The sequence below is a fragment of the Talpa occidentalis genome, unplaced genomic scaffold (assembly GCF_014898055.3).
Source record: "Talpa occidentalis isolate TD23 unplaced genomic scaffold, MPIMG_talOcc4v2.1, whole genome shotgun sequence".
Taxonomy (NCBI): domain Eukaryota; kingdom Metazoa; phylum Chordata; class Mammalia; order Eulipotyphla; family Talpidae; genus Talpa; species Talpa occidentalis.
The window spans coordinates 134,757,446-134,901,624 of NW_026555331.1; the positions used below are offsets into that span (position 1 = coordinate 134,757,446).

Consider the following 144,179-nt stretch of genomic DNA (forward strand, 5'->3'; position numbering starts at 1 on the left):
AATCTATGATGTCAAATTATACTAAAGCAAATTGTTGGCCACCTTTGAAGAATGTTAAGAAACCAACTCCATACTTTGAAAACTAGTACATAAAAGGAAAGAATGGTGCCTCCGTGGTGGCACAGGCTTTTGAGTGCAGCACTGTGAAGCTGTCCGCAGCCTCTGCAACACGGGTTCCATCCCAGCTGGCCTGCTAGAAGCCCACATGGCATGCAGACCTCTCCAGTGGTGCCTGCTGCTCCCCTCAGCAGTGTATTTCGTCAGTCTGCCTGTTCAGTTCCCCGATCTGGCTCTGGTAAAGCCTCTCACCCTCCAGCGCATCTGGCCTGTACCCCAGTTCCTGTATGAATAAATAAATCTTAAAAAAAAGGAAAGAATGAATCACTTACGGTATATTTTGCAAATGAACTATGCCTTGGGGATAACTAAATAGTGAAAGAAGGGAAGTTTTTGGTCAAAGCAATGAATGAAGAAGCTTTAATAGAATAACCATTTTGTAATTCTAATGAATTAACGGATTTAGACCCTCAGTGACTACTAAAAACACAAGAAGAGATAAAAATTAAACATTACATTTTACTCAATTCAATTATGCAACACCAAAGTCCAATCAGGTCTCCACTAATTCACAGCATACAAAGGAAACTTTTTTTTTTAATTTATTTATTGATTTATACAAGCACTGGGTACAGTCAGAAGTGCGGGAGGGTGAGAGAATTCACCAGAGACATAGCGGGTAGCAGAACAGGCAGTAAGACAGAGGTACACTGCTGGGGGGAGCAGCGGGCTCAGCAGGAGAGGTCTGCGCGCCATGTGGACCCTTGCCGGGTGCTGGGAATCGAACCGGCGCTGCAGAGTCTGTGGGGAGCTTTGCAGCCCAGCGCTCAACCGCTACACCACCGGGGAGGCCCACAAAGGAAACTCTTAAGGTACAAAGGAAAGTGTGGAACAGCATGCCAGGGAGGTAATGACCACAATTAATATCCTAGAAAAGTCTACAGGACAAATGGCATGTTTTATAAACAGATAAATTACAATAACAAAGCCAGGAGAACACATGTCTATCAATGTGGGTTCAGACTGATGCTGCCCTGTGAGGATTTATGTGACGTTGCAGGCTCTTTTCCTCTTTCTCTTAAAAGATTTTTTTCTGAAAAAGCTTTCTTAATAAGTCACTTGCACACGAAAATTCATCTTAGGGACTGCTGTTGAAGAACTTGACCTAAGACCCATTTATTCCTCTAAATATGTAGAATCAAGCATAATTACAGGAGTTTGACTTGCATGGAAGCAATACTATGGAAAATCAAAACATAAATTGCAAAACACATTTGGAAGCATGACAATGTGCTAATTCTTTTTTTAAAAATTTATTTATATATGCATATAAGAGCTGATGTACAGGCCAGAGTTGCAGGGGTGGGCTGAGAGGATTCACCAGAGACAGAGCGGGAAACAGAACAGGCACACTGAAGAAATACACTGCCGAGGGGAACAGCAGACGAAACAGGAGAGGTCTGCTTGGTCATGTGGGTTGTTCCCTGGACGGGCAGGGATCGAACTGGAGCTGCAGAGGCTGAGGACTGCTTCATAGTGTGGTCCTTAACTCCTTGTGTCACCAGGGAGGCCCAACGTGCTAATTATTGTGCCTATTTCAGGAAACCAATTCAAAACGACACAAACCTAACATGGAAAAGGACATGAAAGTAAAATCACAGCAAAGAAAACACAAAGGCTTAATATTTCAAAGGAAATTATGATTAAAATGACAATGAGAACTATTTTTACAGCTAATCAAAGATTTAACAAAATATATTATAGAATTCACTTGAGTATTGGGGAAATACACACTCAGTAGTGCAGAAAGTGTTAACTGATACAAAATCTTTAAGACTTAGCATTAAAAGACCTCCCTTGGTGGAGCGCTGCGCTGTGAAGCTGTTCGCAGCCTCTGCAGCTACATTTCGATCCTGGCCGACCGGCGAGGGTCCCACATGGTGCGGCAGACCTCTCCTGTCTCACCTGCTGCTACCCTCAGCAGTGCATTTCAGTCAGTCTGCCTCTTCTGTTCCCTGCTCTGTCTATGGGGAATCCTCTCACCCTCCCACGAATCTGGCCTGTACCCTGGTTCTTGTATAAATAAAATAAAATCTTAAAAAAAATTTTTTTTAAATGGTTGAATGAATAAATGAAGCAAATGGCACCTACCATGTGGTAGGTGACTCTAAAACATCTCCTCAATGTCCTTCTGTGATGTCTGAGGCATCTCTAGGGGGACTCCGCGGGAACCTACTAGACTATTACGTCACAAAAATCTAAATAGAAGCAAACACGGCTTAGAATTCAAGCAAGGGAGAGAAAGACATTTTTACTTAGGTTCTGGACCAGATCAGTCAGTATCATAAAATCGACTTTCATCACTTGCAAGCAACTAGATCGAAGGAGATCGGTGCTTGGTGCCTCGGGGTGCCCTAACCTGGCTTGTAGAGATCCTTGTCACGAGGTGATTCTTAAGAGAGCGTGCCGAGAAGCAGCCCAGTCAAAACTGGAGTAGTGCACGGGCCATTGAATAATTTAAGGAGAAAAGCGAACAACAGGCTACAGAGGAAACTGAAGGCACCAGCACCTGCGGAGTGGGCAGCATTTGGTAAAAAGCCGCTTTCAGCGCGAGAGGGTTTCTTACAGCAGGTGCGGGCGGGTACCTTGAGAGCACCGAGGCCGGCTTCCCCTCAAGCATAGGCTTGGAGCAAGTTTGGGGGTGCAAGGCTTATTCCTGAAGTACAGGGAGGCACCTGAGGGCCAACCAATTTAGGCACATGTATGACCAAAAATAATGGAAACTCCACAATTTTGTCACTAGCAGGATATGGAAGGGGCAGGCTGGAGGGTGGAACCGTCTTGGTCCCTTCTGGTTGTTTCCGGAGTCATGGTTCAGTTGCTTCCAGAGTCACCGACTAGCAACTCCATCCAACTCTAGAAGCGACTTGAGGGTTCCTGGCCTAATTTTAGCCGTCTATTAGTTTGGGACCTTGATTCTAGTGTCTCTCATATTCTCTCTCTCTCTCTCTCTCTCTCAATCTCTCTCTCTCCCTCCCCCAAGCACTTTCTAGAATTCTAAAATTTTATTCTAAATCCCTAAAGATAGTCAGAAACATCTGAACAGTCATCCACAGATCCCTAGAGCCAGAGAACCTACCTAACGTTACTGCAATTGGAGTACAGTCCTCATTTACATCGCAGAACTAGGAGCCTCCAGGCCTTTGCCAGTGGAGTAGATATGGCTGAAGTCTGAATCCAAGAGACTAGGCTAAATTCCTTGACCTTAGGTAAAGAGAACTTGAGTAGTGTCTATCAAATGGAGCCAACACTTATACTTACTTCATGGGGTCATTGGGATTAATGTGCGGAGGCTGAGATAGAGGAGAGGAAGGGAGAGGAAAGAGAAGAAGAGAGAAAAGTGAAAATATTAGTGACTAGTCTACTCTCTCTCAGACTTGGGACTCAAGCTACGGTAGATTCAGGCCACTGGCCTTGTCCTCCTTTTCCCGCTTTGCCTTAATATCACCAAGTGGGTAGGCTCAGTGCTCACAGTTCTACACTTCACCCAGTCTTCGTTTATTTTCCTGAGGAAGTTATGTGTAGCAAAGTTGCACTTAACTAATTACTGTTGGCAAAGTTAGAAGGTAATATGCATTAAGCAGAAGGTAAAATATTCCCATAAATGAAATTTACCTTTCATTTCAGGAGTGTTAGTCTTTTAGTTCACATAATTTCTTATTTATTTTTTAAAGATCTATTTCATTTAATTTTGCATACAAGAGCTGGGGTGTAGGTCAGAGGTGCAGGGGGTGAGAGGATTCACCAAAGACAAAGTGGGGAGCAGAACAGGCAGATTGACTTGAAATACAGTGCTGAGACAAGCAGCAGGGGGAGCAGGAGAGGTGTGCTGCACCATGTGTGTCAGCTCCCAGGACAGGGATTGACTCATGTTGCAGTGGCTGCCAATAGCTGCCGATAGCTTGATAGTGCTGAGAATTAACCCCTTGTGCCTTCAGGGAGGCCCCAATTTCTTATTCTTAGTGCTTAGTCTACATGATGTGGAAATCTAGTTAATTTAAAATATAGTATTTATATTCTCCTGATCACAATGGGGAGACCTAAGTTAAAACAGGAAACGTCACTTGTCAATGCTGTAACCTTTACTCATTTGGAGTAAATGCAAAAAGAAACAATAGCCCAGTGAAAAAAAACTAAACAATGAGGTCATCATTCCATCAAAGTTATCTAAACACTGAAGAGGCAATTGGTGGTAGAGAGAGAGAACTGCCCTTGAGTCTGATTAAATGCATACCTTTGAATATATTTAGACTGAGATTTAATTCCATTTTTTCCCAATGAAGTTGATTCCAACAGCAGAGTACAACAGTAATCGTAAAAGCAGAAAGTTGTTTGTCACTTATGTACCATATTAGATGATTAAAACCCACTCTCCCTTTTCAGAAAATGTGATGTTTGTTTCATGTGTTCATCTCCATGATAGTAACTCACCAAACAGATGTCATTTAAAGAGCAAGAACCTCAGAATTAGTTGGGTTTTCTATTTTGTGATGGCAGGCAAATTATTTAAAAATTCTTATGATTATTTCCTCATTTGGAAAATGAGGATGATTCTTAACCCTGCTGTTACTATGGCCTTTACATACTGTAATTATCTACTAAAAGCCCTTAGGTGACTGTATAATCAGTTGTTGATTGATTTTTAGATATTTTGTTGACATTGCCTTTTTGTGAAGGAATAAAATAAGCCTCCTCTTCCCTAAGTTGTCTAGAACAAACTTTTCCCAATATGTATCACCTTGGCGTGTGGAGCTTAAGGTCAATCAAGCTCCTGTAGGCTTTAAGAAAAACTGCTAGTCTCTTGATTTCTTAGAGGAATGAAGATTGGGGGTATAACTCAGATTTAAGGTTATCTCTGGAAATGAACTTGCTGTCAGAGAAACCCATCTGTAGTTACAGAATATCTGGTTTTTATGAGCCACACTCCCCTCCTCATATAAGTTCCGCTCCTCTATCCTTGAAGTCTCGGCCCCTATCCCCTTCATTAACTCAAGAATAAATACCTTCAGTCTATTCTATTTAGAATATACAGCCTGGTAAATTCTCCATATGCATGTAGTTAAATTTGTCCTTTTCTCCTACTAATCTGTCTGATGTTCATTTGTTTGCTCAACACAGGATGAACCTACAGGAATAAAGGGAAAATTTCTCCTCTGTTCCTACACCTACCAACATTGTCTCTTAATGAAACTAGTGAAAAACGTGCTGTTCTCATGTTAATATTCACGTCGTAACACACATCACATATATGGCGAAGCACTTAGGGCCATCAATACATACTACTTATAACTTAGATTTTTAAAAGTGTGGTTACTATCTGTTAAGAATGAAAGGCAAAATAAGGCATATGCAATTCCATAAAAACAATATTTTTGGTCAAAGCCATAAAAATTCATTAAGCAGCTAAATACTAATTAGATGCAACCTTGGGAGACTCACTTCTCTGTAATTAAGTTGACAAGGGAGCACGTGCCTTGAAATTCTTTTAACTCTTTCAAGTTATTTGTTATCTGTTATTTGTACTGGTTTTGCTTTTTGCTTTTGTTTTTGTTCGTAGCCAAAGAGTAGGTTTTGTAAAGGTCATGTCCCCATGGCTCAACCTCATATTTGATCCATTCCCCAACCTCATCGTGGGTCCAAACCCTTCTGAAATTCTGAAGTAGAACAGTCCCCAATCCTAATGAATATTCTTGAATATTTTCATAGCTGATTTCCCTGTCTACTCAGAGTGCCTTCCTTTCCTGTGCCTTCTCCCAATTTGTGAGTCTCAGGGACACTCCCATTCTGTCATAATATATCCAGGTTCTTAGAGGCCTGTTGCTCTAGCACAGTGTCTCTCTTGTCTCAGGTGAGTAGCTCATGCACTCCTGATTCCTTTATGTAAGGAGCCAAACACAACTGCCGACTCTTGTCATCCACAAGGGTCAATCTGCTGAGGCTTTTATGGAGTGGAGTACTGTAGAGGGGCAGACATACCTACAAATGTTAATGCATCTCCATAAAGTCACTAGAAGGTTGAAGTAAGTTAATTTTTCTTTGTGGACAGCATCAGTCACATTTTTTGTGTATGCAATTTTCAAAATGTCTTGTTTATTTCAATAACACCAGCAATAATGATTGTTCTTGCCTTGTAGATGTAATAACCATACAGGTAGTGAAAGTAAGTTGGTTTCATTTTGATATTGAGAAATAATCTTGTGAATGATTGCTTCTCTGACTTTTGGTAAATGCTCTTCTTCTTTTGTAAGATAGGAACAAAACCTGTCTGTTTGTCCAAACAGAAATATAACAATTAAATTTTTTAACACTATAACTTGCTTTGCCATTATTTGTTTCAAATATTACTTACTTCTATCCCATTTACATATTCCATAGGTCTCATTTAAAAGACTGAAAACTGTCCAGACCACTCACATTTGACAATTCAGAGAAATATTTCAACTGGGCTGAGGGAAGAGAGCTTGAAGGCTAAACCTGAACAAATTATTTTCTTCTGCATTCCTCCACCACAGTGTACAAAAGGTAGCCAAATTAATGCAACACACACTAAGCCTTGAGTCAGTCTGATCTGCTCATAGAGTGATGACCCATGAAGACTTTCTCATACAGGTTCCCTCCTAGATCATCCTGGGTGGTGAGGAATGCCATCACGAAGGTATGACTCCATCGTCAGGTCTGACACCACTGTAATCTGAATTTGCTGAGTGCAGGGGACCAGCCTTCGGCAAAATGTCGTGTAAGGGGTTTTTGAAAGGATTCGACGGCGTCGGCGAAAACGAAAGGGCTGAGGGGAAGGGGGTGAGGTAGAATGAGGAGACACTGACACTTGGTGAGGTGTTAGTATTTTTTGTCGAGAGACTTAGTAGGTCTTTATTTATTTTTAGTAAGTAGAAAAAAAAAATACATTTTCATGTGTAAAGCAGAAACAATTAGTGTGTTTTATTTTTATGGACTACTGGCTTATACAGGTCCCAGCAAGACGGTAGCCTTTAAGGTTAATAGATAAAAAACTAGACTTAACACTAAAACTTATTATTTTAGTTAGACAATTATTTAAAACAGTGGATAGCCGTCAGTGTATTCCCATTAGCTAAAGTCTCAGCATTAAAAGACTATTTTATTTACATGGCCTTTAGCCGGAGACCAGCTGTTGCTTCGTTATTAGAATTTTTTTTTTACCTAGAAATTTTTTAACTTAGTTTTATTTAAAAACTTTTTAAAGAATCTTTAAGAGAAAACAAAAAAGAAGGACATATTATAACTGTTGTATTGCAATGTTTGTCAGGCATGCTCAATAAGTTGTATTTATTGTCAAGTGGGCCAAATTGTTTAATAATTAGTTTTTAATAGATAATTTTTTGTGCTGTTTATTTGCAGTATACTGATGTATATAATGTAGTGTTTAATGTACTTTTTGGGAAATTTTTTTTTTTTATGATCAAGAACAAAAAATGAAGGAATATTAGATTTTTAGCCCCACGGTGTGAGGCACAAGGAATTTTCAGCCCCATGGTGTGAGGCTCTTTAGCTTTGGCCCCACGGTGTGAGGCCCTTTGAGCTTTGCTGCTTGCCAGTGTCTTATTTGGCTGGGGCATTAAGGCCTTCTGTAGCATTTTGTTGTTGTTGTTGTTTTTGGCCATTATTTGTATAATTTGTAATTTAACACGTGTCTGATTGATAGCACAGAAAAGTAATTTGGTAAACAATGGGAAGAGTATTAAAATAATTATGGTGACAAGCAAAACGACACCTAAGGTAATAAATGATGGGAACCAGGCGGCCTTAGTGGTATAATGTTGTAAGGAAGCCAGGAAGGAAGCAGCAACTTTTGCAGGGATGGAGGAGGGGACATGAGCTAAACTAATTGTCTTAATATTTTTTTGTAGAGTAGTAAGGTTTAGGGAAACATTTGTGTTATTTTAAATACCCAGTAAATGATTTTTGACATTATTTTAAGAAACAGAAGAAGAGTTATAAACATGTGGAGTGACACAAATTTATTTGTAATTAGAATGACATTTGGTAGTTAAATGTATTTTGATGTGTTGAATTTGATTACCAATATGTAAAAGTGATTTTTTTAAGAACATTTAAGTGAGTCTTAAATTTGTTATTAGTATGGTCTTGGATAATTAAAGTGTGTGTGATGTTATGAGATAAATTATTAACATGGGAGGCAGTGTGAATTTGTTGCACGAGAGCAACAGAACAAATAATAGCAATAAGGGTCGTAATACTCAGTATAAGCCCCGCTACAAGTCTTTTGGAGCCACACAGACCCTGTTAAACAAGCTGAAGAGCATACAGTCCAATGTCATTATACCAAGGCTGTTGTAAGTTTACAGGGAGCATGACATAAGGAGGTTGATGGAAGGTAACAAAAGTTGCTTTAAGACAATGAGCTAACAGAGGTAATACAGTTGGCGAGGACGCAGCCAGTACAATTAACATGAAAAGTATGGTGATGATAAGTAATGGTTAAATGTCCGGGGCCCTCAACGAGGAGGGCATGAGGGGGGCCCACACAAGCACATATGGTGAAAGTACGAACAGAATGTCCAGGTCCGGGAAAAAGCACAGGTGAAGTGGTGGTAAGGAGGCGAAACAAGTCCGGGTATGCACGGGAACCATTTGAAGTGTTGACGATGTAGGCGGGAGTAATTTATCCAGCTGAATACCACCGAGTGACAGGTTTTAGAGGTGGGATGAGGCGATTTGACCGGTTGCAGATAAGAGCGTTCTGCAGGAGAAACCTATAATCCTTGGGGACATTAGTGGCGGATGTAACTGCTCCAAGATCTGAAAAATCATAAATAGAAAGATTAATCTGGTAAGGCTGGTAGCGAAGTTCTGTAGAGAGAAACGTACAAGTATGCCAAGTGGGAAATTTATGATTTTTGTCAATAGTATTTTAGGAGTTATTTGAGTTGTAAATTGAACAGGCTGGTGCAGGGAAGATGATGATCTTTCAGCAGGGGATTTGGAGCAATGGCATCTTGGAGGAGGTGGATAGGGTCCCAGAGGGCTGTACCTACGCATCTTGGGGCGATGTGTCGGTGAAGGCTTTTGAAACATGGTGTTGGATTAGTCTGTCAGGAATTTAAATTGGGCCTTCTGGATTTTGTGGAAAGATACAAGTATAGTTTCTCTTATGTGTTAATAATATATTAGGGCCTTTTTATGTTTCAGAAAGGAGATTTTTTTACATAACTTGAGGTTTAGGGTTCAGTTGGTCAGGATTTTAATGTTTATTAACTGGTGACTTTTTTGAGAATTACAATTTAAATAATTGATGACAAACATAGCATGAGTTAAAATATGATGAGTCGAACTATGTTTAAAATTAGATTGTTGTAGTTTATTTATTTGAGACTTTAAAGTTTGGTGGGCTCTTTTAACAATAGCTTGCCCTTGTGGATTATAAGGAATTTTTGTAGAATGACCAATTTGAAACGAGGCATAAAATTTTTTAAAGGCAGAGGATGCATATGCAGGAGCATTGTCAGTTTTAATAGCATGAGGTTTGTCAGCATAGGCAAAACAAAACATGAAGTGTTGAGAGACATCTTTAAAAGCCTCTTTAGTTCGGACAGTAGCCATAATAACATGACAAAATGTGTTTATGGAGACATGGACAAAACTGAGTCTTCCAAAACTAGTAACATGAGTGACATTCATTTGCCAGAGATTATTTGGTCTGAGGCCTCGTGGGTTCACCCCCATCGGAAGTGAAGGGTGAGCAGTGGGGCAAACTGAGCATTTGTGAACAATTTTTTGGGCTGTTTTTTGAGTCAGATGGACTTGTTTCCACAGTGAAGCGACATTTTGGTGATGAAGGGCATGATTATTAATTGCCTTCTGTACTGTGAATGCTGCTGTTTGAGTTAACAAATCAGCCAGCTCATTCCCACAAGCTAGATGACCTGGTAATTTAGAATGACCACGAATATGGCCAACATACACTCTGTCCTGGATTTTATTAAAGTTTGTAGTTCCAATAGCTGTGGAGCAATGTTAGTTTTAGTATTAGTAATTACAGTAGTCTCAATATTAGGAAATAATTTGGTTACATATTGGGAATTAGTTAAAAAGGTTAAATGGCTGATTTTGTCAAATTTTAAATACTGTGAGAACTGTGAATAATTTAGTTTTTTGGGCTGAGGTTTTAGTTGTCTGGATATACTTTGGTTTGTCATTGATAACGAAAGTAGCTCTACCATTGGAAGAGCCATCCGTAAACACAAGTGCAGCAGGTTCTGGCAAAGGCACAGCACTAACAATGGTTGGAAAAATAAAAGCCTGCTTCTTAAAGAAATGAAGCACAGGGTCGGGAGGCAAATGAAACTTTATTTTACCTGAAAAAGATTGCAGGGCTATTTGTCAGTCATTACTTAAACTAAGCAAGTCATTAAGTTGTTTTTTTTGTAAGGTAAAACAAGAACAGGAAATTCTTGGCCAAGAAGTTCAATGCTCCTATGCCTTTTTTTTTTAGACTTCTAAATGAGCGACTTTATTATAAAGCAGCTTAAAATGAAGGTCTTCCAGAAGTCATCAGCAGAAATTTCCATTTAATGAGAAAATACCTGCCCTCTAAATGCCTGGAATCATGTTGGTGTTTTGTATTGGGGTTTGCAGTGATTTTTTTTAATTCATCAGCACAAAACAAATTTTTTGAGGAAAAGGGAAAGAACAACTCCTGCATAGACACAGGCAGGCAGAGAGCTGGCAGGGTTGACAATTAACAAACACTTGACACTTGAAAAAAAATTGCATGCATAGTTTGGTGTGAATACTCAGGACTGGGGTTATTGGGTCATGTCACATGGTATTTTATGAGCTTTATAAGCAACTGCCAAACTTCTTCCCAAAGTGCTTGCACTGTTTTGCGATCCCACAGCTATGTTTGAGAGGTCCAGTTGCTACATATACTTATCAACATCAGGCATTGTCAGTCTTTTTGTTTTGATTATAGTCCTTCTTCTGAGTGTGTGGCAATGTCTCATTGTGGTTTCATTTGCATTTCCTTTATGACAATGTTGAGCATTTTTTCACAGGTTTATTAGACACTTTTTTTTTAAATAATAAATTTTATTTTTATATTCCCCATACAATTGCAACCCCCCCATTTTGACCTATAATCCGGTCAAAAAATGGGCAGAAGAGCTAAAAAGAAACTTCTCTGAAGAGGAAATGCAAATGGCCAGCAGGCATATGAAAAAATGTTCCACATCACTTGTAATCAGGAAAATGCAAATCAAAACTACCATGAGATACCATCTTACACCAGTGAGAATGGCGCATATTAAGAAAACTAGCAACAACAAATGTTGGCGAGGGTGTGGAGAAAAAGGAACTCTCCTGCACTGCTGGTGGGAATGCAAACTGGTCCAACCACTATGGAGAGCTGTGTGGAGATTTCTTGACCTACTAAACATAGAGCTTCCATATGATCCAGCCATTCCACTCCTAGGTATTTACCCAAAGGACACAGAAACATCAATTCCAAAGAACACCTGCACCCCTATGTTTATAGCAGCACTGTTTACAATAGCTAAGCTTTGGAAACAGCCCAAATGCCCAAAATAGATGACTGGATCAAGAAGATGTGGTACATATATAGCATGTAATATTACTCAGCATTCAAAAAAGATAAACACATGCAATTTGCAGCAACATGGATGGCGCTGGAAGGGATCATGCTCAGCGAAATAAGCCAGAAAGAAAGAGAAAAATACCGGATGGTCTCACTCATAGCAGGAATCTAGAAAACTTAAATAATGGACCAGGAAAATGAATAACTATAAGAAAGTGAAAATCAAAATCAACAAACAACTATGAACCAGAGACACTTTTTGGGGGGTGAGGGGCGGGAGGGGAGGGATTGGGGTCCTATGCCTTTTTTTAACAATTAATGTAGTTACTTGGGAAGCATAGGGACAAACAACCTTTTTTGCAGTAACTGGTAAATGTAACCATTTCAGTGGCCCCTTTTGCCACAAAACACCTGTTGGTGTGTGCGGGGTGGCCAAAATTATGAACTCCCAATGCTTAGTATAATTTAGTTGCAACAGTTGTTGATTGTTGAGTGCATCATTGACCTTTTGTAAGGCTAGTGTTGCCTTAGGTGTTAATTGCCTAGGGGAGTTAGGATTAGAATCATTTTTTAACACATCAAACAGTGGACATAAATTAGCTGTGGTTAGTTGCAGATGAGTTTTTATTCAATTTATGTCTTTAAGTAGTTTTTGAAAATTATTTAATGTTTGTAAAGAGTCTGTTTGTAGCTGTAGTTTTTGTGGTGACACAGTTAAAGAACGAACAATCCTTTCCAAATAATTAATTGGCGGAGAAGTTTGAATTTTTTTTGGTGCCACCACAAGTTCATAACTTTGCAGCAAAGTTACCAGATGGGCCAAGGCCTGATTCAACAAGTCCACTTGAGCGTTACTTATTAAAATATTATTTATATAATGAACACAGTAAATGGAAGGGTACTTATTTTTAAAGGATGACAAAACCAAATTTATAAATTTTTGACATTAAGTTGGACTGTTTTTTATGCCCTGAGGGAGAATTTTTTATTTATACCATTGAAACGGCCTTTTTAAATTTACTGATGGGACACTAAATGCAAATTTTTTGCAGTCTTGGGGATGTAAAGGGATGGTAAAAAAGCAATTTTGTAAATTAATAATAATAACATGTTTATTTTTAGGGATGGCCACAGGTGATGGCAAACCTGATTGTAAGTATTTATTTTGTATAGTAACATTTATTGTTTTTAAATTTTGTAACAGTTTTTATTTTTTTAACAATAAAAATTGAGGTATTTTATGGTCCTGAAATTAATTGATTTGTATTAATTGATTTTGTATTAGGTTTGTTACAGTCTGTATTTTTTTTTTTTTGTAAGAGGCCACTGCTCAACCCACAGTGGTTTATTATTTTTTTAGGTGATTGGGTCGGCTGCAACTCGAGCAATGGCCCTTAGGTTAAATTTTGACCGTACCCCAAACCGGCCTTAGAGCTTTTGGGAACTGGCTTAATTGGAGCTGTTTTTCCATAAAGATTTTTTTTTAACCCTTGGTTAGGGTGAAAGCCCATTTGTAACATTTGTGATGTAACTATATTATTAGGGCTGAAAATTAATGTTTTTATTTGTGATAACACAACTCTTTTCCATAATGTCATAGAAAGGGAAGGAATAACATAAGGTTGAGAAGTTTCAGACACCTGCTTATTATTTTAATTTAAAATTTGAGAACTTTTTGTCACATTTTGTGTTGATTCCAGTCTGACCAAAGTAGAGGGCGTGGCTTTTGTGGGCCAGGTGTTAGGTTAAGTAACATTAGTACCAGTGTTTAACAATTTTTAATTGTTTTTTTTATAGACATTACTAAAACTTTTAACAAATTATGATAGTGGTATTTTTTTAGTAATTCAGAACACAAGGAGGGGCTTTGTGTGTTCGCCACCCCAAAATATTACTTTAAACATTGTAGTTTTTAAAATTGACTTAAAAACAGTATAGTTTAGTTTTACTTGGTAAAGTTAATATGACAAAAAAATTTACATATGTAGGTAAATATATATACACATACACACTTTTTTAGTCAAGAAAAGAAAAACACTTTAAAGATACATTTAAATAGTAAATTATTAATATTTAACATAATTTTAATGTATATATGTTTTGAATTATATTATAAAATTTGAACTAGTTTTTGTATATTAAAAATTTTGGGTTATGATTTTAAAATTTGTTTTTATGAGAACTTATATAGGCGCATTTATGATTAGTCCTCTGGAGGTAAAAAACAAAATAAAACAAAAGCACAAAAACAGACATAAACAGACACAGAGATTTTTTGATATACATTTAAAATTTTGGCCATGTATGTATATTTTAAGAGATAGTTATTTTACCAATTGTGTGAATATATTGAGGTTTAGAATTTTGTTCAAAAATGTCTGTATTATTACTTTATATTTTACCAGGTTAGTTTTAACAAGAAACTTAACCTTTACAGGTTTAATAAGTAAATTTAAAAGCTTTTATTTAACCAATAAGTATTTTGTATAGCTTGTTAGCAAGTCAAAAGTAACTCAACAGTTTTTGTCTAAGACAATTTAGACTTTAAAATTAGAGAAACACAGGGAAATAGAACTTTTTTTTTGTAGAATGAACCAAAATAGTTTTTTAAGGCGGACAATAGAAAAGCTTAGTCCCCCACAGCAGGAAGGCAGTAGAGACCTGCCAGTGATTCCAACACTGGAGAAAAAGTTCAGGCAGCTGCTTGTTGAGATCAAGGGCAGCCCCCACCTGTCCACTGTAGCGGGTTTATACTATTTTAATAAAAATCTTATAGTTATATTATAGTTATATAGTTTTATATAGTTATATTTAACCATTTTTTATTACTTTACCAATTGTGAATAAATTTTGAATACTGTTATTTAGAAATGTCTTATTTATTTATTTATTTATTTTAAAAGAAACAAATGGCAAAACTCTAACAGGGGGAACCTAGCCTTTTTCCCAAATAATTAACAGGAAAAGATTGGAGTAGTTTTTTTTTTTTTATTTAAGATTATGACATGTTATTTTTTACTTGTTTTTGAGTTTTTATTTTTATTTTAACAATTTTAGTTAAGTCTGGGTTGGAAATTTGGGCTGGATTTTGGAATGGTCTCATAATTGGGAGCCGATGCCTCTGCAAAGAGGTTAGTATTGGCTTTAGAATTAATTTTTGGCTTTTGAAAAATAATTTTACTATTTCAAGAATTTAATTACTTTTTTTAATACTGCAGGCTATTTTTTTTTACCTTTTGTTTTGTATTTTTTATTTTGCCTTCAGCCAGGCAAAAACGATTTATTTGTTTAGGCAACTGTTTTGTTAATACGGGGCTGTTAGCTGAGTCCTCTTTGATGTCCTTTAGGGATGCAGACAGCCGTAATTTTTTTTTTATTTTTTGGAAATCAAGGACAACACATTTTAACAAAATTTAGGAAAGTAGCCAATTTCACATGAGAGGTCTTAAGGCCTCTTTTAACAAGTATATTTATATTAATAAAGAGTCCTTTTTTTCTAGACTTAATATGGCCCAATAGCTTTTCAACGATAAGACACTTACTCGCCTTATTACGGTTTTGACTTACTGCTCCCCCCAAACCTGTTTTTTTTACAGGCGGGTGTGTGCCCTACCCTATGGAGCAGATCCTAGCGGTCCCTGCACAGGAAAGAAATCTTACCTTTTAAGTCCCTGTTCGGGCGCCACTTACCGGGGACCAGCCTCCTGCAAAATGTCATGTCAGGGGTTCCTGAAAGGATGAGACGGCGTCGGCGAAAACGAAAGGGCTGAGGGGAAGGGGATGAGGTAGAATGAGGAGACACTGACACTTGGTGAGGTGCTAGTATTTTCTGCTGAGAGACTCAGCAGGTCTTTATTTATTCATTTTTAGTAAGCAGGAAAAAAAATACATTGTCATGTGTAAAGCAGAAACAATTAGTGTATTTTATTCCCATGGACTACTGGCTCCTACAGGTTCCAGCTAGATGGTAGCCTTCAAGGTTAATAGATAAAAAACCAGACCTAACACTAAAACTTATTATTTTAGCTAGACAATTATTTAAAACAGTGGATAGCCGCCAGTGCATCCCTATCAGCTACAGCCTCAGCATCAAAAGACTATTTTATTTACATGGCCTTCAGCCGGAGACTAGCTGCTGCTCAGCTATCAGAACTTTTTCTACATAGAAACTCCTTAACTCAAATAGCTTTGTTTAAAAAGTTTCCTAAGAAACTTCAAGAGAAAACAAAAAAGAAGGACCTACTATAATAGTTGTATTGCAATGCTTGTTAGGCATGCTCAATAAGTTGTCTTCCATTGCAAGTGAGCCAAATTGTTTAATAATTAGTTTTTAACAGATAATTTTCCGTGCTCTTTATTTGCAGTATACTGATGCATATAATGTAGTGCCTAATGTACTTTTTGGGAAATTTTTTTTTTTATGACCAAGAACAAAAAATGAAGGAATATTAGATTTTTAGCCCCACAGTGTGAGGCACAAGGAATCTTCAGCCCCATGGTGTGAGGCTCTTTAGCTTTGGTCCCACGGTGTGAGGCCCTTTAGCTTTGCTGCTTGCCAGTGTCTTATCTGGCTGGGGCATCAAGGCCTCCTGAGCAGCTGAGTATTTCATTTCTACTGGAACAATTTCCTAATGGTTCACTTATTTAGATTACAAAAAGGCTTATTTTATTTCTTGCATAGGGAAGACTTGATGTTAGCAGGCCTATGAATTATTATGTGACCTTCAATTTTGCTTTCTGCTTTTGTGCAGGCTTATCAGCACTTTTCGTATAGAAGAGAATTTCAGAAAGAGGCACTACTATTAATAATAATACAGCAGGAACAATTTATATTAATTTGGTACTTACATGTTCCTGATCTTCAGATAATATATTTCCTTTGCCCTTTTGAATTCTATGAGCAAGGCCAATAAATTGATAGGAGATTAACCGAGTACCAGGAGAAAAACATATGAACTTTAATATTGTTACATGCAAATGGGAGCCTTAATAGGAAGAATGACTTAAAGAAGCAGTTAATAACAGAGATTTTTATTATTATTATTTTTAATTTCTTCATGTTGCCTCTTTTTTTTCTTAAGATTTCTTTATTTATACAAGAACCAGGGTACAGGCCAGATGTGCAGGTGGGTGAGAGGATTCACCAAAGATAGAGCAGGGAACAGAACAAGCAAACTAATTGAAATACACTACTGAGGGGAGCAGTGGGCAAGACAGGAGAGGTCTGCTGCACATGTGGGTTTCTCCCTGGCCAGCTAGAATCGAACTCTCACTGCAGAGGCTGCGGACAGCTTCACAGTGCAGGGCTCAACTACATGTGCCATCAGGGAGGCCCCAAAGATTTTATTTTTAACAAAAAGTTATAAGTTGTGAAGTTTTAAGACAAAAGAAAGAAGTTGAAGTTCTAGGGACAATAAATTATGGGACTGTGACTAGGAAATGCATGAGGAAACTAATGAAAGTTAAGGTTATGTGGGTGAGTTTACATGTGCCAATCTATTCTGGTATCAACTCCCAGTGTCTGGTGGCAAGATATTCTTTTCCTGGTACAGGGGGTACATCTTTTATATGAGGGATCTTATGTCCTGCCTGAGGCAGAAAGGAGTCAGTAAGAGAGTCTTTCTTGCATTTGCCCTTGTCTTTACTACTTTTGTAAGGACTTCTGACAGTCCTTCTGTACTTCCTGTCTTCTGTACTTCCTGTCCCTTCCTATCTTTCAGTCAAATATTTCACTATATTTTTCACTTGTTTTTAAAGAATACTCATTACAACGAATTAAATCAATTTTATAGCCCAGTGATAGTTCATGGCCTGCAATTTAGGGGGAAAATGCTAGAATAGGCCTACCCATATAACTTTCTTGGCTAGTCATGTACACAATTATGGTCCTAACATGTGCCTAAAATGCACAAGATTTTTTAGGTTATTAGACACACCTCCTTTTATTGGGTTTTTAGTGCTTTTGTTGTTTTATTTTTTAACAGATAAAATGCTTGTGGTCATCCTATACTGAGAAATCTATTGGTGCCATTTTCACAAAAGCATATGCTCACTTTGTATCTCTGTGTCACATTTTGATAATTCTCACAATATTTGACACCTTTCTATTATATCTGTTATGGTGATCTGTCACCAGGGATCACTGATATTACTCTTGTAATTGTTTTGGGTTCCATGAATGTTGCCCATATAAACAGAAAATTGTATCAATATATTATGCCCGTGTTCTGACTGCTTCACCTATCTCTACAGTTCCCCATATCTTTCCCTCTCCTCAGGTCTCCCTACTTCTTGAGAAATAACAATATTGAATTTAGGTCAATTAGGAATCTTACAACAGCCTTTCAGTGTTCAGATGAAATGAAGACTCTCATGTCTCTCTCTTTCAATCAAAAGCTAGAAATCATTCAGCTTAGTGAGGAAAGCATATGGAAATCTAGCTGAAGGCAAGGCCTCTTATACCAAACAGTTAGCAAAGTTGTAAATGCAAAAGAAATGTCCTTAAAGGAATTCCTATGAAAACTCAAATGACAAGACAGCAAAACATCCTTCTTGCTGATATGGTGAAAGTTTTGTGATTTGAATAGAGGATCAGAACAGTAGCAACATTCCTTTCAGCCAAAGTCTAGTCCACAACAAAGCTCTAACTCTCTCCTATTCTGTGAAGATAGAAAGAGGGGAAGAAATTGAAGAAGAAAAGTTTGAAGCTAGCAGAGGCTGGTTCATGAAGTTTAAGAGGTCATCTCTCTAAAAGTGCAAGTGCTGATGAAAAAGTTGAAGCAAGTAATACAGAATATCTAGCTGAGTACGTTGATGTAGGTGACTACACTAAACAACAGATTTAAGTGTACACAAAACCGTCTTACACTGGAAGATATCACCTGGCACTTTCTTTCCTAAAGAAGAGGAATCAATGCCTGGATTCAAAGTTTCAAAGGACAAACTCTCCTGTCAGAGGCTAGTGAGCTAGTGACTTTCAGTTGAAATCAATGCTCGTTTACCATTCTGAACATTTTAGGTTCCTTAAGAGCAATGATAAATCTACTCTGTGCTGTGTAAAAGAATAAAAAGGCTAGATGACAGTGAACCTATTTACAACATGGCTTCCTGACTATTTTAAGTCCAGCATTAAGACCTGCGCAGTAAAGAGGAGATTGACTCTTTAACAGTACACCTGATTACCAAGAGCTCTGATAGAGATGTTCGAGGAGATTCATGTTGTTTTCATGCCTGCTGTCACAACGGCAATACTACAGTCCATGGTCCAGGTGTCATTTTGAATTTAGGTCTTATTGTTTTAGAAATGGATATATGTATTCCATTAAACCCAGTGGAAATGACACTGCACGTAAGATTTACATAGCTTCTTATAAAAAGTACTTCATAATAAAATATTTAAAAAAGTACTTCATAGATGTCATTTGACACGTTAGACCAGCATTTCTAGAGATAGATTTATATTAGCAATATATCTTAAGAGCACTAAGTGATATCAAAAGAGTCACTAGTAGAGCTGAAAATAGAAATAATGCACCAGGACATCCCCTGGCGGTACAGGCAGTTGGGTGCCATGCTATGAAGCTGTCAGCAGCCTCTGCAGCGCTGGTTGGATCCCGGCCAGCCGGCGAGGGTCCCACATGGTGCAGCAGACCTCTCCTCTCTGCCTGCAGCTCCCCTCAGCAGTGTATTTTGTCAGCCTGCCTATTCTGTTCCCCACTCTGTCTCTGGTGAATCCTCTCACCCTCCTGCACATCTAGCCTGTACCCCAGTTCTTGTTTAAATAAATAAATAAATAAATAAATCTAAAAAAAAGAAATAATGCACCAATCCTTTTCTGGAGTTGGGGCCCATAATTCCTTCCACCATGAGCCGTAGTCATCAGGTGAATGAATCAGTTCAGATAGAAAGAAAAATTAAAAGTAATTTGAGAGAAAAAAGTCATTATAAAGGGAGATACCAATACATTTTTCTAGTGTTTCTCTGTGGCACAACTATTGTAATTTTGGAATTTCTCACCATTAGCTACAGAGAAAGGTGGTTGTTGGGGGAAGTTTTGAGAGAATAATTTAAGATTAGGACAAGTGATCTTTCAAATGCCCTCTCACTGTAATCTCTAAGATACTTTACTTTCCATATAGCAATGTAAGGTTGAAAGTAACTACCGTGAGGGAGAAAGTATTAATTGGGGCACCGGGGTGCAGCTGATCGACAGAGTGTTGTCTGCCTCTGCTTGGAAGAGAAACTCTCCTGACACACTTGCCTCCCTAGTTGGGGATGAGCTCAGTGGTGATAAGGGGGTCCTCAGTGACCCTGAGAGAGTCTGACCTATTTCAAGTTTGAATGCAAACTGTGAATTGTTCTGAGAAATAAATGCAAATTTTGTGAGAACCTTGATACATTTATAGTAGCTTTGGTGGCAATCGGAGATTGTCACTTCATTGTTGAGGTCTGTTTGGAAAGGTGGCACAGTGGAAACAGACCTTGAGAGTTAAGTCTCTCAACTCTATAGAAACTAAAAAAAGAGAAGAAAAAAAAACTTCGGCAAAGGTATTTATTTACACCAGAGGTGGGAGGTGGGATCCCAGGGGAATGAGGCATTTATTCATTAATGCCATAAGAATCTATTACTGCAAAACGTTTCTTCCTCCAAGAAGCTGCGATGTTCATGTGGACAATGAAATGTTTGGGTTATATTTTTCTTTGAATACTGACTGAAAATTTGTCATACACTGAATCGCCACACTTTTCTTCGAAGTGGAGAAAGAGATGAACATGTTCTGAAGATATTTTATTTCTTGAATGTTCAGCAGTTGTTTGCTCTCACAAAATTCACATTCTTTGTAGTTAGCTTGCAAAGCATGTCTTTTTAGGAAGATCAATGTAAAACCTTCAAATGTTGAATACATTTGAACCAGTCCTCCATACTGAGAAAATTTAGTCTGCATGTTAAGTGCTCGATTTGGAGACCAGGTATCAGCATAGGCTGCAAATATTCGAAACAGATAAGGGGAATAACACCTTTTGTAGTATCTTTTGAAGCTGACCTCAAAGCTTCTTCTTTAATGGCATTTATCTTCAGCATTGACAAATGTGCTTGGTTACATTTGATGCAATTAGGTCCTTACTGCTTTTGGACAAAGAAAATTCATGAGCAGATTGGTGTTTTCTATTTGTCTTAGATAATGGTGGGTATTTGCATATCTGATATGATCCCACAGGTAAAAGTTTTAGTAACTATGACTTTGACAACTCAAGAATTAAAAAGCAAAAGTCATCTGACCAGTCAAGGGAAGAGAAACACATGTTCTAGATCATAAGACCAGTTCTATATTGTTGACCTCAAAGCAACCAGGTATTGAGAATCATGCAATTCAGAAAGTATAGTTTCAAGAGGGACGTGTGTGTTCTTCCCATATGCTATAGATTGAGCTAGCCACATAAAAAAGAACCTCCTTTTTTCCACTGGGGTTAAGAAGCAGCATCACTTCCTGTTGGAGATGCAAAGATTGTTGGCTCTTATTGTTTGCTGATTTTGTGTGCTTAATTTTCTTCTAGCCTTCTGACCTCATTTAAATAACGTTATATTTACTAATTTTCACACTAGCCATATTATGGTTATTATAATTTTTTCAACTTCATTTTGCAAGGCACTGGTAATAAAGGAAGTGTTCATTATTCTTAAACTTCGACATGACTGGTACTACGCCCTTATTGCTTATTTGTGGAAGGCAAATATGCCACTGTAATGACAGAAGACACAGGGTCAGTTCCAGGTATATTATGGTGGGATGTTGTGTTGATAGCAAGTTAGACTTCACTGAGCTCAGTCTGGGGTTTGAAAAGTAACATTGCCGAGACAATCCCTCCCAATGCTATTGTGTTTTTAATAGGCCTCTAGAATGTAGAGACTCTTCAATACTATTCAGTTATTCAGTTGCTCCATTTCAGTCTTATTCTCCTGTATCTGTTTAATTCCTGCCTCCATTCCAAGCCCAACTCCTACAAGGGTTTGTCCAACTTCAACACCCTTCTCTATCTGGAACCACATGGCATTTATCTTGGTAACTTCTTTATTTGGCTCTCCAGGTGCCTTAGGCATACCCTACATGTTATTGCACTCTTTATATCTAGTCCTCATTTTCTGTATTTGAAATTGCATTTGGTAATCTGTAGTCCACGTGAATCATCATCATGGAAGAAGGATTTTTCTCTATCCTGGAAGGAGTGGAATTGCTGGATCATAAACCCTAGAAGTCTGACAGGTAGAACTAAAGCTATTGGAGAAATCGGGGGAGGGTAGAGAGCAGGGTGTGAAAGGGGACCTGTAGGCTATGGTGGAGAACTGTGGGTGCCTTGGTGGTAAGTGTGGTTTGGAGCATATATTTGAGGAGGTGTGATCTATGTCTCTGAATCACACATGGGGAGTAAACCAACACTACCTCAAACACAACTAATTACTTAAATTAGAAACAAACAACTAAACAGTGAGGAGTAAATGTAAAAAAGAAAAGGAACAAAAGAACACCAGACTCAAAATGAAATCTTCAACGCCATTACAATCTCATGGTTTGACAATAACAGATTTCCCCTGTAATAATTATAATATATAAAGGAGCTAAAGATTTTTGTGACTTAAGTTCTAATATTTCACCTCCTTGGGACATAGAAAATGGGAAGGGAAGAATGGATAATTGGCTTCATCCCTCCTCTGCAGGCTCAGGAATGTTTTGAGAAGATGAGACAAACTTTTGCTATCACAGAATTTGTGTCTTACATAAGAGAAAATAATTTTGTTGATATCAAATGCAGGAGAAGTCCTCCATTATCTAAAATGAATGAAACTCTCTGCTCTTAAATTTGAGTACTTGATAACTTTCCAATCTCTGAGACAAAAATGTAATTAACAATATATTCCTTTATTTCCCAATCACAGATAAGGAACTTACAACACATTCCTGAAACATGAATGAAGAATAATACTTAAATATAACATTATAATATCCCTCCTCTGTGCTTCTATTTTACAGCAAATACTAAATAAACCAAAGTGTCTAGGGAGAAAGAAGTGATTTTTTACAGTTATTTTCTTTGCCATGGGAGTGCTAATGTTCAAGCATATCTTCTTCACAAGCTTTCTTGGATTCCATGCAACACTTCTTCTGTTTCCAGTCTGTTTGACGCAAGATTATACAGCCATTCCTATTGTTCCAAATGCTTCTTTCCTCTGGGCTTGGAATGCCCCAACTCACAATTGTGTTAAGTTCAATATAACGATAGATTTGAGCCTCTTCTCCTTATCAGGAAACCCCGGGCTAAACCGCCCAGGACAAGGTGTTACAATATTTTATAAGGACAAACTGGGCTACTATCCTTGTGTACATAAAGGTAAAAATGTGAATGGAGGAATCCCTCAGTTGGCATGTCTGCAAAATCATTTGGACAAAGCTAGGAAAGACATTTGCGGTTCCTTTGGACCGAACGACGTGGGCTTGGCTGTAATTGACTGGGAAGAATGGAGGCCCCTTTGGGACAGAAATTGGGGTGCTAAAGTTATTTACAAAACCCAATCTATTGATTTAGCTCACCAAAATAATACGACACTCACTTTTCAAAAGGCAGGCCTAGTTGCCAAAGCGGAGTTTGAAAAAGCTGGAAGGAATTTCATGCTAGAGACTTTAAAATTGGGACAATTACTACGGCCGAAATACTTATGGGGTTATTATCTTTTTCCTGATTGTTACAATCATAATTATACCAAAGACCGAGCTTACAATGGAAGTTGCCCTGATAAAGAAAAAGAAAGAAATAATTTGCTCCACTGGTTATGGAATGAAAGCACTGCCCTTTTCCCATCCGTTTATTTGAATACCGGAATAAATGGTTCCAATACTGCGCTCTTTGCCCGGAATCGTGTGCTGGAAGCCCTTCGAGTTTCTAAAGTGCGAAACAATACGGACCCGCTTCCAGTTTTTGTATATCTGCGTCTAGTTTTTACTGATAACTTTACGACTTTCCTTTGTAAGGTAAGAAAATCAAAGTATGAGGATTATGAATTAGTGTCCTCTGTAGTGTTCAATCGAATTTAATGTCATTTTTGAAGGAAGGGAAATTTAGCTTTTCATAGCCTTTAGGATCATGCACACAGGTAGGACACATCATGGCACAAATGCAGAATAAGAACGTTTTCCTCTAACGTCATTGCAATCATGGAGAATAAGGTAGTACAGGGGACGTTTCAACTCAGTCCCTTCCTTTTTATTTTCCTGGGCCTGCTCTCTTGTCAATAGAAGTAATTCAAATCATAACAGGAACTCTGTATGTTTGCTAGAGGAGGGCAGTGGTTATGTAAAACATGAAAATTAAACTGGGGAAGTATTAAAAAATGTTATTGTGGACCCTGTAGCTTAGCTCTGGTGTTACTGTCTGATATGTATAACACTTTCAAGTTATTCCCATCTGTTAACTTTCTCTGTTGCACCCACCAGGATGACCTTGTGCATACAATTGGGGAAAGCGTTGCTCTAGGCGCCTCTGGAATGGTAATATGGGGCAGCACCAATTTAACCCGAAATGAGGTAAGTTGTGTTGGTAGGCAAGGGATCAAAACATTTCTATGTTTAATGATTTGGGGGATGGTGTGATAATAAAAAATAAAAGAATACTATACGTGGCACATAAATAATGACTGAATCAAATTTCTCTTCATTTGTGGTTCTATTGTGATGCAGAATCTCTATAGCTGTTTCCATGAGGAAACAAATCAGTGAGGTTAATTAAGATTCTCGAGACTAGATGGCTAACAAGGACTAGAATGTGGTTTTATGGGCATCCCTGGTGGCTCAGGCGGTTGAGTGCCGCACTGTGAAGCTGTCCACAGCCTCTGCAGCACAGGTTTGATTCCCACCCGTGGTGGAGCAACCCACAGGGCAGGACAGACCTCTCCTGGCTCGCCTGCTGCTCCCCTCAGCAGTGTGCTTCAGCAGATCTGCCTGTTCTGCTCCCTGCTCTATCTCTGGTGAATCCTCTCACCCTCTACTCCTCTCGCCTTTACCCCAGTTCTTGTATAAATAAAATAAAATCTTTAAAAAAAATTTCCCTAGATTAGACAGCCAGTAAGTAGCCAATAGAGGACTAGAATGTGGTATTATGATATGATGTTTGGTTTTTTTTTCTACCACACCTGTGTGTCTCCTCTTAAAACAGGCTTTGTCTTCTCTTAAAAGAGTTGCAGTTAGTCACCATGCATTCCTTTGTTTTTTCTTTCATTTAACTGCTGTTTATTGAGTAATTATTTATTTGATTATTTGTTGAATGACACTCAGTTGCAGGGGTCAGCACTGATGACTGTGGACCAAGTCTGACCAGTTGCTTCCTCTGTCCAGCAACTTGGTCAAGACTCATTGATAGAGTTTTAAATGGGAAAATAATCAAAAGGAGAATAGTATTTCAGAATAAGTAAAAAAATATGGAAACTAATATGTTCCTGGGCATCAGTAAAACTTCACTGGCTCATAGTCCTGCTCATGTGTTGAGGTGCCCAGGGCTGCTGTGCACTTCTGAGGCACCAATGTATCATAAAGGCAGAGAGGGTATCGTTAAAACCTTAAAGTATTTGCTGTCTGGCTTATACCCAAAATGTTTGCCAACCCTTGAATTATTGAATGCCTGCTGTGGCTAAATGTCAAGTAATTTTTAGGGGCTGGAAATGTAATAATGAACAGATCACAGTTCCTCTCCCTGCATTCTCAGAGCTGGGAATGCAAGTACAGATAGAGCAGGTCCGGAGGATAAACGCAACAAAGAGCCAAGAAGCAGGGTGGGCAGGATGGAGCATGATGGAATGGTGATATTTTAGATGAGGCAGTCACAGGATGCTCTGGTGAGGTTGTGCAGCAGAGACCTGCTGAGTTAAGGAACCAAGTTTCTGGAGGTAAGTGCAATGGCCTGCAGGCTCCAATGTGCTTTGAAAGAAAGAGTGAGTGGGCCAGTGGGACTGGATGCAATGAGTAAGGAGGAGAAAGATAACAGATGTGGTTCTGAGATAGCAGGCAGTCATGTGTAGGCTTTTGCTCTGAGATGGGAAGCTACTAACATGTTTGAGCAGAAGAGTGGCAATCTCCGATGAACAAGTCAGAAGAAGTACTTAGCTCACTTGAGAATAGAAGGGAGAAGGGCTGAAGGGTAAGGTGCAACAGGGAGAGGAAACTAATGCAGGCTTGGTCCACAGGTGTGAGCAAGTGTTTGGCAGTGACTTTAATCAAACATTAGAACTGAGAGTGGATTGACCAGATATTGATGGGCAGAGTGGATAAGAGAAGCAGTAAGGTAGATGCCTCCAAGACTTCAGACTTGAAGGAGAAGCTTCTGAGATGGCATGAGCTTCAGGAGCAGCAGCACAGCAGGGGGATGCACAGCGGAGAAAAGGAGTGGGGAGTAGGGCAGGGATTGGGGCTAGGGTGGGCTTAGAAACAGATTAATTTTTGAATGAATAAATTGTTTAAAGGTTTCCTAATGGAGAGGAAGGAAACACTTCCTTATTTTCCACAGATTATATTTAATAGTGTGTGTGTATTTTTAGAAAACCTATTCATTAGGAATATAAACCTATTTTTTCTCTGTTTGGTATCATTTTTTTTTCCATTTCTCCAAATGCATTTTCTTGAACTCAAAAAAGCTTTCACTATTATGATCTAACCTTTGTCTCTCTTCCTTTATTTTTATCCTATTTTAGTTCTGTGTAACAGGTCTTTAACCTCTACCTCTTCAAACCTTTGACTCAATGCAAGAGTAAAGCTGTCACATGAACACAGAGGAATCGGAGCTAACTTTGTCCTTCATGGTGAATGTGGAGATGCTAGTGATGCCCATGCCTTGGAAAAATTGTGATGGACTCTTAGGGGCTTATCCTAGGAACAGAGAACAGAGACTTTGTATTCTAGGAGCAGAGGAGATCTTTTGATCACTTGTACTTAAGACAGAAAAAAAAAAAACATTTTACTTCATGAATAAAATACAGTTGTCACCTTTGATAAATTTTTAAAATAGTCCCAAGTCTTCTGCCTATTAGGTCTACTTCTATCCACTCTGATTTGATCACCAAATTGAAAAAAAAAAACAGAAAATAACTTTCAGAGAAGCTGAATCAATCAGTCTCTAATATAAGAACCTAATAATTTAGCATAAGCTTTCAGATTTAAAAAACTATTTAACAATTATAATTCTCCTACTTATAGTCCTGATTTTCATTATTTGTTTCCAAAATCTGTAAACTCTATTTGGAGGACCTGATCAATGTTAGGATGGAACCACTTAAAGATTTTCCTTACTGCATCCTTTTTCAGTAAAAGGAACTCTGGAGTCTCCTCTTACTCAGGTTAGGAATGACTGAGGTATTCACTAATTAGGAAGATGAATTGATGTACTATTTAATTGTCACACTTTTTATTGTTCTTTAATCTTCACATCTTCTGCTCTGACTCTCAGATCATCTTCGCCATTATTCACACAGAAGGGTCTTTTAACTTCAATGTGGCTATTTTCTACCTCATGAAACTGCCTTGGAATAGCCCACACGTACAGTAGAGAAATGGATTAGTTGTCATGATTCCTCTGATTCAATGGCAACTTGAGAGCCTTTAATTGCAGGTTTACTTGCAATGACTGAACTGACTTAAAAAATTATTTTCAAATGAAAGCAAACCATTTCCTTCCATTCTGCTTTATTAGTTTCAGTGACGAGACGGAACCAGTTTCTACTGGTCCCAACTCATGAGCTTCTCTATCTTAAAAAGCAGCAATACTGGGTTGATTTTCTCTTACCTTGGATTTGTCCTCCTCTTTGTATCTTATTTTACCAAACCCAACTGGAATCAGTTCTGTGTTTATGAGAACTAGACTGAGAGAATCCTGAAAATTCAGCTCCATGTCTCCCCATCTCAGTGTTCACACCCTTCATCATATCTGCAAAGTCCTTTTGCCATGTAAGATTGCAGTGTCACAGGTTCCAGGGAATAGGGTTTGGGCAGCCTTGGAAGGCCATTATTCTATGGAAGGGAAGGTAGCAGGAAATAGATTCAAGTGGAAGCTGCCAAGATTCCTCTACTTGCCTATTGACCTACCATCACATGCTTGATCTGCTGGAGACTAGAACCACGTCCTCAGCACTGTCATCATGAAAGAAAGTGACTATCTTCTGGGTATAGAAAAGGACAGTGTCCCAGTTTTAGGACACACTAGTTTCAAGATGGGTCATTTTCAATACTATTCCACAAATAAATGCATTTGTAAAAGAACTGCTTAATTCACCTATAACATGAACGATAGGTCACATTTACTATAAAGTTTATTCAGTTGTATGTCCCTCATTTTGAACTAGTAATACAGAAGCCATATCTTTCCAATGTTATTTAAATGTGCGTGGAAAATGAGATACTTACATTTATAATTTCTTGAGGAGTAATGATACACTGGTGCTATGCTAAGCACTTTTAAATGCCATGTATCTTTATACCACAACCCTGTGTAGTCCATGCTGTAATCATCCGACAGATGAGGAAGCAAATGGGTAGCTTGATTAATTCATCTGTCCAAGATTACTTGGATAGGAAACTCAGACCAAGAAGTTTGGAAGTTTCCTCAATTGATGCAGCTAATATTAGTGTAACTGAGACTCCCAACAGAGTAATAGGCTCCAGAGATAATGCTCTAACTGTTGTATGTTCTGTGCCTCATTCACCCCCATTAGTTTGTGAATTATTGAGGAAGACAAAGGCTAGTTTATTCTCAATTAATTAATCTGTGGCATGAAATCACATGTGAAACTTGCAAATGTTAGTACGTATATTTGGAATAGTCTTGCTTGTGCAGAAAAATATAAAATGTGTCCTATGTCTCCCTGGATTTATTTTTTCATGCTTCCTTAGAAAATGCTTATTGCTGGGAATTAAATCACAAACAAATTAACTTGCCCCTTCTTATTCTGACCTTCTTATAATTTTACAGACAGATTGCACGAACCTAGCCAATTATATGAAGAATACCCTGAATCCTTACATAATCAATGTCACCCTAGCAGCCAAAATGTGTAGCCAAGTGCTTTGCCAAGATCAGGGAGTGTGTATAAGGAGAAACTGGAATTCAAGCGACTATCTTCACCTGAACCCAAGGAAATTTACTATTCAAATGGTGAATGACAGAAAATATGTGTTAAAAGGGAAGCCCACACAGGACGACCTGCAGCAGTTTTCTCAAAAATTTCATTGCCGCTGTTATGCCAATATCCATTGTATGACAAGAGTGAATGTGACTACTACAAATCTTACCCATCTATGTGTTGGTAATGATGTTTGTATAGATGCCTTTGTAAACCCAGCACTCAGTGGTCCTTCTAAACTGAATGACAGATCTTCAGGTGCTTATAGCAGTGCTGCGTCTACTATACCATATGCTACAATGTCCCCACGTGCTTCTGGGAAAGTCCTCAATGAGAGCCTCCAAACAAAATGTTTAGTGGAAGCTGTCTCCAACATCCTCCAAGAAGAACATGAACGTTGCTTATATAATCTAAACACTCCTAATGAAACAACCTTTCCCTGTACAAGTTCAGTGCTTATTAAATTTCCTATCCACATACTTTATGTTTTTCTAGCTTTTACATTTTTATACTTAGTAACTTAAAAAATGATTATTTTCATGCACGTGATAATCCTTGGTTTGTATTTGAAGTGATGATAAAAACACATGGCTATGATAATGAATAGCTTGACATTTTGAGCAAAAATTATTTTCTTATGATCAAATGAAACTTTAAATTATTATTGATAGACAAGGAATGTTGACTACCACCTTTGATTTTCAAAATCATAGAACAGTGTTATTACTAAAACCATTGATAACAACAATATGATTGAAACTCCATTTGACTTGAATCCGGATTTTTAACAGAGCATACAATTTCTTTAAGATAATGTCCAAGTTATATCTTCTGGTTGCCATGATTCTGTAGCAAATATTTTGCGTACATGAATGTATATATACTGATTGTAAAAACTGTAATTCCTAAAACAACTGTCTACCTAGGTTTTGCCTGAGAAAAGTGAAGGTTTGGATAATACCACTTTATTACAAATGAATATCATTGTGAATGCACTCTAGTTCATAATAAAAGTTAAGAAAGTATTAATGAGGAAAACTCTTTTTCTTTTATAATGTCTATTGCTAGTCGGTCCTTAGCATAGAAATATGATTTCAGCTACTTCAGTTTAATCATTGCTTCCAGTTGTGTTGTATAAACAGTAGTCTTTAACAAGTGATTATCCTGTCAACTTGGCTTTTGAGTTAATGTCTTCAGAATTCATATAGTCGGTATTCCAATTGTCTTTTCATCCTTGGTTGTCAAGTTTGACAATTTTGTGCACCCAAAATGCCTTATTTCATCTAAGTATCCATCCCGATCCTTCAGAGAGCATTTATTGAGTGTTTTTTCTCTGCCAGGGTCAACAGAAGCATCACAGATAAGAGAGGAAGGAGAATGTTTCTTGCTATGCTGAATTAGGTGTATATTTGAAGAAGACAGACCTTGAAATTGAAAAATTACAACAGTGTGTGGTGAATGTTATGATAGAAACTCAGCACGCTGTGCATACAAATATGAATCCAAGAGTGCCTTTTATGCTATCTATGTGACCCAATAAAATTTTAATATATTGTGCTGATACAACATTGCTTATTTGATTTCTAGCACTTTAATATTCCACATATTAAAAACATACTTTAGCATAGGCACATAGTTTTAAAAGGAATATATTACGTTCCCCACACCAACTTGTTAATCCTAAACGGCACATAAAGGGATAAAGCTTGCGTGAATATACAGTTATGTACTTTATAGGGAAGAATCATTATGGATTTTATCTTTCTCTAAAATGTCTCTTAATTGCAGACCAGAAATAAAGAGATTTCAGGGTTAATCATTTTGCAAAAGCATAAAAAACTCTTTGATTGTAATAAGCAGTATATGAATGTTTTGGAAAATTGAGCAACCAAAAATATACATGTATATTTTGTATCTGGTAGAAAACATTAATCACTAACTTCATTAGTCAAGATTTCAGTGGCAAATACTTACTTTGTTTGTTTGTTTAAAGATTTATTTATTTATGCATACAATAACTGGGGTACAGGCCAGAGGTGGGGGTGTAGGGGGTGAGAGGATTCACCAGAGACAGAGTGGGGAACAGGGCAGGCAGAATGAATTACATACACTGCTGATGGGAGCAACAGGTGAGTCAGGAGATGTCTCTGCGCCATGAGGGTAGCTCCCTGGCCTGCTGGGGATTGAACTCGTGCTTCAGTGGCTGTGGACAACCTCATAGGCCGCGTTTTAACCCTTTGGGCCACAGGGATGTCCCTCGCAAATACTTTGAATGATGTTTCCATGTGATGCTAGGAAATAGCCTGACTGAAATTGCCAGTCACCATTTTAGAGCTCCTCACAGATAAAAAGAGCTTGCATTTTTTATTCAACACTGAATTATATGTTTTACATACAACTTCTCATTTAATTACCTAGTTTCCAGTTAAGGAAATGAGGCTGAAGTTGAGTAAACTCAAGGTAGCTATGATGCCGTTACAGAAGGAAGGAAAGTTTATACAACCTTCCTCTCTACCTCTTTGTTCGATGAAACATATTCAACCCTAATATGTTGTGTTCAACTCTGAGTTCCTACTTGTCAGAAGTTATTGACATTAAAGTCTAATTTATAAATATAAAATACAAACAAAAATAATTCTAATACCATGAATGAGAAGCAATATTATATAGGGTAACTTTCTAAAAATAAATTTTATTTTCATATCAAACACTGTATAATAACATAATAATAAATTTGTGAAATAGGAAATATAATGAAGGAAAACACCAATAATCACTGTAATATATACTAGTAACTCTTTTTTTTTTTTTTTAAGATTTATTTATTTATTTATTTATTTATTTATTTATTTATTTATTTATACAAGCACTGGGTACAGTCAGAAGCGCGGGAGAGTGAGGGAATTCACCAGAGCCAGAACGGGGAGCAGAACAGGCAGAGGGACCGAAACACACTGCTGAGGGGAGCAGCGGGAGGCAGGAGAGGTCCGCGCGCCATGTGGGACCCTCCTCTGGTGGCCTGGGAGCAGCCGGGGATCGAACCGGCGCTGCAGAGGCCGCGGGTAACTTGGAAAATCAGCGCTCAACCTATGCGCCACCGGGGAGGCCCTATACTGGTAACTCTTGGCATATTTCTTTCTAGTTTTCTTCTAAAGAATTTTTTTAAAATCATGGGTGTAATAATAATACATCTATATACTTGCATCCTATGTTTTTTCTTAGCCATATTTTTAGGCCATTATTTTAACCCAAATAATAATTTATCAGCTGGAAATAGCACAATTTAATTAACAATCTTCTGTAAGCTTTGATATGTAAATGGTAAGCTTTTACTATTTAATCACCTTATGAGAAAATATTGTACAGATCACCTTATCAGTTTATTCACTTATTAATCAATTTGTGCATTAATTAATTAATTAACCATTACTTCTTATCAGGTGCTGCTCCAGGCTTCAAAATAGATCCCTGAACAAAATAAGATCCCTGCCTTCCTTGAACATACATTCTAGTTGGAGGAGGCAGGCATCAATATTTACATAGCAGTTTATATAAAATGCTAACACTAAGGGAAAGAAAACAGAGCAGAGTGGGGAAGGTGGGATGTTCTTGTATTGGGTCTTATTGAGCAAATGCCGATTGGATGGGATTAGCTGTGAGAATATTTTGGGTAAGGATATTTTAGTACCTTTGGTGGTGGGCCTGGTGTATTCAAGGAATAGCAAAGAATGCTCTGGGGCTGAATCCTTCTCCTTACCATTAACTTCCGTTGCTTATTCCTTGAACTATAGCATTTATCATCATCTGACATAGTATATATTATATATTTGCTTATTTTCTGACTTAATTCTCTGGAATGTTAATTAGGAAAATGAAGACTTCATCTTGTTCTATGCAGAACAATACTTGCTACAATGCCTGGCACACAGTTGATGTTCAATATATACTTTGAGTGAATGAATGAGTGATTCATAAATCTGACTCAATAGTAGCTATAAATTTACTATGAGTTTTTTTTTAGCTCTGCACATTATAGTGAATGATTGCAAAGTCATTCTTAAGCATTGTTCTTTTCTTATCCTAGTACACTAGCACCTGGCTTCACGTGGTTTAAGTCCGTGTGAAGAGTTGAGGTCTGAAGAGAATACATCCCTGGACAAAGTCAAAAAGTCAGTGATCAACAAGTCTAATCTGGAACTCAAGTTGCTGAAATGTCACCATAACTGTCTGTAAGATGGAAACCAAATATGTTTACTTAGCTTTTGATGATGCCCATGAATTTACTGCATTTGTAATTAATTTTCAGTACTCATACTGGTAAAGTCCAATCAACTTCCAGATCTTTCAGCTCTAGGGTTTCTGCAGATGTAACTTAGCTCACTGCTTTTGGATGGGAAAGCCACCTGCTAAACTGCTTCATAACCACAGTTTCTGAGAACCTTTTCTAACTTCCTTTTAGGAAACAGCAAGCTACTCAGACTCACTACTCTTCAGAGTTCTCTTATACAGAAGGGAATTAATGATAGTAGCCTTTTGTGCACATTTAATGATATCAGGTAGGAAACATACTTGGCATAAAACCTGGCACATAAAAAAGTCCTGGCAAATGTTAGCTATTGTTATCAAGTACTGTCAATATTGATCCCTTGAAAGTCATGATAGGTAATATTTTCTCCATTTTGAAGTAAAAAATTATGTATGACTCAGAGTAGTGAAATGGGTTGCTTAATATTATTTAGAAGTACCTGTGCCTTGAACCCTTCTCTTTTGAACCTTAAACTTGTTATCTTTTCATTTCGGCAGAAGTATAGAAGACTATTGGCCCCAAATTCTTCTTTACTAGCTTACAGAGAAATATAACAACCCCAACTCACGACTATACTGATATTGATATCAGACAGTGCTTTTTTTTTTTTGACCACATGAAAGAAAAACTTAAATTTAAACAGTCTATAAGCAACCTACCCTTAACTCTCATGCTCTCAATATCTAAATGTCACTTCCCCATAAAAGGAACAAGCGTCTTTTAGGAAAGTGTCTGAGTCTAAAGTCTTTTTCCAATGTATGAGTCTGGGATATAATTGTTATGATAAAGTAAGGATGCTATCAAGGATTACTAGATTTTGATATCAAAAGAACTCATAAATCTTTTTTAAAATTAATTTATTTTTTTATGCAAGCCCTGGGTACAGTCAGAACCGCGGGAGGGTGAAAGAATTCACCAGAGCCAGAGCCGGGAACAGAACAGGCAGACTGATGAAATACACCGCTAAGAGGAGCAGTTGGCGGCAGGAGAGGTCTGCGCACCATGTGGGACCCTCGCCTGGTGGCCAGGGATCGAACCGGCACCGCAGAGGCTGCGGGCAGCTTCGCAGCCCTTCGTTCAATCGCTGCGCCACCACGGGAGGCCCCAGAACTCATAAATCTTGATGATACCATAAATCTTGATATCAAAAGAACTCAACAGTTTTAACCTTGACAAAGGTTGAAAAATTTGAGAATCATTAAATAACTGCAACAGACTGAAGTGCTTCAAACATATTTTAATCTATGATGTCAAATTATACTAAAGCAAAACTTTGTGGCCACCTTTGAAGAATGTTAAGAAACCAACTCCATACTTTGAAAACTAGTACATAAAAGGAAAGAATGGCGCCTCCGTGGTGGCACAGGCTTTTGAGCGCCGCACTGTGAAGCTGTCCGCAGCCTCTGCAACACGGGTTCCATCCCAGCCGGCCGGCTAGAAGCCCACAAGGCACGACAGACCTCTCCTGCGGTGCCTGCTGCTCCCCTCAGCAGTGTATTTCGTCAGTCTGCCTGTTCTGTTCCTCGCTCTGTCTCTGGTAAAGCCTCTCACCCTCGAGTGCATCTGGCCTGTACCCCAATTCCTGTATGAATAAATAAATCTTAAAAAAAAAAGGAAAGAATGAATCACTTACGGTATATTTTGCAAATGAACTATACCTCGGGGTAACTAAATAGTGAAAGAAGGGAAGTTTTTGGTCAAAGCAATGAATGAAGAAGCTTTAAAAGAATAACCATTTTGTAATTCTAATGAATTAACCGATTTAGACCCTCAGTGACTACTAAAAACACAAGAAGAGAGAAAAATTAAACATTACATTTTTCTCAATTCAATTATGCAGCACCAAAGTCGCATCGGGTCTCCACTAATTCACAGCGTACAAAGGAAACTCTTTTTTTTTTTTTTTAAGATTTATTTATTTATTTATACAAGCACTGGGTACAGTCAGAAGTGCGGGAGGGTGAGAGAATTCACCAGAGTCAGAGCGGGGAGCAGAACAGGCAGAAGGACCAAGGTACACTGCTGAGGGGATCAGCGGGCGCAGCAGGAGAGGTCTGTGCGCCAAGTGGGACCCTCGCCGGGTGGCTGGGAATCGAGCCATCGCTGCAGAGGCTGCGGGGAGCTTTGCAGCCCAGCGCTCAACCGCTACGCCACCAGGGAGGCCCACAAAGGAAACTCTTAAGGTACAAAGGGAAGTGTGGAACAGCATGCCAGGGAGGTAATGACCACAATTAATATCCTAGAAAAGTCTACAGGACAAATGGCATGTTTTATAAACAGATAAATTACAATAACAAAGCCAGGAGAACACATGTCTATCAATGTAGGTTCAGACTGATGCTGCCCTGTGCAGGATTTATGTGACGTTGCAGGCTCTTTTCTTCTTTCTCTTAAAAGATTTTTTTCTGAAAAAGCTTTCTTAATAAGTCACTTGCACACGAAAATTCATCTTAGGGACTGCTGTTGAAGAACTTGACCTAAGACCCATTTATTCCTCTAAATATGTAGTATCAAGCATAAATACAGGAGTTTGACTTGCATGGAAGCAATACTATGGAAAAGTCAAAACATAAATTGGAAAACACATTTGGAACGCATGACAATGTGCTAATTCTTTTTTTTTAATTTATTTATTTATGCATATAAGAGCTGAGGTACAGGCCAGAGTTTCAGGGGTGCGCTGAGAGGATTCACCAGAGACAGAGCGGGCAACAGAACAGGCAGACTGAAGAAATACACTGCCGAGGGGAACAGCAGACGAGACAGGACAGGTCTGCCTCGCCATGTGGGTTGCTCCCTGGACGGGCGGGGATCAAACTGGAGCTGCAGAGGCTGCAGAATGCTTCATAGTGTGGTGCTTAACACCTTGTGCCACCAGGGAGGCCCAACGTGCTAATCATTGTGTCTACTTCAGGAAGCCAATTCGAAATGACACAAACCTAACATGAAAAAGGACATAAATGTAAACTCACAGCAAAGAAAACACAAAAGGCTTGATATTTCAAAGGAAATTATGATTAAAATGACAATGAGAACTATTTTTACAGCTAATCAAAGATTTAACAAAATATAATATAAATTCACTTGAGTATTGGGGAAATACACACTCAGTAGTGCAGGAAGTGTTAACTGATACAAAATCTTTAATAAGAGTTAGCTTTAAAGGGCCTCCCCTGGTGGCGCAGGCTGTTGAGCCTGCGCTGTGAAGCTGTTCGCAGCATCTGCAGGGACAGTTGGATCCTGGCCGACCGGCGAGGGTCCCACATGGCGCGCAGACCTCTCCTGTTTCGCCCACTGCTCCCCTCAGCAGTGTACCTCGGTCCTTCTGCCTGCTCTGCTCCCCTCTCTGTCTCTGGGGAATCCTCTCACCCTCCCGCGAATCTGGCCTGTACCCTGGTTCTTGTATAAATAAAATAAAATCTTCAAAAAAAATTTTTTTTAAATGGTTGAATCAATAAATGAAGCAAATGGCACCTACCATGTGGTAGGTGACTCTAAAACATCTCCTCAATGTCCTTCTGTGATGTCTGAGGCATCTCTAGGGGGACTCCGTGGGAACCTACTGGACTATTACGTCACAAAAATCTAAATAGAAGCAAACACGGCTTAGAATTCAAGCAAGGGAGAGAAAGACATTTTTACTTAGGTTCTGGACCAGATCAGTCAGTATCATAAAACCGACTTTCATCACTTGCAAGCAACTAGATCGAAGGAGATCGGTGCTTGGTGCCTCGGGGTGCCCTAACCTGGCTTGTAGAGATCCTTGTCACGAGGTGATTCTTAAGAGAGCGTGCCGAGAAGCAGCCCAGTCAAAACTGGAGTAGTGCACGGGCCATTGAATAATTTAAGGAGAAAAGCGAACAACAGGCTACAGAGGAAACTGAAGGCACCAGCACCTGCGGAGCAGGCAGCATTTGGTAAAAGGCCGCTTTCAGCGCGAGAGGGTTGCTTACAGCAGGTGCAGGCGGGTACCTTGAGAGCACCGAGGCCGGCTTGCCCTCAAGCTTAGGCTTGGAGCAAGTTTGGGGGTGCAAGGCTTATTCCTGAAGTACAGGGAGGCACTTGAGGGGCCAACCAATTTAGGCACATGTATGACCAAAAATAATGGAAACTCCACAATTTTGTCACTAGCAGGATAAGGAAGGGGCAGGCTGGAGGGTGGAACCGTCTTGGTCCCTTCTGGTTGTTTCCGGAGTCATGGTTCAGTTGCTTCCAGAGTCACCGACTAGCAACTCCATCCAACTCTAATAGAGACTTGAGGGTTCCTGGCCTAATTTTAGCCGCCTATTAGTTTGGGACCTTGATTCTAGTGTCTCTCATATCTCTCTCTCTCTCTCTCTCTCTCTCTCCTCCCCCAAGCACTTTCTAGAATTCTAAAATTTTATTCTAAATCCCTAAAGATAGTCAGAAACATCTGAACAGTCACCCACAGATCCCTAGAGCCAGAGAACCTACGTAACGTTACTGCAATTGGAGTGCAGTCCTCATTTACATCGCAGAACTAGGAGCCTCCAGGCCTTTGCCAGTGGAGTAGATATGGCTGAAGTCTGAATCCAAGAGACTAGGCTAAATTCCTTGACCTTAGGTAAAGAGAACTTGAGTAGTGTCTATCAAATGGAGCCAACACTTACTTACTTCATGGGGTCATTGGGATTAATGTGCAGAGGCTGAGATAGAGGAGAGGAAGGGAGAGGAAAGAGAAGAAGAGAGAAAAGTGAAAATATTAGTGACTAGTCTACTCTCTCTCAGACTTGGGACTCAAGCTACAGTAGATTCAGGCCAATGCCCTTGTCCTCCTTTTCCTGCTTTGCCTTAATATCACCAAGTGGGTAGGCTCAGTGCTCACAGTTCTACACTTCACCCAGTCTTCGTTTATTTTCCTGAGGAAGTTATGTGTAGCAAAGTTGCACTTAACTAATTACTGTTGGCAAAGTTAGAAAGTAATATGTATTCACCAGAAGGTAAAATATTCCCATAAATCAAATTTACCTTTCATTTCAGGAGTATTAGTCTTTTAGTTCACATAATTTCTTATTTATTTTTTAAAGATCGATTTCATTTAATTTTGCATACAAGCTGGGGTGTAGGTCAGAGGTTCAGGGGGTGAGAGGATTCACCAAAGACAAAGTGGGGGGCAGAACAGGCAGATTGACTTGAAATACAGTGCTGAGAAAAGCAGCAGGGGGAGCAGGAGAGGTCTGCTGCACCATGTGTGTCAGCTCCCAGGACAGGGATTGAACTCATGCTGCAGTGGCTGCCAATAGCTGCCAATAGCTTGATAGTGCTGAGAATTAACCCCTTGTGCCATCAGGGAGGCCCCAATTTCTTATTCTTAGTGCTTAGTCTACATGATGTGGAAAGCTAGTTAATTTAAAATATAGTATTTACATTCTCTTGATCACAATGGGGAGACCTAAGTTAAAACAGGATACGTAACTTGTCAATGCTGTAACCTTTAGGTATTTGGAGTAAATGCAAAAAGAAACAATAGCCCAGTAAAAAAAAACTAAACAATGAGGTCATCATTCCATCAAAGTTATCTAAACACCGAAGAGGCAATTGGTGGTAGAGAGAGAGAACTGCCCTTGAGTCTAATTAAATGCATACCTTTGAATATATTTAGACTGAGATTTAATTCCATTTTTTCCCAATGAAGTTGATTCCAATAGCAGAGTACAATAGTAATCGTAAAAGCAGAAAGTTGTTTGTCAAATATGTACCATATTAGATGATTAAAACCCACTCTCCCTTTTCAGAAAATGTGATGTTTGTTTCATGTGTTCATCTCCATGATAGTAACTCATCCAACAGATGTCATTGTAAAGAGCAAGAACCTCAGAATTAGTTGGGTTTTCTATTTTTGATGGCAGGCAAATTATTTAAAAATTCTTATGATTATTTCCTCATTTGGGAAATGAGGATGACTCTTAACCCTGCTGTTACTGTGGCCTTTACATACTGTAATTATCTACTGAAAGCCCTTAGATGACTTTATAATCAGTTGTTGATTGGTTTTTAGATATTTGGTTGACATTGCTTTTTTGTGAAGGAGTAAAATAAGCCTCCTCTTCCCTAAGTTGTCTAGAACAATCTTCCCAATATGTATCACCTTGGCATGTGGAGCTTAAGGTCAATCAAGCTCCTGCAGGCTTTAAGAAAAACTGCTAGTCTCTTGATTTCTTAGAGGAATGAAGATTGGGGGTATAAATCAGATTTAAGGTTATCTCTGGAAATGAACTTGCTGTCAGAGACACCCATCTGTAGTTACAGAATATCTGGTTTTTATGAGCCACACTCCCCTCCTCATATAAGTTCCCCTCCTCTATCCTTGAAGTCTAGGCCCCTATCCCCTTCATTAACTCAAGAATAAATACCTTCAGTCAATTCTATTTAGAATATACAGCCTGGTAAATTCTCCATATGCATGTAATTAAATTTGTCCTTTTTCTCCTACTAATCTGTCTGATGTTCATTTGTTTGCTCAACAAACACAGGATGAACCTAAAGGAATAAGAGGTGTGAGGTGGGATCCCAGGGGAATGAGGTATTTATTCATTAGTGCCATAAGAATCTATTACTGCAAAACCTTTCTTCCTCCAAGAAGCTGCAATGTTCATGTGGACAATGAAATGTTTGGGTTATATTTTTCTTTGAATACTGACTGAAAAATTGTCATACACTGAATCGCCACACTTTTCTTCAAAGTGGAGAAAGAGATGAACATGTTCTGAAGATATTTTATGTCTTGAATGTTCAGCAGTTGTTTTGCTCTCACAAAATTCACATTCTTTGTAGTTAGCGTGCAAAGCATGCCTTTTTAGGAAGATCGATGTAAAACCTTCAAATGTTGAATACATTTGAACCAGTCCTCCATACTTAGAAAATTTAGTCTGCATGTTAAGTGCTTGATTTAGAGACCAGGTATCAGCATAGGCTGCAAATATTCGAAACAGATAAGGGGAATAACACCTTTTGTAGTATCTTTTGAAGCTGACCTCAGAGCTTCTTCTATAACAGCATTTATCTTCAGCATTGTCAAATGTGCTTGGTTACATTTGATGCAATTAGGTCCTTGCTGCTTTTGGACAAAGAAAATTTATGAGCAGATTGGTGTTTTCTATTTGTCTTAGATAATGGTGGGTATTTGCATATTTGATATGATCCCACAGGTAAAAGTTTTAGTAACTATGACTTTGAGAACTCAAGAATTAAAAAGCAAAAGTCATCTGACTGGTCAAGGGAAGAGAAACACTTGTTCTAGATCATAAGACCAGTTCTATATTGTTGACCTCAAAGCAACCAGGTATTGAGAAATATGCAATTCAGAAAGTATAGTTTCAAGAGGGACACGTGTGTTCTTCCCATATGCTATAGATTGAGGTAGCCACATAAAAAAGAACCTCCTTTTTTCCACTGGGGTTAGGAAGCAGCATCACTTCCTGTTGGAGATGCAAATCTAGTTGGCTCTTATTGTTTGCTGATTTTGTGTGCTTAATTTTTTCTAGCCTCCTGACCTCATTTAAATAACATTTTGTTTGTCCACTTCATTATGCAAGGCACTGGTAATAAAGGAAGTGTTATTCTTAAACTTTGACATGACAAGTTCTAAGCCCTTACTGCTTATATGTGGAAGGCAAATAAGCCACTCTAATGACAGAAGACACAGTGTACATTCCAGGTATATTATGGTGGGATGTTGGGTGGATTGCAAATTAGACTTCACTGAGCTCAGTCTGGGGTTTGAAAAGTAGCATTGCAGAGACAATCCCTCGCAATGCTATTGTGTGTTTAATAGGCCTCTAGAATGTAGAGACTTTTCGACACTATTCAATCATTCAGTTGCTCCATTTCAGTCATATCTGTGTGTGTCAATACTTCATGCTTGGACAGACTTGTCTTCTGAGTAATGTTTGAACTCTGTGCCTTTTGGATGGCACGTTGTTTCATTTTGATTTTGAACATCTTTATTTAAAGAATCATGGGCCATGATTTGGAATTACAGAAGTTCAAAGTACAACAAATTCATTTATTTAATTAATTATCTCATTTGGTATGCATGAGATGGGAAACTGGCCTTTTTTTCCCCATCACATTTATCTGACTGAGCTCTCTTTTGGATGAGAGCTAAATCCTGGTTCCTGAGTCCTTTATTGTGGACATGACTTCTACCAAGAATGCTGCAAAGTTAGCTGAACAAGGACCCCTAGTCCTCAGTGTCTAATCACCATAGAGAGCAAAGGTTGCTCATCTCCCACCATCTCTCAGGTGATATCTGATCACCCTGGCCTACATTCTTCAAGAACAATCTTTGTCAGTTTAAGCAAAATTTCCCCTTACCCTTGATGTGCTCTCAAAATAGTTTTCCATCCACTACCCCCTATCTCCTGATTCTGATTCTTGGTAAAAATTCCCACTTTTCCTGGTTGTATTCTGAATTGAGTTCTGTTCTATACTAAGGTCTCTTTCCTCCTATAGTAACAGTTTTTCTTCATCAGAGTTGTTTTTATTGCTTTAACTAGAGTCTAGCTCTGGTTTTGCTTGGACAGTTCTGAGGTTCTGGAGGATATGCTTTCAGATTTTGTTTGAACATCTCATTTTCAAGTGTTACCATGGGCCATAATTTTGAGTTTATTGAAATTCAAAGTCTATCAAGTTCATTCATATAGTGAATTCATTAAATCTTTTAGCATGTATCAATTGAGTATGAATTGACTCTGAATGTTCCACATAAACTAATCCTACAATTAAATGTCTATTATATATATCTATTACATACATTCTTTAAGGAGGTATCTGAAGGTCTGCAAGGGTGTTTTGTGTACAGATACTATTATAAATGCATTCACAATCTTCCCATCTGAAAAAAATTCTTATTCTCAATAAAATCCTTTTGGAATTGATCTACATGCATTTTCAAAGGATGAAATATTAATATCCTTTACAACCTACACATGCAACTTTAAGGACATAATACTTAGGATTCGTGTTTAATCAGACTATGGTCTGTTAGCATCTTAGATAAGTTATGTTCTAATTATGCCATGGCACAACAGGGCAAACTTCCCTTGCATAAAATAAACACATATATAATATATCACTGTGTTTGACTAGAGCAATTAAATATAATTTGATTTGGGGAAATGTTCCTGAAAAATTTTGCTACTTATATGATTCTTTTTCTTCTCTCTCCCTTCCCACCTTAAGAAAAGAAGCACGACTTAGAAAACTAGTATTTTCTTTCCAATAAACAATAAACATCAAACATGACTATTGCTACCATTTTGAAAATATTAATTCTAGTATATTTTGTAAATTTTTTTAAAGATTTAATTATTTATGCATACAAGAACTGGGGTACAGACTAGAGGTGTGGGGGTGAGTGGATTCACCAGAGAGAAAGTGGGGAACAGAACGGGCAGATAGACTGAAGGACACTGCTGTGGGGACCAGCAGGCAAGCCAGAAGATGTCTGCTGCACCATGTGGGTTCTTCCCTGCCCGGGGATTCAACTAGTGCTGCAGTGGCTGTGGACAGCTTCATAGGTTGCGTCTTAACCATTTGCGCCACCAGGGAGGCCCATATTTTGTAAATTTTATAAGGAGAATTTCTTTCTACTTTTACAATGAATGTTGGTTTCATCGATGGCAGTGTTAAAGTTTGTTCTTTATCTATAATACATTGCCTTAATCTGTCGTCAACTGCGGTGAGGCCTTGTTGGTTCTTAAACACATTTCAAAAGCTAGTAAAAAATTTATAGCATTCTTATGTTTATTTACCATCCTTGCTAATCTCTGTTACAAGACACTTGGATTTGTTGGGATTCAAAAGCACACACAGAAGACACACACACACACACATCTCCCTTGCTCCATCACACAAAAAATATCAAAAGATTAAGTCTTTCGATAATTGACTGGCAGAGCTGTCTTCTCTTACCCAACAGGTTAAATGCTGCAGAGCTATTAGATTGCCTGGAACGCTTTCTGACCGACTGACATCTTAGAGGAAAACTGTAAAATTTTTACTTCAGAAGTAAGTTGTCCTATTTTTTCCCCCTTTTTACTGCATAGCCTGCTAGGGAAAATTGTATACAACTTTCTGTGAAAAAGGATTGGAAGTTCTATAATATGCCTTGTTTTTAAGGCTACCTGTTTAGTTTGGGGAGTAGTTTGGTATATAATTGTGCTTGGCTTGGATACACAGATTAAAGATTAACAATTTCTTTAGCCCTGAGGATTTTAAGTCCATGTAAATCTTAGCTGTGGGAAACACTGATGAAGTTGATATGACGGTAAGAGAAGGTATCAAGGGAGAGAGAAATAATGATAATGATAAAGGGAAAGAGAAAAAGAAAAGAAGTTGATGAAATGCCACCAAAATTGTACATCTTCTCTTGCTGAATTAAGTTCAACATCTTACTTGATGATATCTGGCCAAGTTACTTATAAAACATCATAGTTTAACAAAAAATTTCCTAGAGAATGATAGCTTGCTTGAAGGCTCCTTTCCTTCCTGAACATATATTTAATTAGTTTTAAGGGAAGAAACATACACCCGCATATTTCTGCTATCAGAATATTTTGCAGGTTACTTATTTTAGAAGTCTGGGAGAACAGAGCTTGGAGATTCTCTTGTACTGGAGGTAGAAGTAGCTTTGGGGTTGGAATTATAAACAAAGTACTAAGGAAATGATACACATCCTATAAATTTGATTACTAGATGAGGGTGACAAATGATGGAGGGAAGAATAGAAAACCAAAAGGAAGCATCCTCCATCACAAGGACAATGAATTTGGGGTCCCCAGCTCTCCTGGAATTTTGCTTCTTTTCCCCTTCCACATTAAAGAATGATTCCCAAAGTATTCATGGATATAATTTGAATACATTAAATTGCTGTCTTTTTTTTTTTCCTGAGGTTTCCCGATGGTAGTGACTAGTTGCTGAGTATTTGAACAATGCCATTACCTTCCTTAGTTGTTGTGAGTAGTTTAGAGTAGTGGAGAATGAGGAAGGGCTATTGGAATGACTTCCCTCTTGGGGTTCAATCTTTCATCATTCCTTTTCCATTCGTAAAGTGTATTTCAAAAACTGCAACTCTGCAGTAGTAGAGGGGCCAATTGGTCCCTGCTCCTTAGTCTTTTAGCCAAACATCTTTACAAGGAAGATGTTATTTTAGATGCTAATCTCCAAGTCTGTTGCCAATTGTGTCCCCAAGGTTTTAGATGTACACTAAAAAAATACGCTTTCCTCATGTGTGTTTGTGTGTTGTTAATATGCTTTGTAAAAGAATAGTTTTATAAAAAAGTTAATTCTTTAATTTCTTTTTTTATTACATTTTTATTCTTTATTTTTTTAAAATAAATTTTATTTTTATATTCCCCATACAATTGCAACCCCCCATTCTGACCCCAATCCCTCCCCTCTCGCCCCCACTCCCCACCCCCCATAAAGTGTCTCTGGTTCATAGTTTTTTGTTGATTTTGATTTTCACTTTCTTATAGTTATTCATTTTCCTGGTCCCTTATTTAAGTTTTCTAGATTCCTGCTATGAGTGAGACCATCCGGTATTTTTCTTTTTCTTTTTGGCTTATTTCGCTGAGCATGATTCCTTCCAGCACCATCCATGTTGCTGCAAATTGCATGTGTTTATCTTTTTTGAATGCTGAGTAATATTACATGCTATATATGTACCACATCTTCTTGATCCAATCATCTATTTTTGGGCATTTGGGCGGTTTCCAAAGCTTAGCTATTGTAAACAGTGCTGCTATAAACATAGGGGTGCAGGTGTTCTTTGGAATTGATGTTTCTGTGTCCTTTGGGTAAATACCTAGGAGTGGAATTGCTGGATCATATGGAAGCTCTATGTTTAGTAGGTCCAGAAATCTCCACACAGCTCTCCATAGTGGTTGGACCAGTTTGCACTCCCACCAACAGTGCAGAAGAGTTTCTTTTTCTCCACACCCTCACCAACATTTGTTGTTGCTAGTTTTTTAATATGTGCCATTCTCACTGGTGTAAGATGGTATCTCATGGTGGTTTTGATTTGCATTTTCCTGATTACAAGTGATGTGGAACATTTTTTCATATGCCTGTTGGCCATTTGCATTTCCTCTTCAGAGAAGTTTCTTTTTAGCACTTCTGACCATTTTTTGAATGGATTATTTTCTTTGTTGTTGTTGAGTCTCATCAGCTCTTTGCAGATTTTTGTCATCAGTCCTTTATCATTAGTGTTGTGTGCAAAAATGTTCTCCCAGTTGGTGGGGTTTCTCTTTATTTTTGTTATTGTCTCTTTTGCTGTGCAGAAGCTCTTTAATTTGATGTAATCCCAGCTGTTTATCTTTGCCTTCACTATCACTGCTTTGGGTGACGTGTCTGTGAAGATGTCTGATGTGCAAATCACGTAGTGTTTTGCCTATATTTCCTTCTATGTATTTTATGGTTTCAGGTCTTATTTCTAGTTCTTTAATCCATTTTGAGTTGATTTTTGTGTATGGTGTGAGGTAGTGGTCAAGCTTCATTCTTTTGCATGTAGCGACCCAGTTTTCCCAGCACCATTTATTGAACAGACTTTCTTTGCTCCAATGCATAGTCTTTGCTCCTTTGTCAAAGATTAGTTGACCATAAATCTGTGGGTTTATTTCTGGATTTTCTATTTGATTCCATTGGTCTGTATGTCTGTTCTTGTTCCAATACCATGAAGTTTTGATGATTATGGCTTTGTAGTAGAGTTTGAAGTCTGGGAGTGTGATGCCTCCATTCCCTTCTTTTTTTTTTTCAGGAGAGCTTTGGCTATTCGGGGTTTTTTGTGATTCCATATGAATTTCATCAATAATTGTTCTATTTCTTTGAAGAATGACATTGAAATTTTGATTGGAATAGCATTGAATCTGTATATTGCTTTTGGAAGGATGGCCATTTTAATAATGTTTATTCTTCCAATCCATGAGCAAGGGATGTCTTTCCATTTCTTTGTGTCTTCTTCTTTTCTTTTAACAGTGTTTTATAGTTTTCTTTGTATAGGGCCTTTACCTCTTTTGGTAGATTTATTCCCAAATATTTGATTTTTTTTGTTTCGATAATAAAAGGGATGTTTTTTTTTATTTCTTCTTCTTCAGATTTATTGTTTGTGTATAGGAAGGCTACTGACTTTTGCGTGTTGATTTTGTATCCTGACACTTTACTGAACTGATTGATGAGTTGAATTAGTTTTTCTGTGGAGTTTTTGGGGTTCTCATATCATCTGCAAATAGTAATAGTTTGACTTCTTCTTTTCCTATTTGGATTCCTTGTATGTCTTTCTCATGTCTTATTGCTCTGGCTAGGACTTCCAGTATTATATTGAAAAGCAGTGGTGAAAGTGGACATCCTTGTCTTGTTCCAGATCTTAATGGAAATGCTTTCAGCTTTTCACCATTGAGAATGATACTGGCTGTTGGGTTGTCATAGATGGCCTTTATGATCTTGAGGTACGTTCCTTGTATCCCAAGAATATCAAGGGTTTTTATCATGAATGGGTGTTGTACTTGGTCGAAAGCTTTCTCAGCATCTATTGATATTATCATATGGTTTTTATATTTCTTTTTGTTGATGTGTTGGATAACGTTGATTGATTTTCGGATGTTAAACCATCCTTGTGTCCCTGGAATGAATCCTACTTGGTCGTGGTGAATTATCTTATGGATACATTGTTGGATTCTGATAGCTAAAATTTTATTGAGGATTTTTGCATCAGTGTTCATTAGGGAGATTGGCCTGTAGTTTTCCTTTTTTGTGTTGTCCTTGTTTGGTTTTGGCATTAGTGTAATGCTGGCCTCATAGAACGTGTTTGGTATTGTCCCTTCCTTCTCAATTTTTTGGAAGAGTTTGTGAAGGATAGGCACTAATTGGTCTCTGAATGTTTGGTAGAATTCATTTGTAAATCCATCAGGTCCTGGGCTTTTGTTTTTGGGCAGGTTTTTGATTACCATTTCAATTTCACTGCTTGATTTTGGTCTGTTTAGCTGTTCTATTTCTTCTTTATCTAGCTTTGGGTGATTGTAGAGTTGTAGGAATTTGTCCATCTCCTCTAGATTGTTGAACTTGTTTCCATATAACTGTTCATAGGAGTTACTGATTATTCTTTTGATTTCTGCTGTGTCCGTTGTGATTTCTACTCTTTCATTTATGATCCTGTTTATTTGTGCTTTCTCCCTTTTTTCCTTTGTGAGCCTGGCTAGGGGTTTGTCTATTTTATTGATTTTTTCAAAGAACCAGCTCTTGGTTTCATTGATCTTTTGGATTGTTTTTTTAGTTTCAATTGCATTTATTTCTGCTTTGGTTTTTATTATTTCTTTTCTTCTACTGGTTTTGGGGTTTTTTTGTTGTTCTTTTTCTAGATCTTTGAGCTTCGAGATTAGGTTGTTTCTTTGAGTTCTTTCTTGTTTCTTGATGTGAGCTTCTATTGCTATATATTTTCCTCTTATTACTGCTTTTGCTGAATCCCATACATTTAGGATATTGGTGTCCTCCTTGTTATTCAATTCAAAGAATTTTTTAATCTCTTCTTTGATCTCCTCATTAGTCCAGTGGTCTTTCAGTAGTGTGGTTTTTAATCTCCAGAGGTAGGAAAGTTCCTTGCCTTCTTTTTATGGTTTATTTCTAGTTTGATGCCTTCATGGTCAGAAAAGATGGTTGGTATGATTTCAATCTTGGTGTATCTGTTGATGTTTGTCTTGTGCCCCAGTATGTGATCGATCCTGGAGAATGATCCATGTGCGCTTGAGAAAAATGTGTACTCCGTTTTTTGGGGGTTTAGTGTTCTATAGATGTCTGTTAAGCCCAAATGCTTTAGGTCCTTATTTAGAGCTTTAGTTTCTTTACTTATTTTTTGTCTTGTTGATCTATCCATTGCTGATAGTGGTGTGTTGAAGTCTCCCACTACGTATGTGTTTTCTCTGATGTCTGTTTTCAGAGAGGACAACAGTTGTCTGATATATTTTGGTGCTCCTTCGTTTGGTGAGTATATGTAAATGAGTGTTATTTCTTCTTGAAGTATTGTCCCCTTGATCATAATGTAGTGACCGTTGGGGTCTCTTTTTATTTTTTTGAGTTTGAAGTCTGTTTTATCTGATATAAGTATAGCTGTTCCTGCTTTCTCTTTTGGTCATTTGCTTGTAGGATTGTTTTCCACCCTTTAACTTTGACCCTATTTTTATCTTTTGTAGCTAAATGTGTTTCCTGGAGACAGCAAAAGGTTGGGTTTTGTTTCTTAATCCAGGCTGCAACTCTGTGTCTTTTTTTTGAAGAATTTAGTCCATTTACATTTAGAGTTAATATTGATATGTTAGCATCTGTATTTGCCATTGTGTTTGTCTTTCCTTTGATTTTATTTATTTATTCTTTTAATAATTTATTTTTTTGGCCTTCTTTTGTTGTTATTCGTCCTTCTGAGGTTCTGGCTTTAGGATTCCTTAAAGTATTTTTTGGAGTGGGGGTTTAGTCGTAATGAAATTCCAGAGTTTCTGTTTGTCTGGGAAGGTCCTTATTCTTTCTTCATAGAGGAAGGAGAGCTTTGTGGCATAAAGTATTCTTGGTTGGCATCTGTTTTCTTGGAGTCTGTTGACTATGTCCCTCCACTCTCTCCTTACCCATAGTGTTTCTTCAGAGAAGTCTGATGTCATCCTGATTGGTTTTCCTTTGAATGTTATCTGTTTCTTCCCTCTTGTCAGCTTCATTATTTTTTCCTTGTCCTGGATTCTTGGGAGGTTTACTATTATGTGTCTTGCTGTATTTTTCCTTTCGTCGTGGAAGTTTGGTGTTCTTCTTGCTTCTTGTATATCAATTTTCAGCTCCTTCTTCACATTTGGGAAGTTCTCTTCAATTATATCCTGGAATATTTTCTCTGTTCCTACATCTCTCTCCTCTCCTTCTGGAATTCCTATAACTCTTGTATTTCCTTTCCTCATGGAGTCAGATAGTTCCCGAAGTCTTTCTTCGTTCTTTTTCCTTTGTACTTCTCTTCCCTTTTCTGTTTTGGTTCTTTTTATTTCTGTGTCTTCAAGAGTACTTATTTGTTCTTCCATTTCATCTATTCTGCTTTCATTGCTTTTCCCAGAGTTCTTTAGTTCCTCCATTAATTCTTTGATCTCCTGCGTTTCTTTTACTTCCCTCTTTAGGGACTCAATTTCATTCTTCTGATCGTTGATTATTTTTCTCATATCATTGTTTTCCTTTATGACTTCTGTCACTTTTTTAATCATGGCAATTTTAAATTCTCTTTCTGGAAGGCTCAGAAGTTCTTCCAAGTTACTGTTGTTGTAATCTGGGAGGTGGTTTTCTTTTTGTGGTGTGCTTTTTTCCTGAGGAGTTGTTAGGTTGCGTGTGGTTCTTCTACTCACTATTGTCTGTTTTCTAATTTGTTGTATGCATTGGGACACTGTGTTGCCCAGACTGGCTGGCCTCTTGGGTGCACTTCTCCGCTCCCCTCTGGCTCCTCCAGGAGCCATCTCTGGCTTCTGAGGGCACTTTCTGCTGGTTTCATGCAGTCTTTACTGAAGAAATGTCCCTGTTCTAAAATGGCGATGGGGGACACAGTCCCTGTGCATCCAGTCTCAGGCACACTCTTCTGTGCGCCCGGTCTGCCCCGGCCGTGGGTGCCTGCTCCCTCTGTGGGCTCAGACTGCTGGTCAGAAGGGGCCTGGCGTGGGCTAACTTCCTAGCTGGCCACTGTCTCCTCCGGGAGCCTTCTGCCCTTTTCAAGCGGTCTTTTCTTAATAAATTTCCCGTCCGGCCCGGGGCTGTGTGCAGGTCTCCAGAGTCTTTGTTGTTCTCTAATGGCGCCCGGAGCCGTTCACTCACCGCCGCGGCGAATCCTTCAGGGTTATCCACAGCTCCCGTTCACGGGGTGCGGTGGCTGCAATAGTTCCTTTCCACTCACACTACCACTTGATATGTAGTTTGTTCTTGTTGGTCATTTTAGTTTTTTTTTTTTTCCTCCTCTCTGTTGGTCAGAGAGTGCAGACTTTGTGAGTGGGGGAGGGGAGCAGGGTTCTGCACTTTCCTCCCTTCTAGTCCTCTTTTTATGGCAACTTTCTTCTTCGGGTAGTTTGCGGGAGTCGCCTGTTTATCTTCCGTGTCCCAGTTCTCACTGGAACCTGCCGCTTTTCCTCCCTATTAACTTTTTTTAATGGGAGATCTTACTCACAGCGTCTCCTCGCTGCCATGTTGCTCCGCCCCTCCTAATTCTTTAATTTCTTGACTGATTTACTGGGTTCTAGTTAGGGGATATAAATTTTACAAAGACAAAATTTCATGTGGGGAAGAAAAGTGAAGTGGTAAAATAATTTTTTGTCTCTTTCCTTCATTTTGTTACCTGCCTAAGAGTTACAATCAAAATTCATTGTTGTGGAATCTGTATTTTCATGCCAACATTCCATTTGCTTTACACCTCAGCCAGTCTCCCATTTTGGGTTATTGAATAATCCATGTTGGATTATTCTCCTGTATCTATCTAATTCCTGCCTCCAATCCCAGCCCAACTCCTACAAGGGTTTGTCCAACTTCAACACCCTTCTCTATCTGGAACCACATGGCATTTATCTAGGTCACTTCTTTATTTGGCTCTCCAGGTGCCTTAGGCATACCCTACAATGTCATTGCACTCTTTATATCTAGTCCTCATTTTCTGTATTTGAAATTGCATTTGGTAATCTGTAGTCCACGTGAATCATCATCATGGAAGATGGATTTTTCTCTATCCTGGACAGAGTGGAATTGCTGGGTCATAAACCCTAGAAGTCTGACAGGTAGAACTAAGGCTATTGGAGAGATTGGGGGAGGGCAGAGAGCAGGGTGTGAAAGGGGACCCGTAGGCTATGGTGGAGAACTGTGGGTGCCATGGTGGTAGGTGTGGTGTGGAGCATGCATCTGAGGAGGTGTGATCTATTTCTCTGAATCACACATGGGGAGTAAACCAATGCTACCTCAAACACAACTAATTACTTAAATTAAAAAAAAAAAAAAAACAGTGAGGAGTAAATGTAAAAAAGAAAAGGAACAAAAGAACACCAGACTCAAAACAAAATGAAATCTTCAATGCCATTACAATCTCATGGCTTGACAATAACAGATTTCACCTGTAATAATTATAACATATAAAGGAGCTAAAGATTTTTGTAATTTAAGTTCTAAAATTTTACTTCTTTAGGACATAGAAAATGGGAAGGGAAGAAAGGATAATTGGCTTCATCCCTCCTCTGTAGGCTCAGGAATGTTTTGAGACGATGAGGCAAACTTTTGCTATCACAGAATCTGTATCTTACATAAGAGAAAAAAATTTTGTTGATTTCAAATGCAGGAGAAGTCCTCCATTTTCTAAAATAAATGAAGCTCTCTGAGCTTAAATTTGAGTAATTGATAAGCTTCCAAACTCTGAGACAAAAATGTAATTAACAATATATTCCTTTATTTCCCAATCACCGATAAGGAACTTACAACACATCCCAGAAACATATATGAAGAATAACACTTAAATATACCATTATAATATCCCTCCTCTGTGCTTCTATTTTACAGCAAATACTAAATAAACCAAAGTGTCCAGGAAGAAAGAAGTGATTTTTCACAGTTATTTTCTTTGCCATGGGAGTGCTAATGTTCAAGCACATCTTCTTCAGAAGCTTTCTTGGATTCCATGCAACACTCCTTCTGTTTCCAGTCTGTTTGACGCAAGATTATACAGCCTTTCCTATTTTTCCAAATGCTTCTTTCCTCTGGGCTTGGAATGTCGCAATTCACAATTGTGTTAATTTCAGTATAAAGATAGATTTGAGCCTCTTCTCCTTATCAGGAAGCCCCGGGCTACACCGCCCAGGACAAGGTGTTGTAATATTTTATAAGGAAAAGCTGGGCCACTATCCTTATGTACATAAAGGTAACAATGTGAGTGGAGGAATCCCTCAGTTGGCAAATCTGCAAAGTCATTTGGACCAAGCTAGGAAAGACATTTGCGGTTCCTTTAGACCAAACGACGTGGGCTTGGCTGTAATTGACTGGGAAGAATGGAGGCCCCTTTGGGAAAGAAATTGGGTTGCAAAAGCTGTTTACAAAAATCAATCTATTGATTTAGTTCTCCAAAAGAATAAGACACTCAATTCTACATATGCAGAACTAGTTGCCAAAGCGGAGTTTGAAAAAGCTGGAAGGGATTTCATGCTAGAGACTTTAGAATTGGGACTATTACTACGGCCAAAATACTTATGGGGTTTTTATCTTTTTCCTGATTGTTACAATCATCGTTATGAGAAAGAACGAGCTTACAATGGAAGTTGCCTTGATAAAGAAAAAGAAAATAATGATTTGCTTGACTGGTTATGGAAAGGAAGCACTGCCCTTTACCCATCCATTTATTTGAATACCAGAATAAATGGTTCCAATACTGCGCTCTTTGCCCGGAATCGTGTGCTGGAAGCCCTTCGAGTTTCTAAAGTGCGAAACAATATGGACCCGCTTCCAGTTTTTGTATATTTCCGTCTAGTTTTCACTGATAAAATTAAGACTTTCCTTAGTGAGGTAAGAAAATCAAAGTACGAGGATTATGAATTAGTGTCCTCTGTAGTGTTCAATCAATTTAATGTCAATTTTGAAGGAAGGGAAATATAGCTTTTCATAGCCTTTAGGATCATACACACAGGTAGGACGCATCATGGCACAAATGCAGAATAAGAACGTTTTTCTCTAACGTCATTGCAATCATGGAGAATAAGGTAGTACAGGAGACGTTTCAACTCAGTCCCTTCCTTTTTATTTTCCTGGGCTTGCTCTCTTGTCAATAGAAGTAATTCAAATCATAACAGGAACTCTGTATGTTTGCTATAGGAGGGCGGTGGTTATGTAAAACATGAAAATTAAACTGGGGAAGTATTTAAAAATATTATTGTGGACCCTGTAGCTTAGCTCTGTGGACTGTCTGATATGTATAACACTTTCAAGTTATTCCCATCTGTTAACACTCTCTGTTGCACCCACCAGGATGACCTTGTGCATACAATTGGGGAAAGCGTTGCTCTAGGCGCCTCTGGAATGGTAATATGGGGCAGCTCCAATTTAACCCGAAATCAGGTAAGTTGTGTTGGTAGGCAAGGGATCAAAACATTTCTATGTTTAATGATCTGGGGGATGTTGTGATAATAAAAAATAAAAGAATACTATAGTGGCACATACATAATGACTGAATCAAATTTCTCTTCATTTGTGGTTCTATTGTGATGCAGAATCTCTATAGCTGTTTCCATGAGGAAACAAATCAGTGAGGTTAATTAAGATTCTCGAGACTAGATGGCTAACAAGGACTAGAATGTGGTTTTATGGGCATCCCTGGTGGCTCAGGCGGTTGAGCGCCGCACTGTGAAGCTGTCCACAGCCTCTGCAGCACAGGTTTGATTCCGACCCATGGTGGAGCAACCCACAGGGAAGGATAGACCTCTCCTGCTGCTCCCCTCAGCAGTGTGTTTCAACAGATCTGCCTGTTCTGCTCCCCGCTCTGTCTCTGGTGAATCCTCTCACCCTCCACTCCTCTAGCCTTTACCCCAGTTCTTGTATAAATAAAATAAAATCTTTAAAAAAAATTCCCTAGACTAGACAGTCAGTAAGTATCCAATAGAGGACTAGAATGTGGTTTTATGACATGGTGTTTGTTTTTTTTTTTTCTACCACACCTGTGTGTCTCTTCTTAAAAGAGGCTTTGTCTTCTCTTAAAAGAGTTGCAGTTAGTCACCATGCATTCCTTTGTTTTTTCTTTCATTTAACTGCTGTTTATTGAGTAATTATTTATTTGATTATTTGTTGAATGACACTCAGTTGCAGGGGTCAGCACTGATGACTGTGGACCAAGTCTGACCAGTTGCTTCCTCTGTCCAGCAACTTGGTCAAGACTCATTGATAGAGTTTTAAATGGGAAAATAATCAAAAGGAGAATAGTATTTCAGAATAAGTAAAAAAATATGGAAACTAATATGTTCCTGGGCATCAGTAAAACTTCACTGGCTCATAGTCCTGCTCATGTGTTGAGGTGCCCAGGGCTGCTGTGCACTTCTGAGGCACCAATGTATCATAAAGGCAGAGATGGTATCGTTAAAACCTTAAAGTATTTGCTGTCTGGCTTATACCCAAAATGTTTGCCAACCCTTGAATTATTGAATGCCTGCTGTGGCTAAATGTCAAGTAATTTTTAGGGGCTGGAAATGTAATAAGGAACAGATCACAGTTCCTCTCCCTGCATTCTCAGAGCTGGGAATGCAAGTACAGATAGAGCAGGTCCGGAGGATAAACGCAACAAAGAGCCAAGAAGCAGGGTGGGCAGGATGGAGCATGATGGAATGGTGATATTTTAGATGAGGCAGTCACAGGATGCTCTGGTGAGGTTGTGCAGCAGAGACCTGCTGAGTTAAGGAACCAAGTTTCTGGAGGTAAGTGCAATGGCCTGCAGGCTCCACTGTGCTTTGAAAGAAAGAGTGAGTGGGCCAGTGGGACTGGATGCAATGAGTAAGGAGGAGAAAGATAACAGATGTGGTTCTGAGATAGCAGGCAGTCATGTGTGGGCTTTTGCTCTGAGATGGGAAGCTACTAACATGTTTGAGCAGAAGAGTGGCAATCTCTGATGAACAAGTCAGAAGAAGTACTTAGCTCACTTGAGAATAGAAGGCAGAAGGGGAGAAGGGTAAGGTGCAGCAGGGAGAGGAAACTAATGCAGGCTTGGACCATAGGTGTGAGCAAGTGTTTGGCAGTGACTTTAATCAAACATTAGAACTGAGAGTGGATTGACCAGATATTGATGGGCAGAGTGGATAAGAGAAGCAGTAAGGTAGATGCCTCCAAGACTTCAGACTTGAAGGAGAAGCTTCTGAGATAGCATGAGCTTCAGGAGCAGCAGCACAGCAGGGGGATGCACAGCGGAGAAAAGGAGTGGGGAGTACGGCAGGGATTGGGGCTGGGGTGGGCTTAGAAACAGTCAGGTTAATTTTTGAATGAATAAATCGTTTAAAGGTTTCCTAATGGAGAGGAAGGAAACCCTTCCTTATTTTCCACAGATTATATTTAGTAGTGTATGTGTATTTTTAGAAAACCTATTCATTAGGAATATAAACCTGTTTTTTCTCTGTTTGGTATCATTTTTTTTGCATTTTCTCCAAATGCATTTTCTTGAGCTCAAAAAAAGCTTTCACTGTTACGATCTAACCTTTGTCTCTCTTCCTTTATTTTTATCCTATTTTAGTTCTGTGTATCAGGTCTTTAACCTCTACCTCTTCAAACCTTTGACTCAATGCAAGAGTAAAGCTGTCACATGAACACTGAGGAATCGGAGCTGACTTTGTCCTTTGTGGTGAATGTGGAGATGCTAGTGATGCCCGTGCTTTGGAAAAATTGTGATGGACTCTTAGGGGCTTGTCCTAGGAACAGAGAACAGAGACTTTGTATTCTAGGAGCAGAGGAGATCTTTTGATCATTTGTACTTAAGACAGAAAAAAAAAAAACATTTTACTTCATGAATAAAATACAGTTGTCACCTTTGATAAATTTTTAAAATAGTCTCAAGTCTTCTGCCTATTAGGCAGAAGGTCACATTTACTGATTTGATCACCAAATTAAAAAAAAAAAACAGAAAATAACTTTCAGAGAAGCTGAATCAATCAGTCTCTAATATAAGAACCTAATAATTTAGCATAAGCTTTCAGATTTAAAAAGCTATTAAACAATTATAATTCTCCTACTTATAGTCCTGATTTTCATTATTTGTTTCCAAAATCTGTAAACTCTATTTGGAGGACCTGATCAATGTTAGGATGGAACCACTTAAAGATTTTCCTTACTGCATACTTTTTCAGTAAAAGGAACTCTGGAGTCTCCTCTTACTCAGGTGAGGAATGACTCAGGTATTCACTAATTAGAAAGATGAATTGATGTACTATTTAATTGTCACACTTTTTATTCTTTAATCTTCACATCTTCTGCTCTGACTCTCAGATCATCTTTGCCATTATTCACACAGAAGGGTCCTTTAACTTCAATGTGGCTATTTTCTACCTCATGACACTGCCTTGGAATAGCCCCTATGTACAGTAGAGCAATGGGTTATTTGTCATGATTCCTCTGATTCAATGGCAACCTGAGAGCCTTTAATTGCAGGTTTACTTGCAATGACTAAACTGACTTAAAAAATTATTTTCAAATGAAAGCAAACCATTTCTTTCCATTCTGCTTTATTAGTTCCAGTGACGAGGAGGAACCAGTTTCTACTGGTCCCAACTCATGAGCTTTTCTATCTTAAAAAGCAGCAACACTGGGTTGATTTTCTCTTACCTTGGATTTGTCCTCCTCTTTGTATCTTATTTTACCAAACCCAACTGGAATCAGTTCTGTGTTTATGAGAACTAGACTGAGAGAATCCTTAAAATTCTCCATGTCTCCCCATCTCAGTGTTCACACCCTTCATCATATCTGCAAAGTCTTTTGCCATGTAAGATTGCAGTGTCACAGGTTCTGGGGAATAGGGTTTGGGCAGCCTTGGAAGGCCATTATTCTGTGGAAGGGAAGGTAGCAGGAAATAGATTCAAGAGGAAGCTGCCAAGATTCCTCCACTTGCCTATTGACCTACCATCACCTGCTTGATCTGCTGAAGACTAGAACCACCTCCTCAGCACTGTCATCATGAAAGAAAGTGACTATCTTCTGGGTATAGAAAAAGACAGTGTCCCAGTTTTAGGACACACTAGTTTCAAGATGGGTCATTTTCAATACTCAGATTCCACAAATAAATGCATTTGTAAAAGAACTGCTTAATTCACCCATAACATGAACGATAGGTCACATTTACTATAAAGTTTATTCAGTTGTATGTCCCTTATTTTGAACTAGTAATACAGAAGCCATATCTTTCCGATGTTATTTAAATGTGCGTGGAAAATGTGATACTTATATTTATAATTTCTTGAGGAGTAATGATACACTGGTGCTATGCTAAGCACTTTTAAATAACATGTATCTTTATACCACAACCCTGTGTAGTCCATGCTGTAATCATCCGACAGATGAGGAAGCAAATGGGTAGCTTGATTAATTCATCTGTCCAAGATTACTTGGATAGGAAACTCAGACCAAGAAAGTTTGGAAGTTTCCTCAATTGATGCAGCTAATATTAGTGTAACTGAGACTCCCAACAGAGTAATGGGCTCCAGAGGTAATGCTCTAACTGCTGTATGTTCTGTGCCTCATTCACCCCCATTAGTTTGTGAATTACTGAGGAAGACAAAGGCTAGTTTATTCTCAATTAATTAATCTGTGGCATGAAATGGCATGTGAAACTTGCAAATGTTAGTACGTATATTTGGAATAGTCTTGCTTGTGCAGAAAAATATAAAATGTATCCTATGTCTCCCTGGATTTATTTTTTCATGCTTCCTTAGAAAATGCTTATTGCTGGGAATTAAATCACAAACAAATTAACTTGCCCCTTCTTATTCTGACCTTCTTATAATTTTACAGACAGATTGCACGAACCTAGCCAATTTTATGAAGAATACCCTGAATCGTTACATAATCAATGTCACCCTAGCAGCCAAAATGTGTAGCCAAGTGCTTTGCCAAGATCAGGGAGTGTGTATAAGGAGAAACTGGAATTCAAGCGACTATCTTCACCTGAACCCAAAGATATTTACTATTCAAATTTTGAACGACGGAAAATATGTGGTAAAAGGGAAGCCCACACAGGACGACCTACAGCAATTTTATCAAAAATTTCATTGCAGCTGTTATGCCAATATCCGTTGTATGACTAGAGTGAATGTGACTACTACAAATCTTACCCCTCTATGTGTTGGTAATAATATTTGTATAGATGCCTTTGTAAACTCAGCTCTCAGTGGTCCTTCTAAATTGAGTGGCATCTCTTCAGGTGCTTATAGCAGTGCTGCGTCTACTATACCATATACTACAATGTCCCCATGTGCTTCTGGAAAAGACCTCAATGAGAGCCTCCAAACAAAATGCTTAGTGGAAGCTATCTCCAACATCCTCCAAGAAGAACATGAGCGTACCTTATGTAATCTAACCACTCCTAATGAAACAACCTTTACCAGTACAAGTTCAGTGCTTATTAAATTTCCTATCTACATACTTTATGTTTTTATAGCTTTTACATTTTTATACTTAGTAACTTAAAAAATGATTTTTTTCATGCACGTGATAATCCTTAGTTTGTATTTGAAGTGATGATAAAAACACTTGGCTATGATAATGAATAGCTTGACATTTTGAGCAAAAATTATTTTCTTATGATCAAATGAAACTTTAAATTATTTTAATGATAAACAAGGAATGTTGACTACCACCTTTGATTTTCAAAATCATAGAACAGTGTTATTACTAAAACCATTGATACAACAATATGATTGAAACTCCATTTGACTTGAATCCGGATTTTTAACAGAGCATACAATTTCTTTAAGATGATGTCCAAGTTATATATTCTGGTTGCTATGATTCTGTAGCAAATATTTTGCACACATGAATGTATATATACTGATTGTAAAAACTGATTGTAATTCCTAAAACAACTGTCTACCTAGGTTTTGCCTGAGAAAAGTGAAGGTTTGGATAATACCACTTTACTACAAATGAGTATCACTGTAGTTCATAAAAAAAATGTTAAGAAAGTAATAATGAGGAAAACTCTTTTTCTTTTTTAATGTCTATTGCTAGTTGGTCCTTAGCATAGAAATATGATTTCAGCTACTTCAGTTTAATCATTGCTTCCAGTTGTGTTGTATAAACAGTAGCCTTTAACAAGTGATTATCCTGTCAACTTGGCTTTTGAGTTAATGTCTTCAGAATTCATATAGTCGGTATTCTGATTGTCTTTTCATCCTTGGTTGTCAAGTTTGACAATCTTGTGCACCCAAAATGCCTTATTTCATCTAAGTATCCATCCCGATCCTTTAGAGAGCATTTATTGAGTGTTTTTTTTTTCTCTGCCAGGTTCAATGGGAAAGATCACATATTCAAGAGGAGGGAGAATGTTTCTTGCTATGCTGAGTTTGGTGTATATTTGAAGAAGATTGACCTTGAAATTGAAAAATTACAGCGGTGTGTGGTGAATGTTATGATAGAAACTCAGCATACTGTCGCATAAAAACATGATTCCATGAGTGCCTTTTATGCTATATCTATAAGTGACCCAATAAAATTTTAATATGTTGTGCTGATACAACACTGCTTATTTGGTTTCTAGCACTTTAGCATTCCACATAGTTAATAACATATTTCAGCATAGGCACATAGTTTTTAAAAAAATGTATTACTTTCCCCACACCAACTTGTTAATCCTAAATAACAAATAAAGGGATAAGGCTTGTGTGAATATATGATTATGTACTTTCTAGGAAAGAAATCATTATGGAGGATTTTCCTTCTCTAAAATGTCTCTTAATTGCAGACCAGAAATAAAAGAGATTTCAGGGTTAATCATTTTGCAAAAGTATGAAAAACACTTTGATTGTAATAAGCAGTATATGAATGTTTTGAAAAATTAAACAACCAAAAATATACACATGTATTTTGTATTCATTAGAAAACATTAATCACTAACTTCATTAGTCACTGACTTCGGTGGCAAATACTTTTTTGTTGTTGTTGTTTTTTAAAGATTTATTTATTTATGCATCCAAGAACAGGGGTACAGGCCAGAGGGGTGTGTTTGGGAGGTGAGAGGATTCACCATAGACAGAATAGGGGACAGAACAGGCAGAGTGACCAAAAGGGGAGCGGCAGGTGAGACAAGAGAGGTGTACTGTGCCATGTGGGTATCTCCCTGGCCGACCAGGGATCAAACTCGTGCTTCAGTGGTTGTGGACAGCTTCGTAGGCTGCGTCTTAACCACTTGCGCCACCAGGGAAGCCCCTGGCAAATGCTTTGAATGATATTTCCATATGATGCTAGGAACTAGCCTGACTGAAATTGCCAATCACTATTTTAGAGCTCCTCACAGATAAAAAGAGCTTCCATTATTAGTCAACAATTACATGTTTTACATACAACTTCTCGTTTAATCACCTAGTTTCCAGTTAAGGAAATGAGCCTGAAGTTGAGTGACTCACCTAGGCTCATATAGGTAGAGCTGGAAAGAAAACCTGGGTGGCTTTGACTCCGAGTCTGTGTACCACACCATTGCATTGTACTGCCTTCCCATAAGGCTCTTAGATGAGCAAACATTCTGGCACCTACAACTCAGAACTAGTTCTTATGTCTTCGTTTTACTCCATGCTCTAAACTAGCCTGTGAGGATGGATGTCTGACAATGACTGAGAGCTATTCTGAGTGCTAGTCCCTCGGCCATAGGGGATCAAGAAACAATTTATACCTTCTACATGTAACTTCTATGTTAAAAGGAGAAACTGGAATTCAAAGAAAGAGGAAACGTGTATAGGCTACTAGGAATTTGCATCATACTCAGCCTCACTCCAGACAGATACGATCATAAACTTTATATTTCCAACAGCAGGGGGCAGTAGGACACCAGCGTCTATCCCCTGGGCTTTTCAACCACACTGTCTCCATGTCATCAAGATTTTTGATTTCAGCAAGCAGAAATAAGTAGTCACCTGCTAGCTCATTAGGTTACAGCAGCAAGTCAGCTTATCTTTCAGATAAAAAGAGTTAAGATGCTAATAACAGAATACAGAGTAATGTTGCTGGTTTGTAATTGTTTTGGTAGTACTCTGTCTTTAAAGGTGACTTTTAAAGTTTGGCTTGTGAAACTGATTTAAAAGTGACTTTTTTTCAAGTAGCAAACGTTATTTTGGCAATGAGGACACTAGTGAATGGGAAGGTTAGCGATGATGTCTTCCCTGTGATTATTTTGTGTATTCTTAATGGGCAGACTGTAAACTGTGGACTCTAATATATACTAGTTGTGAGACAGCATGGTTGTGTGCTTTTGTGTGTGAAAGAGAGAGAAAAGAGAGAGAGAGTGGGAAGAGGGAGAAGAAGCAGAGGAGAAGCAGGGAAGAGAAGGGGGAGAGGGAAAATCTGGGCATTACTGAAACAAAAATGCATTTGGTAGGAGATGGGAGTCAGAGCTAGAAAGGTAAAAAGAAGTCAGATATGAAGCATCTTCTGGGCTAATGCTCACAAACCTGTCATTGATTCTTTATGCAGGTTTGGAATGGTGAGAGTCTGTAGAGATGAATGAGTTGAGGGAAATTGGGTCATCCAGCCTGAAGGCAGGAAAACCAGTCAGAGGCTTGTCGTTATTATCTAGAGCAGAAATTAGAAAGTCTTGAACTCCAGGGGTTGCCTAGTCTCCAGTAGGAATGGAGAGAAGAGGCTTGACTTGGAAATCAATCATCCATTCCATGCTGCTGGTCCAGAGAAGGCACGGAAGCCAATGTGACACTAGCTTCTTTCAAAGGCGCTGTCCACTCATGAAAAAGCAGCCAGTTTGGGTACTCATGTGAATATGTTGTACCCGAGGGGTCTACACGGTGTCCAGAAAGGTGTTTTGTTTATAAAATGATATAATTTGGAGGTTTAAGGGAGAGATTAGGGCTGTGTCACTATTAATGAGTAATAATGATAGAGAGACAGAATGCCTGAGAGCTTGAGAAAATTGCCTCTGGAACCTGTCCGGAGCCGCCTGGAGCATGCGCCGTGTTGCGCAACACACGTGCCATTAATTAGTTTTCGCTTTACCGTTTTGCCTGCTGAGAAACCACAGGTGTTTCCTATTAATCAAATGAGACTGGGAGGTACGATGGGAGGAGCTACCAGGATATAAGAGGAGAACCACGAGAAGGTCAGGAGGTCATTGCGAGAGGTTATTGCGAGAGAAGGTCAGGGAAGGTAGAAAGACAGGGAAAAGTAAAAGAAAGGAAAAGGAAAAAAGAAAAATAAAGAAGTAAACGCTAGCGTCAAGTTGTCTCAAGCCCCTCATTTCAATCCTCAGCCCTTCTCTTCCCGTGCCTCTGAACCCCGCGGGTCGGGACAGGTGGCACCCAGCGCGGGGCACGAAGAAGAACGAAGGAACCGCTGAAGGACCAGCTGTGGTGAGCCGGCAAGTAAAGTAAAGTAAGGTAGCTGGGATTCATGGGCAATTCAATGTCCAAGGGGCAGTTAGTTATTTCCCTGGAAGCTCTTCTAAAAGAGTTTGGGGTTCCTCTCAGTAGAAAAATTCTTAAAGGATTTGTAGAGACCCTTAGTATTACTAGTAAATGGTTTCTGAAGCAGGATCAGGTCGATAGTGACAATTGGAATAAGGTGAAAGGAGATATTGTCTTGCATCAGCAATTATATGGCCTTGAGTCTCTTCCTTGCACTACTTTGACGGTCTGGGGAGTGGTGGGAGATGCTCTTAATGCTGGTGGCACTGCTGCCGTTCAGTTAGCCACTGAGGCCGTCAGGACAGCGAGACAAACGGAGGAAGATAGAAGTTCCATTGTGAGTTCTACATCGGTAAGTCCCCCTTCCTCTACTCAAAAAATACCAACAGCCCCTCCCCTAGATTATTCTACTGATGAGTCGGGAGGAGATGAGGAACAGGATGAGAAAGGCTTCGGTTGTTATAAGCCAGGGAAGCGTAAAAGGAGATGGAAAACACCTGGGGAGCCACCTCCTGCGCCACCTCCTAGAACACTCGACAGGGTTGATCTTCCGTTAATGGAAAGACTGTGCTCTATGATGGAAAGAGTCCTGGTTTCCCAGGCTCCTAATTATGCTTACCCAGTCGTGGAAGGGACAGATCCTCAAGGGGTGCTTACTAGAGTACATGTCTCCATCGACACATTCTCCGGTTTTCTTTTCGCCTCCCCACATTGCGGTGAAAAGACTTCTGATGTCCGCTCACATTTGCTACAAGCGTTTGCGGTAATGGGCCGCCCACGTGTCATTAAGACAGATAATGGTCCAGGTTATACCAGTAAGGCTTTTGCCTCCTTTTGTGCGGTCCATCGCATTGTGCACAAAACAGGAATTCCATACAACCCGCAGGGGCAGGGTATAGTTGAACGTGCCCATGGTTCTCTGAAGACTATGCTTTTAAAACAAACTGGGAGAACATTCCCCCAGGGACCGTTTGACTACAGCTCTCTTTACCCTTAATTTTTTGACCCTAGATACCCAGGGGCGGTCAGCTGCTGATCGGCACTGGTCGCCAGACCCTCGGCAGGTCACGATGCTGCAAGCGAAATGGAAGGACCCAGTTAATAATGAGTGGCAACCACCCGCACCAGTATTAATACAGCTGCCCGGCAGCATTTGTCTTTTCCCACAGGATGCGGAATCACCCCAATGGGTTCCTGCTCGATTGGTTCGGTTTGTCGATGTACCTGACCCTGCTAACCTTGATGACACGAGCGTCCCAGATGTCAGTACGATGGGCGATTGTGCATCAGCTTTTTTTTTGCTCCTTTTTGATCGTCATGATTCCACTTTTCCGCAAGTATTTGCCACTAATCTTACTATTGGTCTGGCTTCCAAGCCATTGGATAGTGCCCTGTTGGGCCAGGGTGAGGTAAAATTATTTAATGACATTTAATCTGCAAACATTAGTTCTACCATTGAACAATCCGTTAGTATCCAGAATAATAGATCAGAGAGTTTGTCTACTGTTGTTTGCCTGTCCCCTCCTTCTTTTTTGTCCTCTTCAATAATGCAGGAAATGCAACTGTGTTGAATTGTTCAGCGGAGCCCTGCACCCTCTCTGCCTGCTGGACCCGGAGTGCAGAGAGGGCAGTGATCGTTCGTCTGCCTTCTACTTTAGTCATACCCGTGGATGTTTCTGCACATCTTTCTCCTGTTCTACCTAGAAGGAGACGTGATTTTGGCATCACTGCAGCTGTTGTCGCTGTTTCAATAGTGGTGGCCGCGGCTGCTGCCACCGTCTGTCACTCAAACTGCTGCAAATGCTGACACTATAAACAATTTAGTTGCCAATGTTGTTTTTGTGTTATAACATAGCAAGATATGAATGAACATTTATGAAATGGACTTTTGATGCTTAATTAGCAGATAGCTCTGATGTAAAAAGAGATACACACTTTTGTTAACTGCTCACATGCATTGTAACTTTTTGTACAGTTTTATTTGTGTAATTCCTGTTATGGTGAAAAATATGTTTATGGAAGAAAATAGGTTAAATAGTGCAATCAGAGGACCTTGGAACCACCAGCTCCTGAACCTGACCTCTCAATTGGCGAGACAGCTCATAACTGTTAACAACACTCGGATTACCCTGTTTCGAGTAAGGGTCTCATTGCCTGGTTTAGAGGACTCCTCCCAGAGTTGCAGTTTGTGCATTCGGCATATGGTTTCTCCGTAGGCTTCGGAAGCGAAACAAAAAACGTGCTATTGGGGTCAGGCAAGTACTTGGCGCCATGGTACTTGACCAGGACTCCCCAGTGGCATCCGGATGGGTCAACTTAGCCCTAGAGAACCTGAGAGCCAAAGACGGGTAAGAATGTAGCCGTCCAGACCAACCTAAGACAGCGGTCCGGACCAAGTGCGCCGGATTAGCGATGACGGGTAAGGCTGGTCACGGAATATGCCAACCTAAGACAGGCCAGGTGTCTCATTTAAAAGAAAAAAGGGGGAGATGTCCGGAGCCGCCTGGAGCATGCGCCGTGTTGCGCAACACACGTGCCATTAATTAGTTTTCGCTTTACCGTTTGCCTGCTGAGAAACCACAGGTGTTTCCTATTAATCAAATGAGATTGGGAGGTACGATGGGAGGAGCTACCAGGATATAAGAGGAGAACCACGAGAAGGTCAGGAGGTCATTGCGAGAGGTTATTGCGAGAGAGTTTATTGCGAGAGGAGCAGAGAGTAAGCCAGGGAAGAAAGAAAGTCAGGGAAAAGAAAGATATGTAAAAGTAGTAAAAGGAAAAATAAAGAAGTAAACGCTAGCGTCAAGTCGTCAAGCCCCTCATTTCAATCCTCAGCCCTTCTCTTCCCGTGCCTCTGAACCCCGCGGGTCGGTACAGGAACCAGACTACCTGAGTTTCCAGGTGTATCACTTCTGGACTGTGGGTTCTCCGGCAAGTTACATAAGGCCTCTGTGCCTTCCTTCATTTCCTCATCTATGTAGGAATTACAGGAGTTGAAATGGAAATGCTTTAGATCAGCACTTGACACATAATAAGCACAGTAAGCTATCTGTTGTGCTATTGCTATTTTTACTTAGCTCTTATTTATTGGATACTGGCTCTAGGCAGAATTAACACTGAATCTCCCTAATACCCTGTGATGGAGATAACTTATTATGTAAATATAAGCCAGGAAGTAGAGGGCAGAACCGGAGTGCAAATCGAGTCTGAAAGATACCAGGAGTCCAAGGCCATTTAGATGATATTTGAAACCAGGAGCATGGGGAGACGGCATGAAGCCAGCTGAGCCAGGGAGTCTGAACTTTCCTCCATGGGTGAGGATGAAGATGGAGAAGAGTAAAGATAAAGCATGATGCAAGAAATGTCAGAGAGAAAGTATGGACAAGTTATTTGCAACTGTAGTTCAGAATGGTAAGGCTTTCCTTTCAGTCTGCTCTTAAAAGCCTTGCTTTTCCACTGAGATGCTATAGTTTACACTTCTGTGCCTGAAAAACTATCAAAAGAAACACATGACTCCTACATTAGAGGTATCACATTATGTACGAGATTTAATACATGGTGAGCTTACTTAAACATTGAACCTTGTTGCTGCTGGCCTGTATTAGGTACTAAGAGTTTTCTCCTTCCCTGGGCAGTGGCCTCAGGGGTTCAATAAAACATATCTGCATCTGGGCCCCAACTTGGAGTTTCCCCCAGGGTCTGCTCGCCTGGATTCATAGTCTTTGCCTGGTGTTGCCTGGCATTTGTTCTGTGTCTTTTTAAGTCTGCTAGGGCTGACTTGACAAATTGTCACCAACTGGGTGGCTTCAACAATAGAAATTTCTTACTTCTTGAGTCTAGAAATCTGAGATAAAGGTGTGCAGGATGGGTGCCTTAGAAGGGTCTAAGGGAAGGATCGGTTCCAGGCCTTTCTTCTTAACCATCTTTTGTGTCTTCCATCTGTCCCCGTCAGTTTCCAGATTCCCACTTCTTAGAGGGACACAAGTCATGTTGCACTGAGGTTCACATTAATGGCGTCATTTTAATTTTATTACCTTTGTAAAAATCCTGTCTCCAAATGAGGTCACATTCTGAGGCAGAGGGAGGCAGGACTTCCATATAGGAATTTTGAGGGGACATTCTTCAGTCCATAAGAATATAAATACCCTAATGATGTTTCATTGTTAGAGACTTTGTGATAAATCCAGCATGGAAGAGCAGTACAAATAAAGAAACATGTTCTACTTCCATTTTGTGTTATCAACCAAAGAGATACATTTTCTTTTTATATCCTTCCAGTCTGATTCTTCTTTCTCCAATTCATAAGATATTTAATAAATAAGCTTTCCTCCTCTTGACAAGACATTAACATTCATACTCAGTTCTTAAGTCAAAATCCATATGTACCTGTTCATTGAGTCAACGCTGTCTCTTGTGGTCAATACCCTTTAGGGAACTGGGGCAACCATGACCAACTGCCCGGGGTATCAAGTACAGCCACTCTCCAGCTCTCCATGTGCAGTGAGGAGGAAGCAGGGTACAATTATGGCCCTGACCTTAAAATATTCATAATTTCCTTCTATGATTTTTAAATTTTTTTAAGGTTTATTTTTTTTGTTTATGCATACAACAGCTGGGGTGTAGGCCAGAGGTGTGAGGCGGGGGGAGTTGGGTGAGAGGATTCACCAGAGACAGAGGGGAGCAGAACAGGCAAATCTATTGATATACACTGCTGACGGGAGCAGCGGGCGAGACAGGAGAGGTCTGCTGTGCCATGTGGGTTAGCTCGCTGGCCAGGGATCAAATTCATGCCACAGTGGCTGGTGATAGCTTGATAGTGCTGATACTTAAGCCCTGCACCACCAGGGAGGCCCCTTATTCTATGATTATTAACCTTTATGGCATCAAAGGGGCTTTAGGAATCTGGTGAAAGTTGGAGTTTCTATTCTCAGAGATACTTATGTAAAGATTATAAGAAAAATTATGCACACAATTTATTTTATTACTTTGCGTCAAAATATTTTTATAAAAAATTACAACTTTTTAATCCTTTTTTCCATGCAAAATATTTCAGGCAATATTCTAAGGGGAAAAAATAGGAAGAAGAAAAGAAGCCCAAAGGTACAAATAATGTTTAGAAATAAACTTTGATTTTGCTAAACAAACAAATTTCAGGGCCTCCTTGGTGGCACAGGGGTTAAGTCTCAGAACTATCGTACCATCACTGCTGCAGCCTGAGTTCAATCCCCAGCCAGGGAGCTGATCCACATGGCACAGCAGACCTCTACTCTCTCCCCCGCTGCTCCCCTCAGCGGTGTGTTTCAGTCAATCTAGGTGTTCTGCTCCCCACTCTGTCTCTGGTGAATCCTTTCACACCCCCAACCCCCATCTCTGGCCTGTATCCTAGTTCTTCTATGCATAAATAAATTTTTTAAAACATGGGAGGTTCTTGACTTTCCTTCCTTCCTTCCCATCTCCCATCTTCACTCTTATTAATTCCAGTTAAATTGCACTTCATCTAGTATCTTAGTTTTGTAAATTTTTCCAAAGTAAACATTATTTGCATTGTATGTAGACAGTGTTTGTTTAAATGTACCTATTTAACCTGTATTTCCTCATTCTACCTTTTTATAAATCAAACTTCTGCCTGTGCTCACTTTCCTTCTTACTGAGGGTCAACTTTTAGGTTCCATGAATGAAAGCCTTCTGGAGGAGAACTCTGGTTTTAATCTGATAATTTCTAAATTTTTTTTTTTTTTTTTTTTTTGTGGGACCCTCGCCAGTGGCCGGGGATTGAACCCGTGCTGCAGAGGCTGCGGCAGCCTCGCAGCCCAGCGCTCAACTGCTGCACCACCAGGGGAGGCCCGATAATTTCTAAATTTTATCCCTTATAGAGAAAGATAGTTTTGATGTTTATAAAAGTAATGAGTGGTAGGTATTTCCCTTACCCTTTTGTAGCTCTTTTGTCCATTTTATATTGTTTTTTCTTGAAACTGCTGCTTTCTGTATGATTGCCTGCTGTTTTAGGTAATCTGTGTTTCCTTTCTGGCTCATTTAAGATGGTAAGTCTGGTATTGGAGTTCTGTAGTTTTGGTCTATGTCTCAGTTGGCATATTTTGCGCTTAGCTTACATATTATTTGACAGTTTCTTACATTTAACCATTTTATGAATCCATCTTTTAAACTTTTAATCATAGATATTTAATATTTTATATAAACATGAGAAGATTCTGTATCTTTTTACTCTTTCTGACCTCAGTCATAGCCATTGAAAAATTTATGTTCTTGACAATTATTGATTGAGTTCACATTTTTTTGACCTTAGTCTATATGAAGTCTAAGTGTCAAAATTTGGGTTGCTTTCACCAGAGAATTTTTTTTTTATTATCATAGCCTAACTGAGATAATTCACACATACAATTCTTCAATTTAATGTATACATTTCAATGACTTACTAAATATACTTTTAGTATATTACTAAAAGTCAGTATACAGTTATTATTCCAGTACCCCACACATTGTTGACTCACACATTGTAAACAGAGTCACCAGGATCCTCCAAGGTCTCTTGGCTTGCCACCCCTTCACCCCAGATTCAATGAGTTTCCTCTGGATCCTATGCCCACCTCCCCAGTTAGTATAATTTTGATTAGCCACCCTTAATTGGATCACTTGGGTGGTCAGGCTAATGCTGCCCTCTCCAGGATTGATGTGAAAAGTCACACTTTCTTGGCTAGTCCCCTTTCTTCTACTATTCTCTCTCTTGAAAGATTTTTTTTTAACAGCTTTCTTAATAAATGACAACACATGCTATGATTCATCTCAGGGCAATGCTGTTGAAGAACCTGACCTAATCCCATTATATTCCTCCAAATAGGTACAAACAAGCATAGATACAGGGGCTTGAACTTGCATGGAAGCAATACTGTAAAACAACATCTCAGTGTCCTGCAAAGTCTGAGCACACTCAGGCGGACGCGCAGGGGGCCAACTGATCGCCTACGTCATGAAAATCTAAATAGATGCAAACTGCGGCTTGGCAGCTGAAGCCAGAGAGAAGGATATTTTAACTGAGGTCGTGGGCCAGGTAAGATCAGAATCATAAACCCGACTTTCATCACTTGCAAGCAAGTAGAGAGCAGTGCTTGGTGCTACTCGGGGGAGCCCTAACCTGGCTTGCAGAGATCATTGTCAGGAGGTGATTCTTAAGCGAGCGTGCCGAGAAGAAACCCACTCACACCTCGAGCAGTGCAGGGCCCTTGAATAATTTAAGGAGAGACGTGAACAAGCCACAGAGGAAACCTGGAGGCACCAGAGCCTGTGGAGCGGGCAGCACTGGGTACAGCTGGTTTCAGGAGAGCGGGTTTCAGGGAGGTCGGTTATGGAGCAGCCTGGTGGGCAGAGCCCGTTAGAGCGCGAGCACAGAGCCCCGAAGCTGGCTGGCTCTCGCAGAGGCTTGGAGCAAATCTGGGGGTGCAAGGCTTCTTCCCGAAGGACAGGAAGGCACTTGAGGGGCCAGCCCTTTTAGGCATAGGCATGACTAAAATAATGGAGACTCTACAGTTTTGCCACTAGCAAGAATAGGGAAGGGGTGAACCATCTTGGTCCCTTCTGGTTGTTTCCCGAGTCATGGTTTAGTTGCTCCCAGAGTCACCGACCAACTCTAAAGAGACTTGAGACCAACTCTAAAGAGACTTGAGGGTTCCTGGCCTAACTTTAGCGGACCTACTAGGAACTGACCTCTAACCTTGATCCTGATTATTCTCTTGCCTCCCACCCCCACCACTTTTCAGAATTCTCACTAAAATTTTACAATTTTGTTATAAGTCCTTAAGATAGTCAGAAATATCTAACGTGTCCCCTGCATCTCTTTCGTTTTCTTTTTCCCTTCCTTGAAGTCATGTTCTGGTTACACTGAAAACATCTTCGGTCAGTTTCACCCTAGTTGTAATTGACCCTTTGTCAGTATCTGTAAATATTTCCAACTTAAACTTAGAATAACAAGTTGTATTTCAAAGTGTGTAACAATTTTAAGAGGATTGTAGCTAAATTAGGTCATTAATTCTACTGCTTTTCATCTCTGCCAGAGTCTCTCAGATTATTGAATACATCTTGTAAATGCTTTTTTGTTTTTAAGTCTATCTAATTCCTGCCTCCATTCCCAACCCACCTTCAACATCATTCTCTGTCTGGAACCACATGGCATTTATCTTGGACACTTAGATATTTGGTTCCCGTGGTGCTTCAGGTATATACCCTAGAATGTTATCTTTGTGCTTTATCTAGTCATCAATTTCTGCAATTGAAAGTAAATTTGGTAAGTTTGTAACCAGTTGCGTGGCCACCATGTGTGAATGCATGAATGCGTTTTCTCTGTTCTGGAAGGAGTGGAATTTGCTGGAGCATAAATCCTCAATGTCTGACTGTAGATTGAAGCTAATGAAGAGGAAGGGGAAGAGTGGAGAGCAGGGTGTGAATGGAGCCCTGTAGACTGTGGAAGAGGACTGTGGTTACCTTGGTGGTGGGTGTGGTGACGTATATCTGAGGAGGTAAGAATCTGTGCCTTTGAATCACATACACTATGTAGACCAGTGCCACCTCAAACATTAACTAATGACTTACATTTGAAAAATGAAAAGTGAGGTTTAAAGTAAACAAAAAGAAAAAGTAAAAAAAGAACACCATATACAAAATAAAGTGAAATCTTCCACACCACTAAAGTCTCATGACTTGACATAATATTTATAACATGGAAGAGACTTATAGATTTTATAGTTATGCTTTTATAAATTTATGCTCTTATAAATGTCCTTACTTGGGACTTAGAAACTAGGGAAGAAAATTGAAAAAAATGGCTGCATTCACCCCACTGCAGGCTCAGTATTGATTTCAGAAGATGAGACAAATGTTAGCTATCACAGAATTTGTATCATACAAAAGATAAAATAATTTTGTTGTTTCAAACACAGGAGTAGGTCCACCATCTTCCAAAATGAATAAAACTCTCTGTCCTTAAAGTTGAGAACTTGGTGAAGCTTCCAAACTCTGATGCAAAAATGTTGTCAACAGTATATTCTTTTTTTTCCCAGCTACAGATAATCAACTTACAAAAAGTTTCTAAAACCTGAAGAAAGAATAACATTTAAATATTACATGATCATTATCTCTCCTCTCTGCATCTATTTTACATCAAATACTGTATAAACCAAAGTGTCTAGGAAGAAATAAATGGCATTTACAGTCATTTTCTTTGCCATGGGAGTGCTAATGTTCAAGCACATCTTTTTCAGATGCTTTGTTGGATTCCACGGAATATTTCTTCTGTTTCCAGACTGTTTGATGCAGGATTTCACAGCATCTCCTTTTTCCCCCCAAAATCCTTTCCTCTGGATTTCCAATGCCCCAACTGAACTGTGTGATGAAAGGCATAATATAAAGATAGATATGAGCCTCTTCCCCTTAACAGGTAGTCCCCGGAAAAACGTCATAAAACAAGGTATTTTAATATTTTATTTCGATAAACTTGGCTACTATCCTTATATAGATTCACGTACAGGAGACAGTGTGAATGGAGGAATCCCCCAGTTGGGATGTCTGCAAAAACATTTGGACAAAGCTGCCCTTGACATTGCCTATTACATTGGACCAAACAATGTGGGCTTGGCTGTAATTGACTGGCAAGAATGGAGGCCCATCTGGGAAAGAAACTGGAGCCCTAAACATATTTACAGAGATATATCTATTGACTTGATTCGCCAACAAAATGTAACACTTCCTTTGAATAATGCCACCAACATTGCCAAGGGTGAGTTTGAAACAGCAGGAAAGACTTTCATGCTAGAGACTTTAAAATTGGGGAAATCACTACGGCCGAAATACTTATGGGGTTTTTATCGATTCCCTGAATGTTACAATACTCATTATAAAAAAGCTGGTTACAATGGAAGTTGCGTTTATTTAGAAATGAAAAGAAATGATCATCTCGGCTGGTTGTGGAATGAAAGCACCGCCCTTTACCCATCCATTTATTTAAATACTGATGTAAAGAATTCACGATATGCAGCGCTATTTGTCCGGAATCGCGTGCGGGAAGCCCTTCGGGTTTCTAAAGTGCGAAACCATACAGACCCACTTCCAGTGTTTGCATACCTCCGTCCAGTGTTTGCTGATAAGTCTGATAGATTTCTGTCTAAGGTAAGTAAATCAAGGTATGAGGGCAATGAAATAGTGTCCACCGTGGTGTTTAATCAAGTTTAACATCATTTTTGGAAGATGGAAAATTTTGCTTTGAATAGCCTTTAGGATTATGTACACGGGTAGGACGCATCATTACATAAGTACAAAATAAGAAGGTTTCATCTCTAATGCCTTTGCAATCATGGAATAAGATAGCACAGGCAATGATTCACTCAATTTCTTCTTTTTCTTTCCTGGGCCTGCTCACTTGTCAATCGAAGTATTTAAAATCATACAGGAACTCAGTGTGTTTGCTATAGTAGGACAGTGGTTATGTAAAACATGAATATTAATACTGGAGAAGTATTTAAAAATATTATTGTGGGCTCTGCAGCTTAGCTTAGGTGTTACTGTCCCATGTATCACACTTTCAAGTTATTGCACCTGTTAATTCTTTCTATTGCATCCACCAGGATGACCTTGTGGACACAATTGGGGAAAGCATGGCTCTAGGTGTCTCTGGAATGGTAATATGGGGAGGCTACAATTTAAGCCGAACTATGGTAAGTGGTATAGGTAGGCATTGAATCAAAACATTTCTTTTTAATGATTTGGGAAATTGTTGTGATGGTCAATAACGAAATAAGTACTATGCTCGGCACATGGATACTGACTGAATCAAATTTCATTTGTGTGCTATTGTGAGGCAGAAAACTGTAGCTGTTCCCAGTGAGGACACAAATCAGTGAGGTTAATTAAAATTCTCTAGACTAGACAGCCAATAAGTAGCCAAAAGGTGAATAGAATGTGGTTTTATGACTTGATTTTTGGTGATTTTTCTACCACACCTGTGTTCTCTTATTTTTGTGGGACCCTCGCCGGTGGCCGGGGAACGAACTGGTGTTGCAGAGGCTGAACGGGCAGACTTGCAGCCCAGCGCTCAGCCGCTGCGCCACCAGGGGAGGCCCTGTGTTTTCTTCTTAAAAGAACTACAATTAGTCAGCATGAATTCCTTTGCTCTTTCCTTCTCTTAACTGCTCTTCATTGAACAATTATTTATTCAATCAATCATTGAATGACAGTCAGTTGCAGGTGTCAGCAATTGATGACTGTGGACCAAATCTGGCCAGCTGCTTACTTTGTCGGGCATCTCAGTGAAGAATCATTGATACAGCTTTATGATACAGCTTTAAATGGGAAAATAATAAAAAAGAGAATAGCATTTCAGGATAAGTAAAAAATTATAGAAACTAATATATCCCTGTGTATCAGTAAAGCTTCATTGGATGATAGTGCTATCATTTGTTGAGGTTTCCAGGACTGCTTTGTCCTTCTTGATGGATGTGGAAAAGCTAGTGATGTGCCTGCCTTGCAAAAAGTGTGATGGACTCATGGCCCCGGGGAATTCTCCTAGGACAGAGAAGAGAGACTTTGTATTCAAAGAGCAGAGGAGATCTTTTGATCATTTTGTGCTTAAGACAGAAAAACCATAATTTTATTTCTGGTATAAAATGCAACCGCCGGGCCTCCCAGGTGGCGCAGCGGTTGAGCGTTGGGTTGCGAAGCTGCCCACAGCCTCTGCGGCGCCGGTTCGATCCCCGGCTGCTCCCCGGCCACCGGAGGAGGGTCCCACATGGCGCGCAGACCTCTCCTGCCGCCCGCTGCTCCCCTCAGCAGTGTACTTTGGTCCTTCTGCCTGCTCTGCTCCCCGCTCTGGCTCTGGTGAATTCTCTCACCCTCCTGTGCTTCTGACTGTACCCACAGTCTGTATAAATAAGTAAATAAATCTTAAAAAAAAAAAGGCATCAGGAAAAAAAAAAGAAATAACACAAAATAACATTCAAAGAAACTGATTAGTCTAATGGAACAAAGTTAGTCCCTTTCGTGTGTTAGAAAATCATTTAAAATTATTCTCCTACATATATTTCTAATTTTCACTAATTGTTCCCCCAAATCTATGAACCCTGTTTGAAGGGTTGATCCATTTTATGATGGAGCCACTTAATCATTTTCTTACTAAGTCCTTTTTTTAAAAAAAGGAACTTGGAACTCTGCTCTTACTTAGATGAAGAGTGAATCAGATATTCCCTAATGAGTAGGACGAATTGACATACTATTTGTCACACTTTTTCATTGTTCTTTAATCTTTACATTCTTCCGCTGTGACTCTCAGATCATCTTCAGCATTATTCATATAGGAGGGTTCCCTCAGCTTCAATGTGGCTATTTTCCACTTGATGACGCTGCCTCGGAATAGTCCCCGTGTGCTGTGTTCTGTATATTTTTGCTGCCTCTCCCAATTTGTGGTCATTTTTTTTTTTTTTTTAAATAGAGGCATGTTTTATTTATTTATTTGTTTGTTTGTTTGTTTTTGTTTATACATGCACTGGGTACAGTCAGAAGCGCGGGAGGGTGAGAGAATTCACCAGAGCCAGAGCGGGGAGCAGAGCAGGCAGAAGGACCCAAGTACACTGCTGAGGGGAGCAGCGGGTGGCAGGAGAGGTCTGCGCGCCATGTGGGACCCTCCTCTGGTGGCCGGGGAGCAGCCAGGGATCGAACCAGCGCCGCAGAGGCTGCGGGCAGCTTCGCAACCCAGCGCTCAACCGCTGCGCCACCGGGGAGGCCCTTGTGGTCATTTTGAATGTCAGTTCTATCATCACTTCCCCCTTCTTTCTATGGCATTCGTAATCAATAGAGCATGGATCACTTGTCATGTTGCCCCTAATTGATTGACAACTTGAGAGCTGTTAATTGCAAATTTACTTACAATGACTGAACTGACATAAAACAATTATTTTCAAATGTAAGCAAACCATTTCCTTCCATTCTGTTTTATCAGTTCCAGTGATGTGACGGAACCAGCTTCTACTGGTCCCAGCTCATGAAACCTGATTGCTAAATATCTAGGGATTTTGTGATCTTACAGTCATAATTAAAACTTAAATTATAAAAACTTAGAATAAAGTAAGTTAAGTGAAAAAAAAATAACTCAAAATATATAAGTGAGTTACTTCTTTGTGCTGTTATCCATACTCTATCCATTTTTCCTGTATTAGTGGATTATATGTGCTGTTCCACACTACACGCCAAACTGTAATAATGGGGAACTTGATCTCCAGTCTTCATCTAGTGATATCTGGCTGGTAGCCTGAAATTGACCATGGTTATACTATATACCTTGGATATTGACAAATTCCAGCCTTCATCTTTTAGAAATTCGGTTTTAGGTCTCTCAAGAGACTACGTCTTGAATAGGCTAATGACTCTCCAAACTGTTCCCATCCTGCCTTCCTCTTTTTGCCTAACTTTTGTCTGTGGACAAATGGAGGGTCATCTGTGCTTGGTATAAATTCTCATACAGACTCTGAACTGGGGGTAAGTGCAATATTGACAGAGTCCTTGCACACATGGAGTTTATGTGAGTTTTGGCAGTATAGAAACAATACACAAGCAAGAGAAATATTTGATGTTAAAAGTGCCTTGCAGGAAATAAAAGAGAGAGAGAGGAGAGGGAGTAGACAGGAAAGGTGTGTTGTGAGCCAGGCATTGTCTAATGAAAGCTGTGATCTAATGACAAGGTGGAGTCAACCATGTTCGAAATTAGAGGAAAGGGCATTTCAAGCAAAGGGAGCAGTAAGCGCAGCAGTTTGAAATGAAGCTGCCAGCTCATGAAACAACTGGTATGTCCAGTGGCTGAGGAGGATTAACTAAAAGGAAGGAAGGATTAATCAGATTAGGCTGTATGCAAAAAAGAGAAGTTGAGTTTTGTTCTAAACACAATGAAAGGCTATTACAAGGTTAAGAAGAAGTTTTCTTGCCATCATTTGTTGTTGCTAGTTTTTTTAATATGTGCCATTCTCACTGCTGTAAGATGGTATCTCATGGTAGTTTTGATTTGCATTTCCCTGATTACAAGTGACAAATGTTTTTTCATATGCCTGTTGGCCATTTGCATTTCCTCTTTGGAGAAGTTTCTTTTCAGCTCTTCTGCCCATTTTTTGACTGAATTATTTACTTTGTTTTTGTTGAGTCTCTTCAGCTCTTTGTAGATTTTTGTGATCAGTCATTTATCATTAGTGTTGTGTGCAAAAATTTTCTCCCAGTCAGTGGGATGTCTCTTTGCTTTGGTTACTGTCTCTTTTGGTGTACAAAAGCTCTTTAATTTGATGTTGGTGAGGATGTGGGAAAAAAAGGAACTCTCCTGCACTGCTGGTGGGAGTGCAAACTGGTCCAACCACTTTGGAAAGCTGTGTGGAGATTCTTCAACTTGTTAAAGATGGAGCTTCCATATGATCCAGCAATTAATTCCACTCTTAGGTATTTACCCAAAAGACACAAAAACATTAATTCAAAAGAGCACCTGCACCCCTGTGTTTATAGCAGCACTATTTACAATAGCTAATCTATGGAAACAACCCAAATGCCCAAAAATAGATGACTAGATCAAAAAGATGTGGTGCATATACACAATGGAATATTACTCAGCAATCAAAAAAGATAAACTCATGCAATTGGCAACAACATGGATGGAGCTGGAAGGGATCATGCTCAGCAAAATAAGCCAGAAAGAAAAAGAAAAATACCAGATGGTCTCACTCATAGCAGGAATTTAGAAAACCCAAATAAGAGACCAGGAAAAAGACTAATTATAATAAAGTAAAATTTAAAATCAATAAGCAACTATAAACTAGAGACACACTACAGGGGTCAGGAAGAAGAGTGAGTAGGATCAAAACAAGGGGGATGGGAATTGTATGGGGACTATAACCAAGATGAAAATGCATACATTGTGCAAAAATGAAAAATGATGTAAAAATATATAAGATAAAAATGCTCAAAAATAATAAAAAGAAGAGGTTTTCTATCAGTGCTATAAAAATTACAAGACTGGTTTTAAACAGTAGAAATTTATTATATGTACTTTTCCAGGTCAGAAGTCTAACATGGGTCTCACTAATCTAAAGCAAATCAAGGCATTTTCAGGATTGCAATACTTTCTTGGGAGGATCCTGATTTGTTTCTTTGGGTTGTTGGCAGAATTCATTTCCTTTTGATAGTAGCTATGAGATCTCTATTTTCTGGTTGGCTCTTGGTCTAAGGGCCACTACATTCTTTGCCTCATGACTTTCTCTATTTTAAAAGGCAACAATGCTGGGTTGATTTTCTCTTACCTTGGATTTATCCTCTACCTTGTATCTCATTTTACCAAACCCAACTGGAATCAGTTCTATGTTTATGAGAACTAGCCTGAAAGGATCCTGCTAATTCAGCTCCATCTCTCCCCATCTCAGTGTTCACACCCTTCATCATATCTGTAAAGTCCTTTTGCCATGTAAGATAACAGAGTTTCAGGTTCCAGGGAATAGGGTTTGGGCAGCCTTGGAAGGCCATTATTCTATGGATGGGAAGGTAGCAGGAAATAGATTCAAGTGGAAGCTGCCAAGATTCCTCCACTTGCCTATTGACATACCACCACCTGCTTGCTCTTCTGAAGACTAGAACCACCTCCTCAGCACTGTCATCATGAAAGAAAGTGACTATCTTCTGGGTATAGAAAAGGATAGTGTCCCAGTTTTAGGACACCCTAGTATCAAGAGGGGTCATTTTCAATACTCAGATTCTGCAAATAAATGCATTTATAAAATAACTGCTTAATTCACCCATAACATGAACTATAGGTCACATTTACTATAAAGTGTATTCAGTTGAACCTCTGTTATTTTGAACTAGTAATTTTTTTAAATAATAAATTTTATTTTTATATTCCCCATACAATTGCAACCCCCTCATTCTGACCCCAATCCCTCCCCTCCCACCACCCACCCCCCCAAAAGTGTCTCTGGTTCATGGTTTTTTGTTGGACACAGAAACATCAATTCCAAAGAACACCTGTACCTCTATGTTTATAGCAGCACTATTTACAATAGCTAAGCTTTGGAAACAGCCCAAATGCCCAAAAATAGATGACTGGATCAAGAAGATGTGGTACATATACACCATGGAATATTACTCAGCATTCAAAAAAGATAAACACATGCAATTTGCAGCAACATGGATGGTGCTGGAAGGGATCATGCTCAGCGAAATAAGCCAGAAAGAAAAAGAAAAATACCGGATGGTCTCACTCATAGCAGGAATCTAGAAAACTTAAATAAGGGACCAGGAAAATGAATAACTATAAGAAAGTGAAAATCAAAATCAACAAAAAACCATGAACTAGTAATTTAGAAGCCATATCTTTCCAATGTTATTTAAATGTGCATGGAAAATGTGATATTTATTATATTTATAATTTCTTGAGGAGAAATAATACACTGGGTCCTAAGCTACTACTTTTTTGTGCCATTAATCTTTTACCACAGTCCTATGATGCCCATGCTGAAATCATCCTACAGATGATGAAGCAAATGCATAGGCTCATTAGCCTCTCCAAGATCATTAGATAGGAAACTAAAACTTGGTGAGTTTGGAAGTTTCCTAAATTGACTCAGCTAGTCTAGTGGAAGTGAGATTCCCAGAGTAGCGGGCTCCAGAGCTAATGCTCTAACTGCTGTACCTCATCCTCATCTGTGCCTCCGTCATCCTGGTTTGTTTGTGAATTATTGAGGAAGACAAAGGCTAGTTTATATAAGTCTCAGTGAATTAATCAGTGCATGAAACAGCATATGAAACTTTCAAATGTTAATACATACATGTGGAATAGTCTTGCTTGTGAAGGTAAAAGTGATAAAATAGTTCCTCTTTCCCTGGGCTTATTTCTTCGATTTCCTTAGAAATTTTTTATTGCTAGGATTTAATTTATATAGAAACTAACTTATCCATTGTTATTTTGATCTTATAATTACAGGAAGTTTGCCAAAGCTTTGACACTTTTATGCAAGATTTACTGAATCCTTACATAATCAACGTCACCCTAGCTGCCAAAATGTGTAGCCAAGTACTATGCAAAGAGAAAGGAGTGTGTGTACGGAGAGACTGGAATTCCAGTGACTATCTTCACCTGAACCCAAAGAGTTTTGTTATTCAACCTGTGAAAGGTGGAAAATACACTGTACATGGGAAGCCCACACTTGAAGACCTGCAGCAATTTTCTAAAAAATTTCATTGCAGCTGTTATTCCAATATCAATTGTGTGACTACAGTGGATGTGAATACTACAAATTATACTTATGTATGTGTTGGTAATGATGTTTGTATAAATGCCTTGATAAACCCAAAACTCAGTGGTCCATCAGATTGGAATAAGAGACGTTCTATTGCTTATGGTAATGTCTCATTTTCTTCTCCACTTGCCAGAGCATCCCCTTGTGTTTCTGGAAAAGACCTCAATGAGAACCCCAAAACCAAATGCTTAGTGGAAGCTCTCTCCAACAACCTTCAAGAAGATAGTCAGAGTCATTTATATATTCAAGACAATAAAAACGAAATAACTTCTTCCAGCACAAGTTCAGTGCTTATTAAATTTCCTATCTATATACTTCATGGTTTTTTTGCTTTTACATTTTTATACTTAGCAATTTAAGTAGATGATTTGCTTTCATGCACAAGATAATACTTAGAGTTTTGTATTTGAAGTGTTTATAAAAATACGTGGTTAAGATAATTTGACATTTGAGCAAAGATTATTTTCTAATATCAAATTAAACTTGAAATTATTATTGATTATTATTGATGGATAAACAAAGGAGACTGATCTCCACCTTTAATTTTCAAAATCACAGAACTCTTTAGCTACTAAAACCATTAGTACAATATTATGACTGAATCTGCATTTGATTTGAATCTTGATTACTAATGGAGCAAAGAATTTGTTTTGTATGATGTTTAATTTATATTTTCTGAATGCTTTGACTCTGTAGCAAAGATTTTGAATACTGTGAATGTATATATAAAATGCAGAGGTAACAATCTTAAGAAAAACTGATTGTAAGGCCTGTAAGACCTAGGTTTTACCTGTGAAAAGTGAAGGTTTGGTTAATACCAATTTACTGAACATGAATGTCTTTGTAAATACTTCATAATTCATATAAAAATATTAAGAAAATATTAATGTGAAAACTATCTTTTGTAATGCAGTATGCAGTTCAGTCTTCAGCAAAGAACTATGGGTTTTAGCTACTTCGACTTAATCATTTCTCCCCATTGTATTGTATAAAACTGTAACTTTTTTTTTAAAGATTTATTTATTTATACAAGAACTGGGATACAGGCCAGATGTGCAGGAGTATGAGAGGATTCACCAGAGACAGAGCAGGGAACAGAGCAGGCAGACGGACCGAAGACACTGCTGAGGGTAGCAGTGGGTGAGACAGGAGAGGTCTGCTGCACCATGTGGGATTCTCCCTGGCCAGGCTCGAACCCGCACTGTAGAGGCTGCGGACAGCTTCACAGCACTGCACTCAACCCGCTGCATCATCTAAAACCGTAACCTTTAAAAAAAGTTTATCCTGTCAACTTTGCTTTTGATTTAATATCTTCAAAGTTCATATAGAAAGTATTCCAATTTTCTTTCCATTCTTGATTCAAGTGACAATCTTGTGCACCCAAAATACCTTATTTCATCTAAATATACATCCACATCCTTCAGAGAGCATTTATTGAATGTTTATTCTCTGCCAGTTTCAGTAGGAAGCGTCACAGTTTCAAGAGGAGGGCGCATGCTTTTTGTCATCAGTGAGTTTGGTGTAGGTATGAAGAAGACAGACATTAAAATTGGAAAATTACAAGGGTGCGTGATAAATGTTATGATAGAAACTCAGCTTGCTATGAAACACAAGAATTTGAGGGTCAGAGAAGAATTCCAAGAGTGTCATAAACTACCATGGGTCCCATTGGCTGGCAGGTTGAATAGCAGTTGGGTAGTGTGGAAACTCAAGACAGAGGAACTTGAGAAGGGTGGAACATTGAGTGTGGTGTTTAGTGCAGTGAACAGTAAATACAGGCCACATAATAACCTTTGGACTTTCTAATGCAACACTCCCACACCCCTTGGTTTACCCAATTTTTTTTTGTTTTTTTTTATTTTTATTTTTAATGCTATTTTCTTTTTACATCATTGATCATTTTTAAACAATATTTTCTTTCCCCACCCTCTTAGGTTTAGTCCCCATAGAATTTCCTTCCCCAATGCACCCGTGCACCATCACCACAACCCCTATTCTCCTCCCTCTCTCCCTCTGATCCCTCTCCCTCCTCGTCCCCTGCAGTATACCTCTGATTTATAATTGTATCTGTTTTTGCTTTGTGTGTTTTGTACTGTTATTATTTTTTTACATTAATGTCTTACTTGGTTCCCTTATATTCCTGTTATGAGTGAAACCATCCAATATTTTTCTTTTTCCTTCTGTCTTATTTCACTGAGTATAATTCCTTTGAGCTCCATCCACATTGCTGCAAATGACATGAGTTTATCTTTTTTTTGATTGCTGAATAATATTCCATTGTGTATATATATGTACCACATCTTCTTGATCCAGTCATCTGTTTTTGGGCATTTGGGTTGTTTCCAGGTTTTACCTATTGTAAATAGTGCTGCAATAAACAAAGTACAGGTGTTCTTTTGAATCAATGTTTTTGTGGGAAAAAATCTTTGTGCTCCATTCAACTGATAAGGGATCACAAAGATATACAAAGAATTCACATGGTTCAACAAAAACAAAATAAACAATCCAGTCAAGAAATGGGCAGAAGAACTTAAAAGACATTTCTCCAAACAGGAAATGCAAATGGTTAACAAGCATATGAAAAAATGTTCCACATCCCTTATCATCAGGAAAATGCAAATCAAAACCACACTGAGATACCACCTTACACCAGTAAGAATGGCACATATCCAAAAAACAAGCAACAACAAATGTTGGCGAGGATGTGGTGAAAAAGGAACTCTCCTACATTGCTGGTGGGAGTGCAAACTGGTCCAACTACTACGGAGAGCTGTCTGGAGGTTCCTCAGTTTACTAAATATGGAGCTACCATATGACCCAGCAATTCCACAATTAGGGATCTACCCTAAGGACACAAAAACATTGGTTTGCCCTATTTTTGGTCCATGCATACATAGCACAGCATGTTACCTTTGTCTAGTTTTACTCTCCTCTGCCTCCCTGTAATGGAAGTATCATGAAGACACATTTGGTCTTTTAACTTGATGCTATAACCACAGTGTGATGAACAGTATCTGGTACTGTTAAAAGTTAGCTAATAAATACTTTTTGGCAAATGAGAACCAAAGGGGACAAGACATGAAGGAATTTTAAGCATGGGAGTTGTGGTGACCACTTTTCACAATTCATGTCCTCTTGGGTCAATGCTACCCTTTGCCTTAGATCTGTCCTTCATCTCAACTCTACTTAAGATTCTACTGCCAAAGAAGTGTTTTCTTAAGTAAGCCACAAAAAAAATACATAATTGGATAAAAATCTGGAAAAGACACTGTACAGAGAGTAGTTTACTTTGAACACCTTAATGACCATCGGGTGTTTGAGGACTTAGAGAGAATGGAGACAGTAAGGTGAATTTAAAAGGGCATGGAGTTTCGAGTTGGATATTTTTAAGGGCAAAGCACAGTTTGTAGCATTTACTTGCACTATGAGTGTGATAGTTAACCTGGATCAACTTCCATTCTGATAAAATGGCAGCAACGCATCCCTTGTCAGGTTCTTGAGAAAATGGATTAATATGACACATGAAAGGCTCTTGGTCTTAAAAATAGCTCAATAAATATCTTTGGGAGAAAGAGGAAAAATATCCTTTTTTTATTGGGTACGGGAAGGTGACTGGATGGATTGTCAGAGCAGTAGTTTTCAGCCATGCCACACTGGTCATGAACCCAGTAAGAAAAGAAACCACAGCAGAAAAGAGATTGCACAAAAAATTTTTATGTAATATGTGCATATACTTCTACATGATTAGGTTTGCTGAAGTCAAGTTGAATTTTTTTAGATCAAGTATTTTTGCCAGGGAAACCTGTTGCTTTGACAACACCACACTGATAAACAGGAGTCATGGAGCTGGCTGCACTTTGCAGTATGCGGCTGAATGAGCAAGATCCTGCCCTTTTAATTGATAGAATGAACATACAGCATCAGTTACATGGGGTAGGAGGAAAAGATGGGTGAAACTGAAAATATGCTTTTGTCCTCTAGGGCTTTAGGGGGACATGAGTCTGCTGATCAGATAGTTCTTACCTGCTTGATGACCAAGCGTTGTAATTGAAACCATAGCCAGACCCTCTGCCATGGTTCCAATCTTATCAACAAGGCATTCCACTGATCAGCTTCTGGGGTCCCTTGTCATACATCGGTCATCAGCACCCCCCCCCAGGACATTCCTGGTCATACCTCGTGATGCATAGCCTTCCCAGGGTGATCAAGCTTTCTGCTCTTGGTTGATTTGAAAGGCACCTTGTAAGGTTTGGCCCCTGTGACTGACTGACTGGGCAGTTCTGACCTTGTGTAGGAATGCACAACTGCAGGTAACAAAAAAATGGTGGCCAAACAGGCTCCTTAAGTCTAGCAGACCCACAGTAGCCTTACTCTTAAGGAGCTTGTGTCCAGATGGCGATGATAGATAAGTAAATAGAAGTTGTGCATAGACTGTGGCACATGAATAAAGAACAACAATTTAAGAACTATGTGTAACATAGGTTCATCAAATAAATTAAGAGTACTAAGGGAACAGAGAAATTAAAAAATTCCCAAAGTCCAGTGTGAAGACAAAGATTGATGTGAGCCCAGTGGTGGGAGAGACCCATTTGTGACCTTAGGAAAAGGACTCACCAGGACCAAATGAGGTAACGTCGGAGCTGCAACTTGAAGACTTGAGTAGAAGTTCACTAGGTTGAGAAGCAGAGAAAAGACATTCTAGGCAGAAACTAGAAAGGACATGGCATGAGCAGGGAAATATAATAGTGTGGATGGTCCTAAGAAGACGAAAGTTAGGATGGAAGTATTCAGCGCTTAAGAAAGAGGAAACCATGTGGCCTTGAATTTTAACTTTGATGTTTACCTTTGTGGCCTTGAAAAGTCTTTTTGTTTCAGTTTTCTCATCTTTAAAATGGGGTGGTGGGCCTTCCTGGTGGTACATGCAGTTGAGTGCAGAGCTAGGAAGCTCTCTGCAGCCTCGGCAGCGCCGGTTCTATCCCGGCAGACCAGAGAGATACCCATACGGCGGGGCAGACCTCTCCTGTCTCGACTGCTGCTCCCCTCAGCAGTGTATTTCAGTCAGTCTGCCTGTTTTGTTCTCCATTCTGTCTCTGGTGAATCCTCTCACCCTCCCGCACATCTTACCTGTACCCTGGTTCTTGTAAGCATGAATAAATAAATGTAAGAAATAATGGGGTGGCAACCAGGATCTTGTGTTTGTTAAGCAGGGTTTCTTTAATCCTTCCTTGCTTCAAAAAATACATGAATGCCCTACAAAGCATGGATGCAACTATCCTTGTAAAGATCAGTATCAATAATGCAAAATTCCTGTTCCTGAGCTTTTGGGCAAATGATAAAGGCTTTCTGGGAAGGGGACTTCTAACTTATGGTGGAAGACTGGTCCAAGGCCATTTTTACTGGCTATAGGTGGCATCCCTGGAACTAGAGGGGGCACACAGCACTTCTTTAAATTGAAGTTTCTTGTGCTCACGATGAAACTGAATTCTGTCTAGACAACAGATGTGTTTATGTCTACAAAGCAAAGGACAACACAGTAACTCCTGGTGGCAAACTGAATAAAACTAGAGTAATCTTGGGAAAGGTAACAAGGGCCTGTGGAGAGAGAGTAGTTACGGTTGTGCCCAATCAACCTTCCTGGTAAGGCCATAGAACACAGAATCTGCATGAAACTATACCCCACATGATTTATAAATATTGAAAAGCCAAAAAATAAAATTGGATTTGGCTTCTTGTAAAAAAAAAACCAACAACAGATAAATAATAACAGGGAGGTATGCTTGTCTCTACTTCCTTCCTATCTCCCATCTTCACTCTTATTTCTTAATTCCAGTTCACTTGCATTTCATCCAGTATGTTATTTTTTTTTAATTTTCCAAATGAAACATTTTTATTTGTACCATAGGTAGACAAAACTTGTTTAAATGTACCTACTTAACTGCTACCTTTTCGTGCATCAAACTTCTGTCTGTGCTCACATTCCTTCTGACTGAGGGTCATCTTTTAAGTTCCATTAATGAAAGCCTGCTGGAGGAAAACTCTGGTTTTAATCTGATAATTTCTAAATTTTATCCTTTACAAAGAAAGATAGTTTTGATGCTTATAGAAGCAATGAGTGATAGTTATTATGCTTACCCTTTTGTAACTCTTTTATCCATTTTCAATTGTTTTTCTTGAAAATGCTGCTTTGTGTCTGATTGCCTGCCTTTGCAAGTAGTCTGTGTTTTCCTGGTTCATTTGAAGGTGGTAGGTCTGGTTTTGATATTCTACAGTTTCGGTCCATGTCTAAATTGACCTATATTTCTGCTTACCCTCCTTGTCATTTAGGCTCCTTTCATTTAATCAACATATGATTCCACCTTTTAAACTTTTAATAATAGATGGCTAATATTTTACCTTTGATAGTTAAAATTCCTTAAACATTAGAAGATTCTAACATCTCATTTTTATCCTTTCAGACTTCAGTCATGGCAGTTGACTAACTTGTGGTTTTGACAATCATTTATTGGGTTCACAGTATTTTGATTTTTGTCTGTCTGAATTCTAAGTGTCAAAATTTGGGTATTTGGGTTGCTTTCCTCCAGAGAAGAATCTTTTTTTTTTTTTTAACTTAGCTAACTGAGATAATTCACATATATAATTCATCAACTTAAAGTGTACACTTCAATGGCTTTACTATATTCATAGTTATTACTGCAGTAACCTTTTAAACTCTTGACTATTTTCATCACCCCATAAACACACAAACCCACTAGAAGTCACTATTTACTTTTCCCCAGTCCTCCCAAACTGAGAGAACTACTATACCACACACACACACACAAACACACACACACGCATATTTCTGGGAGGGACAGTCGGTCGAGGGCAGCCCTGAACTGATTAGTGCTCTGTGTTAGAGAAGTGTTTGTCATTAAAAGCCTCACAATTCATTCAAATCCTTTTAGTTTGATATTTACCTTACAAGATCAAATTTTACTTCACAAGAGAACTATGAAAAGCATTACCTTGTAAAGCCTATGCATCCCCCAAGAAAATACATACTAATGAGATTGCTATCAGATGGCTTTCCTGTTAATCCAGAAAGGAAGCAAGATATCCTTCATTAGTAACGATCCAAGACTAAATACTTTTTCCTTAACCATGAATCAAAGTCCCCATTTCAATTCATTACCTCTTTTCACAGACTCCCAAGATATACTCCTACAATTATTACTTGGTTTTCAACTTATCGAAATCTGACTTTCTCAATAACGCTGACACTATCAGGCCTGACTCTAAAATTTCAGGGAAAGGGCAGGGAAATGAGAAACCAAATTAGACATGAGTAATCATTAGTGAATAGGTTAGTGAGGACTAAATCATTCTGACTGAGCAGATTCCTTCTGTTACCTAGTCTGGTAGGTAATGAATCACAAGTAAGCAACAAGAGATTTCCATTTTGAAGTCAAATCTTGGGGGTGAGAGTCTGTCTATCCTTCTCATTATTAACTCTTGACCCACACATCCAGACCTTGTCGGAGCCACTAAGATCATCCAAGGTCTCTTGACCTGCTTGTTGTGATCCCTTGCCCCAGATTCAGTGGGTTTCCCCTGGGCCCTATTCCTCCACCTCTCCTGTTAGTGTGATTTTGATTAGCAGCCCTTGATTGGATCGCTTGTGTGGTCAGGCTTATGCTGCCCTCTGCAGGGTTGATGTGGAATTATACACTTTCTTGGCTAGTCCCCTTTCTTCTACTATTCTCTTAAAAGATTTTTTTTTTTAAACGGAGTACACATTTTTCTCAAGCGCACACGGATCATTCTCCAGGATCGATCACATACTGGGGCACAAGACAAACATCAACAGATACACCAAGATTGAAATCATACCAACCATCTTTTCTGACCACGAAGGCATCAAACTAGAAATAAATCATAAAAAGAAGGCAAGGAACTATCCTACCTCATGGAGATTAAAAGCCACACTACTGGAAGACCACTGGACTAACGAGGAGATCAAAGAAGAAATTAAAAAATTCTTTGAATTGAATGACAAGGAGGACACCAATATCCTAAATGTATGGGATGCAGCAAAAGCAGTAATAAGAGGAAAATATATAGCAATAGAAGCTCACATCAAAAAACAAGAAAGAACTCAAAGAAACAACCTAATCTCGAAGCTCAAGATCTAGAAAAAGAACAACAAAAAAACCCCAGAACCAGTAGAAGAAAAGAAATAATAAAAACCAAAGCAGAAATAAATGAAATTGAAACTAAAAAAACAATCAAAAGATCAATGAAACCAAGAGCTGGTTCTTTGAAAAAATAAATAAAATAGACAAACCCCTAGCCAGGCTCACAAGGAAAAAAGGGAGAAAGCACAAATACACAGAATCATAAATGAAAGAGGAGAAATCACAACGGACACAGCAGAAATCAAAAGAATAATCAGTAACTACTATGAACAGTTATATGGAAACAAGTTAAACAATCTAGAGGAGATGGACAAATTCCTACAACTCTACAATCACCCAAAGCTAGATAAAGAAGAAATAGAACACCTAAACAGACCAATTACAAGCAGCGAAATTGAAATGGTAATTAAAAACCTCCCCAAAAACAAAAGCCCAGGACCTGATGGATTTACAAATGAATTCTACCAAACATTCAGAGACGAATTAGTGCCTATCCTTCACAAACTCTTCCAAAAATTGAGAAGGAAGGGACAATACCAACACGTTCTATGAAGCCAATATTACACTAATACCAAAACCGAATAAGGACAACACAAAAAAGGAAAACTATAGGCCAATCTCCCTAATGAACACTGATGCAAAAATCCTCAATAAAATTTTAGCTATCAGAATCCAACAATGTATCCATAAGATAATTCACCACGACCAAGTTGGATTCATTCCAGGGGCACAAGGATGGTTTAACATCCGAAAATCAATCAACATTATCCAACACATCAACAAAAAGAAATATAAAAACCATATGATAATATCAATAGATGCTGAGAAAGCTTTCGACAAAGTGCAACACCCATTCATGATAAAAACCCTTGATATTCTTGGGATACAAGGAACATACCTCAACATCATAAAGGCCATCTATGACAAGCCAACAGCCAGTATCATTCTCAATGGTGAAAGCTGAAAGCAATTCCATTAAGATCTGGAACAAGACAAGGATGTCCACTCTCACCACTGCTTTTCAATATAATACTGGAAGTCCTAGCCAGAGCAATAAGACAAGAGAAAGACATCCAAGGAATCCAAATAGGAAAGAAGAAGTCAAACTATCACTATTTGCAGATGATATGATAATATACATAGAGAACCCCAAAATCTCCACAGAAAAACTAATTCAACTCATCAATCAGTTCAGTAAAGTGGCAGGATACAAAATCAACACGCAAAAGTCAGTAGCCTTCCTATACACAAACAATAAATCTGAAGAAGAAGAAATCAAAAAAACCACCCCTTTTATTATCGAAACAAAAAAAATCAAATATTTGGGAATAAATCTAACAAAAGAGGTAAAGGACCTATACAAAGAAAACTATAAAACACTGTTAAAAGAAATAGAAGAAGACACAAAGAAATGGAAAGACATCCCCTGCTCATGGATTGGAAGAATAAACATTATTAAAATGGCCATCCTACCAAAAGCAATATACAGATTCAATGCTATTCCAATCAAAATCTCAATGGCATTCTTCAAAGAAATAGAACAATTATTGATGAAATTCATATGGAATCACCAAAAACCCCGAATAGCCAAAGCTCTACTGAAAAAAAAAGAAGGAAATGGAGGCATCACACTCCCAGACTTCAAACTATACTACAAAGCCATAATCATCAAAACTGCATGGTATTGGAACAAGAACAGACATACAGACCAATGGAATCGAATAGAAAATCCAGAAATAAACCCACAGATTTATGGTCAACTAATCTTTGACAAAGGAGCGAAGACTATGCATTGGAGCAAAGAAAGTTTGTTCAATAAATGGTGCTGGGAAAACTGGGTCGCTACATGCAAAAGAATGAAGCTTGACCACTACCTCACACCATACACAAAAATCAACTCAAAATGGATTAAAGAACTAGACATAAGACCTGAAACCATAAAATACATAGAAGGAAATATAGGCGAAACACTACGGGATTTGCACATCAAAGACATCTTTACAGACACATCACCCAAAGCAGTGATAGTGAAGAGAAAGATAAACAGCTGGGACTACATCAAATTAAAGAGCTTCTGCACAGCAAAAGAGACAATAACAAAGACAAAGAGAAACCCCACCAACTGGGAGAACATTTTTGCACCCAACACTAATGATAAAGGACTGATCACAAAAATCTGCAAAGAGCTGATGAGACTCAGCAACAACAAAGAAAATAATCCAGTCAAAAAATGGGCAGAAGAGCTAAAAAGAAACTTCTCTGAAGAGGAAATGCAAATGGCCAACAGACATATGAAAAATGTTCAACATCACTTGTAATCAGGGAAATGCAAATCAAAACTACCATGAGATACCATCTCACACCAGTGAGAATGGCACATATTAAAAAAACTAGCAACAACAAATGTTGGCGAGGATGTGGAGAAAAAGGAACTCTTGTGCACTGTTGGTGGGAGTGCAAACTGGTCCAACCACTATGGAGAGCTGTGTGGAGATTTCTGGACCTACTAAACATAGAGCTTCCATATGATCCAGCAATTCCACTCCTAGGTATTTACCCAAAGGACACAGAAACATCAATTCCAAAGAGCACCTGCACTCCTATGTTTATAGCAGCACTGTTTACAATAGCTAAGCTTTGGAAACAGCCCAAATGCCCAAAAATAGATGACTGGATCAAGAAGATGTGGTACATATATACCATGGAATATTACTCAGCATTCAAAAAAGATAAACACATGCAATTTGCAGCAACATGGATGGCACTGGAAGGGATCATGCTCAGCGAAATAAGCCAAAAAGAAAAAGAAAAATACCGGATGGTCTCACTCATAGCAGGAATCTAGAAAACTTAAATAAGGGACCAGGAAAATGAATATAAGAAAGTGAAAATCAAAATCAACAAAAACTATGAACCAGAGACACTTTTTGGGGGGGGGGGGCGGGAGGGGAAGGATTGGGTCAGAATGGGGCGTTTGCAATTGTATGGGGGAATATAAAAATAAAATTTAATATTTAAAAAAAAAAAAAATAAAAAGCACAAAAGATAACTATACAAAAAAAAAAAAAAAAAATACAATCTAAAAGAGAAAAGATAGTATTGTAAAGATGTCAATCATTAACAAACAAGTAAATTTAATGTAATTTTAAAACATTAAGAAAAGTAGTGTTCACTATAAAAGTGTTTTCAATATAAAGACATTTATTTTAAAATTAAATAAAAACATACATATAGAGACTTCAGTTCTATTCCTTTGTTAGTATCTTGTTTTAGTGGTCCAATTCCAAGTGTCTTTAAATGTCTTCTTTGCATTTTATATTTTTACATTATCCATAGTGAAAATATATTGCTTCTTATTTGAAGAACAAATACTTGACTATTTTTAAGAATAAAATACAAGATAGAACAAATTAAAAGCAAGGAAAGATAAATGATAAACTGGGGGAAATATTTGCAATAGTGGCAATAAATAATAAAAAGTATTTATCTACAAGACCTGTTCTGAATCATATCAATCACTTCTAAAAAGACAATCTCCTCAAAACGAAAATAAAAGACACAAAGATTTATTTGATGGAAAAGTGTGATTAACCTTTTACTGGTAATAAAATAAAAAACTGTCAACATGGAAATTCAATTTCTTCATCAAATTTAAAATAATAGAAAATATAATATTTAGTGCTAACAAGGGGTGGTATAGTAAGCAACAACTTGTTTTTGTTAATGCTGTGTAAATTGGTTTGATTTCTCTGAAAATCAACTTAACACAATTGTGTGAAGATCCTGTAAGCTTGATACATTTTTTCTTTTTTATTAATTATGTATTATTACATCATTATTCATTTTTGTACAAATTTGATTTCTCCTCTATAAGAATTTGTCCTGGTGAAAGAAATAGAGGTGAATATCTTATGTGCAAGTTTGTTCAGTGCTGATCATTTTAGTGACAACTTAAAAAATGCATTAATGGATAGATGAATGATAGGGTCAATACTTAAGCCTGAATTTAAGGAAATACCATGTACCATTTATTTTTGAAGCACACTTAATGCTTCAAAAGGCTGCTTTGTAATAATCATCATAAAATATTACATGAAAAACATGTTTCCACTATTGCACACATATGATAATTTTTAAATTTTGTAACCAAATGCTTGTATAAAACAGCTGAAGGGGGCATGTACAAAAATTAAAAGTGATCTTATTTTATTCTCTTTATTTTCTTGGATTTACAAATTTTCTACAGTGAGCTACATTTGTTATATAACTATAAAAACAAAATGAAAGTGTAGTCATAGTGATGAAGTTGGCAATATTTGCTGACCATATAATAGACTTATGCTTTGTGCTTTATATTCATTTATTTTCTTCTCACAATAATGGTATGATTTAAATGCCATCATTATTCTCCCCATATTAGAGATGAAAAAATGGGAATAAAGCAATTATATATTTTTGTATTTGAGCAACTTTGTAATTACATAGAAATTCAATGATGGTGCCTGTACTTAAAACTGTAATCAGAAAAATTTTAAATAATAAACCACTTGGGTTTTTAGCAAAGCATATTAAATGAACATAACCTAAAAAAAAAAAAAAAAAAAAAAAAAGATTTTTTTTTTTGGTAACAGCTTTCTTAATAAATGACAACACATGCTCAGGGCAATGCTGTTGAAGAACCTGACCTAATCCCATTATATTCCTCCAAATAGGTACAAACAAGCATAGATACAGGGGCTTGAACTTGCATGGAAGCAATACTGTAAAACATCTCCTCAGTGTCCTGCAAAGTCTGAGCACACTCAGGCGGACGCGCAGGGGGCCAACTGATCGCCTACGTCATGAAAATCTAAATAGATGCAAACTGCGGCTTGGCAGCTGAAGCCAGAGAGAAGGATATTTTAACTGAGGTCGTGGGCCAGGTAAGATCAGAATCATAAGCCCGACTTTCATCACTTGCAAGCAAGTAGAGAGCAGTGCTTGGTGCTACTCGGGGGAGCCCTAACCTGGCTTGCAGAGATCATTGTCAGGAGGTGATTCTTAAGCGAGCGTGCCGAGAAGAAACCCACTCACACCTCGAGCAGTGCAGGGCCCTTGAATAATTTAAGGAGAGACGTGAACAACAAGCCACAGAGGAAACCTGGAGGCACCAGAGCCTGTGGAGCGGGCAGCACTGGGTACAGCTGGTTTCAGGAGAGCGGGTTTCAGGGAGGTCGGTTATGGAGCAGCCTGGTGGGCAGAGCCCGTTAGAGCGCGAGCACAGAGCCCCGAGGCTGGCTGGCTCCCGCAGAGGCTTGGAGCAAATCTTGGGGTGCAAGGCTTCTTCCCGAAGGACAGGAAGGCACTTGAGGGGCCAGCCCTCTTAGGCATATGCATGACTAAAATAATGGAGACTCCACAATTTTGTCACTAGCATGAATAAGGAAGGGGCAGTGGTTTTCAACAGAAATTTTTTAGCTGAACATTTCCAGATCAGAAGTCCAATATGGGTCTCAGTTGGTCCCTGCCCCTTAGTATTGCAGGCAAATATCTTTACAAAGAAGATATTATTTTAGATGTTTATATTTAGGTGTAATCCCAACTGTGTCCCTAAGACTTTTAATGTACACTAACAAGGTATTTTATTTTATTTCATAAATTACATACATATATGATTTATGTACATAATATATAAAATACACATATATTACAATATATAATACCATCATTTATTTAATGGATTCATATTTCCACAGCAAATTCAATAAAACAGGAATTCTACGATATATTTATTCAATTTTTTTTAAAGATTTATTTATTTTTATACAAGAGCTGGGATACAGGCCAGAGGTGCTGGAGGGTGAGAGGATTCACCAGAGACAGAGTAGGGAACAGAACAGGCAGATAACAGAAATATGCTACTGAGGGGAGCAGCCCGCATGACAGGGAGGCCCTCATTGATTCTTTTATCTCTCTAATGTACTTTGACGCTTATGCTGTTCTTCATGATGAATTATTTCTTATTGAAAAGAAATATATATTTTAACCACTGAGATTCTTCTATATATTTTGCATTTTCACTTACAGATTGAATTATTCTTAGGACATTTAGAAAAATGATTTGTGTGTGTGTGTGAATATGTCTTCAAAAAGATTTAAAAAAAGATTTTTTTTTTTATAAAAAAGTTAATTTTGTGATTATTTGGCTCATTTACTGGGTTCTGTTAGGAGATATAAATTGAGCCAAGACAAAGCTTGGAATGGGACAGAAAAGCTAAGTGGTATAGTAATTAAATAAGATTGGGAAAGTGAGTCTCCAAAATTTAGATTTTTAGATCTGTAAGAGACCTTAAATTACATATTCTAGAAATTTTACACAGGATTATATCTGTAAGATTCTGACAAGTGCACATAATTCAGCACTCTTTGGAAATCTTCAAAGTTTATGTGTCTTGGGCATCCCTGTGGCGCAAGGGGTTAAGCACTGCACTATGGCACTATGAAGCAATCTGCAGCCTCTGCAGCATTAATTCAATCCCCTGCCAGCCAGGAAGCAACCCACATGGTAAGGCAAACCTCTCCTGTCTTGCCTACTGCTCCCCTCAGCAGTATATTTCAGTCAGTCTGCCTGTTCTGTTCCCCACTCTGTCTCTGGTGAATCCTCTCACCCACCACATGTCTGGCCTGTACCCCAGCTGTTGTATGCATAAATAAATAAATCTTTTTTTTTAAAAAAAGGTTATGTGTCTTAAAAGACACTAGTAATTGTCTTCAAACAAGATTTTAGAAAAGTGATTTGTGTGTGTGTTTGCATGTTAGTGTGTTTTCAAAAAGATAAGGGTTTTATAAAAAAGTTAATTTTGTGATTATTTGGCTCATTTACTGGGTTCTGTTAGGAGATATAAATTGAGCCAAGACAAAGCTTGGAATGGGACAAAAAAAGCTAAATGATATAGTAATTGAAGTAAGATTGGGAAAGCGACTTTGCCACCATTTTGATTTTAAATTATTTTCACTCTTATAAACCACAGCCTATCAGATAAACTTACTTTCAGAAATGTGTTTAACATTTACCCAGGTCTGCAGAAAAAAAAAGAAGTGGGGCCAATACATTAGCTTCAATTTCCTATATTTGTTTTTAAATTTTGTTACTTTAAAAATTAAAGATAAATTTTATAGATAGTGAACCTACATTTTGACATATGTACATTTATATATTGATTTATATCAGACAATATACTTTTTAGAGTGTGTTCAAAAGGGTTTGAACATCATTGCTTATCTAATAAAGTGACAAGTGTCTGATATCTAAATGTTGGGGACTTGTGAACATAGGTACTATAAAAGGATTTTTTGTTCAGTGGTTTTTATTGAAGCCGGTGATCAAAATGGTATTTGTTGAGACAAGAAAATTTCTCACATTGAGTAGAGACAAAAAATAAACTTTACCATGTAAAATGTTGCAGAGGAAGAAAACTCCTGTACTGGTTCTGTGACTGGGGTTGAGAATTCAAATGACAAAAGACAGATAATCAGGAGAAAAGCATAACAAATTTACCTGTTGTTAATGTTTTGATAGTAGCATGAACTTTGATAGTAGCATAGCAGCTTTTATAGAAAAGAAATGATGAGCCTAAGAAACTGACAGACCTGAGAGCTCATCAGCTATTTCAACAAGAATGAGACTTTGTGGAGTGTGTGTGGAGGGCCAGGAAGAGCCACTGTGCCTGCAGACCAGAGGGATAAAGTAGGCGTGTAGGGGCAGGATGGGCACTGAGCAGGTTTCCTATGATCTGGCAGATAGGTAAAGGAGGAGTCCTGGAGCCCTCGGAGGCTTTCTCAGGCTTTTATTGAGCTTTTACATGCACTGCAGCAACCAGGTACATGCCACGCAGGGGTTCCTGGGGGCCTGGAGGCCTCAGGCCTGGTGGCCTCCAGCAAGTCTTCTGCTTTTTCTCTCTTGGTGACTGTCTCAATACTCTTCTCATGGCCCACAGAGGCAATCAAGATAGTTTGCAACAATGTACCAACTGTAGGTGCCCCATCAGGCAGGGGCAATCCTAATGGTGGGAGGGCAGTAGAGCCTGAAAACCTTTTACCCTATAGTGTGACACCAGAATGGAAAGGGGGATTTGAGCTGGGGGCAGAACATTGAGAGAAAATGAGCAGGGCATATATGGAGGAAACTACTGGAAGATAAGGGCTATTTTACCTTGTCACCATTTCCTCATTTCTAGTGATAAGAATGCTGTGCTCCTGGTACATGAAGGGCATGTTTCCATGGGAAATTTTATGTCCTGACTTCAGGCAGGAAAGGAGAAAGTCCGAGAGCCCTTCTTGCAGCTGCTGTTTCTGTGCACTTTCTGCTCAGTATAATCAGTCTGCCATAGTGGCCTATTTGGGGGTGGCCCGTTCTGATCCCCTTCATGAACATATGCAGAAATACAAACTTCCATGTAGACATCACCCAACTATGAACTCATTGTCAACTTTTTTCACCTAACCTCAAATCTCCTTTGTAGGCGCTTCCTGAATTATTTTGAAGCAATTTGAATAGAATATATAATGATGTACAAAACATAGATTCAGAAAGATTATTTCAGTTACCTAGGTTATTTCACTTTCTCTTAGAAATTTTATCCATTCATCATTTACTTGAACTTTGTTATAGCCACTATTATGATTTTAGCCACTTTTCTTATGAATGGGGGTTTCTGGATTTAAAGGCAGATGTTGAGTGAGTGTCTTCTTAATTCAGTCTGGGTCCATCAGAAACAAAGTAGTCATAAGTGATTCCCTTCCTTGATCTTCCAAATACATTTGATGATTAATGGCAGCAAAACCTGTGCTCTTCCCATGCCTGTCTTCCATGTTCCTACAAACTACACTCTTCTATCTTGTTCTCTGAAATTGTGTCTTGAATATGACTGGATTACTAGCCAAACCAAAGACTCCTTTTGACCTCCCCAAGCACTGTTGACTGACATTTTCATTGTTCTTCACAATATTTAAATGCTCCCAACATTTAAATGTACAGAGATTTTAAAATTGATATTTCTGCTTTTGAAAATCAACATATTAAAATTTGAATTTGTTTTCATTTCAAAAAGCTAAGCCAAAATACTATATCTTCTTTGAGAATAGATCATGAACTTTGACCTTGCATGGTTCCCACACACCTTGTATTTTTCAATCATTTTGCTGCCTGCATAAGGGCTACCATAGAAATTTTTTGTATGGAATGTCTCCTCACTGCCAACATTCCTTTTACTTTGACTGTCTAGATATAAAGAACACTGTCTCCCATGCTGGATTATTGCATATATGTTGTAAATGCTTTTCTTCAATGTCTATCTAACTCCTGCGTCCATTCCCAGCTCCAACTCTTACATGGGTTTAATCCAACTTCAATATCATTCTCTAACTGGAACCACACGGCATTTATCTAGGTAACTTAGATTTTTGGCTCTCACGGTGCTTTAGGCATCCTAAAATGATATTATTGTGCTCTTTATACCTGGCCCTCAATTCTCATTTGAAGGTGAATTTGATAAGGCTGTGATCCACCTGGGTCACCACCATGGGTGAATGCATTTTCTGTACTCTGAGAGGAGTGGACTTGTTGGATCATAAACTCTAGAAGTCTCACTGTAGAATTGAGGATAGTGGAGAAAGAGGGAGAGAGTGGAGAGCAAGGTACAAAAGGAGCCCAATGGACTATGGTGGAGGACTGTGGGTGCATTGGTGCGGTGAGGAGGTGGCCCTATGACTGAATCGTAAACAGTATTGTAAACCAATGCTACCTCAAATATTAACTAATTATTTAACTAATTAACTAATTACTTAAAAAATTGAAAAACAAATAGGGACTAAACTAAAATGGAAACTAAAATGGAAAAGAAAAAAAAAAAGAACACCATCCATGGGCCTCCCTTGGTGGCACAGGTGGTTGAACACAGCACTGTGAAGCTGTCCGCAGCCTCTGCAGCACTGGTTCCATCCCGGCCAGCCATAGAGGGTCCCACATGGCATGGCAGACCTCTCCTGCCTCACCCGCTGCTCCCCTCTGTAGTATTTTTCATCAGTCTGCCTGTTCTGTTCCCTGTTCTGTCTCTGGTGAATCCTCTCACCCTCCCGCGCATCTAGCCTGTACCCCAGTTCTTGTATAAATAAATAAATAAATCTTTAAAAAAAAAACACCATCCATGAAACAAAATGAAATCTTCCACTTATCATCTCATGGTTGATGATAACAGATTTTCACCCTAATATTTATAGCATGAAAGGACTTAGAAAACTTTATCATTTAAGCTCTTAGGTATTTCCTTACTCAGAACTTAGATTCTAAAAAGAGAAAATGGTTGCATTCATCCCTCTGCAGGCTCATAATGATTTGAGAAGATGAAACAAATGCTAGTTATCACAGAATTGGTATCATACATAAGAGGAAATAATTTTATTGATTCCAAACTCAGGAGAGGTCCTCCATCATCCAAATGAATGAAACGCTGTCCACTTAAAATTGAGAACTCTGTAAAGTTTCCAAACTCTGATACAAAAATGCAGTTAATTGTATATTCCCTTTTCCCCCAGTTACAGATAAGCAACTTGCAAAAAAACATTCCTGAAAAGGAAGGAAGAATATTTAAATGTTACACGATCATTATCTCTCTGCCGTGCTTCTATTTTACATCAATACTGAATAAACCAAAGTGTCTAGGAAGATATACATGGTATTCAAAGTCATTATTCTTTGTCATGGCAGCAGTAATGTTCAAGAATATCTTCTTCAGAATCTTTGTTGGATTCCATGGAACATTTCTTCTGCATCCAGTCTGTTTGACACAGGAATTAAGAGCATCTCCTTTTCTTCCAAATACTGCTTACCTCTGGGGTTCCAACGCCCCAATTGAATTTTGTGATGAACTTCATGATATACATATAGATATGAGCCTCTTCGCTTTATCAGGAAGCCCCCGGAAACAGATCACAGAGCAAGGTATTGCCCTGTTTTATATTCATAAACTTGGCTACTATCCTTTTGTAGAGTTACACACAGGTGAAAATGTGAATGGAGGACTCCCCCAGTTGGGATGTCTGAAAAAACATTTGGATAAGGCTAATAATGACATTCGCTATTACATTGCATCGAACACCCCGGGCTTGGCTGTAATTGACTGGCCAGAGTGGAGGCCTATCTGGGGAAGAAACACGGGTCTTAAAGAGGTTTACATGGAACGATCCATTGAATTGGAATTAAAAAAAAATCCATCATTTGCTTATTGGCAGGCCATAAGAGCTGCCGAAAACGAGTTTCAAGAAGCAGGAAGAGGTTTCATGGCAGAGACTTTAAAATTGGGAAGATCACTACGGCCGAAATCCTTATGGGGTTTTTATTTCTTTCCTGAATGTTACAATAAAGACTATCAGAAACCCGAATTCACTGGAACTTGCGCTGATATAGAAAAGGAAAGAAATAATGACCTCCTCTGGTTGTGGAAAGAAAGCACAGCCCTTTACCCATCCGTTTATTTAAATACCAGAATAACAGCAAAAAATCAGGCAATCTTTGTGCGGAATCGCGTGCAGGAAGCCTTCCGGATTTCACAAATACAAGATCCTAAGAACCCACTTCCGGTGATTGCATATTTCCGTCCAGTGTTCACCGATAAGCCTGAGATATTCCTTTCTAAGGTAAGTAAATCAAGGTATGGAGGCTATGGAATAGTGTCCATCATGGTGTTTAATGGAATTTAACATCATTTTTGAAAGATGGGAAATTTAGCTTTGAATAGCCTTTAGGATTATGCACGCAGGTAGCACGCATCATTACATAAGTGCAAAATAGAAAGCTTTAATAGCTAATGTGTTTGCAATCATGGCGAATAAGGTAGCACAAACAACATTTAACTAAATTTATTCCTATTTCTTTCCTGGGCCTACTCTCTTGTCAACAGAAGCAATTAAAATCATAATAGGAACTTTACTTTATTATAATTAGTCTTTTTCCTGGTCCCTTATTTAGGTTTTCTAAATTTCTGCTATGAGTGAGACCATCCGGTATTTTTATTTTTCTTTCCAGTTTATTTCGCTGAGCATGATCCCTTCCAGCTCCATCCATGTTGCTGCAAATATATATATATATTATATATATATATATATAAACACTAAGCTTGGTATTGCTTTATTTATTTATTTATTTTTATTTATTTATTTACACAAGCACTGGGTACAGTCAAGAAGCGCGAGAGGGTGAGAGAATTCACCAGAGCAAGAGCGGGGAGCAGAACAGCCAGACTGACGAAATACACTGCTGAGGGGAGCAGTGGGCGGCAGGAGAGGTCTGCGCGCCATGTGGGACCCTCCTCTGGTGGCCGGGGAGCAGCCGGGGATCGAACCAGCGCTGCAGAGGCTGCGGGCAGCTTTGCAACCCAGCGCTCAACCGCTGTGCCACCGGGAAGGCCCAGTTTATCTTTTTTGATTGCTAGATGAAAATGCATACATTGTGCAAAAATGAAAAATAATGTAAAAAAAATATATAAAATAAAATTTAAAAAATCATAATAGGAACTCCATATGTTTGGTATCTAGGGCAGTGGTTGTGTAAAAGTGGAAATACTGGGAAGTATTTAAAAATACTTTGCAGACGGGCCTCCCTGGTGGCTCAAAGGGTTAAGATGCAGCACTATGAAGCTATTAGCAGCCACCACAGCACAAATTCGATCCCTGGCCTGGGAGGTGACCCAAATGGTGCAGCAGACCTCTCTTATCTCGCCTGCTGCTCAGCAGTTTATTTCAGTCAGTCTGCCTGTTCTGCTCCCCACTCTGTCTCTGGTGAATCCTCTCACCCCCCACACTCCTGACCTGTACCCCAGTTATTGTATGCATAAAGAAATAAATCTTTAAAAAAAATACTTTGCATCTTAGCTTAGGTGTCACTGTCCCATGTATAACTCTTTCAAGTTATTCCAATATGTTAACTCTTTCTGTTGCATCCACCAGAATGACCTTGTGCACACAATTGGGGAAAGCATGGCTCTAGGTGTCTCTGGACTGGTAATGTGGGGAGGCTACGAAATAATCCGATCTTTGGTAAGTTGTATTGGTAGGCAATGGATCAAAACATTTCTATTTTTAATGATTTGGGGGATTGTTGTGATATTAAAAAATAAATACTATGCTTGGCACATGAATACTGACTGAATCAAATTTCTTTTCATTTGTGGTTCTATTGTGAGGCAGAATCTCTGTAGCTGTTTCTGTGAGGAAATAAATCAATGAGATTAATTAAAATTCTCTAGACTAGACAGTTAGTAAGTAGCCAAATGAGGACTATAATGTGATTTTATGACATGGTGTTTGGCTTTTTTTTCCTACCACACTTACGTGTCTCAGAAGAGGCTGTGTCTTAAAAGAGCTGCAATAAGTCAACATGCATTCCTTTGTTCTTTCCTTCATTTAACTGCTATTTATTGAGCAATTATTTATTTGATTATTCATTGAATGACAGTCAGTTGCAGGGGTCAGCAATTAATGACTGTGGACCAAGTCTGGCCGGTTGCTTGCTTTGTCCAGCTCCTCAGTAAAGACTTACTGATATAGTTTTAAATGGGAAAATAATCAAAAGAAGAATAGTATTTCAGAATAAGTAAAAAAATATGGAAACTAATGTGCCTGCTCATGTGTTGAGGTGCCCAGGGCTGCTTTGCACTTTCAAGGCATGAATATATCATTAAGACAGAGATTGTATCATTTCAAACCTTAAAGTATTTGCTGTCTGGCTTATACCCCAAATCTTTGCCAACCCTTGAGTTATTGAATACCTGCTGTGATTAAATGTCAAGTAATTTTTAGCAGCTGGAAATGTAATAATGAACAAATCACAGGTCCTCTTCCTACATTCTCAGAGCTGGGAATGCAAGTAGAGATAGAGCAGGTCAGGAGGATAAACGCAACAAAGAGCCAGGAAGCAGGGTGGGCAGGATGGAGCGTGATGGAATGGTGATATTTTAGATGAGGCAGTCACAGGATACTCTGGTGAGGTTGTGCAGCAGAGACCTTCTGAGTTAAGGAACCAAGTTTCTGGAGGTAAGTGCAATGGCCTGCAGGCTGCAATGTGCTTTGAAAGAAAGGATGAGAAGGCCAGTGGGACTGGATGCAATGAGTAAGGAGGAGAAAGATAACAGATGTGGTTCTGAGACAGCAGGCAGTCATGTGTGGGCTTTTGCTCTGAGATGGGAAGCTACTAACATGTTTGAGCAGAAGAGTGGCAATCTCTGATGAACAAGTCAAAAGACATACTTAGCTCAATTGAGAATAGAAGGGAGAAGGGCTGAAGGGTAAGGTGGCAACAGGGAGAGGAAACTAATGCAGGCTTGGTTCATAGGTGTGGGCAAGTGTTTGGCAGTGACTTTAATCCAATATTAGAACTGAGAGTATGATGAATAGAGTGTCTAAGAGAAGCAGTAAGATAGATGCCTCCAAGACTTCAGACTTGAAGGAGAAGACTCTGAGATGGGATGAGCATCAGGAGGAGCAGCGCAGCAGGGGATGCAGAGGGAAGAAAAGGGAGTGGGGAGTAGGGCAGGGATTAGGGGTGAAATCAGGGATTGTGGACAATCAGGTTAGTTTTTCAATGTATTACTGAATTTTTTTAAAGCTTTCCTAATGGAGAAGGAAGGAAACCCTCATTTTCCACAGCTTATATTTAGTAGTGTCTATTTTAAAGAAAACCTGTTCATTAGGGAAATGTATCTGGTTTGTTTATTTTTTTTCCTGTTTGGTGAGATTTTTTTTTTTTCATTGTCTCCAAGTGCGTTTTCTTGTGCTTAAAACACCTTTCACTATTATGATCTAACCTTTGTCTCTCTTCCTTTACTCTCACCGTTTTTTAATTCTGTGCATCAGGTTTTTATCACCCACCTCTTCAAACCTTTTGACTCAAAGCAAGAGTAAAGCTGTCATATGAGCTCTGAGGAATCAGAGCTGACTTTGTCCTTCATGGTGGATGTAGAGATGCTAGTGATGTGTGTTCCATGGAAAGTGTGATGGACTCATGGCCCAGAATAACCATAATTTTACCTCATGTATAAAATACAGCTGTTACCTTTGATAAGTTATTTTAAAATAGTCTCAACTCTTCTACCTATTTGGCCTAGTTCTATAGACTCTATTTGGTCACCAGTTGAAGAAATAACACAAAATAACATTCTGAGAAACTGAATTAGTCTCCAACATAACAAAGCTAATACCATAGCATAATCTTTCATATTTAGAAAATCATTGAAAGATTATGATTCTCCTTCATGTATTTCTCACTTTCATTACTTGATTCCCAAATCTGTAAAATCTATTTGGAGCACTTATCAATTTTATGACAGAACCACTTAAAGATTTTTCTTTACTACATCTTTTTTTTTAGAAAAAGGAACTCAGGTCTTTGCTTTTACTCAGATGAGGAGTGAATCAGTTATTTCCTAATTAGTAGGGTGAATCGACATAGTATTTGTCACACTTTTTTATTGTATTTTAATCTGTACATTCTTCTCCTGTGACTCTCAGATCTTCTTCAGCATTATTCATACAGAGGGTTCTCTCATCTTCAATGTGGCTGTTTTCTACTTCATGACAGTGCCTTGGAATCGTTGCCATGTGCTGTGTATATATATTTCTGCTGCTTTTCCAATTTATGATCATTTTGAAAGTCAGTTATGATCATTACTTTCTGCTTCTTTCTATGGCCTTTGTAATCAATAGAGCAATGGATCACTTGTTGTGTTTCTTCTGATTCATTGATAACTTCAGAGCATTTAATTGCAAGTTTACTTGCAATGACTGGAACTGACTTGAAACAATTATTTTCAAGTGTAAGCAAACCATTTCCTTCCATTCTGTTTTATTCTTTTCAGTGATGTGAGTGAAACAGCTTCTAATGGGCTCAGCTCATAAGACCTGATTGCTAAAAATTCAGGAATTTTGTGATCTTCTTTTAACATACAGTCATTATTAAAACGTAAGTTAAAAAAAATCTTAGAATAAAATATGTTATGTGAAAAAACAATAAGTACCCAAACTGTATCAGAAAATGACTTCATTATATGCATATTCCGTCGATTGTTTCCGTGTTAGTTCCAAACTATAGGTGCTCCCCAACCTACACAATCAAACTGTTTAATAATGGGGTACTTGATTTCCAGTGTATTCCCAGTGATGTCTGGTTGGCAGCCTGAAATTGACCATGGCAGATCTTTTATACCATGGATATTGCAAATGCCAGCCCTTATCTTTTAGAGATTCAGTTTTAGGCCTCTCAAGAGAGTACATCTTGAATAGGCTAATGATTCATCAAACTGTTCCCATCTTACCTTTCTGTTTTCACATAATTTTGTCTCTGTGGACAAATACGGTGTCATCTGTGCTTGGTATAAATTCTCACATGGACTCTGCACTGGGGTAAGTGTGATATTGACAGAGTCCCTGCGCACATGGAGTTTGTGTGAGCTTTGGAGGATTAGAAACAATTCACAAACAAGAGAAATATTTGATGTTAAAAGTGCCTTGTAGGAAATAAAAGAGAGAGAGAGAAGAGAGAGTAGACAGGAAAGGTGTGTTGTGAGCAGGACATTGTCTAATGAAAGCTGTGATTTAATGACAAGGTGGAGTCAGCCATGTTCAGAATTAGAGGAAAGGGCATTTCAAGCAAAGGGAGCAGTACGTGAAGTTTGAAATGAAGCTGCCAGCTCGTGAAACAACTGGTATGTCCAGTGGGTGAGGAGGGTTAACTAAAAGGAAGGAAGGATTAAGCATATTTCCTGCATATTAGTATGCAGGAAAGAGAAGTTGAGCTTTGTTCCAAACACAATGAAAGGCTATTGGAGGGTTAAGAAGAGGCTTTCTATTGGTGCTCTAAAAATTACAACAGTGGTTTTAAAAATTAAAACAGTGGTTTTAATCAGTAGAAATTTATTATATGAACATTTCCAGGTCAGAAGTCCAACATGGGTCTCGATATAAACCAAATCAAGGCATCAGCAGGGTTGCAGTACTCTTAGGCGAGGAACCTGATTTGTTCCTTTGGGTTTGACAGAATTAATTTCTTCTTGATAGTAGGTATGAGATCTCTATTTTCTGGTTAACTGTTGGTCTAGAGACCACTACATCCTTTAGCTCATGACATTCTCCTTTATCTTAAAAACCAGCAACGGGGTTGATTTTTTCTTACTTGGATTTGTTCAACTCTTTGTATCTTATTTTATAATACCCACTAGAATCTGTTCTGTGTTTCTAAGAATTCACATAATTAGATGGAGAGGATCCTTGCAACTCAGCTTGCTGTCCCAATCAGTGTTCACACCCTTCATCATATCTATAAAGTCCTTTGCCATGTAAGATAACAGAGTTTCAGGTTCCAGGGAATAGATTGTGGACAGCCTTGGAAGGCCATTATTCTGTGGAAAGGAAGGTAACAGGAAATAGAATCAAGTGGAAGCTGCCAAGATTCCTCCACTTCTCTGTTGACCTACCACCACTTGCTTGCTCTGCTGAAGACTAGAACCACTACCTCAGCACTGTCATCAGAAAGAAAGTGACTATCCTTTGTGTTTCTAAAAGGACAGTGTCCCAGTTTTAAGACACGCTAGTCTCAAGATGAGTCATTTTAGTTACTCATCCCTCAGACTCTCAGATAAATACATATTTAAAAGAACTGCTTGATTCACCCATAACATGAACTAAAGGTCACATTACTATACAGTGTATTCAAATGAACCTCAGTTGTTTTGAACTAGTAATTTAGAAACCATGTCTTTCCAATGTTATTTAAATGTGCGTGAAAAAGTTGATACTTATTATATTTATAATTTCTTGAGGAATAATGATACAATGGGTCATATTTTAAGCACTTTTATAAACGATTTATCTTTTCACCACAGCCCTATGATGTCCATGCTATAATCATCACACAGATGATGAAACAAATGCAGAGGCTGAGTAACCTGTCCCAGTGATTGGATAGGAATGTAAGACTTAGAGTGTTTAGAAGTTTCCTAAATTGACACAGCTATTATTCGTGAAACTGAGACTCTGATCAGGGTAGTGGGCTCCACTACTCTAATGCTCTATACTAATGCTCTAACTACTGTACATTCTGTGCCTTACCCACCCCCATAGTTTGTGAATTATTGAGAAAGACAATGGCTAGTGTATGTTAGGTCTCAGTTGGTTATTCTGTGACATGAAATGACATGTGAAACTTAACAAATGTTACTACTACATTTGAAATAGTAAAATTCTTGCTTGTGAAGGTAAAAATGATAAATTAATTCCTATCTCTCCCTGGGCCCATTTTTTCCACACTTCCTTAGAAATTGTTTATTGCTAGCAGTTAATTATATAGAAACTAACTGCCCCTTGTTATTTTCACCTTATAATTTTACAGGAAGATTGCAGAAGCATAGACAGTTTTGTATCAGAGACGCTGAACCCTTACATAATCAATGTCACCCTAGCAGCCAAAATGTGTAACCAAGTACTTTGCCAAGACAAGGGAGTGTGTATACGGAAAAACTGGAATTCAAGTGACTATCTTCATCTGAACTCAGAAACTTTTGCTATTCAAGCTATGAAAGGTGGAAACTATGCAATGCATGGGCACCCCACAATTAAAGACCTGCGGCATTTTACTCAAAATTTTCGTTGCAGCTGTTACGCCGGTGTCAATTGCAAAACGACAGTGGATGTGAAAACTACTGATAATATTTATGTATGTGTTGGTCACGATATTTGTATAAATACCCTCGTAAGCCCAAAACTCAGTGATAAATCTAGGTGGAATAAGAGAGCTTCTATTGCTTATAGTAATGTCTCATTTTCTACACCACTTGCTAGAGTAGCCCCATGTGTTCCTGAAAAAGACCTCAATGAGAACCTCAAAACCAAATGCTTAGTGGAAGTTCTCTCCAACAACCTCCAAGAAGATAATCAGAGTCATATATATATTCAAGACAATAAAAATGAAATAATTTCTTCCAGTACAAGTTCAGTGCTTATTAAATTTCCTTTCTACATACTTCATGTTTTGATAGCTTTTACATTGATATATTTAGTAATTTAGTTTAGATGATTTTTTATGCACATGCTAATACTTAGAGTTTTGTATTTGAAGTGTTTATAAAAAATACATAGTTCAGATAATAGTTTGACTTGTTGAGAAAAGATTATTTTCTAATGATCACATTAAACTTTAAATTATTATTGATGGATGAACAAAGGATGTTGGCCATCACTTTAATTTTCAAAATCACAGAATTGTGTCACTACTATAGCCATTGATAAAACATTATGACTAAATCTACATTTGATTTGAATCTTGAATAGTAATGGGGCAAAGATTTTTTTTTTTGTATGATGTTTCATTTATATTTTCTGAATGCCTTGACTCTGTAGCAAAGATTTTGCATACTGTGACCGTACATATAAAATGCAGAGGTAACTGTTCTGTTCTTATTCTTATAAAAACTGATTGTAAGGCCTCTAACACCTTTAGACTAGGTTTTCCCTGTGAAACAGGAAGGCTTGGATAATACAAATTTATTGCAAATGAATGTCTTTCTAAATATTTTGTGATTCATAATAAAAAGGTTAAGAAAATATTCATGTGGAAATGTAGTTATCTTTTATAATGTAGTATATGCTATTCAGTCCTGAGCATAGAACCATGGATTTTAGTTATGTCAGCTTAATCATTTCTTCCAGGTGTGTTGTATAAAATGGTAATCTTTAAAAAGTGATTATTCTATAACTTTTGCTTTTGATTAAATATCTTCAGAATTCATATAGAAAGTATTCCAAGTTTCTTTTCATTTTTGATTGTCAATTTTGTCCTAAAATGCCTTATATCTAAGTATCCATCTATGTTGTATTTATTTTCTGCCAGGTTCAGTAGGAGGCATCACAGATTCAAGAGGAAGGAGCATGCACTTATAGTTTGTTGTATATTTGAAGAAGACAGACATTTCAATTGGAAAATTACAATAGTGTATGGTAAATGTTATGATAGAAATTCAGCATGCTTTGGCATACAAGCAAGAATTTGGGGAACAGAGAAGATTTTCAAGGGTGTCATAAAACTAACGCGGGTCATTGACTTCAAGGTTGATTAGCAGTTGGGTAGTGTGAAAACTCAAGACAAAGGAACTTGAAGAGGGGAGAACATTAAGTGTGATGTTTAGTGTGGTGAATGGTGGTTAAAAACCACATAATGAAAACCTTTGTACATCATACTAAGGCACTTGAACTTTCTCATGAAAACACTCAAGCCTGCTGGAGGAGACCTTTGGTTTTAATCTGATAATTTCTAAATTTATCCTTTACAAACAAAGATAGTTTTGATGTTTATAAAAAATGTACAGAGTGATAATTATTTCTCTTCACATTTTGTAGATCTTTTATCCATTTTGTACTGCTGTTCTTGAAAATGCTGCTTTGTGTCTGATTGCCTGCCTTTATAAGTAATTGGTGTTTTTTTGGTTGACTTGAAGGTGGTAGGTCTGGTTTTGATATTCTATAGTTTTGGTCCAGGTCTAAGTTGGCCTATTTTTCTGCTTATCATCTTTGTAATTGACAATTTCTTCCATTTAATTAAATTTATGATTCCATCCTTTAAACATGGATATTAAATATTTTGTATTTGATAGATAAAATTCCTTAAATATTGGAGGATTCTATATCTTGTTTTTATCCTCTCTGACTTCACTCAAGACAGTTTACTAACTTGTGTTTTTGGCAATCGTTCATTGGGTTCATAATACTTTGACCTTTGTCTGTCTGAATTCTAAGTATCAAACTTTGGGTTGCTTTCCTCCAGAGAAGAATTTTTTTTTTTTTATTAGCTTAGCTTAACTGAGATAATTCACATATACCATTCATCAATTTAAAGTGTACATTTCAGGGGCCTCCATGGTGGTGTAGTGGATAAAGTTTCAGTGCTATCAAGCTATTGTCAGTCACTGCAGCCTGAGTGCTTGAGTTTGACCTTGCAGCAGACAGAGCCTGGCTCACCCACTGCTCCCCTCAGCAGTGTATTTCAGTAGATCCACTTGTTCTGTGCCCCTCTCTGTCTCTGGTGAATACTCTCAACCCCCACACCTCTGGCCTACACCCCAGTTCTTGTATGTACAAATAGATTAAAAACAATCTAAAAAAATTAATTGTACATCAGTGGCTTTACTACATTCACAGAGTTATTATTCCAGGACCCCATTAAAAATTTGAATATTTTCATCACCCCGTAAACACACAAACCCACTAGAATTCACTATTCACTTTTCCCCAGTCCTCCCAATCTGAGAGAACTACTATACCCCCCCCCCCACACACACACACATTTCTGGTAGGGACAGCCGGGCAAGGACAGCCCTGAACTGATTAGTGCTCTGAGTTAGAGAAGTGTTTGTCATTAAGAGCCTCACAATTCCCTCAAATCCTTTTAGTTTGATATTTACCTTACAAGATTAAATTTTACTTCACAAGAGGACTGTGAAAAGCATTACCTTGTAAAACCTATGCATCCCCCAAGAAAATACATACGATCCAAGACTAAATTCTTTTTCCTTAACCATGAATCAAAGTCCCCTTTTCAATTCATTACCTCTTTTCACAGACTCCCAAGATATACTCCTACAATTATTACTTGGTTTTCAACTTATCGAAATCTGACTTTCTCAATAACTCTGACACTATCAGGCCTGACTCTAAAATTTCAGGGAAAGGGCAGGGAAATGAGAAACCAAATTAGACATGAGTAATCATTAGTGAATAGGTTAGTGAGGTCTAAATCATTTTGGCTGGCGGAGTGGATTCCTTCTGTTACCTAGTCTGGTAGGTAATGAATCACAAGTAAGCAACAAGAGATTTCCATTTTGAAGTCAAATCTTGGGGGTGAGAGTCTGTCTATCCTTCTCATTATTAACTCTTGACCCACACATTAACAGATCTTGTCGGAGCCACTAAGATCCTCCAAGGTCTCTTGACCTGCCTGTTGTGATCCCTTGCCCCAGATTCAGTGGGTTTCCCCTGGGCCCTATTCGTCCACCTCCCTCTCCTGTTAGTGTGATTTTGATTAGCAGCCCTTGATTGGATCTCTTGTGTGGTCAGGCTAATGCTGCCCTCTGCAGGGTTGATGTGGAATTATACACTTTCTTAGCTAGTCCCCTTTCTTCTACTGTTCTCTTAAAAGATTTTTTTTTTTTTTTGTAACAGCTTTCTTAATAAATCACTACACATGCTATTTGAAGATCTTGGCCTAATCCCATTATATTCCTCCAAATAGGTACAAACAAGCATAGATACAGGGCTTGATCTTGCATGGAAGCAATACTCTCAAACATCTCCTCAGTGTCCTGCAAAGTCTGAGCACACTCAGGCGGGCGCGGAGGGGGCCAACTGGTCGCCTAGGTCATGAAAATCTAAAGCGATGCAAACTGCGGGTACTGGGGGGAGCCCTAACCTGGCTTGTAGAGATCATTGTCAAGAGGTGATTCTTAAGAGAGCTTGCTGAGAAGAAACCCAGTCAAAACTGGAGTAGTGCACGGGCCGTTGAATAATTTAAGGAGAAAAGCAGACAACAGGCTACAGAGGAAACTGAAGGCGCCAGGACCTGCGGGGCGGGCAGCATTCGGTGAAGAGCGGTTTTCAGCGGGAGAGGGTTACAGCAGGTGGGTTAAGGTGAAGGTGGTTACAGTGCTGAGGCCGGCTCGCCCTCAAGTAGAGGCTTGGAGAAAATCTGGGGGTGCAAGGCTCACTTGAAGGAACAGGGCATATGTATGACCAACATAATGGAGACTCCACAATTATGCCACTAGCAGGATATGGAAGGGGCGGGCTTGAGGGGGGAACCGTCTTGGTCCCTTCTGGTAGTGTCCCGAGTCATGGCTCAGTTGCTCCCCGAGTCCGACCACCGACTCCATCCAGCTCTAAAAGAGATTTGAGGGTTCCTGGCTTAATTTTAGTGGACCTACTAGGAGTTCACCACTCACCTTGATTCTGGTTATCATCCTCTTTTCCATCCTTCCTGCTATCACTTTCCGAGTTCTAAAATTTTTAAATTTTATTCTAAATACTTAAAGATAGTCAGAAACTTTTGACACGTCCTCCACATCTCTTTCACCTTCTTTTTCTCTTCAGTAAAGTTATTTCCTGGGGCCTCCCTGGTGGTTAAATCTCAGAACTATCACCTTCATGGCCTGAGTAGACCCCCCACCAGGGAGTTAACACACATATGGCACAGCAGACCCCTCCTTTTCACCCACTGCTCCCCTTAGCAGTTTATTTCAGAAGATCTGTCTGTTGTGCTCCCTCCTCTGTTTCTTGTGAATCCTCTCACCACCCCCAACCGGTGGACTGCACCCCATTTCTTCTATGCAAAAATAAATACATAAAATCTTTAAAAATATATAGTTATGTTCTGGTTACATTCAAAATATCTTCATTCAGCTTTCACCCATGTAATCTTGGCTTTATTGTTATCTGTCCATATTTCCATCTTAAACTTAGAATTACAAGTTATATTTCAAAATGGTGCGGCAGACCTCTCCTGTTGCGCCTGCTGCTCCCCTCAGCAGTGTATTTTGTCGTCCAGCAATTTTAAAGGTAAGAGGATTGCATCTAAATTAAGTTATTAATTCCACTGAGATGGTACAAGGGCAGATCCCGTCATAGGCAATGAGAATGCCAAGAGAATGGATTCTGGACATCATCCCCAAGACTGACTTCGTTATCTATTAATTATGGTTTTCCTAAAAAGAAAGTGTTTGCTCTGGGAATAAGGTATTTGTTGAGTGAAAGTATCAAAGATTAAGCCTTGAAATGTAATTCTTTTGTTGTGCTTGTTCTGTTGTCTATTCTCTTTACCTCAGAAATCTCAATCACCAACACCTCTTTGAAAACTTGAAACAAGAATCCCTTGGAAATCATCCTAGTGAATAAAAGGTAATGGAGTGATGGTTATTTTCCTTCCCCGATTAAAGAATTGCTGCGCTTCAAATTTGTTCTGGCAAGTGAAATTCTAGCATTCAATATTAATTTGAACCCCTTTTATTTATTTATTTATTTTTAAAAGATTTATTTATTTATTTATACAAGAACCGGGGTAAAGGCCAGATGTGCAGGATGGGGAGAGGATTCACCAGAGACAGACCTGGGAACAGAACAGGCAGGCCGACAAAATACACTGCTGAGGGGAGCAGCAGGCGCAACAGGAGAGGTCTGCCGCACCATGTGGGATTCTCGCCTGTAGGCCGAGATCGAACCGGTGCCGCAGAGGCTGAGGACAGCTTCACAGCGCGGCGCTCAACCGCCTGCACCACCAGGGGAGACCCTGAACCCCTTTTATATGAGACACTATGGTCATTAAATGAAAGAAAATTTGATGCATCCTCAAATTTATAAATTTCATTCATATTTTCAGGTTTTCTTCAATTCCTTAGGCATGTATATTTCAAAAACTGCCCCTCTTTTTGTAGTGTCAATTCAAGGAGCCAATTGGCCCCCACCCTTTAGTATTTCAAAGAAGATGTAATTTTAGATGTCCACATCTAGGTGTATTCCCAACTGTGTCCCCAAAAATATACATGAAAAAGAAACTTTGTTTCATAAAAAATATATGATATTTTTATGTGTATACCTTATGAAAATATACTAGATTACAATGTAATATAGTTTCTTTTACTTAATGGATTCAGCTTTCCACGGCAAATTCCATAAAACATGAATTCTATGATATATTTATTCAATGATTAGTTTATCTCCCTGATGTTCTTTGGTCTTTTTGCTGTTCTTCATGATGTATTATTTCTTATTGAACAGAAATATATCTTTTAACCACTTCGATTCTTCTATATGTTTATCATTTTCACTTACAGATTGAATTATTCCTAGGACATTTAGAAAACTTATCAGACATTCTTCTTTGACTTTTATAAATGGCTTTAAGATTTACGCGGGCATACATCTTTTTTCTGCAGAAAAAAAGGGGACAACATGTTAAAATAGCTTTATTTTCTTATTTGTTTTTAAATTTGTTACTTTAAAAATTAAAGTAAGATAAATCTTAACAGTTTGTTAACATTCAATTTGACATATATACATTTATATATATATTAATAAATTTATCAGACAACATACTTTTAGAATGTATTCAAAAGGTTTAGAGAACATTGCTCAAATAACAAAATGACAAATATTTGACATGGCTAAATGTTGGGGACTTGTGAGCACATGTGCTATGAAAGGATTTTTTGTTCAGTGGAACTTTATTGAAGCCAGATGATCAAAACGGTACTTGATGAGACAAGAAAATTTCTCACATTGAGTAGAGACAAAAAATAAACTTTACCATGTAAAATTCTGCAGAGGAAGAAAACTTCTGTACTGGTTCTGTGACTGGGGTTGAGAATTCAAATGACAAAAGACAGATAATCAGGAGAAAACATAACAAATTTACCTGGTGTTAATGTTTTGATAGTAGCATGAACTTTGATGTCACATAGCAGCTTTTATAGAAAAGAAGTGATGAGCCTAAGAAACTGACAGACCTGAGAGCTCATCAGCTATTTCAACAAAGAATGAAACTTTGTGGAGTGTGTGACAACAGAAAGGAAAAAAGGATTTGAGCCGGGGGCAGAACATTGAGGGAAAGTGACCAGAACATATTTGGAGGAAACTACTGGAAGATAGGGGCTATTTTATCTTGTCATCATTTCCTCATTTCTAGTGATAAGAATGTTGTGCTCCTGGTACATGAAGGGCATGTTTCCATGGGAAATTTTATGTCCTGACTTCAGTCAGGAAAGGAGAAAGTCCGAGAGCACTTCTTGCAGCTGCTGTTTCTGTGCACTTTCTGCTCAGTATAATCAGTCTGCCATAGTGGCCTATTTGGGGGTGGCCCGTTCTGATCCCCTTCATTAACATATGCAGAAATACAAACTTCCATGTAGACATCACCCAGTCTCTACAACTATGAACTCATTGTCAACTTTTTTCACCTAACCTCAAATCTCCTTTGTAGGCCCTTCCTGAATTATTTTGAAGCAATTTGAATAGAATATATAATGATGCATAAAAAATAGATTCAGAAGGATTATTTCAGTTACTTATTTCACTTTTTCTAAGAAATGTTATCCATTATCTTCTTGAACTATGCTGTTGCTAGGATTATGATTTTAACTGTTTTTCTTATAAATGAGGGGTTCTGGAATTAAAGATAGATGTTGAGTGATTGTCTTCTTAATTCAGTCTGGTTTCATCTGAAACTAAGAAGTCATAAAAAATGATTCCCTTTTTTATTTTTATTTATTTTTTTATTATAAATTTTATTTTTATATTCCCCATACAATTGTGACCCCCCCCATTTTGACCCCAATCCCTCCCTTCCCCACCCCTCACCCCCCATAGAGTGTCTCTGGTTCATAGTTGTTTGTTGATTTTGATTTTCACTTTCTTATAGTTATTCTTTTTCCTGGCCCCTTATTTAAGTTTTCTAGATTCCTGCTATGAGTGAGACCATCCGGTATTTTTCTTTTTCTTTCTGGCTTATTTCGCTGAGCATGATCCCTTCCAGCTCCATCCATGTTGCTGCAAATTGCATGTGTTTATCCTTTTTGAATGCTGAGTAATATTCCATGGTGTATATGTACCACATCTTCTTGATCCAGTCATCTATTTTTGGGCATTTGGATTGTTTCCAAAGCTTAGCTATTGTAAACAGTGCTGCTATAAACATAGGGGCACAGGTGCTCTTTGGAATTGATGTTTCTGTGTCCTTTGGGTAAATACCTAGGAGTGGAATTGCTGATTCCCTTTTTTAATCTCCCAAATACATTTGATGATGATGGCAGGCAAAACCTGTGATCTTCCTGTTACAGGGCAGGGAGAGGGATATCTTACAGTCCCCAAACCTGCCTGCTCTAAATAGGTTCTGCCATCCGCCACATCAACACAAAACATACAAGACTTAAATGAAAAGGAACTTTCCTACAATTAGTAAACAATACAGAAAAGACAAAGAATATGGTTTCTAAATCAGTACCCACAGTTACCCATCCTCTCATGGGTAAAAGTCCACCCAAACGGGAGTGGCCCAGAGCAAGGCCCAAAAGCCTGCCACAAGTCTAAAGTACCTTCCAGTGGGGACCCATTGGAATGGATCAGAAACAATCAGACAAGTCTGGAAGGAAAAGAGAAAAATCAAAATCAAGATAAAAGCTGCCATTGTCACCTCCCCACGGGTCTCACCCACATCTGTGTTACCCAGTCCATGACCAAAAGGCAAGCGCAGTTTCTTCACACGTCTCTCGGCTCCATGTGCCTCCTCCAGGTCTCCTTCTGGCTCTCCATCCTGCTTCCTTCCTTCCTTCCTCAGTCCCTTCTGCAGCTTCTTCTCTTCCTTGTTCAGCTCCACCCTCCTTTGGGTGGGGCAGGAAACCTGGAACTTCCCCTTTTCCTGGGCACCACTCAGTTACTTTCCCACACTCCTATTGTTAGGGGGAAAAGGATGTCCTAAAGCTAATTCCATACAGGCTTTGTGGACTCCACCCCCACCCCAGGCCAAAGCCAAAGACACTGGGAACTCCAAATCCCATCACCACCAAAGGGAAGGTAGCTGGGACCTGAGGGTGGGGTTAAGCAGCCAGGTTGGTATAAAGCCAGACACGTGGGCTTTGGAGGGGTCCCCTATTTTGGCTCTCCACCAGCTCTGAGAGTACTTTTTGGGTTTCCAAGTTGTTGGATCGGGTTAGGACGCATTAAAGACTTTATTTCCCTATTTTCTCCCTGAGTTGTACATTTTCCTTATTTCCTTTTCCCTTGTAAATAAACCTTTTATTAACCTTTTGTGTGTGTCTGTAGTGGAGTATTAATAAGTCCCTTTTAAGCGCGCGGGTGAAGACCCACAGCCAGGCAACCCATTCAATATCGGGGCTGCCCTATAACACTACTAATGTACACTCTTGCATCTTTTCCTCTGTAATTGTGTCTTGCATACAGTAGCAATAATGACAATTCTGAAATTAATATGATTGACTTACTACCCTAACAAAAGACTCCCTAACAAAAGACAACCTCTGTTGACTGACATTTTCTTATTTCCAACTTACAATATTTGAATGCTGCCAACATTAAATGTATAAGATTTTAAAATTGATACTTCTACTTTTGAAAGTCAGTACAGTAAAATTTAGATTAAGTATGATTCGAAAAAACTCAAGCCAAAATAGCAGATCGTTGAGGATAGAACATGAACTATGACCTTGCCGAAGTCATCACACAATTTGTCTCTCATTCATTTTGCTTACTGCCTAAGAACTACAATCAAAATTCTTTGGTATGAGAGAGTGGGCGGAGCAACATGGCGGCGAGGAGACGCTGCGAGTAAGATCTCCCATTAAAAAAAGTTAATAGGGAGGAAAAGCGGCAGGTCCCAGTGAGAACTGGGACACGGAAGATAAACGGGTGACTCCAGCAAACTGCCCGAAGAAGAAAGTTGCCATAAAAGAGGACGAGAAGGGAGGGAAGCGCAGAACCCTGCTCCCCTCCCCCGCCCACAGAGGCGGCACTCTCTGACCTGCAGAGAGGAGGGAAACAACAAACCAAAACGGCCAACAAGAAAAACGGACACAGCAAGCGGGACTGTGAGTGGAAAGGAACTATTGCAGCCACCACACCCCGTGAACGGGAGCTGAGGTGAACCCTGCAGGATCCGCCGCGGAGGTGAGCTCCAGGCGCCATTAAAGAGAGCCCCGCCCCCCAGGAGGAGACCAGCACCAGCACACAGCCCCGGCCGCCCGGTAAGCTTGCGCGGAAAGTGGCGCGGATCCAGACCGGATCGCAGCTGCCCAGGTCCCCGCGCCTGCGACCTAGGCTTGCGGGGAGACGGCGGAGGCCCTCCCTGAGTGAGCAGGAACAAGGCGCCCAGGCAGGGGAGCGGGATTCAAAAGGCGCCATTCCCGCGCCACTGATCTGGGCTACAGCCCGCGTCCTGGAACTGAGGGCTTTGGAACTGAGACCCGGGGCACGAAATTAGGGGCGTGGGTTCCCCACGACGGTGGGGCACAAGGCAGACACAGCACCCCAAAGCCGTTGAGGTGTACCCTACCATCCCCGCTCTGCTCCCTGTCCCACGGGGTGGAAAATCAGCTCCCCAAGGGCTCTAGGAGAGATCTCTGGCGCCACCTAGCGACTTGAAGCCAGCACAGGCTCCTGAAGGAGCTAGTGGCCAGCTGGGGAGTTAGCCCACACCTGGCTCCTTCCGAACAAGTAGTCTGAGCCCACAGGGAGAGCGAGCACCCACAGCCGGGGCAGACCAGGCGCGCAGAAGAGTGTGCCTGAGACCAGACGCGCAGGGAGTGTGTCCCACATCACCATTTTAGAACAGGGACATTTCTTCAGTAAAGACTACCTGCAGAAGGCTTCCTCAGGAGCCAGAGGTGAGCAGGGGAAGTTCGCCCACGCCAGACCCCCTCTGGCCTGCAGTCCAAGCCCAGAGGGGAGCAGGAACCCACCGCCGGGGCAGACCAGGCGCACAGGGGAGTGTGTCCCCACATCGGCATTTTAGAACAGGGACCTTTCTCCATTAAAGGCTGCTTGAAACTGACAGATGACTCCTGGAAGAACCAGAGGGGAACAGAGAAGCCCACCCAAGATGCCGGCCAGTCCCAACAACACAGTGTCCCAACGCATACGGCAAATTAGAAAACAGACAGTAGGGAGGAGAAGAACCACACGCAACCTAGCAACTCTCCAGAGAAAAAGCACACCACAAAAAGAAAGCCAGCCCCCAGATTGCAAAGACAATAACTTGGAAGAATTTCTGAGCCTTCCAGAAAGAGAATTTAAAATTGCCGTGATTAAAAAACTGACAGAAGTCATAAAGGAAAACAATGATAAGGGAAAAATAATCAACGATCAGAAGAATGCAATTGAGTCCCTAGAGAGGGAAAACAATGGTCAGAAGAAAGAAATTGAGTCCCTAAAGAGGGAAGTAAAAGAAATGCAGGAGATCAAAGAATTAATGGAAGAACTAAAGAATTCTGGGAAAAGCAATGAAAGCAGAATAGATGAAATGGAAGAACGAATAAGTAATCTTGAAGACACAGAAATAAAAAGAACCAAAACAGAAAAGGAAAGAGAAGTACGAAGGAAAAAGAACGAAGAAAGACTTCGGGAACTATCTGACTCCATGAGGAAAGGAAATATAAGAGTTATAGGAATACCAGAAGGAGAGGAGAGAGATGTAGGAACAGAGAAAATATTTAAAGAGATAATTGAAGAGAACTTCCCAAATGTGAAGAAGGAGCTGAAAATTGATATACAAGAAGCAAGAAGAACACCAAACTTCCACGACGAAAGGAAAAATACAGCAAGACACATAATAGTAAAGCTCCCAAGAATCCAGGACAAGGAAAAAATAATGAAGCTGGCAAGAGGGAAGAAACAGATAACATTCAAAGGAAAACCAATCAGGCTGACATCAGACTTCTCCGAAGAAACACTACGGGCAAGGAGAGAGTGGAGGGACATAGTCAACAGACTCCAAGAAAACAGATGCCAACCAAGAATACTCTATCCGCAAAGCTCTCCTTCCTCTTTGAAGAAAGAATATGGACCTTCCCAGACAAACAGAAACTCCGGAATTTCATTGCAACTAAACCCCCACTCCAAAAAATACTACAAGGAGTCCTAAAGCCAGAATCTCAGAGGGACGAATAACAATGAAAGAAGGCCAAAAAAAAAAAAAAAAAAGTTATTAAAAGAATAAATAAATAAAATCAAAGGAAAGACAAACACAATGGCAAATACAGATGTTAACATATCAATATTAACTCTAAATGTAAATGGACTAAACTCTTCAATAAAAAGACACAGAGTGGCAGCCTGGATTAAGAAACAAAACCCAACCTTTTGCTGTCTCCAGGAAACACATTTAGCTACAAAAGATAAAAATAGGCTCAAAGTTAAAGGATGGAAAACAATCCTACAAGCAAATGGACCAAAAAAGAAAGCAGGAACAGCTATACTTATATCAGATAAAACAGATTTCAAACTCAAAAAGATAAAAAGAGACCCCAATGGTCACTACATTATGATCAAGGGGACAATACTTCAAGAAGAAATAACACTCATTAACATATACTCACCAAACGAAGGAGCACCAAAATATATCAGACAACTGTTGTCCTCTCTGAAAACAGACATCAGAGAAAACACATACGTAGTGGGAGACTTCAACACACCACTATCAACAATGGATAGATCAACAAGACAAAAAATAAGTAAAGAAACCAAAGCTCTAAATAAGGACCTAGAGCAATTAGGCTTAACAGACATCTATAGAACACTAAACCCCAAAAAACGGAGTACACATTTTTCTCAAGCGCAAACGGATCATTCTCCAGGATCGATCACATACTGGGGCACAAGACAAACATCAACAGATACACCAAGAATGAAATCATATCAACCATCTTTTCTGACCATGAAGGCATCAAACTAGAAATAAACCATAAAAAGAAGGCAAGGAACTCTCCTACCTCATGGAGATTAAAAACCACACTACTGGAAGACCATTGGACTAATGAGGAGATCAAAGAAGAAATTAAAAAATTTTTTGAATTGAACGACAAGGAGGACACTAATATCCTAAATGTATGGGATGCAGCAAAAGCAGTAATAAGAGGAAAATATATAGCAATAGAAGCTCACATCAAGAAACAAGAAAGAACGCAAAGAAACAACCTCATCTCGAAGCTCAAAGATCTAGAAAAACAACAACAAAAAAACCCCAAAACCAGCAGAAGAAAAGAAATAATAAAAACCAAAGCAGAAATAAATGAAATTGAAACTAAAAAAACAATCCGAAAGATCAATGAAACCAAGAGCTGGTTTTTTGAAAAAATCAATAAAATAGACAAACCCCTAGCCAGGCTCACAAAGGAAAAAAGGGAGAAAGCACAAATAAACAGGATCATCAATGAAAGAGGAGAAATCACAACGGACACAGCAGAAATCAAAAGAATAATCAGTAACTACTATGAACAGTTATATGGAAACAAGTTTAACAATCTAGAGGAGATGGACAAATTCCTACAACTCTACAATCACCCAAAGCTAGATAAAGAAGAAATAGAACACCTAAACAGACCAATTACAATTAGCGAAATTGAAATGGTAATAAAAAACCTCCCCAAAAACAAAAGCCCAGGACCTGATGGATTTACAAATGAATTCTACCAAACATTCAGAGACGAATTAGTGCCTATCCTTCACAAACTCTTCCAAAAAATTGAGAAGGAAGGGACAATACCAAACACGTTTTATGAAGCCAACATTACACTAATACCAAAACCGAACAAGGACAACACAAAAAAGGAAAACTACAGGCCAATCTCCCTAATGAACACTGATGCAAAAATCCTCAATAAAATTTTAGCTATCAGAATCCAACAATGTATCCATAAGATAATTCACCACGACCAAGTTGGATTCATTCCAGGGGCACAAGGATGGTTTAACATCCGAAAATCAATCAACGTTATCCAACACATCAACAAAAAGAAATATAAAAACCATATGATAATATCAATAGATGCTGAGAAAGCTTTCGACAAAGTGCAACACCCATTCATGATAAAAGCCCTTGAAATTCTGGGGATACAAGGAACATACCTCAACATCATAAAGGCCATCTATGACAAGCCAACAGCCAGTATCATTCTCAATGGTGAAAAGCTGAAAGCAATTCCATTAAGATCTGGAACAAGACAAGGATGTCCACTCTCACCATTGCTTTTCAATATAATACTGGAAGTCCTAGCCAGGGCAATAAGACAAGAGAAAGACATCCAAGGAATCCAAATAGGAAAAGAAGAAGTCAAACTATCACTATTTGCAGACGATATGATATTATACATAGAGAACCCCAAAAACTCCACAGAAAAGCTAATTCAACTCATCAATCAGTTCAGTAAAGTGGCAGGATACAAAATCAACACGCAAAAGTCAGTAGCCTTCCTATACACAAACAATAAATCTGAAGAAGAAGAAATCAAAAAGACCATCCCTTTTGTTATTGAAACAAAAAAAATCAAATATTTGGGAATAAATCTAACAAAAGAGGTAAAGGACCTATACAAAGAAAACTATAAAACACTGTTAAAAGAAATAGAAGAAGACACAAAGAAATGGAGAGACATCCCCTGCTCATGGATTGGAAGAATAAACATTATTAAAATGGCCATCCTACCAAAAGCAATATACAGATTCAATGCTATTCCAATCAAAATTTCAATGTCATTCTTCAAAGAAATAGAACAATTATTGATGAAATTCATATGGAATCACCAAAAACCCCGAATAGCCAAAGCTCTCCTGAAAAAAAAAAAGAAGGGAATGGAGGCATCAGACTCCCAGACTTCAAACTATACTACAAAGCCATAATCATCAAAACTGCATGGTATTGGAACAAGAACAGACATACAGACCAATGGAATCGAATAAAAAATCCAGAAATAAACCCACAGATTTATGGTCAACTAATCTTTGACAAAGGAGCAAAGAATATGCATTGGAGCAAAGAAAGTTTGTTCAATAAATGGTGCTGGGAAAACTGGGTCGCTACATGCAAAAGAATGAAGCTTGACCACCACCTCACACCATACACAAAAATCAACTCAAAATGGATTAAAGAACTAGACATAAGACCTGAAACCATAAAATATATAGAAGGAAATATAGGCGAAACACTACGTGATTTGCACATCAAAGACATCTTTACAGACACATCACCCAAAGCAGTGATAGTGAAGGCAAAGATAAACAGCTGGGACTACATCAAATTAAAGAGCTTTTGCACAGCAAAAGAGACAATAACAAAAACAAAGAGAAACCCCACCAACTGGGAGAACATTTTTGCACCCAACACTAATGATAAAGGACTGATCACAAAAATCTGCAAAGAGCTGATGAGACTCAACAACAACAAAGAAAATAATCCAGTCAAAAAATGGGCAGAAGAGCTTAAAAGAAACTTCTCTGAAGAGGAAATGCAAATGGCCAACAGGCATATGAAAAAATGTTCAACATCACTTGTCATCAGGGAAATGCAAATCAAAACTACCATGAGATACCATCTTACACCAGTGAGAATGGCACATATTAAAAAAACTAGCAACAACAAATGTTGGCGAGGGTGTGGAGAAAAAGGAACTCTTGTGCACTGTTGGTGGGAGTGCAAACTGGTCCAACCACTGTGGAAAGCTGTATGGAGATTTCTGGACCTACTAAACATAGAGCTTCCATATGATCCAGCAATTCCACTCCTAGGTATTTACCCAAAGGACACAGAAACATCAATTCCAAAGAACACCTGCACCCCTATGTTTATAGCAGCACTGTTTACAATAGCTAAGCTTTGGAAACAACCCAAATGCCCAAAAATAGATGACTGGATCAAGAAGATGTGGTACATATATACCATGGAATATTACTCAGCATTCATAAAAGATAAACACATGCAATTTGCAGCAACATGGATGGCGCTGGAAGGGATCATGCTCAGCGAAATAAGCCAAAAAGAAAAAGAAAAATACCGGATGGTCTCACTCATAGCAGGAATCTAGAAAACTTAAATAAGGGATCAGGAAAATGAATAACTATAAGAAAGTGAAAATCAAAATCAACAAAAAACTATGAACCAGAGACACTTTTAGGGGGGCGGGGGTGGGAGGGGAGGGATTGGGGTCAGAATGGGGGGGCTGCAATTGTATGGGGAATATAACAATAAAATTTATTAAAAAAAAAAAAATTCTTTGGTATGGAAACCGTTTCCTCATTGCCAACATTCCATTTCCTTTGACCAGACTCCCATGTTGGATTATTGAATACATCTTGTAAATGCTGTTCTTCACTATCTATCTAATTCCTGCCTCCATTCCCAGCCCAGCTCCCACATGGGTTTGCCCAACTTTGACATCCTTCTATATCTGGAACCACATGGCATTTATCTAGGTAACTTAGATATGTGACTCTCACAGTGCTTTAGGCATCCTAAAATGTTATTATTGTGCTCTTTATATCTAGTCCTCATTTTGTACATTTGAAAGTGAATTTGGTAAGTCTATAACCCAGCGGGTCGCCACCATGAATAAATTCATTTTCTCTATTCTGGAAGGAGCAGAATTGCTGGATCATAAACCCTAGAAGTCTGACTGTAGAGTTGAGGACAGTGGAGAGGCAGGGGCCTGAAGAAGAGCAGCGTGTTAAAGGAGCCCAGAAGACTGTGGGTGTCTCAGTGGTGGGTTGATGTGGTGATATGTATCTGAGGAGGTGTGACCCTATGTCTTTTAATCACATACAGTGTTGTAAACCAATGCTACCTCAAATATTAACTAATTTCTTAAATTTGAAAAGTGAAGAGTGAGGAGTAAAGTAAAAAGAAAAAAAAAACACACCATATACAAAGCAAAATGAAGCCATTGACATCATTATCATCTCATATTTGACAATAACAGATTTTGACCCTAATATTTATAACATGCATATGACTTGCAGATGTTTATTGTTTAAACATTTATATATTTCCTTACTTGAGACTTAGAAACTAGGAAGCAAAAAGAAAAATGGCTGCATTCATCCTACTGTAAGCTGAGTAATGATTTCAGAAGATGAGATGAACATTAATTATCACAAAATTTGTATCATACATAACAGGAAATAATTGATTTGTTTCAAACACAGGTGAGGGCCTCCACACAAAAATGAGACTTAGCACTTAAAGAACTTAGTAAAGTTTCCAAACTCTGATACAAAAATGCAGTTAACTGAATATTCCTTTTCTCCTCTAGTTACAGATAAGCAACTTGCAAAACATTCCTGAAAAGGAAGAATAATATTTAAATGTTACATGATCATTAGCTCTCTGCTGTGCTCTCTATTTTACATCAAATACTGAATGCGCCAAAGTGTCTAGGAAGAAAAGTGGTATTCAAAATCATTAATCTTTGCCATGGAAGTGCTAATATTCAAGAATATCTCCTTCAGAATCTTTGTTGGATTCCATGGAATATTTCTTCTGTGTCCAGTCTGTTTGACTCAGGATTAAAGAGCATCTCCTCTTTCTCCAAATATTCCTTACCTCTGGATTTCCAACGCCCCAACTGAACTTTGTGATGAACTGCACGGTATACAGATAGATATGAGCCTCTTCTCCTTATCAGGAAGTCCCCGGAAACAGATTGCAGAGCAAGGCATTGCAATATTTTATATTGATAAACTTGGCTACTATCCTTTGGTAGAGTTACACACAGGTGAAAATGTGAATGGCGAATCCCCCAGTTGGGATGTCTAAAAAACATTTGGATAAAGCTACTACTGACGTTCTCTATTACATTGTATCGAACAAAATGGGCTTGACAGTAATTGGGCAGGATGGAAGCCTCTCTGGACTCTAAATGGGGGTCCGAGAGACATTTACAAGAATATGTCTGTTGATTTTGTTCTCAAACAAAATTTTACACTTACTTATGATGATGCCACGGACGTTGCCAAAGTCGAGTTTGAAGAGGCGGGAAAGAATTTCATGCTAGAGGCTTTAAGATTGGGGAAATCACTATGGCAGAATTACTTATGGGGATTTTATTTATATCCTGATTGTCACAATAGACAATATAGAAATCCTGGTTACAGTGGAAGTTGCGGTAAATCAGATAGGAAAAGAAATAACGAAATCCGCTGGTTGTGGGAAGAAAGCAGCGCCCTTTACCCATCAATTTATTTGATACCTTCATAAGGGATTCGCAAACTAGCACAATCTATGTGCGGAGTCGTGTGCTCGAAGCGCTTCGGGTTTCTCAAGCGCGCAACAAGAAGGACCCACTTCCAGTGTTTGCATACCTCCGTCCAGTGTTTACTGATCTGCCTGAGATATTCCTTTCAAAGGTAAGTAAACCAAGGTGTGAGGGTTATGAAATAGTGTCCACCATGGTGTTTAATGGAATTTAACATCATTTTTGAAGGAAGGGAATATTAGCTTTTAATAGCTTCTAGGATTATGTACACAGGTAGGATGCATCATTACATAAATGCAGAGTAAGAACATTTCATCTCTAATGCCTTTGCAATCATGGAATAAGGTAGTACAGGAAACGTTTAACTCAGTTCCTTCCTACTTCTTTCCTGGGCCTGCTCTCTTGTCAACAGAAGTAATTAAAATCATGATAGGAATTGTGTGTGTTTGGCATGGTAAGGCAATGTTGTGTAAGAGATAGCGATAAATACTGGGGAAGTATTTAAAAGTATTATTGGAGGCTTTCCATGCTTAGCTGAGGTGTTACTCTCCCATGTATAGCAATTTTAAGTTATTCCCATCTGTTAACTCTTTCTATTGCATCCACCAGGATGACCTTGTGCATACAATTGGGGAAAGCATTGCTCTAGGTGTCTCTGGAATAGTAATGTGGGGAGGCTATGATATAACCCAAAGTTTGGTAAGTTGTGTAGGCAACAGATCAAAATATTTCTATTTGTAATGATTTGGGGGACTGTTGTGATGTTAAATTAAAAATAAATACTACGCTTGGCACATGAGTACTGACTGAATCAAATTTCTTTTCATTTATGTTTCTATTGTGAGGCAGAAAACTGTAGCTATTCCCAGTGAGGCAACGAATCAATGAAGTTAATTAAAAAGCTCTAGAGTAATGGCTAGTAAATAGTCAAACCAAGACTAGAATGTCAGTTTTTTTTTAATAGAGGCATGTTTTATTTATTTATTTGTTTGTTTGTTTGTTTGTTTACACATGCAATAGGTACAGTCAGAAGCGCGGGAGGGTGAGAGAATTCACCAGAGCCAGAGCGGGGAGCAGAACAGGCAGAAGGACTGAAGTACACTGCTGAGGGGAGCAGCAGGCGGCAGGAGAGGTCTGCGCGCCATGTGGGACCCTCCTCTGGTGGCCGGGGAGCAGCCGGGGATCGAACCGGCGCCGCAGAGGCCGCGGGCAGCTTCGCAACCCAGCGCTCAACCGCTGCGCCACTGGGGAGGCCCTAGGATGTCTGTTTTATGACATGGCATTTGGTGATTTTTCTATCACACCTGTATCTCTTCTTAAAAGAGTAGCAATTAGTCAACATGCATTTCTTTGTTCTTACCTTCATTTGACTGCTGTTTAATGAGCAACTATTTATTCAAATACTCATTGAATGACAGTCTATTGCAGGGGCAAGCAATTGATGACTGTGGACCATGTCTGGCTGGCTGCTTGCTTTGTTCAGCTCCTCAGTAAAGAATTTTAAATAATGGGGAAAATTTGAAAAGAAGAACAGTATTTCAAAATAATTAAAATATTTTGGACTCTAATATGTCCCTTTGTTGTCAGTAAGGCTGCATTGGCCCATAAGCCTGCTCATGTGTTGAGGTACCCAGGGCTGCTTTGCACTTCTGAGGCATGGATGTATCTTAAGACAGAGATTGTATGATCTGAAACCTCAAAGTATTTGCTATCTGGCTTATACCAAGGAACATTTGCCAACCTTTGAGTATTGAATGCCTGCTGTGATTAAATGTCAAGTAATTTTTAGCGGCTGGAAATGTAATAATGAACAGATCACAGGTCCTCTCCCTACATTCTCAGAGCTGGGAATGCAAGTACAGATAGAGCAGGTCAGGAGGATAAATGCAACAGAGAGCCAGGAAGCAGGGTGGGCAGGATGGAACGTGATGGAATGGTGATATTTTAGATGAGGCAGTCACAGAATGCTCTGGTGAGGTTGTGCAGCAGAGACCTGCTGAGTTAAGGAACCAAGTTTCTGGAGGTAAGTGCAATGGGCTGCAGGCTGGAATGTGCTTTTAAAGAAAGAATGAGAGGGCCCGTGGGACTGGATGCAATGAGTAAGGAGGAGAAAGATAACAGATGTGGTTCTGAGATAGCAGGCAGTCATGTGTGGGCTTTTACTCTGAGATGGGAAGCTATTAAAATGTTTGAGCAGAAGAGTGGCAATTTCTGGTGAACAAGTCAGAAGACATACTTAGCTCACTTGAGAATAGAAGGCAGAAGGGGAGAAGGGTAAGGTGGCAGCAGGGAGAGGAAGCTAATGCAGGCTTGGACCATAGGTGTGAGCAAGTGTTTGGCAGTGACTTTAATCCAACATTCGAACTGAGAGTGGATTGACTGAAATATTGATGAGCAGAGTGGATAAGAGAAGCAGTAAGGTAGATGCCTCCAAGACTTCAGACTTGAAGGAGAAGCCTCCTAGATGGGATGAACTTGAGGAGGAGCAGCACAGCAGGGGATGCACAGGGAAGAAAAGGAGTGGGGATTAGGGTAGGGGTTGGTGCTGGAGTAGGGATTTTAAATAAGCAGGTTAGTTCTTGAATGAATTGCTAAATTGTTTAAACCTTTCCTAATGGAGAGGAAAGAACCCCTTCCTTATTTTCCACTGGCTGTATTTAGTACTGTCTATTTTAAGGAAAACCTGTTCATTAGGAAATTATACCTGTGTCTTTTTTCCTATGTTTGGTATAATTTTTTTTCATTTCCTCCAAATGCATTTTCTTGAGCTCAAAAAACCTTTCACTACTAAGAGCAGAGGTCTTTCGTTCGATTGACCTTAAGACATAATAACCATAATCTTACTTCATGTATAAAATACAGCTGCCATCTTTGTTAAATTATTTTATTTTATTTTAAGATTTATTTATTTATTTATACAAGCACTGGGTACAGTCAGAAGTGCGGGAGGGTGAGAGAATTCACCAGAGCCAGAGCAGGGAGTAGAACAGGCAGACTGACTGAAATACACTGCTGAGGGGAGTAGCGGGCGCGGCAGGAGAGGTCTGTTGCGCCATGTGGGACCCTCGCTGGTGGCTGGGTATCGAACTGGTGCTGCAGAGTCTGTGGGCAGCTTCGCAGCCCAGCGCTCAACTGCTGCACCACCAAGGGAGGCCCTGTTAAATTATTTTAAAATAGTCTCAACTCTTCTACTTATTTGGTCTCATTCTATTGACTCTAATTTGATTATCAATCAATGAAATTAAACAAAATAACATTCTGAGAAACTGAATTAATTAGTCTCTACTATAACTAAGCTAATACCATAGCATAATCTTTCATATTTAGAAAATTATTGAAAGATTGTAATTCTCCTTCATATATTTCTCACTTTCATTAGTTTTTGCCCCAAATCTATAAAATCTGTTTGGATTGTCCTATCAATTTTATGATGGAACCACTAAAGATTTTCCTTATTACATCCTTTTTTTTAAAAAAAAAAAAAAGATTTATTTATTTATTTATACAAGCACTGGGTACAGTCAGAAGCGCGGGAGGGTGAGAGAATTCACCAGAGCCAGAACAGGGAGCAGAGCAGGCAGAAGGACCCAAGTACACTGCTGAGGGGAGCAGTGGGCGGCAGGAGAGGTCTGCGCGTCATGTGGGTCCCTCCTCTGGTGGCCGGGGAGCAGCCGGCGATCGAACCTGCGCTGCAGAGGCTGCGGGCAGCTTTGCAACCCAGCGCTCAACCGCTGCGCCACCGGGGAGGCCCTTACATCCTTTTTTATAAAAAGGATCTCAGGACTCAACTCTTACTAAGATGAGGAGTGAATCAGGTATTCCCTAGTTAGTAAGAGGAATTGACATACTATTTAATTGTTACACTTTGATCATCCTCAACATTATTTATACAGAAGGGGTCTCTCAACTTCAGTGTAGCTAGTTTCTACTTCATGACACTGCCTCTGAACAGTTCCATGTGCTGTGTTCTATATATTTCTGCTGTCTTTCCCAGTTTATGATCCTTGTGAAAGTCAGGGTTTTTTTTAAAGATTTATTTATTTATTTATACAAGAATGCGGAACGGCCAGATGCATGGGAGGGTGAGAGGATTCACCAGAGACAGCGTGGGGAACAGAACAGGCAGACTGGCTGAAATACACTGCTGAGGGGAGCAGGTGAGACAGGAGAGGTCTGCTTTGCCATGTGGTTTAATTCTCTGGCTGGGGATCAAACTCAGGCTGCAGAGGTTGGTGATAGTGTTGCGTTTTTAACCCCTGCGTCCCACAACAGTGGTTTTAAACAGAAATTTATTTATTTAAACAGAAATTTATTATGTGAATGTTTCCAGGTCAGAAGTCCAACAAGGGTCTCAATGATCTAAACCAAAACAAGACATCAGCAGGTTTGCAATACTTTCTAAGGGAGGATCCTAATTTGTACCACTGGGTTTGGCAGAATTCATTTCTTCTTGATAGTGTTACAGAGCAGCCCCAATATAAAACATCCTTTTCCCCCTAACAATAGTAGTTATGAGATCTCTGTTTTCTAGTTGGCTGTTGGTCTAGAGGCCACTCATTCTTTAGCTCATGACCCGCTCCCCTATCTTAAAAACCATCAATACTGGCTTGATTTTTTTTTTTTTTTGCTTAGTTTTGTCTTCCTCTCTGTGTCTCATTTTCTGAACACAGAACTGGAATAAGTTCTGTGTTTATGAGGACTAGACTGAGAGGATCCTGATAATTTAGCTTGATCCTCCCATCTCAGTGTTCACACCCTTTATTGTATCTATATAGTCCTTTTGCTGTGTGAGATAACAGAGTTTCAGGTTCCAGGGAATAGGGTTTGGGCAGCCTTGAAAGGCCACTATTCCATGGAAAGGAAGGTAGCAGGAAATAGATTCAAATGGAAGCTGCCAAGATTCCTCCACTTTCCTATTGACCTACCACCACTCCTTGCTCTGCTGAAGACTAGAACTACTACCTCAGCACTGTCATCATGAAAGAAAGTGACTATCCTCTGTGTTTCTAAAAGGACAGTGTCCCACCTTTAGGACACACTAGTCTCAAGATGAATCACTCATATCTGTAAATAAATACATATTTAAAAGAACTGCTAATTCACCTATAACATGAACTACACATAATATTTACTATAAATTATATTAAATTGAACTTCAGTTGTCTTGAGGTAGCAATTTAGAAACCACTCAATCCAATGCTATTTATTTATTTATTTATTTATTTTGAAATTTCTTTTTTTTTTTTTCTTTTTTTTTTTTAAGATTTATTTATTTATTTATACAAGCACTGGGTACAGTCAGAAGCACGGGAGGGTGAGAGAATTCACCAGAGCCAGAGTGGGGAGCAGAGCAGGCAGAAGGACCGAAGTACACTGCTGAGGGGAGCAGCGGGCGGCAGGAGAGGTCTGCGCGCCATGTGGGACCCTCCTCTGGTGGCCGGGGAGCAGCCGGGGATTGAACCGGCGCTGCAGAGGCTGCGGGCAGCTTCGCAACCCAGCGCTCAACTGCTGCGCCACCGGGGAGGCCCTCCAATGCTATTTAAACATGCAAGGAAAATATGAGAATTTTACATTTATAATTCTTGAGGAGTAATAATACCCTGGTCCTATACGAACCACTTTTATATACCTTTGTATCTTTTCATCATAACCCTATGGTGTCCAGGCTATAATCATCCTAAGACGAGGAAGCACATGCATGGCCTGGTTAACCTGCCCAAGATCACTTGGATAGGAATGTAAGACTTAGAGAATTTGGATGTTTCCTAAATTGATGCAGCTGGCCATAGTGGAACTGAGTCTCTGATCAGAGTAGTGGGCTGCAGAGCTAATGCTCTAACTGCTGTGCTCTTTTGTGCTTTAGTTTGACTTTTTGTGGAGGAAAAAGGCTAGTGTATGTTAAGTCTCAATCAGTTACTCAGCAGCATGAAATGACATGTGAAACTTATGTTACTAGGTACATTTGAAATAGCTAAATTCTTGCTTGTGAAGGTTGCTGCAGTGGGTGAGGGAAGGATATCCAAAAGAAGGAAGTATTAATCATTCTAGGCTGTATGTAAGAAAGAGAAGTTGAATTTTGTTCTAAACACAATAGTAACTTTTTTCCTATTTCTCCCTGTACCTATTTTTTCACATTTCCTTAGAACTTGTTTATTGCTAGGAGTTAATTCATATAGAAACTAATTGCCCATTGTTATTTTGACTTTCTTATAATTTTACAGGAAGCTTGTAGAAACATAAAAGATTTTATGAGAAATACGCTGAACCCTTACATAATCAATGTCACCCTAGCAGCCAGTGCTCTGCCAAGATCAGGGAGTGTGTACACGCAAACAAGGTTATTCGGATGATTATCTTCACCTGAACCCGACAAGTATTGATATTCGAACCACGAAAGATGGAAAATATACAATACGTGGAAAGCCCACAGTTAATGACCTGAAGCAATTTTCTCAAAAATTTCATTGCAGCTGTTTTTCCAATGACAATTGTACAACGACAGTGGATGTGAAAACTATCAATTATATTCATGTATTGAGTGAGTTATTTGCATAGATACATTTGTAAACTCAAAACTCAGTGATCCTTTTAGGTGGAATAAGTGACTTTCTTGCTTGCAGCAATGTGTCATTTTTTACTCCACCTGTTATAATGTCTGCACATGCTCCTGGAAAAAGACCTCAGTGAGAACCTCAAAACCAAATGTTTAGTGGAGGCTGTCTCCAGCTACCTCCAAGAAGATAGTCAGTCACTTATATATTCAAGATAACAAAAATACAACAACCTCTTCTAGTACATGTTCAGTGCTTATTAAATTTCCTTTCTACTTACTTCATGTTTTATTAGATTTTACATTTTTATATTTAGTAATTTAACTAGTTTAGATGATTTTTTCATGCACATGATAATACCTATAGTTTTGTAAAACGTTTATAAAAACGTGTGGTTAGGGAATAAATATCTTGACTTTTTGAGCAAAGATTATTTTCCAGTGATCAAAATGATCAAATTAAACTTGCAACTATTACTGATGGATAAACAAAGGATGTTGACCACCATTTTAATTTTGAAAATTACAGAATTTTGTTACAACTATAACCATTAATAAAACATTATTACTAAATCTACATTTGATTTGAATCTTGAATAACAATGGAGCAAAGAATTTGTTTTGTATGATGTTTTATTTATATTTTCTGAATGCCATGACTCTGTAGCAAAGATTTTGCATACTGTGGATGTATATATAAAATGCAGAGGTAATTGTTCTGTTGTTCTTATGAAAAACTGATTGTAAGGCCTGTAGACCTAGGCTTTCCCTGTTAAAAGTGAGGTTTATATAATAACAACTTACTGCAAATGAATGTCTTTGTAAATACTTTGTAATTCGTATTAAAAATGTTAAGACAATATTCATGTGGAAATGTAGTTATCTTTTATATTGTAGTATGCTATTCAGTCCTGAGCATAGAACTATGGATTTTAGCTACTTCAACTTACTCATTTCTTCCAGTTGTGTTATATAAAATGGCAACCTTTAAAAAATTATTATCCTGTAACTTTTTTTAAAAGATTTATTTATTCATGCAGACAAGAACCAGGGTCCAGGCCAGATGTGTGAGAGGGTAAAAGGATTCACTAGAGACAAAGTGGGAAACAGAGTAGGCAGACTGAAATACACTGCTGAGGGGAGCAGCGGGCATGATAGGAGAGGTCTGCCGCACCATGTGGGTATTTCCCTGGCCAGCCAAGATTGAACCGATGCTGCAGAGGCTGCAGACAGCTTCACAGTGCTGTGCTCAACCGCCTGTGCCACCAGGGGAGGCCTTATCCTATAACTTTTTTATTTAATGTCTTCAGAATTCATATAGAAAGTAGTCCAATTCTCTTTTCATTCTTGATCGTCAAATTTGACCTAAAATGCCTTATTCATCTAAGCATCATCCATATCCTCAGATAGCTTTTATTGAGTGTTCATTCTTACCAGATTCAGTAGGGAGCACCACAGATTCAAGAGAAAGGAGCATGCTACTTGCCACCAGTGAATTTTGTGTATATTTGAAGAAGATAGACATTGCAGTTGGGAAATTACAATGGTGTGTGGTAAATGTTATGATAGAAACTCAGCATGCTGTGGTATACAAACAAGAATTTGGGGATCAGAGATGATTTTCAAGTGTGTCATAAAACAGAAAAGTTTACTCAGCATTAATTTATATTTTTAAAAAGCCTTAGCTGTTCAGTGGATACATTCAGTGCAATAATTCTGTGTCAGAAGCTTCTGTGGTAAGGTACCACATTAAATAGACTATCCCTTGACTTCAAGAAAAATAGGGTACAGCAAGAGAGTCAGAAAACAATCCATAGTTTTCCAGATAATATTGAGTCTTAGGGCAGCGTAAGGTTAAGCTGTTAATTAGGCAGCTTCAGATCAGTATAGGCAGGGACTTTGGGAGAATTAAAGAAGCTTCTGAGATAAAGAACAGTAAATTCTAAGAGGTGCTAACCAAACATATTCCAAAGCTGAGGTCAGAAATCCAGCAGGGATAATGGGGTCAGTAGATGTTAAGACTGAACGTTAAGGCTAATGTGGCCAAACAATTTTAAGAGATCTTGGACAAGGGGGGTAAAAAGAGAAACTCTAAGATAAGACCTGGGAAAATGGGCACATCTGCTAGGAGGAGTATGGCCACTAGGATGAAGAGCCAGTCACAAAGTAGGATGATGATATTTTAGAATAGAGAATTATAAACCAGAGACATCCTGCAGGGAAGGAGGCGGGAGAGGGATCTGAGGGAAGGAGGGAGGAGCACAGGGGATTGAGGTGATGGTGCACGGGTGCATTGGGGAAGGAAATTCTATGGCGACTCCGCCTGAGGGGGTGGGGGAAAGCAAATATTGCTTAAAAATGAACAATGATGTAAAAAAAATAAAATAAAAAGAGATGATCTTTCCAGAAAAAAAAATAGAATAGAGAAAAAAGGTTTAAGTATCCCTGAGACACAGGCCCATATTGTGTCTTTTGCCCCCTTGGCATCACTGCCTTGGAGTCTTTACTTTTGTTCTTTCTCCTCTAAATAAACTTTTCTTTACTCTATAAATAAAGATTTGCTTCTCTCTGCTTATTTATCTGGGGGTTCATCTAGAAACTCCCTGTTGTGGCTTCATGGGTCAAGAACCCATGATGGTTCAAGGGTTACTAGAGCTATTACAGGGCAGGGTTCTGCCATCCGCCGCATCAACACAAAACATATGAGACTTTAATGGGAAGGAACTTTCATACAATTAGGAAACAATACAGGAAAGACAAAGAATATAGTTTCTAAATCAAGCACCCAAAATTACCCATCCCTTCATAGGTAAAAGTCCACCCAAACGGGATTGACCCAGAGCAAGGCCCAAAAGCCTGCCACAGGTTCAAAGCACCTTCCGGTGGGGACCCACAGAAAAGGATCAGAAACCACCAGACAAGCCTGGGAGGAAAAGAGCAAAATCAAAATCAAGACAAAAACCACCATTGTCACCTCCCCACGGGTCTCTCCCCCACATCTGTTTCACCCAGTCCACGACCAGAAGGCAAGCGTAGTTTCTTCACACGTCTCTCAGCTCCATGTGCCTCCTCCAGGTCTCCTTCTGGCTCCATCCTGCTTCCTTCCTTCCTCAGTCTCCTCTGCAGCCTCTTCTCCCTGCTCAGCTCCACCCTCCCTTGGGTGGGCCAGGAAACCTGGAACCTCCCCTTTTCCTGGGACCACCCTGTTAGAGAGTGAAAAGCAGCAGCAGCTATAACCAGGTAACATCACACACCAGCTTCAATATAAAATGATATCAGTGACTTGCACTTCCAAAAAATGGCTTGTAGGTCTATGAAAAGCTATCTAGAAGATTTGACCTATTCAGTGTGGAGGCTTTCCAAGTTAACCAGGTAAAAGGGGCAAGGACAAGCATTCCAGGTGCACAAAATAGCAGGTACATGCGCACCACGGTGGAGAGGTATTACCAGAAGACACCTTAGCTGATGTGGGGAAGACACCTTAGCTCCTCACAAGAAGGAACAACACAGACTGAGTTTGGTAAGGGGCATGGCCTTTAGCAGTGACTCATGTTCAAATTTTAATTAGCATTTTGATTGTAATATTTTGCTTTAATTGTATTTCTTTTGAAAGGTTATTTGTTTAGTACAAGAATACTACTTTTCCTTTTTCTAGTAGTGTAGAGTGGGACCTCCCTGGTGGCTCAGGGGTTATAAGATGGCACTATCAAGATACCCCCAGATACCACAGCAAGAGTTCGATCCCCTGCGGGCCAGGAAGCTGACCCACGTGGTGGAGCAGACCTCTCCTGTCTCACCTGCTGCTCCCCTCTGCAGTGTGGCTCAGTAGATCTTCCTGTTCTGCTCCCCACTCTCTCTGCTAAATCCTCTGCCACACACCTCTGGCTTACATACCAGTTCTTGTGTGCGTAAATAAATAAATCTTTAAAAAAATATGTAGGGGCAATGAGGAAATTTCTTCACCCCTCTAGGTTCTTGGCAATCAAAGTAACATCAGACAGATCTGTAGTAAAAAAGAATAAGTTTTGTTTCATATATGGACATTCTACATGGATGTACATTCTAATGTAAATGGAGTAAAAACAAGGATTTTTATCCTAAGCCAAGGAATGGAGGAGGGACCTGGGCTGCCAGGAGAGAGGAAGAGGACTGGATGATCACAGGATCACATACTCTGCAGCTAGGTGTTTATCTTGCCACATAGATTGGTTTCTCCAATACAAAGTTTATTTCTGGAGATGGCCCTAACAGCTCTGATTTTCATTCTTCTAGGGAGTAGTAAAAAGTGTTTCTTGATTCTGCAGGGCTGCAATTGACATTAGCTTGGAAATCATCCACTGGCCAAAGTATCATATCTTGGAAACACAAATTTTGAACACCTAGGAGAGGCCTAACCTTCTGTCGTGATGCTGTCTTTAACTTTACAATCAATTTGCTTAAACCTGAGTGAGATTTAATATTTAATTTTATAAATCAACCTGACTACAGATGTGCATAGATATAGAAAAATTATGAAGGTGGGATAGACATGACTATAGTTTGTGAACCTTTATAGTAGACAAGTGTTTGACAAATTTTGGCCTTTGCACCAAATCTTGTTCCCCACCTGCTTTTGTAAATAACTTATTATTATATAGAACACAGGCACTCCCACTCACTTGTTATTGCCTGTGACTTCTTTCCACTACACTAGCAGGTTGAATTGTTGAGATCAAGATTATAAGCGCCCTGAAACTCAAAAGATTTGACCTCTACCTTTTCACAGAAAAAATTTACTGACTCCTCTGCCAAGCTAAACAATGAAAGCATTAAAACATCTTAATCAGCGTGATGGTGACTTTTTAAGGCACTGATACATATCACAGTCAAACTTATCCTTTCACTTTTGTCCTTTTTCTATTTTCAAGACAGTTGAGTGTCTTTTGACAGATCTGGAGCATTTCAGGACACCTAAGGCTGAGGCCTTGTGAGAACACTGGGCTATTATGAGCACTCCTTTGTTTACTGTTTGACAGGAGGGATTCTGTCTTCTCCTCAAATTCTGTTTGATCAGAAACACCCTTTTTTAATAAAAGGAGCAGTTGAATTATTGAGGACCTGAGGCTCCATTAAAGATTGGAAAAAAATGTGAACTTCAAAGGATTCCTGGTAATGGAAGGAAGGTCAATAGCTTTGAATTCTAAGTGGGGATGAGGTAGAGACTTTGGATAATGGAGGTGGAAACAGCTATTCCTAAATGAGTATTGCAGGGTGGAGACTGTTCAACTCGTGGTCAAAGTTCTGCCACCCTCTGGTTTGATTTCCATTTTGAGGTCAACAAACTTATTCTGGTTAGGTCTTCCATAATCAGTATTCTTGCAATACATTATCCTGATTACTTGTACTCTTTGAATGGGTAATAGGTAGAACTCTGTTACATCCAGTTAGTACAAGGAGACCTTGCTTTGTTCCAAGCACGGTTTCAAGTGCATGATAACTAGTAAACCATTTCATCCTTACATTTACCTCTTGAAGTAGTACTATTACTATCTCTATTTCACAAAGGAGGGCTTAGTGGCTAGAGAGATTTAATAACAGGTCCCAAACCCACAAAATTGGTACCTGGAAGAGTGGAGATTTGAATACAAGACTTGACCCCAAAGCCTATATTTTAATCACTTCCCTAAAATGACCCTTTTCTGGTTGGGATGGTCAGCTGACGGGAGAGTACAAAGCCACCTTCCTGTGCTTTCTGTGTATCTTGAAGAGGATAAAAAATCTGTGTGTCAAGTCCCTGAAGAAGAGGTTTAATGCAAACTTTTCTGGAGCCCCACCCCTGGTTTGGCAAGGAAATTAACAAAGCCATCTTTATTGGTTCCACATTGTATGCAGAAATACAGCACCTGAAGGTGTCAGTCATTTCAGATAAAGAAGATTTAACAGTGGGCACCAGCCTTTGCATCTCTGCAGTGCTTCCTTTAGAATGCATTGCCTTCTGCTAGCATCAGCATAACTATATATCAGGACAATTATGAACTATCAAGAACAATTACATTTTTATCAATGACTCACAGGTTTTATCCATATAAACTAAGTTAAAAATTGTGTTTACTGAAACAGATTTGATAGAGTGAAATCTGTTCGACCTCTGCTGGGGTTTGAGTTCTCCCTTTGATTATCTAATCAACTCTTTGCCTAACTATTGTTGAGACTTTATTTTTAGTTAACAAGCTGGACACGAGACTAGGAAGGTTGACCTTGCAAGGGCTGCAGGAGAAAGTCCTGTTGCAAAAATTAATCCTTCTCTCTTTAGACTACACTTTTAAAGAGGCAGAGGATTAGACATTAGCTCTTTAGCTGCAGACTGCCGTTGTCAGCCCCTCCACGTGGACACAAGGCCTAAACATAGGGAGCGGTGGTAACTGCACCCCCAAATTATATAGTTTCAAGTTATTTTGTGAATTTATGTTCCTTTTATTAATCACTTGCAAAGTCTTGCTTAAATAGCCTTGCCTCATCTCACTTGTGTGAAGGATAATATTAAAGGGAAGAAGCGATGGTTCATATTTAACCAAAGAGGATTATTTTCTTTGACCTGAGGCTCACATGATGGCATTCTGCGTGCATTTATCTCTTCAAACTAGTCTTGTATTCTTTGAGTAAATACTTAGAATAACTGAATCCTATGGAATTCCTATTTTTGATTTTTTGAGGACTCTCCATACTGTTTACTAGACAAACAAAGTGAAGATTTGACCTGGAAGCTGTCTGACAGATTTTACTTTGTGAGAACTGTTCTAGCAATCAAAAGTTTGAATTTGGTTTATATATATATATACATATACATATATACCTATATAGATATACACACACATAAACACACATATAAACCGTATATATATATAGATAGAGAGAGAGAGAGAGGAAAAGTTAATGTTTGACTTAAAAAAAAGGTGTTCTTGACAAGGGTAGAGGAGGGGCTTCTGTTTTTTGTCCATAGGCTTAGATCTTTTGATTTCCCAAGTTATCTTGACCTAAAGAAGTGTTAATGTTATCTATTTGTAAAGGAGGGCAGTTAACTGGAGTCTGATTTCTGATCAGGGAAGAAAGCATTGTGGAGATGGAAAGGCTAGGTACTCATTGTTTAAATCTTCCTTATCTGGCTCCTTGCTTATTAGTGGGTTTTTTGGTTTTTTGTTTCTGTTTTTTGGGTTTTTTTTTTTTGGTGGGACCCTCGCCCGCTGATGGCTGGGGAACGGACCTGCTGCAGCCCCACAGCCCAGCGCTCAACCAATGCGCCACCAGGGGAGGCCCCATTAGTGGGGTTTGAAAAACTCTTTTACCCACAGGCATCAGATTCCTTCAAGGTTGCTTCACAGAACAGGAAGTGAGATGGCTCAGACCTAAAGCTTTTGTAGATAGATGGCTTTGCTTTCTGACTTTCTAAGCCAGGGATGGGGGTTCCCAGAAGATTTGTAATATTTTCACAAATATAAGCAATTTCCCTAGTTCTAAACCTGAACTCATACTGTTATAGGGCAACCCCGATATAAAATAAAATGGGTTGCCTGGCTGTGGGTCCTCACCAGCACGCTTAAAAGGGACTTATTAATACTCCACTGCAGACACACACAAAGGTTAATAAATGGTTTATTTACAAGGGAAAAGGAAATAAGGAAAAGTACAACTCAGGGAGAAAATAGGGAAATAAAGTCATTAATGTGTCCTACCCGATCCGCTGACCTGGAAACCCAAAGGCACTCTCAGAGCTGGCCCAACGCTGCAAGCTGGCGGAGAGCCAAAATGGGGGATCCCCTCCAAAGCCCACGTGTCTGGTTTTATACCACACCTGTCTGCTTAACCCCACCCTCAGGTCCCAGCCACCTTCCCTTTGGTGGTGATGGGATTTGGAGTTCCCAGTGTCTTTGGCTTTGGTCTGGAGTGGGGGGTGGAGTCTACAAAGCCTGTATGGAATAAGCTTTAGGACATCCTTTTCCCCCTAACAATACCTGCATTAAAATAATATTTAATTGCAGTAGTAAGTATATCAAAATACTTCAATTTGATATTTTTTGCTTTCTTTTCATAATTAATTTTCTCAGAGTTAAACCATATCTGTACTCTACAATTTATAATAGGGCATATTATAAAAGTGTGCTGCTATAACATGCTAACGTAACCATTCCTTAGGGGCCACTGAATGTCAAGAAGAAACTGTTATAGGACAGGGAGAGGGGCAGCCCAAACCCTGCAAACCTGCCTATTCTAAATGGGTTCTGCCATCCGCCGCATCAACACAAAACATAGGAGACTTTAATGGGAAGGAACTTTAATAAAACTAGTAAACAATACAGGTAAGGCAAAGAGTCTAGTTCTAAATGAAGCACCCAAAGTTACCCGTCCCCTCGTGGTAAAGGTCCATCCATATGGGATTGGCCCAGAGCAAGGCCCCAAAGCCTGCCACAAGTCTAAAGCATCTTCCAGTGGGGACCCACAGAAAAGGGTCAGAAACAACCAGACAAGCCCAGAAGGAAAAGAGCAAAATCAACATCAAGATAAAAGCTGCCATTGTCACCTCCCCATGGGTCTCACCCACATCTGTGTCCACCTAGTCCAGGACTTAAAGACAAGCCGTTTCTTCACGTGGTGTCTCTAGGCTCCATGCGCCTCCTCCAGGTCTCCTGGCTCCATCCTGCTTCCTTCCTCAGTCTCTTCTGCAGCTTCTCTTTAATTCCTGCTCAGCTCCACCCTCCCTTGGGGGGGGCAGGAAACCTCCCCCTTTCCTGGGGACCACCCTGTTACAATACCAAGGACATTTGAAATCTGAAAGGCTTACAAATTTTTCTTTGAAAATTTTAAGCATATTAGGATATGTTTGTCTATTAAAAAATGTGAGTTCAACTGCATAAATCAGTTAATAATATACCATGCAAAGTAGTCGAAAGAACCCGCAGACTAATATAAACAATTTACTTATATAGATTTATGTGTTATGTTTGTAGTTATCATTTATTAGATGATATAATAATATGAGGCTATTTATCTATGACAGTGCTTTTGGATTAATATGGATCTCTTAACAGCTAAAAAGGGCATGTAGAAAATAGTCTAGGAGATATTCTACTACTAAATCCTTCCCTCTTATTAGCACTTCTGTAAGCAATTGGCTAAATGGATTTTTCACTTTTTGTTTGCACTATGTGGAAATAGGTCAGGCATCAGGACTGTCCCTTGTTACAACTCCCAGGAGGTTGGTAAATTGTGCCACGTTGGTTGGTAAGAGGTTCAGTGTCAGTTCATGTACATATTTTCTGGGGTAGAAGATTAGGGATCGAGGAAAGTGTTCAAAGTCATTAAATTTGGGGCTAAACCCAGCATGTCTGTAACCTCCTGGAAAAGTGTCCTTAATATAGTTCTGATCTTAGTGCTTTCCTGCAAGGTGCAATTAGGAGGGGTGTCTTACCTCTCCTCCTAAAAATACACACTCTGAAACCTAGTCTGAGGGAAGATAATAGAGCTTGGGGAAAATATAGACTGTGAGTCTTGCTCAGAAAGACTGCCTGTTCTTATTTTCTGACCCCAGGATCTGGAATGTACCAGTACCAATCTTTATTTTTTTTAATATTTTTTATTTATGCATACAAGAACTGGGGTGCAGGCCAGAGATGCTGGGGGTAAGAGGGTTCACCAGAGACAGAGTGGGGAGCAGAACAGGCAGATCTACTGAAATACACTGCTGAGGGGAGCAGTGGGCGAAGCAGGTGAGGTCTGCTGTGCCATGTGGGATTCACCTTCCTGGCCAGCTGGGGATGGAACTTAGGCTGCAGAGGCTGCCAATTGTTTCATAATGTTGTGCTTAACCCCTTGCGCCACCAGGGAAGCCCAAGTACTAATCTTTAAATCCTGTCATTTCCTCTTGGGAGCAGATTGACATTGTGGAGAACTGTATTGTGTGCAGATGGCTCCTAAAGCCATTTAATTTGCATTTACCAATGCATAGAAGTTGTTTTGTGCCTTTCCATTGTGAAAATCTTAGGATTGGTGTGCTAATTAGAATATCCTTGGACAACTGCAGTTTTCATGGATTGAGCCAAACAAAGGGCCCAGGGCACTTTACTTCCGCTCCATGCACCCCCCAATCTCTGTGCACTTGGATGGCTCAGGGCTAGTCAGATTCCTTTACAGACAACTTGAAGGGGCTCCTTCAACCCCTCTTCACCTTAAGCCACTACTTTACAAGGTTGTTTGAGAACTTTGGTCTTTAAATATCACTCAATATCTACAAAACACTTTAAAACAGAAGGCAAGGCAACATCTGCCAAATGAATGTTTATTAAAATGAAAATTGGGATAAATAAGTCATGTGAGCATCTAATATATAAAGACTACAATAAAGCCATAGGAAGTCTGTACATGTGGCAATTCTGTCATCTTGACATTTCCAGGCTTTACGACAAAATGTTATATAAAAATATAAAGAAATAGAAGGGAAGAGAGGGAGGAAAAGATGAGGATGGCTTGTTTCATCTGTTACTACTTATCGACTAATAGCCTCTCCTGTGCTCTTCTGTCTTATCAGGTAAGAACCCAAAACCAACTAGCCAAATAAGTTTCTCCTATCCACTCAGCTGCAAACTTACACCAGACTCTCAACATTTTCCTTTTGCAAATGTTTATAGCAGCATTATTATCTTTTTTAATTGAAGTAAGCTTGATCATAACATACAGATTTCGGGTGTACCGCCTTCTATGGCAACATCTCTATATACTACCTTATGTTCACCATAGCAGTCTAGTTTCTATCTTTCACCATAAAATTGACCCCTTTCACCCAATTTACCCACCCCCTTCCTTTCTGATAACAACTAATTTGCTCTTATAGTATAAAGCTTTGTTTTGTTTTGTTAGTTCATTTGTTTTGTTTCTTTGTCTACCACCTAAGTGAAATCACATGGTTTTTCTATAAGAAATGAAAATTTCTTACTTGAATATTCACCGTGACCTCCTGTATTTCTCTGTCATATACTACTCATCCTCTGAAAATCAGAGTAATCATTCTAAAATCCATACTGATTGCAGGTAGTTTACTCTTCTGTCTCAATTAGCATCCAATAACCACATGAGCTTTCTAATCCTGGTATAATGTGTATATTCTCCATAGCGTGACCCTTATGTATTCCAGTCTCACCTTGCGTGCACTCCTACCTTGATTTCCTAAGTCCCTGCCTCCTGGTATTTAAATTAAATTTGATTTTCCCAAAGGTGGAAAGGGGCATTAAGGAGGAAGGAGGAAATTGCAGGCTCATGTGCAATAGAGAAAATATACAACAAAGGTTAATGCCATTTGATAGTGTGGTTTAGGGAATATTTTTTCATCTGTCATAAATCTTAGTTAAGCAAATTTTTTTTAAAGATTTATTTATTTATGCATACAAGAACTGGGTTACAGGCCAGAGATGTGAGGGGTGAGAGGATTCACCAGAGGCAGAGTGGGGAATAGAACAGGTGGCTTGACTGAAGTACACTGCTGAGGGGAGCAGCGGGCGAGTCAGGAGAGGTCTGCTGCGCCATGTGGGTCACCTCCCTGGCTGGGGATTGAACTAGTGCTGCAGTGGCTGCGGGTAGCTTTATCGTGCTGCATCTTAACTCCTTGAGCCACCAGGGAGGCCCCTAAGATAACTTTAGCACTTAATGATAATTAAGTCTGTTCTAGTTGGTCATCTAATTCTATTACAGAGCTTGGGAAACAGGAAAGTATTTCCTGGTGCTAATGAAGTGAAGTGATTTAGCAATAAAATTTGAGCATGACTTTAGGTCATCTATGTTTAGTTTCCCTGTATTACCACATGCACGTGATAAAGTCATTTTCCTGTTATCTTTTGTCATGTAAACTACTGTAAAACTTTCATTGACTTATTGTATTTTAAAGTCCTTAGCCTTTCTCTTGGCATAGCTGCGACAGAAACCATAGTAATAATGAGAACTGCAACAAGGGAAGGATATAGCAATTCAGGATTGTAAGGACTACAGGATCTATGACTACAGTTATAGCATTAAAATCTAAAGGCAACTAAAAAAAAAACCTTAGAAACCAGCAGAGCCCCAGTAATATGTCCATGTGTTGGTATGAGAAAACTGTTGGAGGGAACAGAAATGCTGCTGTGGGAATTTCTTCTGATAAGCACTCGGGTATTATTTAAATTTACACAATTCATTTTTTTTTCTGGTGAGAGATAAGCTGGCTGTCGCCTTGTCAAAAAAAAAAAAAAAACTTTGTTATAGAAAAACTATCACATGATGTCACTGTGGCAAATTGATCTTTCCTTTTGTGAAGAAGTCAAAAAGAACTCTGAAGACATGGCAAATTCATGGACAGAATGTTTTGCACCCTCCACCACTCCCCATATCCATATGTTAAAAGACAAACCACGACATGTTAACAATGTTGAGTTTATTTGAGCAAAACATGATTCCCATCAGGAGATAACAAATTGGAAATGATTCAGAAGCTCTCTGGACGGGAGCCAGGACAAAGGCAAAGAAGGAATAGGCTCTTTCGGAACCTGGACCTTGATCTCAAATTTCCAGGGCCCAGAATGGTGAAAAATAAATATTTGTGAGGTAAGCCACCCAGGGAAGTAGCAGCCCAGGGCAGCTAAGAGAACAACTAAAATCCTTTGTAGGTTATTTAAGGAGGACATTTAGAGAAATGAATCCAGTTTCGGTTGACGGTCATGTAATGGCAACTTCAGAGGTGTCCTGGTGTGTAAAGGAGGAAAGAGACATGAGAAGAAATGGTAGGGCTCTCGTTGTAGGCAGTGACCACTGATGTCCCGGGAATGAAAAGTTAGAAGTTAGAGGGAAACTTTTTGGACTTCTAAGGGATTTGCTGGGACGTGTTTGATTCTTTGTTCTACTCTAGCTCCAGGATAAAATCAAAGGGTGACGAGGAGGCAATAATTGCTAATCTTAGTCATTCAGTGAACTACCAGTTATTAATGGTTAACTAATTATTTTTCCATGAGATAAACTTTAGTAAAGAGCTGTTT

At 39.0% G+C, this 144,179-nt stretch overlaps 4 protein-coding genes across 25 annotated transcripts; all 4 read left to right on the plus strand.

Annotated features, from left to right (window-relative positions):
* The first annotated feature begins 2,305 nt into the window (after positions 1-2,305).
* LOC119246254 (hyaluronidase PH-20-like) lies at positions 2,306-30,416 on the plus strand. Of its 13 annotated transcripts, none has more exons than XM_054692614.1 (8): positions 2,306-2,647; positions 6,493-6,772; positions 12,833-12,862; positions 15,307-15,521; positions 22,738-23,733; positions 24,196-24,285; positions 28,712-29,309; positions 30,203-30,416. In XM_054692614.1, exons 5-8 carry the CDS (start codon positions 22,804-22,806, stop codon positions 30,256-30,258), a joined length of 1,674 nt encoding a protein of 557 aa, XP_054548589.1. In that variant the 5' UTR covers positions 2,306-2,647; positions 6,493-6,772; positions 12,833-12,862; positions 15,307-15,521; positions 22,738-22,803; the 3' UTR covers positions 30,259-30,416. The 13 variants fall into 13 exon arrangements, with proteins under 13 accessions (XP_054548589.1, XP_054548590.1, XP_054548578.1 ...); XM_054692615.1 differs by having other exon boundaries at positions 28,712-29,120; XM_054692603.1 differs by lacking the exon at positions 30,203-30,416 and having other exon boundaries at positions 6,493-6,639; positions 6,727-6,772; positions 28,712-29,889.
* LOC119246248 (hyaluronidase PH-20-like) lies at positions 24,265-59,404 on the plus strand. 6 transcript variants are annotated; one of them, XM_054692617.1, is made up of 8 exons: positions 36,751-37,085; positions 39,663-39,712; positions 40,725-40,846; positions 43,112-43,200; positions 51,724-52,719; positions 53,179-53,268; positions 57,688-58,285; positions 59,179-59,404. In XM_054692617.1, the coding sequence occupies exons 5-8, from the start codon at positions 51,790-51,792 to the stop codon at positions 59,250-59,252; spliced, it is 1,692 nt and encodes a 563-aa protein (XP_054548592.1). In that variant the 5' UTR covers positions 36,751-37,085; positions 39,663-39,712; positions 40,725-40,846; positions 43,112-43,200; positions 51,724-51,789; the 3' UTR covers positions 59,253-59,404. The 6 variants fall into 6 exon arrangements, with proteins under 6 accessions (XP_054548596.1, XP_054548592.1, XP_054548594.1 ...); XM_054692619.1 differs by having other exon boundaries at positions 36,751-36,941; XM_054692618.1 differs by lacking the exon at positions 40,725-40,846.
* Positions 59,405-69,253: 9,849 nt separating this feature from the next.
* Positions 69,254-80,511, plus strand: LOC119246260 (hyaluronidase PH-20-like). Of its 4 annotated transcripts, none has more exons than XM_037512586.2 (5): positions 69,254-69,363; positions 70,662-70,825; positions 71,366-72,470; positions 72,926-73,015; positions 79,300-80,511. In XM_037512586.2, the coding sequence occupies exons 3-5, from the start codon at positions 71,505-71,507 to the stop codon at positions 79,972-79,974; spliced, it is 1,731 nt and encodes a 576-aa protein (XP_037368483.1). In that variant the 5' UTR covers positions 69,254-69,363; positions 70,662-70,825; positions 71,366-71,504; the 3' UTR covers positions 79,975-80,511. The 4 variants fall into 4 exon arrangements, with proteins under 4 accessions (XP_037368483.1, XP_054548597.1, XP_037368492.1 ...); XM_054692622.1 differs by having other exon boundaries at positions 70,706-70,825; XM_054692623.1 differs by lacking the exon at positions 69,254-69,363 and adding an exon at positions 69,735-70,593 and having other exon boundaries at positions 70,706-70,825.
* Positions 80,512-92,632: 12,121 nt separating this feature from the next.
* Positions 92,633-108,417, plus strand: LOC119246272 (hyaluronidase PH-20-like). 2 transcript variants are annotated; one of them, XM_037512607.2, is made up of 5 exons: positions 92,634-92,711; positions 98,362-99,462; positions 100,771-100,860; positions 106,205-106,528; positions 107,702-108,417. In XM_037512607.2, exons 2-5 carry the CDS (start codon positions 98,527-98,529, stop codon positions 107,708-107,710), a joined length of 1,359 nt encoding a protein of 452 aa, XP_037368504.1. In that variant the 5' UTR covers positions 92,634-92,711; positions 98,362-98,526; the 3' UTR covers positions 107,711-108,417. The 2 variants fall into 2 exon arrangements, with proteins under 2 accessions (XP_054548599.1, XP_037368504.1); XM_054692624.1 differs by lacking the exon at positions 107,702-108,417 and having other exon boundaries at positions 92,633-92,711; positions 106,205-107,539.
* Positions 108,418-144,179: the final 35,762 nt, after the last annotated feature.

Coding starts and splice junctions, on each gene's coding strand:
- LOC119246254 (XM_054692605.1), top strand. CDS start 22,804: ATGGGAGTGCTAATGTTCAAGCATATCTTCTTCACAAGCTTTCTTGGA. Junction 23,734..24,195: donor TTACGACTTTCCTTTGTAAG/GTAAGAAAATCA, acceptor TGCACCCACCAG/GATGACCTTGTGCATACAAT. Junction 24,286..28,711: donor CCAATTTAACCCGAAATGAG/GTAAGTTGTGTT, acceptor ATAATTTTACAG/ACAGATTGCACGAACCTAGC.
- LOC119246272 (XM_054692624.1), top strand. CDS start 98,527: ATGGCAGCAGTAATGTTCAAGAATATCTTCTTCAGAATCTTTGTTGGA. Junction 99,463..100,770: donor CTGAGATATTCCTTTCTAAG/GTAAGTAAATCA, acceptor TGCATCCACCAG/AATGACCTTGTGCACACAAT. Junction 100,861..106,204: donor ACGAAATAATCCGATCTTTG/GTAAGTTGTATT, acceptor ATAATTTTACAG/GAAGATTGCAGAAGCATAGA.
- LOC119246260 (XM_037512586.2), top strand. CDS start 71,505: ATGGCATTTACAGTCATTTTCTTTGCCATGGGAGTGCTAATGTTCAAG. Junction 72,471..72,925: donor CTGATAGATTTCTGTCTAAG/GTAAGTAAATCA, acceptor TGCATCCACCAG/GATGACCTTGTGGACACAAT. Junction 73,016..79,299: donor ACAATTTAAGCCGAACTATG/GTAAGTGGTATA, acceptor TTATAATTACAG/GAAGTTTGCCAAAGCTTTGA.
- LOC119246248 (XM_054692621.1), top strand. CDS start 51,790: ATGGGAGTGCTAATGTTCAAGCACATCTTCTTCAGAAGCTTTCTTGGA. Junction 52,720..53,178: donor TTAAGACTTTCCTTAGTGAG/GTAAGAAAATCA, acceptor TGCACCCACCAG/GATGACCTTGTGCATACAAT. Junction 53,269..57,687: donor CCAATTTAACCCGAAATCAG/GTAAGTTGTGTT, acceptor ATAATTTTACAG/ACAGATTGCACGAACCTAGC.